This window comes from Mytilus edulis, chromosome 1, assembly GCF_963676685.1.
Source record: "Mytilus edulis chromosome 1, xbMytEdul2.2, whole genome shotgun sequence".
Taxonomy (NCBI): domain Eukaryota; kingdom Metazoa; phylum Mollusca; class Bivalvia; order Mytilida; family Mytilidae; genus Mytilus; species Mytilus edulis.
Genome location: NC_092344.1, coordinates 33627690 through 33742497, shown reverse-complemented (window position 1 = coordinate 33742497; position 114808 = coordinate 33627690). Strand labels below are relative to the sequence as shown.

The 114808-nt window shown below is 32.1% G+C and overlaps 6 protein-coding genes across 6 annotated transcripts; 2 read left to right on the top strand and 4 right to left on the bottom strand.

Moving 5' to 3' along the window:
* Positions 1-2630: 2630 nt before the first annotated feature.
* LOC139481424 (pancreatic triacylglycerol lipase-like) lies at positions 2631-10815 on the bottom strand. The gene is made up of 6 exons (XM_071264753.1): positions 10706-10815; positions 9619-9914; positions 8184-8418; positions 7076-7192; positions 5819-5941; positions 2631-2881 (listed from the first exon to the last, which is right to left on the bottom strand). Exons 1-6 carry the CDS (start codon positions 10770-10772, stop codon positions 2649-2651), a joined length of 1071 nt encoding a protein of 356 aa, XP_071120854.1. The 5' UTR covers positions 10773-10815; the 3' UTR covers positions 2631-2648.
* A 3414-nt stretch (positions 10816-14229) lies between these two features.
* On the bottom strand, positions 14230-30595 carry LOC139481415 (pancreatic lipase-related protein 2-like). The gene is made up of 6 exons (XM_071264740.1): positions 30413-30595; positions 21372-21673; positions 20433-20667; positions 18339-18455; positions 15434-15556; positions 14230-14776 (listed from the first exon to the last, which is right to left on the bottom strand). Exons 1-6 carry the CDS (start codon positions 30495-30497, stop codon positions 14541-14543), a joined length of 1098 nt encoding a protein of 365 aa, XP_071120841.1. The 5' UTR covers positions 30498-30595; the 3' UTR covers positions 14230-14540.
* Positions 30596-31492: 897 nt separating this feature from the next.
* Positions 31493-36879, bottom strand: LOC139511927 (plasminogen-like). The gene is made up of 5 exons (XM_071299156.1): positions 36699-36879; positions 35228-35272; positions 33607-33846; positions 32303-32497; positions 31493-31719 (listed from the first exon to the last, which is right to left on the bottom strand). Exons 1-5 carry the CDS (start codon positions 36877-36879, stop codon positions 31493-31495), a joined length of 888 nt encoding a protein of 295 aa, XP_071155257.1.
* An 11580-nt stretch (positions 36880-48459) lies between these two features.
* LOC139481407 (pancreatic lipase-related protein 2-like) lies at positions 48460-73408 on the bottom strand. Its single transcript, XM_071264729.1, has 8 exons — positions 73163-73408; positions 69079-69449; positions 68475-68823; positions 67654-67779; positions 55356-55607; positions 52905-53019; positions 51735-51911; positions 48460-48721 (listed from the first exon to the last, which is right to left on the bottom strand). Exons 1-8 carry the CDS (start codon positions 73206-73208, stop codon positions 48643-48645), a joined length of 1515 nt encoding a protein of 504 aa, XP_071120830.1. The 5' UTR covers positions 73209-73408; the 3' UTR covers positions 48460-48642.
* LOC139481399 (uncharacterized) lies at positions 60347-66479 on the top strand. The gene is made up of 4 exons (XM_071264720.1): positions 60347-60480; positions 60849-60910; positions 62109-62178; positions 63146-66479. Exons 1-4 carry the CDS (start codon positions 60455-60457, stop codon positions 66009-66011), a joined length of 3024 nt encoding a protein of 1007 aa, XP_071120821.1. The 5' UTR covers positions 60347-60454; the 3' UTR covers positions 66012-66479.
* A 3656-nt stretch (positions 73409-77064) lies between the features above and the next one.
* LOC139481392 (receptor-type tyrosine-protein phosphatase epsilon-like) lies at positions 77065-113637 on the top strand. Its single transcript, XM_071264707.1, has 26 exons — positions 77065-77182; positions 80856-80996; positions 81277-81537; positions 81997-82128; positions 84564-84698; positions 85380-85517; positions 86688-86825; positions 88037-88171; positions 88576-88687; positions 93434-93558; positions 94114-94280; positions 95260-95347; positions 95801-95877; positions 97053-97089; positions 97784-97881; positions 98214-98333; positions 98995-99143; positions 99691-99826; positions 105023-105172; positions 105617-105716; positions 106788-106861; positions 107462-107596; positions 108016-108150; positions 108661-108806; positions 109212-109347; positions 109763-113637. The coding sequence occupies exons 1-26, from the start codon at positions 77101-77103 to the stop codon at positions 109820-109822; spliced, it is 3207 nt and encodes a 1068-aa protein (XP_071120808.1). The 5' UTR covers positions 77065-77100; the 3' UTR covers positions 109823-113637.
* Positions 113638-114808: the final 1171 nt, after the last annotated feature.

The window sequence follows — 114808 nt, the reverse complement described above, 5'->3', positions numbered from 1 at the left end:
CATTTTCTACCCTGAGTTTACCGATTTCAGATTTTGTTGAGTTTTCAAGTTGGTTAAATTTCGACGAGAGATTTTGTATTTTTGTTTTGTATTCTTTATTTATATTCGTCAAATACATTGCTTATGCCCTCAATATTACTCTCCATTTCAGAATTCTTTAATTTAATGTCATGAACAGTTTTTTCCAGATCCCCAATTCTCGCTACTATAGATGTGATTATATTTTTCAGTTCATCTATTTTATTTACACCTTTCTCTATTTTTTGCATTCTGTTATCCATGGTCGTGACGACTTGGAGGATCATATTTAAAAGAACGTACGAATCATCTTCTTTTGATTGGTTTACTATTTTGCGACTTTCAGCGAGAAGTGCCGCCGTTTCTTTCAGTGACATCTTTACACTTTAGATATACTTAACACAAACAAAGGTTCAAACGCTAACAAAAAAGTGTCATTTCTAATTTGCATATCATATATACACTAAAGTCCAAAGTCCAACTTATATGCTCGATCGAAAACTTCTCCTTTGTTTAGTTATCAATACGGAAAAGTGAGTGTGAGCGATGTTTGGGTTGTGTTGTGTAAATATATTTGTGCCCGTACTAGGAAATAAAATAATCAATAATTTGCAAAAGTTGTATTTCACTTCAAACAATTCGTCGTTAACACTCACGCATCTGCATTATTGAATAAAAGTCATCTCCAAAAATCAGCAAGCTAGCTATAACTTAAAACGACATTTTCAACGAAATTCAGCAGAGCAAAATTTTCCATTCCACCCTTCAAGGGGACATAATTCAAATTTCAAATTTAAAAAAAAAAAAAAAAAAAAAAAAAAAAAAAAAAAAAAAATGAAAAAAAAAGTAAACCTTTTTCCCAGTTAAGCAACTGATAAAATTGAAAGAACGTCCAACTTAGATAGACATATAAGTATGTTTCAAATTCTGTATATTAACTGCTGTAACCCATATTTTACATTTTACCTAATACGTCTGTTTGTTCTCCTATACATTGTTGTCAACATAATGGAATTGTATGCGACTGAGATTTATCCCGCTATAAAACTAGGTTTAATCCACCATTTTCTACATTAGGACATGCCTGTACCAAGTCAGGAATATGACAGTCGTTATCTATTCGTTTTGGAGTGTTAGAGGTTTTGATTTTGGAATTCGATTAGGGGCTTTCCGGAGGTCGGTATTTTTGCTATTTTACTTTTTATATCCATTTTGATTTGATTTGCTCTTCAACATTTGTACAAGTATTTTAGTTTTTGAACATTTTGACCTTGCGTATCACTGAAGAGACATTTATTGTCGAAATGCGAAGAAAATGGGATGAGATTGGAACAAATCGGTGAAAATATGGAAATCAAGATGTAACCGTAATGGTCAATCAAATCATGATGGCAGCCTTAAAACTATCAAAGGGATGACTCCAACATAACCAGTACGAATCATTGATACAAAAACTTTCTTGAAAGTTTCAACCCTCTATCAAGGGTTTCATGTTAGAAAACGCAAGCTCCCGAATATCGTATGAACTGGGAGATATATACTTAATATGCAGACGCAGCACGAATGTTGGTACTATGTATATAGAAATAGAAAGTCATAAGTCCATAATAGGAAAGCTGATATCATATATGTTAATTTCTATATTTTTATTAAATCATAAGGCATACTTTACTATATCTGTGGGTATCCTTCTATTTCAATGTCAATGAGAGAGATGAATTAAAAAAAGTTATCAAACTTTCATTTTTGAATGAAAGGATATTATATCATCTATTTAATGATATTGCAAGTTTCTTCCTGAGAAGTAACAATTTGTAATATACCTCATATGAACAAAGAAGAGGAACACAGTAGGTTCCATAAGATATACCGATTGTCTGCTGAAAAACACTAACTAGTTCTCCAATCACAACAAATAACCACATTCATGCATCGTGATACTTTAGATTTCGGATAGGTTTTTTTTGTTTGAATGAAAGAGAGTTTTGCTTTAACAAAGTATGAGTTATCCCTTCTATTTCAAGCTATTTGTATCTACGGCTTTTTTTTTGTGAATTTGGACCCATTCTTATTTACTTCTTTTTAGTTAATTAAAGTCATAATAAACGAGTGACCGGTGAAAAATAATGTTATTCCAATTCTTGAACCAATGCATACAAACACCATAAATTTAGTCTTCTGTGCACGATTTATCATTTTTTTCGCATACATTTCGTGTAATCGTCAACATTTTTTTCAATCGGTCAGTGCTGTTGTGAAAATATGGCAGGTAATTTAAGTTCGTGTTTTAAAGCCGAAGTATAACGATTGTCACCTGTTTGGTAACAATCAACAAAAACAGCATGGACATTGAGCACCTGTTTAACATGTACAATCAGATAATAGTTTATCTTCAGGACATCAATGCGTATTGCGATCACCAGATTTTACGAAATGGGTCACACTGAGGTCACTTTGCATACGGAAAATATGTCGGGAATTGCTTCCTGGAAAGGAAGTTATAAAAAAACATGTGCATTATTTTTTTTAATTTGAGGTTTCTTATGACTTTAACTATTGATTATAATATCGTCTGGTAAATATATGCATTATTCAAACCCCAGGCACGTTAATATATGTACATAATGTTTTTATTGACAAAATGGTCCAGCTGAACTCGTTGAGAAATAATACTTTCCGTGACCTTTTTGGTGACTATTGTATCCCATGTCGGCACAACCAAGTCCACACCTAGTACAATGGCCGGCGTCAAAGTCCTTTTTAGTGTGGCAAGGTTTTCCACTAAAGGTACATTGTGAATTGATAGATTCTGTGAACAAGTCCAAAACCCTCATATGACTGCAGGCTATGGTTGACGTAAACTCTGAAATCAACCATTTAAAATTTTAATTACTACTTGTTTGGAAACAAATCTTGTGTACAGTCAGGTCAAACTTAGCTTACAGTTTGCTGTTCGGTGTGAGCCAAGTCTCCATGTTGAAGGCTGTATATTGACTGGTTTACTTTTTACAAATTGTGACTTCGATGGAGATTTCATTGGCACTCATACCACATCTTCCTATATCTATATAGCGAAAGATACCTAGGTGACAAACAAACTCATACTTCATGCCAAAACAAAATTGATAACAAACGAAAAGACAAACAAATTCACTAAAAACTACAAGGAAAATTAGGTAGAAATACGCCATAAGGAGTGTGGTTTAGAATTTTTAGCGGCGTTATTTGTTTCCTCTCAAATATTGACGTTATTGTGCAATGTTAAGATAGCCCAGCGAAGAATATTGTAGACATCAGAATGGGTTCATATAAACAACAAGCTAGTTTAATGGACTACTTTCTATTTGACAGTCCGTGTGTTCCACTCCATGCCATCAGTAGGTCCAGGAACTCTCGTAATGTTTATCACTTTTTTTTTTCGCTCGAACGGTTTGATGCAATTTTACGAAAAATGAGATGAAAGGAATTTTTGGTATGATCTTTAAATCGTTAAATGTCTGATGTTTCAGAAACGAAATCACTCAAAACATGAAAAGGGTTAAATTCCGGTTTTTGAGGACTTTACAGTTGACTTTTTACAAGGAAAGTGTATTCCCCTGATACACGCATCTTCTGATATGTATTCAAATTCCAAAACAATCATTCTAGCTGACTCATATTGAAGAACATATCTATTGGATTTAGTGTTTTAAAATTTGTCCTCACCGTTATATGCATAAATAAGTTGCAACTAATTGTTACGCAAACGACAAACAAACCAGCATGTCCGCAGTCAGAAACTTTGTCAGTGTTTGTTTTTGGCATATCTTATTGGTTCTTGAAATGTGGAAATTTGATGATGACGGTAGGTTTTTTAGTGTTTCTGTCATATTCATTTACACCTTATTTAGACTGGGTAAATTAGTACATGCCGTATTGTAAAGACACCTGTCTGTTGTTGAAGACCGTTTGATGATCTCTTGATGCCATTTGAGTATAGTGTCGATGGCTTGCATATCTCTTTTCAATCATAATATAGAAACATATGAAAAATATAAAGTAAAATCTTAATATTCATTTAAAAAGTAGAATCACAAAAATACTGAACTAAGAGGAAAATCAGTTCGGAAAATCCATAATCACATGGCAAAAACAAATAACAAAACGCATCAAAAGCGAAACTTATCTTTAGGAAATCGATTTTTAGCGGTATATTTAACAATGCCATAAAGAGCGAGGTTTTGCTAGCCACAATCCAGGTTCAACCCACGATTTTTCTTAAAATATCCTGTACCAAGTCAGGAATATGGCAGTTGTTACCAAATAGTGTGTTTCTATGTATTTTGCATTGCCGTTTTGTTTTTGAAGCACTTCAGTGTTTTTTGTTGTTTCGTTGTTTTCCTTTTATAGTTGATGTGTTTCCTTCGGTTTTAGTTTGTAACCCGGATTTAACTCTCAATCGATTTATGACTTCTGAACAGCGGTATACTAGTGTTGCCTTTATTGATCAACTAAAAGATATCAGATGCAAGCATTTAAAGGGGCACTAGCTGCAAAATTCATGTTCACCGATTTGACTCAAATTCCCATATTTTATTTATAACAATGTAAAATATTTTTCCAAACTATCAAAAGTATAAAAGAAACAATTCACAGGATATGGTCTCAATAAAAAGAAAAATCACAAAAATACTGAACTCCGAGGAAAATTAAAAAAGAAAGTCCCCAATCAAATGGCAAAATCAAAAGTTCAAACACATCAAACGAATGGATAACAACCGTCATATTCCTGACTTGGTACAGGCATTTTCTTATGAAGAAAATGGTGGATTGAACCTGGTTTTATAGCTATCTAGACCTCTCACTTGTATGACAGTCTTGTAAGATGTAGCTTCATTTTGTGTGAATTTTAGCCAAGACGCCATCTAATTAAATATCGAGTTGACCTTCTATGGCCATATAAGCGATGTAAACATAAACAACGATATAAATAGATTAAGCAACTCGTGCAATTGGATTTTTATAGGTCTGTTAAATTTTGTATAATAGATTAAAAATTTATGTTTATCGACGTTTTTACCTTTATAAGAATGATTTTGTGTGGATGAAATCAGTTAATCAAATTATTTACCTTTATTCACTTTCAATGTTGACATTCTTTTCCTTTAAATACCCGTACACGGACAATGCATGCGTAATTCTACATCTTTCTACGGGGTTAAATTGGAGTTCACATAAATTCGGATTTAATGAGGTCGAGTTATTCACTTGCAAGTGAATAATTCATTATCAATGTTTATTAGCTTATTTGACAAAATTGAACCATTTTAGCTGATAAAAGCAAATTATTATTTCACTATTTCACTTTCATTAATGATTGAACAAAAAATCATACTTTGGATTTTTTATATATCTCGTAGGTAGTGCCCCTTTAACACTCAAAGTATTATAAAGGTCTATAAATAATCAAAAAAATGTAGATTTAAAGGTAGATTCCGAAACTTGTACAGATAGGCATTATTTCGATACAGGCTCACATACGTAGCTAAACTATAAAAAAAACCCTGATAAAACAATCTGTAATGAATAAGAAATGCAGCATAATGACTAGCTAAGGCTCCGCCAATAGAAATCAAATGATTGCTCCCAAGCCTATGGTTTTGAAATAATTATACCCGATGTCACATCATCTTGTTATGCTGTATTATGAATAAATGGCATATAGGAAGGGACTAGCAAGGAAAATATCAAGATGATCAAAACATCTACAGGATTAATACTGGGTATCTGTTTTTATTTGCAGAAAAATTTGTGTACTTACTTTCGATTTTCCCGGTAATTAAACTAAACAAATGTGTACCAACATCACGTGAACAACCAGGCTGTTTTTCGCCACCATTTGGATAAAAGTCAGCATGACCAATTGCTTTTTCTAAACCAAACCCTATTATTGATTTAAAACAATATAGTTGAGACAAACGATTTAACTAAACACAAAAAGGCAATAATAATAGAGTATCACTGAAGAGTCATAGTCAAAATACGCCCCTGGTGAGTAAAATTTGTACCTTTAGTATCATATCTACTACGTGGAGAGCAAAACTACCAGGGTTGAGTTCAATATCGTAGCGGCTACGTAGCTGCTATCAATATCTATGTAACAAGTAGTCTATAGCATCACGTTCAATAGTCAAAATCTACATAGCACTACGTAGCTGCTACGATATTGAACTCAACCTTGGTATATTTAATGCTATAACTACCACGTGGTCAATATACTTACGCATCTGGTGAGTTATTTGTTGGCATAACCATGGTTTCGTACCATACCTTTGCCGATAGACTGGTAATACCTTTAGGGTATTACCAACCATGTAGCCAGTGCTTTGGACTGTAGAGGCATTGACATATGGATATTGTTTTATTGAATTTTTTGGTTTTATTAAATTTTTAAATCATCGGCGGCGTAAACAAATATACACTCCGTGGTTAAAGTTTTTGAAATTTTAATAACTTTCTTAAACTATCATGGATTTCTATCAAACTTGGATAGAAGCTTGTATATAATCATAAATAGTATTCAGAAGTAAATTTTGTAAAAATAAAATCCATTTTTACCGTATTTTACTTATAAATGGACTTTGTTTTCTGCCAGGATACATTACATTCACCCTGTGTTTTAAGTTTTTTAAATTTTACTAACTTTCTTAAACGATCCTGGATTTGTACCAAACTTTGACAGAGCTTGTTTATGATCAAAAGCTAGTATCCAGAAAGTAATTTTGTAAACATATTGTTCTTGTTTTTCCGTATTTAACTTATAAATGGACTTCATAAACTATACTGGTTTTTACCAAACTTGGACAGAAGCTTCTTACAATCAAAAGATATTAAAGACACGAATATTTTTTTTTATTTTTTTTCCCTCATTTTTGCTGAGCCTTCGATTAACAGCAACCCTTACGAATTTTTGGTTTTATTATGAGTAACATATATTTACTCAGTACCGGTTAAAACATCTTGTTGTGCCTAACAAAAGTGATTTGTATAGGTCTTAGAGGGACAACATTTTAATTACCTAGCTGGAAAAGAGAATCCCCATCAGTGTGAATAGCTTCTACGTAATGAGCATCAGATGGATCTAACCTCGTTTTGGGATCTTTATTCTCAAACAAGGGTCCAGCTGGATCAAGTCCTGCAATTAAAAGAATTAGATTCGTATATTTGTATGAATCATCAAGACATTAAATTTGCCATTTCAAATCTGAGTAGTTGTCTAATGTTTTGTTTGGTTATTTGGGGGGGGGGGGTTGATGTTGCGTTGTCACTGACGTATATTCTATCTCTCCATTTATTAATCTAAGTACAGATTTGAATATGGTTGAAAAATGCCACTGGTCATTAGATTTAAGTACAATTATAAATTCGTGGGAGTAGATTAAACAGTTTGCTTCCTTTAAAAACACGTTCATGTGTTATGATTGATCGAAAAGATAATTACGTGTCTAAAGAACGGAATAGACACGCGGAAAACTCGAGGCCTCAAAACTTAGATTAGTTGGTTGGCATTTGAACGACTTTTCTGGTAACTAAACAGGACACATACTTGCTATTTAAGGTCTATAGTCTTATAGAACTTGAAAATGTTTCAATTTTTAAGAGACCAAACAGTCGAGTAATTATTAAAATAATTAATACAAAAGTACTAATACATTACATTTTGGAATTTAGGTTGCTCATTTGTGTACCCTACTTGAGTCAATGAATGTATACAGTGTGATTGGAAAAAAATACAGTATCAACTGAACAAATTTCCCAAACTGAGGGATGAATCACATGTAATATAAAAAATGAAATAAATTTAACATACAGGTTAAAACGAATTTTTGAGAATTTTTTTCAAATTATGTATTCACTGCATGATAAAAGACCTAAAAGCACTATTAGCCTTGGGTTTTAAAGAAAAAGATACAAAAGTAAACGGTCATGATACATATTCAAATTCATTTCTAAATAGTATAATGAAAGTTATTCAGTTAACTGTGTATGTAGAAATTTTGGGTGTGTTAGAAAGTGGTGAAAATTCTAAAAAGGCTATCTTTATCCCTTATGGGCCAGAAAATACTACCTATACCTAATAATAAATTGCGAACGTATAATTTAGTTTTGATATTTGCGAATGCTACCTGTTATTTTTGCTATTGCTCCGTGTACGTAGGCACCAGCATATCCAGAAATATGTGAGCCTAAACTATGTCCAATAAGATGGAATTTATTGTAATTAGAATGCCCGGTCGAATGTAAAGTTTTCAAAAGTTCTCCAATAGTAGCCCCAACGACTCGCGTATTTGCAGCAGCCTGTATGTAGTTAATATTATCTGCTCCATTGGCCCAGTTGACTGCAATAACATTCATATCATCCTGAATAAGAGAAAACCTTTTCAATAATATCTGGTCTACTCAGTCAAGAATATCAACATGTTGGGTACCAAATTTAAAAAAAACTTATCAAAAAAAAAAGCATACAAGTAAACAGAAATAATTCTATGGCATGCATTTTATTAACAGACCTTTGTAAATTATATTTCATTGCTGCATTATAGACCTTTGACAATCAAAACTACATCAATATATTAAGGTGTATTATATTCAGTGGTGTACGTCAGATAGGCACCAGATCGACCAGAAGCACAATGGTAAGGTTTTCGGCTCTCATTGCCATATTATATTGTGAGGGTTTTTTTTCGTGAATAGTACGAACGTCTTACGTTTTTTATCTAAACATTTCAAAAAAGTCATTAAAGATATCCTTAAAAAAATAGAACTGTGGAGATCCTGGTATAGTTGTAGACATCAATAGAAATTTAAAAGAGGGGCGAAAGATATCAGAGGAACAGTCAAACTCATAGATCAAAAATAAACTGAGAACGCCATGGCTAAAAATATCCTTAAATTGAATTGGGGTGTTCCTGAAAAGTATATTTATGGAGCTCCATCAATATTAAGGATGTCCTGAAATAAAACAATGTGGACACATTAATAGAGGTTATACTAAAATATTTTGGAATATCCAGAAAACTAGTTATGGTGGTTCTGAAATACTTCAGGAGGTCTTCAATGATTTATGGGTATCCTGAATTCGAATTCTGACTATTTCCGCACCTCATAAATGCTCTTGTGACATATTTTGAGTTTGGCGTTAACGTTGTATCATGGAAGTATTATATTGTCAATATATTTACTTTCATGGTTGTATGTAACCTGTTAATTAGACCATGGAAGTATTATATTAATAATTCCATTATTAGACACTCCATAATTTCGATATGGTACTTTTAGTTTATAAGACCTCCTTTTTTAGATAGTATATTTTGCAACGAATATTGTTTGGTGGAAATTGACTGCTATATAAATTTTGGAAATCATTTGCGTTTAAGGAATATCTATCCCTCGTCTGGTATTTGGCTGTACGTAGATCCTTTTTATTTTGATCCGCTCTTCGACATTTGTATTTGTTTTGTTGCAGTAATATTTGTAGTGGTGATGCTATTAGTTTTCAAATAAGACATGCAATAATATAACTTGCATATGCCGACATTTATATTGGAAAATATAACGGACCTTTTTTAACAGCTCTCGTGTCATTGCAACAATCCAATCACTTCTACCGTCATCTTGATAACCATGGGTGATAAACAGTGTTTGCTTACTTCCATCAAAATGTGAATGTCCGATGGTTGAAGCATCGTACGGATTCAGTTGAAATTCGTGCGTTGGGTTTTGTCGAGTATATAATAAAAACTCTGTTTGGATATGGGCTGGAGATTCTGGGAGTTTACCATTTGCGTTATTGTATGGAGATGCATTGCTAAAACATCCAATATGGTCATAGCATATTTTTCGGTTGAACAAAAAACCTATAACAGAAAAATACTAATTCCATGTTCATGCATGCATATCAGAAATATTTGTTTTGTTTTTACAACTAAATTGTGCGAAATATACGACAGATAATGATATTTGAACGATATAAATAAAGTTGATAGTATTTTATGGAATTTGATGCGACTGGCATACAAGTGAGAGGTTTAGCTAGCTATAAAAACAGACTTAATCCGCCATTTTCTACCTAAGAAAATGCATGTACCAAGTCAGGAATACAACAGTTGGTATCCATTCGTTTGATGTGGTTGAGATTTTGATTTTGCCATTTGATTAGGGACTTTCCTTTTTGAATTTTCCTCGGAGTTCTGTATTTTGGTGATTTTACTTATATTGAATTTATAATCTTATAAATCAGGAAGATGCAAATCAACCAAAAAGGAGACAATTGCTTGAACTAAAACCGGAGCAAGGCCAGGTGGGTAAGTATTTCATGTTTTGCATGTATCAATCACCATACCATTCGAATTCACACTGAATCAGAATGCCATGCCTGACATATGATAACAGATAATTATGTTGCTGGGAGGTTGGACAAAGTTATGGATGTCCTAAAAAAACTTTAACAACAGACTGAACCTAAATGTTAACGCCGCCGACGCTAAAGTCGATATGTGAATCTATCATCGCGATGTCCCGCTTTCGCGAAATAGATTATGCAGGTTCGACAAATAACCGTATAAAACGCACCATAGAAACTGAAGACTTTAAACAGTATCGTATTTCAAAACTGTATTCTCCAATTCGAGTTTTAAAAATGCATTACCTGAAACAAATACGCTGGACTGCAAAATGAATAAAACTAACAGAAAAGATTCCATTCTTCCATTCATTTACGGCTTATCTGTGAACATTGTAGGTTATCGATTTATGATACAAGTCACGACTTTTCTACAAATAATTGTACTTGGTTTGGGTTAAAAGTTCTATAATTAGTTATACTGGTCAATTCCGGAAATAGTGTCAATAAGGTCAAATCATAATATAATTACTGTATTCACGCGATTGTTTTTTCTGTCTTCTTTTGGTTTCGTCGAAATGCTGTTTAATCATTATTTAACTTTTATGGTTTGGTCTGTGTTTTGGTGATATCCATTGGACGTGGCTCTGTACTTATACATCCCGTCATTTTCTTGCTTGTATTATATTTCATTTTTGATCTGTCCGTGTCTTTTTGTTTCTTTTATGTACATGACGTGGATATGTACTTAAACATCCCACTATTGTGTTATTGTTCTATTATTTTTGAATTCTGATATTTTATATTTGATGATGCTTCGTCTATTTACCCTTTTGTGACCGGACTACTTTTTTTTAAGAAAAAAACAAAAAGGACATAGAAAGGCGGCAAGAAGGAAAGTAACATTTCATTAACATTCTGCAGAAGGTATGCTTAAAAGAAATATAGACTGACTATATTCTTTCATACTTTGAACGACCCAACTATTTTATATCTTTTCCTTTGTGACGTTTACATTCTGCCGTCAAACATGCGATTCTACGTCAGTCAATGTTAATCTAACAATTCGGTCACTGAACTGAACTGAAAAAATCTTCAATCTTTTATGATCGTTTGAAAGATGCATGGGAAACCAAACATTCCAAAAATATCCCGGTAGTACAAAATCTTAGTAAAGAATTTCATGACTGGGTTGAAAAGACCCAAGTGTAACTTTCAAATTATCTTTTAAAGTTTTATTAAGAGGCAAATGAGATGTTTATCCAATGACTTGTATACAATCTAATTAAAAACCGATCTCTCATCGCTCCTGTTTCTGATATGTCGCGTGGTCACATGTGAGTGAACTAAAAGTCATGAATTTATAAAGATATGCAAATGAGTTGACGACCTATTAATAAGCCAATCAAAAAAGTTTATGAATTATTATGACTGACGACTTCGTCGTAAATAAAATGAGTTACATCCCTTTGCCTTACGTTAAACTTCCAAGATCGTGGAAGACTCAATTTCATTGGTCGAAAAAGACACACCTACGAGGTCACTCACATGTGACCTGGAAGCGGGTTTCGTTAGATCTCCCACGCGACATATCAGAAACAGGAGCGACGAGAGATCGGTTTTTAATTAGATTGACTTGTATAATCAGTCGATTATATTGCTGTTGGTCTTTGCACGTATTCTGAGCAAGGCCAAGATAGGAGAAACTGGAAACTATTTTTAAGGTTTGAAAAACAATTTTACAAACAATTGTTTCTCGAGGTTTTTACCGCAATATTGGAATATAGAAATAGAAAGACTTAATTGAATAGGGAAGCTGAATGAATCCGGGTCCGTTCGCGCCCATTCACGTTCGCACCCACTCATGCTCGCCCCCTTTCATTTTCGCACCCTACATGTTCGCGCCCAATATTAATTGGTTTTGTGTTTAACTTTGTCAAGTTTTGGCAAGTAGTATTCTTATAAGTATAATTGTTTTCGTGGTCTCAAAATAAAGTGAGACAGCATTTTTTTTTTGTGTTGAACAAATCGTAATCATGTTTTGGATAGTGTATTGTTAAAAAAATTATATTCCTTTCTAAATAAAGTGGGATTCTGTCAACGTTTTATTTTGTGTTGAATAACTGTTTATCGTGTTTTGGTTAGTGTATTGCTATAACTTTTGTTTCATTGACTTGTTTCAAAATGAAGTGAGATTCTGACTACGTTTCTTTTTTTTTGTTGGTGTGTTGATTAAATTTTATCATGTATAGTAATATATAATAGTGTATTGTTTCATTATTTCAGATCAAAGGGACCAAGCTGTTAAAAACAATTATCTTTTGTGTTTTTCATTTAAAATCTTCAATCTTTTACTCATACCAAGCTATAAATACATTCAGTATTTACACGAAAGCAATTAAAAACAACAATCATGATTTTCCAATCATTCAACTCGAATTTGAATTAAAATTGGGCGCGAACGTGTAGGGTGCGAAAGTATATTGGGCGCGAACGGACCTGATACCCAAGTTACCAAGCTGAATCATGTGCTTTGTTGTAGTGTAGTTCTCGACCGTTCCTCATTGGCAGTTCTAGATGCAATATATGATAGAAACGTAATATAAGCACTGACATGATATCTCATGGGAACATGATTTATTTCTTAGTTTTAGTGGTGTAGTGGATGCTAGTTCATGTATATTATATTTTTTTCGTATATTGAAATATTATATATTATAAATTAAGCAGTTTTCTTGTTGAATTTGTGTGTTTCATGTCAATGTCTTTTATTTTAAGATTGATGAGACTGAGATGCTTCGACATCGTCACCATGTATACGATGAGGGCTTATTATCGTTATTGAATGCGGGGACGTATATGCTTATATCCAAAGCATTTCAACTATAGTTGCTTGCTGTCACATAAGCAATCATACCAATCTCAATACTTCTACATTAACTCCTTTCATCTCAAGATCAATGACATATGCGTTCAACATAGTCCATCTTTTTTTTATCTCGTGAAAGTAAGAATGTGTTTAGTGCAGCTTAGATTTAAAGGATACTGTTATTCTTACTTATAAGCTTCCGTTTCGTCAACCTAATGTTAGGTAAATGTGTATAAACAATTTAATAAGGGGTTAATCAATTTACAATCGGTTAAAAATTGGCGTTGAATTGTAACTAATTTGATACATGTAACAGTGAAAATGTAGGAGTATATTTAGTTGCTGGTCTCTCCGTTCTAATAAAAATTATTATAGAACAAGTGAAAATAAGAAGTGTGTTTATTATTCTAAAGAAATAAAAATCCTGATTTATATGAAATATAATACCAACATTATTCTCATGAATTTTATGCAACACAAGATAAAAATACATAATTAAAATTAAAGCAGAACTTCATGGAATTACTATGCACAGCACTAGTATGATTACACAAATATAGATTTCTACAAAAAAAAACTTTCATATTGCAATAGTCTTTCGAGCATTCAATATCAAATCATACAATATCCACACAGGTACAAAATTAGATGAAGTTTAATGTATAACAAGAATGTGGCCATAGTACACGGATGCCCCACTAGCACTATCATTTTCTGTGTTTAGTGGAACGTGAAATTGGGGTAAAAACTCTAATTTGGCATTTAAATTAGAAAGATTATATCACAGGGAACATGTAAGTTTCAAGTTGATTGGACTTCAACTTCATCAAAAACTACCTTGACCAAACACTTTAGACAAACGGACGGAAGGACAGACGCCGAACGAACGAACGGACGCACAGACCAGAAAACATAATGCCCCTCTACTATTGTAGGTGGGGCATAAAAATAGAAAAATAAATTATGTTCATATACAGTATATTTACAAGATCTATATAGATGCTAGACAGTACAATGTCGAAAGATTGGTGGCTGCACGGTGTAACTACCACTACCACAGCTCATTTTTCCTCCCCCTCTATCGTATGCCTTTTTAAATTATTAATATTCAACACTGATCTCAAATATCGTTCTTAATACTAGTATGTCAATTCAAAAAATAAAGATTTTTTTTTAATTAATCAACTATTTAAAACCTATCATGGTCTTAAAAATAGATGCAAAATGGACCGAAACAACTCATAATTTTTAAAGACAGGTTATTGAAAAACTTTATTCTTCACAATATGGCGCTGCTAAATTCGTTGAGAAGTAGTATCTCCCATGGCCGTTTTGTTGACCATTATATCCCATTTCAGCACATCCATCATCACATCCAGTGCAAAGGCCGGCATCGAAATCCTCTTTACTGTCGCAAGGTATTCCAATGAAGGCGCAATCTGAATTGATAGATTCTATAAACAAGTCGAAAGACCTCATATGACTACATGCTAGTGCTGCTGAAAACTCTAAAATAAAAACATTAAAAATGCTATTTTTCCGGAAACAAATCCTCTAATAGATTCAAGATACCTCATGTATATTCATACTCATAATTGTCGAATTAGCATTTAACCAGATCTCTTTATTGTTATATCGTAAGTCTAGGACTTTCTGGCAACGCCATATAGGAAAAATATCAATGAAATAAACAACACATAGACAAAATAATATTATTTCTCAGCCATTTAGGATAGTAGATATGGTTTTCCAAAACGAAAAAAAAAATATTGACATTTTTGTTCTCTCTCGAGAAGAAGTACAATCGTGTAAAGAACGTTAAGATTGATAGCAAAATACATGATCTAAACGATCTTCTCAGGATACCTTTTTTTTCGATGTCGAGTTTTACTCGGTCTGACAAAAGCTTCTCCGAAAAATATTTGATATTCATATAACCTAACAAATACACAGCCGTAGATTAACAAAGTCCTAATTAAAATAAAAGGTGTTAAGTAAAACAGCATGAATTCATTTGGAAACGGGACAACTTTCACGAATTCAAACAAATTATAAATGGGGAATGTGTCCATGGGACACATATGATGCCTCCGCTTGCATATAAGATTATAAAGCGACATAACTATACAACGGTAAAAAAAGACACTTCCCAAATGTGAACTTACTTCCCATTCTGCCAGTTATTAAAGCGAACGCAGTAGAATGTACATTAGCGTCACAACCAGGCTGTCGTACACCTCCATTTGGATAAAAGTCAGCATGACCAATTGCTCTATCTAATCCAAAACCTATAAACAGATTTAAATTATATAGTTTGTGACAAACGATTTAACACTTAATTCAAAATCAATATTTCACATTCAGTCCTGCTTACAGATAACTCTTGAGACGTTTATTTTTTTTGTGTCACTTTGGTTGCTTTGGGCTAGCATGTTTTACTTCATTCTAAATTTGTTGCTTAATTTATAATGCATGCTATGCATGTGAGATTGAACTTTGTATACAGATTGATTTCTATGGCAAATTAGAATTTTTTTTCATGTAATGTATATGTTTTAATATTCGGTCAAAAGCTCATTAGAGCTTGTGTTGTATATTTAACTTATGCGAATAAATATTTTTTCTTATCTTATTTTATCTTGGCATCACTGAAGGGACATATTGTTGAAATGTGCAACTGGGTAGCAATTTTTTTTTTTTAGTTTATTATAAAAGTATACTACGGGACCGATCCGTAGGGTTACTGGTGGACTGATGGTTTTTAAAGGTAGCACTAGCGTTTTAGCTTGTGCTTAACAAGAGTGCACACGCTGAAATGTCTCGCCTTCTTTACTAATCATTGATATTATGTTGATAGTCCTAAGTATAAAGCTTTATTACAACTGTCACATCAACTTAACATTAACCAAGATAGCTAAACAAAGACCAATGAACCATGAAAATATGGTCAAGGTCAGATGAACCATGTCTGGCAGACATGTACAGCTAACAATGCTTCCATACAACAAATATTGTTGACCTATTACTTATAGTTTAAGAAAAATAGACCAAAACACAAAAACTTAATATTGTGCAATGAACCGTGAAATTGAGGTCATGGTCAAATAAAACCTACCGGACTGACATATAGATCATAAAATATTTCCATACACCAAATATAGTTGACCTTTGGCATATAATATTAGATAAAAAGACCAAAACTCAAAAACTTAACTTTGACCACTGAACCATGAAAATGAGGTCAAGGTCAGATGACATTTACCGCTAGACATGTACACCTTACAATCATTCCATACAACAAATATAGTAGACCTATTGCATAAAGTATGAGAAAAACAGACCAAAACACAAAAACTTAACTATAACCACTGAACCATGAAAATGAGGTTAAGGTCAGATGACACCTGTCAGTTAGACAAATACACCTTACAGTCCTTCCTTACACCGAATATACTAGTCCTATTGCTTATAGTATCTGACTTGACCACCAAAACTTAACCTTGTTCACTAATCCATGAAATGAGGTCGAGGTCAAGTCAAAACTGTCTGACGGGCATGAGGACCTTGCAAGGTACGCACATACCAAATATAGTAATCCTATTACTTATAATAAGACAGAATTCAACATTACAAAAAATCTTAACTTTTTTTTCAAGTGGTCACTGAACCATGAAAATGAGGTCAAGGACATTGGACATGTAACTGACGGAAACTTCGTAACATGAGGCATCTATATACAAAGTATAAAGCATCCAGGTCTTCCACCTGCTAAAATATGAAGCTTAATTCTAAGAATTAGCTAACGCCGCCGTAGCCGCCGGCGCCGGATCACTATCCCTATGTCGAGCTTTCTGCAACAAAAGTTGCAGGCTCGACAAAAACTGGCATGGAAATTGATTTTTTTTCTTTATAATTGCTGTAATAAAATTTAGCGATGATTTTAAGAGGGAATGTATCCCCCTTAAGAACAGCTCTTTTTTTCTTTACTAGGTTTTGTTTTACTTTTCTTTACTAGGTTTTGTTTTACTTTTCTTTACTAGGTTTTGTTTTACTTTTCTTTACTAGGTTTTGTTTTAATTAATTGTCCTTTTTTATTTTATCAGCGCTTTACTTTTGTACAAGGGTTTTAATTTATTTTCCACGATTATTATTGGAAAGACATATTTCAAAGGGCCTTTTAAAAATAATTGATCGGCACTGATTTTCAAACATGTTCGATACATTGCAGAAATACAGCATATATACGAGTCTAAATTGAAAACTACGTTCGAACCTATGATTGCGTTGGATAAAAACCGCAATTTTTATACGTGTGCATGTAAAACAAATTTCGTTGCAGAAGGGTCTAAATACAGCACAAACAACATTTTCCAAAAGACCAAAAAAGTGAAAAAGTATATTTAAACAATACGCATTTGACTAACAGGTCGAACAACTGATGTTCTTTAACCCTGCAGACTGCCATAGGCTTCATGAACATCTAGAAAGCTTGTACCCGTGAAAGCGTTAACAATGACATTTCCATATACATAACATTTCCAAGGGGCATAACTCTCAAATATCACATATTTGATTGTTAGTAATTTTCGATCTTGTTCAATACATTGCTGATATAAACCTACGATATCAGTTTTTATAAAAAAAAAAAAAAAGATCTTAAAAGAATTTTAGATGTGAGATCTCTAACAAGAGCGGACGGACAGACGGACGAAAAACCAGTATTTCTAAGTCTCATGCAAAGCGTCGCGTTGGGGACAAAATTGCCATGTTCGGAATCATTTCGTGACTTCTAGCTATACAAAATATCAAGAGTATTAGACAAAGGGAAAATAAATTATCTGCTTGTTCTAGTTTCTGGATGTCATAAACCATATACTCATATAAGCCCTCACACATGAGAATATATTTTAGATATATAAAGAAAAAACACTTGGAGTAAGCTGTCAATTTGAACACTGCATAAAAATAAGCAAGAAGTGGGAAAACTCAGAATTTGCAAACTGCAAGTATACTCATTCTGTTGCTTTTTATGATAGTATATATATATAGCATACAATAAATTTTAGTTACCGAATTGTAGAAGAGAAGCTCCATTTGTGTGTATAACTTCTACGTAATGAGCATCAGATGTGTCTAATCGTGTTACCGGGTCTTTTAACTCAAAACAGGGTCCAGCTGGATCAAGTCCTGCAAACAAAAGTCATAAATAGTATCTTTGTGGAACTTTTGAAACATTTTTTGAAACTTTATTTTTTTCACTGAAGGACTCACATGAGGCATAATAGTACAATAAATTTAACAACAAATATAATTAATGCATGAACAAACATATATACATATGAAGTTGATGTAATTTTAGCTGGAAGTTGAACTTAATAAATATGATTATTTGAATACAGACATAACAATTTATAACAAGACAAAATTCCTACGAGTTAGCTCCCTTGTTGGTTTTCAGTATGGATAGTAAAACATACATGGATTGTATCAAGGATTTGTATAGTAACAAATCCTTGATTGTATCATAGTTGATAAATTATACCAAAACAAGGTAAGACAATCATAGAAGTGTTTAGTATGTGGTATAAAAATATAACATGCAATATCAAATCAGTCCCGTTCACAAGATTCGCTTGAAAAAATACTTGATTAGCGCTCATTTTTAAACTCATCCCAGACATAGTTTACATATATTCGTTGGTGCAAATTTCATAACCATTCTATATTCTTTTATTCAAGATTCCAAAATCCGTAAAAGGGGCATTAGCTCAGAGATGTATTACTGCGGTTTTTTTTTGTTCAATCATTTATGAAAGTGAAATAATCAGTTTGGTTCAATATTGTCGAAATTAGCTAAGAAACATCACTTGTTAAATAATTCACTTGCAAAGAATAATTCGACCTCATTGAATCGGTATGCATGTGACTTAACGAAATCACTGAAACTTAACGTTTCATCGTATCTATACAGTCGGAAACCAGGTTGAAATAGAACAAAAGAATCGAAGCTCTCTATTAGAGAAGGCGATAAATGTTTACTGTATTGTTTACTATAGTGACAAATTTTTAAAAAGTTAATAGAAACAAACAAAACTGCAATTTTCTTCTCAATTACGAGGTGTTTTATTTGAAAAACACCATTTGCATAAGTTTTCAATTTATCTAGTACATAGTTAAGCAGAACAATTAGATATCAAGTCGACGACATGGGTATCTTTCAAGTAGGATGACAAAAATGCATAACCTCCGATTTTTTTGAAAAAATTACCACGAACGGAAAAGATATCAATCTATTAGTTCAGTAATTTTCGTGTCTGCCCTTCCATTATGTGACTGAAGAAAAAATTCCAAAAAATAGGTAACAATTGTATCGAAAAGAGAAAATCGAGTGCACCTTTTTATGTTAGGGCGTGTTTGAGTTGAGTATTTTGTCTTGATATCGTTCAAAGTAAGAATATTTCATACATCGTCTCGCTTCAGATTCTATCATTTTTATTAATTAAAGCTACAGGTTGACTTTATAACACAAAAAAATAACAGTACTAAAAGATGAAATATATGGGTCAAGTGAAATACCTATCTAATGAGTCACACAAACAGGGAAGGTGTGTTCGAATAGCTATTTTTTTACTGAAAGTACTTGACGACAGTCTTACAAGTTGGATGGTGAAAATGCATATCTTCGAAAAATTCTAATTTTTTGTGTGTGATAACTAGGGTTTATAGTCTTCAACCACTAAAAAAATCTAGTCTGCCCTTCCACGAAATATTTAATTAGAATTTTTTTTAAATGTTTATGATTTTTCGAAAATTCCACCTAACAACCGATCAGACAATAGTTTTAAGTTGAATCAATGCAGACAAGATCATTAACTGATGCTCATTAGCTAGTTGATACATTTGTTTTTTTAAAATATAACTGACATATAAGGATCGTATTGGTGCAATGTGGATAAATTTATCGGTTTCCAAGAGCAAAATTGGTAGCGCGTCATCGCTACAATGGCTTCCATTTTTACGATTGTGAAAATGAACTGGCGTAATGGGGAGATAATTTTGACGAAGTAGGATCCTGACTGTATATATCCAACAACAAAAAAGCAACTATGTATTTATGAATTGATTGCAAAAATATAGTTGAGTCTAGTACTTTCTGAATGTTACCTGTAATTTTTGCTATTCTTCCGCCTACGATGGCACCTGCATATCCGCAAATATGGGCGCCCAAACTGTGTCCAACGAGATGAATTTTGCTGTAACTTGTTTGTCCTGCAGAATGAAGATTTTTTAAAAGTTCCCCAATAATAGCCCCAACGACTCGCGTGTTTGCCGCAGACTTTGCATAGATAACGTTATCTGCTCCATATTGCCAGTTGACTGCAATAACATTCATGTCATCCTAAAACAAGACAAAAGTTAGTTTTGTAGAACATCTACAAACTTTTTGAGTCAGAATTAAAATTGTGGATGGCGAAATGGAAGATTTGTGTTATAGAAGGTCTGGATGAGGATTCCTTCGATTCTGTATTCTTGAATTTTTCAAGTATTTTTTCTCTATTCTTGAAAGTATTCACAAGTCTTTTTACACCTATTTTTGCCCATTTTTCTGTTGTAATAATGTGTATTTTTCACATTTTTCCGTTGTAATAATGTGTATTTTGCACATTATTCTGTTGTAATAATGTGTATTTTACCCATTTTCTATTGTAATAATGTGTATTTTGCCCATTTACTATTGTAATAATGTATATTTTGCCCATTTTCTATTGTAATAATGTGTATTTTGCCCATTTTCTATTGTAATAATGGCATAGTATTTTTTCATTCTTAGAATCCCATCATGACCCTCATATGACAGTCGGTGAAGTGGTATAAAAAAGTATCTAGAACAAGAGAATGATAATTCATTTCTCATATTTATCGCGTTTAATTTTTATTCAACATAATAATGCAACTTATTTTTTTTTCTGAGACAAGTGCCTGTGGTAGTTTACCTAACCTAAAAATGACTTCACGGTTCAGCTAGCAAGCAACCTAACCAAAGATGTTACCTTTACCTACACACTCAAGGCATTCTGCTGTAATGTGTGTAACATAACTAACCTTTATAAGAAGTTCGTATTTTATGTCCTGTATCAAATCACTTGTAGCGTAGTCGTTGTAACCATGGATGATAAATACTGTTTTCTTACTGCCATCGAAATGTGAATGGATGATGTTTGACACATCATACGCATTCAGTAGAAACTCCTCCGTCGGATTTTGTCGTGTATATAATAAAATTTCTGTTTGAATATGGTCTGGAGATTCTGGTATTCTACCATTAGCGTTATCGTACGGAGCTACATTGCTGAAACATCCTATATGGTCATAACAAACTTCCGGATTCCTATTGAAAAAAAAACCTGTAACAAAAAAATACAAGTTTATAAATTTGAGATAGGTGCAATGTCTGTTGCGCTCTGCAATATGATATTGTTTAAAACATCTGGTATTCATGTTTGGATTTTTATCATTGTTTGTTTATTATACAGTAGCAAATAAAATGCAAATACATTTCAAGAATTTGCTTTATTAAAAAAGCTTCTATGACATAAGTGTGAGCCGTGGGTTTCAACGTATTTAGCAAGTTCTGGTATAGATTTAGGGCAGTAGTAAAGAAGCGGCTAAAATTGGTTTTAGATAATGTGTCTATTGCTTCGAAAACTTAGTATCAGAAATAATCTGTTACTCTACCACAAACTAAATGCAACAGTGACTAATCTAAATGATAGCCCCTTCTGTGTCAGAATATCCCACATTTTCCATATTCTTCTTCTTTATTATCGGATTTTAGACAACCATCATTCGAGTAAGTGCCAAAACTTGTCTTATTACGTGCTTTTTATGATATTATTAACAACAAAGCACTGTCACCCAAGTTGCGACACAATGAGGATCTGCTTATTATTAAACTAATGTCTGACATCGTGACGTCAGACGGAATGAGACTACAATGCCGCCAAAAAAAATAAGGTCATCAGCTTTTCAAGCTTTTCAGAAAAAGCTACAAGTTTTCCAAATACAAGTACATATTTACCAAACTTACAGAAAAACACAAATACTTGCCATTTTTTTTTTTAGAAAAGTTATATTACAAGCCGTTTTAATTGCAACGCAATGAACGCTGTCGTATTAGGTTGATACCCAGTTGGAATTTAACAAAAGAAATTAAATTCTTTATCATGGAAGGAATAAAAGAACGAAAAATGTGCATTGCAAAATTCAATTTAAGTTTTAAAATTTTCTAAAACGTACAACGCATTTGAATTTTATTTATCTGGGGCATGCTATGCCTTAAAACTTTTCCAGATGCACATGTTTATCTGTAGTCGATTAAATTTAGAGGTGAAAATGTAACGGTTTATTTCTTCCTCTGTGATATTTTATCCTGAAGATAATTTGTCCCGGTAATTTTTTTCCAGGCATGGTATTTCACAGGTTGATTTTGTCCAGAGGAGTGAAAATTTATCTGTGTTATGCGGATAGTATGTACCGGTATATATTTGCCGTACTATATTTCACAGAACTGTGTGAAATAGAGTCCCATTAACTACTATGTACAACAAATGGAAGTTTTTATAAAACGACCTTGACTGGCTATACAGCCCTTGCACGGTCGGTCTACTATGTAAGTTACTCACAATCAATATATACCTGACTGTAATTATAAAATGTTTCACAAAGGTAGACCAAATTTTCATAATTTATCAAAGGGAGGTAATTATGAGCAATTTATATTTTAAAGATATTAATATAATATACACATGGAAAAAAGTATTGCAACACCAAATTGAAATTCAAATTAAAAAAACACTCTTTATTTTTTGTGATATAATTTGTTAAAATAGAACTAGTTAAACATTATTTAAATATCATCTGAGTTTAATCAATAAATATCGACTCGATAAGTTCTTATCTGCGCATGCAGCTACTGTACTCGTAAACAATAAAACAGATGTTTTAATCCTCATTGTTTTCAACACTTTAAATAACCAAGTTTATAAAGTTATGTGATTGACACCTTGTAATTGGTCATCCGCAACTCATAACTTCAGCACGATGTCAGATAAAGTCATTTTGAGAATAAAAATCAGGCAACAAACGATGTTAAAGACCTTCCGAGATCAAGAAGACCCCCTGTAACATCTGCTAGGGAAAATCAAGCATAATCACTGGTGGTAAGCGGATGGTCGTAACTTAAAGTTACGACCATCCGAAGATGGGAGACAACTCTAGGGATAAATTTTTCTTTTCCGATTTTCGTGCAGTAAAAAAAATAGTTCAGTCAAACCGCTTGTCTCATACATACTAATCGTCAGTGCGTTGTTATTGAAACAAAATTTGATACATAAAAACATTCCAATTTTCGTAAAATGATCATTCAATAATCCGAGCATGATGGTCGTAACTAAAAAAACAAAAATGTTCAGGATGGTCGTAACTTAAAATTGTGATGGTCGTAACTTTTTATTAAATAGGACAGAATAAGACAAGTCAAGAGTTTTAAATGTGTCTTTTGTTATATGAATATATTATATGATACATTTGTGAAGTTGATTTCACTAAATGATAAAAACTAAAAGGGATGAAGAGAGGGTTACCTGTAAAGTGTGAAAGGAAAGAAAATTGAAATGAATCGAAAAAAAAAACAATACAAAATGAAATGACCAGTCACTGTTACTTAAAATATAATGTATAAAATCGACCATTCACCAAGAGGCAACTAATTATAAGCGGTTAAGTTTAATAACAATATAAATTTCTCAAAAGTGGAGAATTCATTTTAAAACACAGCTCTGGTTATGATCATTCTTAGTTACGAATTAAGAAAAGGCGCTTTTACAAATTTGACATCACATGAAATAACAGTATCCTGATTTATTTTCTTTATATTTTGAATGTATTGAAAAGATAAACTTTTTAAAAACTAGTATGTACTTACTAGGTGGAATTTAAAAGAAAAATCTACAATTTAAAATTGATATTTTAAGTCGACATAGCACAAGTAAGGAATCAAAATAATGGTATGGGGGTCGTTATCGAGACAAGATCATATCCGCGAATTCGCAGGTCCGTAATCGAATTAAAGAACATACATCTTATTCTTAGCCTGGATTTTGAGAAGTCGTATTGTCATTTGGTATATAGTCAAGCTGATTATAAGGTGCAATTTCGAAGTTCAGGTTTAATTATTACCCGTGGTTTTAGAAAGCTCTGAATACGCCTATTGGTACCATGCTATCCGCTATAAATCTTTGTCTTTCTTGTGGAAAATACCATGAACCCTGGACCACAGGTTTTTTATTCCAAATTCATAAAGGGAATGATGCATCCGATCTTAATAACCATCGAGGAATTACAATTACTGATTCATTGGGGAAGCTTTTTTAATACGATACACGTCTTTGTAAATTCTTAGATAAATATCATATCATTGATGATAGCCAAATTGGGTTTACCAAAAAAAAAAACACGACCATCTGACCATATGTTCATTCTTAAAACTATTATTAATAAGTATTGTAATACAAAAGAAGGTAGAGTGTTTGCATGCTTTGTTGATTTCCAGAAGGCTTTTGATACTGTCATTCTTCCAGGGATAAAACTTAAGCTATTGGATATAGTTAAAGAGTATGGTAAGAGATCTCTTTAGAACTAAAGTTGGAGTAAAACAGGGAGACATTTGAGTCCAAATTTGTTTAAAATTTGTATAAATGAACTTCCTGATTGTATTAAAAGTTCCCCTGATCAAGCTGTTGTTTATTCACGACCAGTCTATTCTTTACTATATATATGCTGATGATATTGCCATTTTTTCAACTTCAGCAAAAGGACTTCAAAGTAAACTTGATGGATTAAGATCGGTGTTTGAAAATGAATCGCATTAAAACCAAGGTGCTTGTATTTAACAAGACAGGCAGACATATCAAACATGATTTTTATTTTAACAGGCTTATTGATTGTGCTCAACATTGTAAATATTAAGGAATAACTTTTAGTGCATCTGGATTTTTTTCCTTCGCTCAGAGAGAATAAGGCGTTAAAAGCCTACTATAAGCTACACAAGGACATTCTGTCACTGAATCCAAGTTTAAAAAATAGCCTTCATGTTTTTGAGCATACAATAAAACCTATTCTCTTATAAAGTACTAAAATTTGGGGATATTTCAACCCTTTCAAAAAACAAAAAAAAATCTATGACTACAAATGTAGATCAGGCTTACTATCCTAAGATTCTTTCAGAAAGACTACGCATTGAATTTTGTAAACATTTACTTGGTGTTACCAAAAGAGCTACACATTTTGTCAATCTTTCTTAACTCGGTAGATTCACTCTGTATTTTGACATTGCAAAGTCTATGATCAGATACTGGCACAGGCTTGACAATTGGGATCATCTTTCCACTACTAGAGGAGCCATATTTAGAGTCAAAATTACTACACGAGTAAAAAAAATTCTTCACAGTATGAATCCTTAATCTTCTTTCTAAAGAATATCAAAGGGGCTAGCAATTTACATTGTTTACTATATGCTGATGATAATGTATTTTTTTGAATTTCAGTCAACAGTATTCATACATAGCTTGTAGCCAGGATTATATTTAAAAGATAGAACTTTATGCTTCAACTCAGCGTGCTGGTCTTTTAAATCTGAGTACATTCATACAATATCAACATATAACATAAACATTATTTTCAACCTGCATATATATGTGATAGTTGCCGCAGTACATTTAGTTCTACCTTGTAATATTATCCTAGCTACAAGGCTGGCTATAAACTACTAATATTTGATCTTATTCTTAAATTCAAAGCGTGTAGCATTGTAAAATATATATCTGCATATGTATGTAATATTTGCCGCAGTGCATTTAGTTCTACCTTGTAATATTATCCTGGCTATAAGCCTGTCTACAAACTTCTAATATTTGATCCTACTCTTAAATTCAACGCGTGTAGCATTGTAAAATATATACCAACCTTATTCATACTTTCTAGGTTAACACAATGTTCATTGCGACACCATGGATTAAGTTTTTTTTATTCTAAACCAATACTTATAACAAATATCAATGATATACCGCAAGATCGTCATGCAATCGATAAAAAATAAAGACAACACGTTAAAAACACCAGGTATTTGTGGATTTTCATTAATCATGATTCACCAAAAGCCGAATATTTCAAAGCCAATGATTTATAAAAACTGCAATAGCTGATTAAAAATTAAAGAAGATTGTTCAAAATTGTACGTTCAATAATTTCATCTGCCGACATGATTGCAGGTAACAAAAAGTAGTAAATAAAAAAAAATCTGAAAGCAACAATTTTATGCCTTAACCGTACAGTAAAAAATATATAAATACTCAACCCTAACATACTATTTGGCTTAATGCGAGTTGATTAGTTTTCTATGTTTCTCCTAAATGATGGTCGTTTGGAACATATCAAAAATGTATGTTTGATAATTCTTTAACTTAATTTCTGCATACCATTATCAGAGTAACAAATGAAATAATATTTTTTGCAGTAAACTTTATATAACAACTGAGTTTATTAACATGGTTATGCATGTGCACAGTACTTTTAAAATAGTTTGATAAAAGTTCGTCTAAATACTTGAGTTACGGTCATCTTTCAAAGTTACGACCATCTTTTGTCGGTTACGACCATCATCCAAAATACTATAGTTGAAATTACCACCATCACAAGTTAAAGTTACGACCATCATGCTGGAATTTTTGAATGACTATTTTACGAAAATTGGAATGATTTTATGCGTCAAATTTGGTTTCAATAACAACGCACTCACGTTATGTGTATATGACACAAGCGGTTTGACTCAAATGAACCTTTTACTGCACGAAAATCGGAAAAGAAAAACTTTTCCCTAGAGTTGTCTCCCATATTCAGATGGTCGTAACTTTTAGTTACGACCATCCGCTTACCACCAGTGATAATGAAGGTTGGTCAGAAGGAAACCCATTGCAAAAAAGACAATCCTAAAAAGAGAGTGATGGCCATACAGGAGCCTTTAAACAAGAACTGTTCGAGATCGGCTCATAGCTACTGGTTATCGTGCGATAAGACCATTTCGGGGACCTTTGCCTACGAACAGACACACAGTTGCCCGTATCCAATAAAGGACAGGGCTCGCCAAAGTTGGAAATTAGCATCGTGGAGGAAGATCCATTGTTCCAATGGAATTCGGTTTATCTTCCTTGGCCCGATCGTAACCCGAATTTGAACCATATCGAGCATATATGGGACAATATTGGGCGTAAAGTGCACGAAAGGACACCCACAGTTCAAACAAGTCATGAAATAAACAATACCCTTCGTCAGAAATGGTTGCTGCTACCTTCGCAACAAATTAGTCGACTTATGGCAGGAATCAGAAGACGTTAAGATGTGGTTATCCGTTTGAATGGAGGCTGCACACAAAGTACTAATTCTTTGGCGTATAACGATCAACCATGATGTAAACAATCATCTAAAGATTAATTTTGAAATGTCTGACGTTGTAAAGTTCGACTACAGTAAAAGTTGTAAAATGCATTTTTTTGTACTAAAAACACTTCTTTTTGTTATAAAAATTTTGGTTAGATAAAACATTTTTTTTTTTTTCATTTTTTTTTTGTTCGTTTTAATACCAATGTTATCATTAACTACGTTTCAATACTATTTTAGAAATATCTTATCATATTCCATCCAAAATAAGAGGCTGATTTTTCAAGTTTTTAAAAATCAAGGTGTTGCAATACTTTTTTCCATGTGTATATATTTCTGAATCTATTTTATAGTGAAATTTTTCCTTGAATCTTATTTTTTATATATTCATTTATATAAAAAGATGACTTACAACTTGATTTAATAAGACAGATAACATTTCACAGGTAAAACCTATCCAGCTGTTAAACATGCTTTTGTTCCAATATATTGTTATGCTATGATTTATCTGATTTCCATATAATCAACAACTACATCTCTGTCCCCAGACAAAACTATTTATATAGTTAAAAAGATCATCATAATCAAATTCTTCTATTACTGTTAACAGTAGTAATGCAACTATATTTCTACCTTATTTTTAAATTTATATTTGTCATTTGTACTGAGATCAGAAAACAGCTCACTTGTACATGTATTTCACTAACCTTAATTAATCATGATATTATTTTCACAATTACGATCTTTGAAATTACTTCTGGTTTTCTTCCCTATGTTTCATGATAATTTTCTTTTTAAAAGGATAATATTGACTTTATTTCAAATGCACTATTATTATTTCATAGTATTTTTAAAGGATAAGTTTTTTCTAATAACTATTCAATAAGTTTACTACCCAGATAGAATTTCACGGCAAAGGAAAAAATATCCCAGGGAAATATTTTCCTCCGGATAAAAAAATAACAGCAACTACTGTGACATTTTTTCCTCCGAATCAAATTTCACCCGGATATAATTTTGCTTTACAAAAACACAGCCATTTTAGCCAAAAGATCCACATGAAACTTAAGTTTCATCTTTTCTAAAAACATAATTCCGCGAGTACAGATAACTTTTTTTTCGAGACCGACAGAAGATTTAATAACACCAGTGGCGGATTCAGAACTTTTCCTAAAGGGGGGGGGGGGGGCGCTGACTGAACTAAGGGGGCCCGCTCCAGTCATGCTTCAATGATTTCCTATATAATCAACCAAATTATTCCCACGACCGCCCCCCCCCCCCCCCCCCTCCTTTCCCCCTGGATCCGCCTATGAACACCTTAATTTCATTTGATAGACACGGTTATCTGGGTAATTACACGTAACTCGTCTACTCAATTTTAAAAATCTCCTAATGTTTGCCGGTTTCTAATGTCACTCTATTTCTATATCAATCAATACAACTATAAAAAAAAGTGCCTAACAAGATTTTGTGAGGTAGACGAAATTGACTTTAAAACGATCGTATTGACTTTTGATGTGCAGAAATAGGCAGATCGGACATATTTTGACTTTAGTTACTTACTTCTTAAGTTTGGGATTAATTGTAATCAACATATTCCAATGAGACTGAAAAATGCTTTTTTTTATTATGATAAATAATAATTTTACCTGCCGCTGTCGTGCGTAAAATATATTTCGGTATTTCTCTTACGAAAATGACTTGTTTAATGGAACAAAACGTATTTGTAAACTTTCTCTTTACTCTTCACAATAGGCTTTTAAAACATAACCTTTCCAACTGTATATTCCGAAAATTTTGTGAAAATCGAATAAGTGGCAATTCTTACCTTTCATACCTTAACTTTCATTGATAAAACATAATATTGACTCGTCCAGTGTCCAGTTTGAAGGTCATTTTAGTTACCGGTCACATTCATGCACGTTCTAATTAATCAATAGTCATGTATGAAAAGCATAAACAAGTTTGAAGGTAAACTAATAACAACTTAATCCAATCAAATTGCCTACGATTCAATAACAATGACCAGTCCACATCATAAAAATGTATAGGGGTAAACTGGGTAGGGAGAAAATGTCAGATATATTAAGTTCATTATTTTGCAATAACGAGTAAAAATTTGTTAACCAATAGATTTGTTATAATTTCATAATCATGTCGTTATGTATTGGTATAGTTTTTGGATCTTTCATTAGCGTATTTAAGGCTGTAGAAAGTTTGGCCTTCAAAAGTCAACATAAACATTGACTTTATACAGAAAATTCGCCTTTTTAAAACATTGAATGTTTCACAAATAATACGCGACAACAAAGCAAAATCATTTCTTAAAACACTGCAAAAAAAATAATTCTGATTGATGCAGTGGTATTGTCATAAATTGCACTGGAGTGAACAGTGGTACATCAAACGTCGAATTCCCTCACACAATGTTATCACACACTATAACTACCATTATTACATACGGGAATGTCTCAAACATTTGTCAAAACTGTATGAGCTTATTTCATGTTGGCATCTTTTCAAAATTCACAGATTTATCTATTATAATACTTGAAGTAAAGTGTTTGATGTAAATACGGCTTTATTTTTCAATTCCTTCTAGTGAATCTTAAATATTCCCAAAGGCAAAGAGATATTAAAATATTAATTACCTGATACAAATACGCTGGACTGCAAAATGAATAAAACTATTAAAAATGAGTCCATTCTTCCGTTCATAGAAAACTGTTCAAACATCGATGTACTCAGAAGAAGACCGATTTTGTCAACTGTGGATTTTTTTTCAGATCCTTTTAACACTGAACGGTCAGTTTTATTGGTCACTTCGAACCGTTGGCCTCAAATAATCTCACAAGCCCCGCCCAGATAAACATCACGTATTGGAATAAAAATATATATACAATATAATAGTAACGAGTATTCATCTGCATGAACGGGTTTATCGATTGTATAGTCGGTTGTGAACATAACTATCCATAGTTATCCATGAACATAATTATCTCGACCCAATTTTAATGAACGTCCTAATAATATGTAAATTTAAAATTTCATTCCATTATTTGACCTGTAATTGTTTCCTTTTTTTTACACATTGTGACATAGATAGAGATTTATCTGATTGGTGCTCATACCACATCTTCTTTTTTCTATTGACCTTTCAACGAATAAGCACCAAAATGCAGAAAGACAATCAAAATTTAGGTTTTTTTTACATACACATATAAATAAATACACTCAATAATGTATACGATACTCAAATTGCTGATAGATACTTCCTTAACTTTGTATGCTGAAAAAGATACATGAATGCATTTCAACACACGGTTTTTTTTTGAAAAAAAAGTTTGTTTCCTGTTTTTGGAGAAAAAAATAATTTGTTTTTGATTCTGAGAAAAAAAAATTGTTTGTTTCACCCTCAGCTGCCACTATATGTAATGCTTAAATTGAAAGAAAAAAATTGTTTTCGACTTGTCGCAATTAAAATAGATTGCGAAAAAAAAAATTTGACTAGAACAAAAAACCATAGCCCCCCCCCCCCCCCCCCCCCCCCCCCCAGAAAATCAAATGGTTTCTTCCTAATATATGTGACATTGCCAGATTTTTCATGAATTAAAAGTTTGTCTACGATATACAAGTCCCATATACAACGACACCGAACAAACAGACATTTAAATCTTTAGGTTCTTTCATTTCTGTATATTCTTTACGCTTTACTAAATGATTTCAGTATTTCAGCACGTTGGAACAGGACAAAATTCCCATCTTAAATCTGGGTTTGTTGTATAACACCAAGGACGACCAGTCGATGACGGATCTCTACAATAGTTGGATGCAGAGACATCAAGTTGGTAGCGTGGTACATGAGGTGTATTCTTGTTCCAATTTTGGCATGTAATACCAGATACCGTACATTGTACTTTCCCCTTGTATCCAGTGCTTATTGTGAAACAGTCGTCGTCTGAAATAAATAAAATAGTACTATTGTTTTACGTCTAAATTTAGATTATGATTTCTGACAACAAGTACAGTTGCATGATCTGTATTCTTTTTTTTTTTATATATATATATAAACTGAGAAAAATGTTTGTTTTTCGCATACATTATAGATAGCTGTATGTGTATTTTCTATGAATTATATAGTTATATTGTATACATATTTTATGATCCATTTCCGAAAGATTTGTGATGTTACGTAAAAAGGTAATTCGGTTTAGAATTTTATATGTAATAACTCTCGTTAATTTATGTTTATATGATTTCACTATGAGTAGAACAACACATTTGTAATAATTTTGGATCCGCAATGCTCTTCAACTTTGTACTTGTTTGACTATAAATATTTCGATATGAGCGTCACTGATGAGTCTTATGTAGACGAAACGCGCGTCTGGCGTACTAAATTATAATCCTGGTACCTTTGATAGCTGTGGGCATAACATCGGAATTATTATAAAATGCAATGTTCCAAATAACATTCTTCTATTGACAACTTATACAGTTCAAATTTCATATCAAGGTGTGGTTTCAATAATGATACTTACTTGTACATGAAACATTATAATCCGTTGACCATTGGTCATCGCTTCTACATGATGACACTGGGCAGTGTTTCTGTGATAATCCCTGTTTAAATGACAAACACTGAAATGTTGCCGCTACAACATGGGTAAATGAAACAACCAAAATTGTATTTGGAAGTCTAGTTGGTGGTGAATCCAAAACACCACAAGCAAAACCTAAAATTAAAATGTATAGTACAATATTAGGTGATTCAATGTTCGTCATATTCAAATCAAAAGTCAGGTTAATTGGAGCCATTGTTGAAGTTGGGCGTCAATTTGACTTTATGGGATGTATAAATACGAAACCACGTTCGATGACAATGGGAACTTCTTGTCTGATGCCACATGTAAATGCAGTGCCACTTTTTCACATTAATACACCTTATACTATAAAATTCCAAAAGTTGCCTACTATAAGAATAAAGGAGTAGGTCCAGTAAGACCCCTTTTTGGCCCCAAAATATAGCAGTTTTATAAAATTGTTATAATGTTAACTTTTAGTTATTTAATGGACAGTAGAATGTTTCTGCTACATAAATATGGGCTCTTTTTGACGATACAATGCATATATATCGGGTACTAGCACCATTAAGTCATGCTAAATTACTGAAATCTTCACAATTCTAGCATTTTAGTTAAATTTTAGGCAGTCTAAACTTCCAGCCTTCCTCCTTCTAAGTAGAATCCACCTTTTTTCTCGTCTTGAAAATGCTTGAAATATTTGCCACTGAACTTTAATTCTTCAATCTAATTGTACATAATATTAGGTGAATCGTATTAGTTCTTAGAACACAAATTGAAATCTAGCCATTGATGGGCCGTGAATCAATATAAGCTGCTTTTGTACTGTTAGGTGTTTTTATATCCTTTTTAAACTCGTTCACTAGCTAGTATCCCTGTAAGCTGCGTATTATATTGTCTTCCTGACTGAAAACCAGATTTTCTGTGTAAACATTTTCATACATACAACATATGATTTGATTTATTTTCCTTTTTAGACAGAACACTTAAAACGCTCTTCAAATCCATTTGACATATGTACAAATGTAGTGATGCAGTTATAATACTATATATGTATACATAAATTAATCAAAAATTGCTTGTTGCTATACACGTAAATATATTGGTTCGTGTTGTTCAGTCTTTAGTTTTCTTTATTGTATTGTGTACTGTTGTTTCTATTAGTCTTTGTTTCTTAGCTATGGCGTTGTAAGTTTATTATCGACTTATATGAGTTTGAATGTCCCATTGGTAATTTTCGCCTCTCTTTTCAATCTACTTACATGGAATAATCGGACAGTTTTCAAATTGATAGTCTGTGCTTGGGTCTGTAGTGTAACACCATAACTTCTCTCCAATGGCCGTGGCACGGCAGTAATTTGTAGAATAGTCTATTTGATAAATTGGCTTGTGGCTTACTGCATGTGGGTAATTTTCGTTCCATCCTTGACAATCTCTGTTGGAAACAGTTTTGCTGTAGGTTCCTGTGTAGTCATGGCTACTACCAATGTAACAATCTGGTGCTATATAATCATATAATTTTTAAGTGAGTTAATTTTTAAAGAATATTTTTTTAAATATAAAAACAGTTCATAGTTGTTTATTTTTAATTATGGAAAAACTGTTTAGAAAGGCTCAGTTTTGTTTCTATCAAAATGACCGAAAAAGCTAGTCAAACGTGTGAAGAGAAAATACTAAGAAGTAGTCGCAAATAACATGTGTATCTCTACTTAAGTATATTCGTTAAGTCTAAATAAAGTAGTTTTCCTTAAATTAGAGTATGAGATCACATCACAATGAAAGACAACAAATATATTCTTATTCTCAAATCAGTGATAAATGTTTGTTGTCGAATACTGATTTACAAATCAGAGCAAATATTCATACTTTGCTCGTGAGTACTTGCGTAAGTATTTTTTTCATCTTTTAATCAAATCCTCAAAATATGAACAATCAAATTTCTAAATAGTAATTATTTTCGGCAGCAGTCCTTTTGCGCCAATTATTGTTTTTCAGGGGTATCATTTGTGCCATATTTTATTTTCAAAATGTATCAATTGCGCCAATTTACCTGTACGTATATCTATCATAAATATTAACGATTACTATATATGTATTCTTATTTTTGCCCCAAAAGGTATCTCATGTTAGGAGATATTTCACCATAAAGACGAGTTTCTGAAGAGAATTAAATGACTTAAGCAGCATAAGACAGTCAATGTACAGAGAGAGAATAAAACTTATTGCTTTGCTTAACAAAGATATGCCAATATAGAAAATAGAAGTTTTTGCTCTTTATGTTTTAGCCACAAATGTTGATGACACAGAGCTTTGTTCCCACCATGCGTATGGGCTTTATTATTATTATGAACTATTATTAACTATTTTATGGATTTCATCCTTCAATGTTTGTGTTTTTTGAAAATAAAAAGAAGTTGAAAGCTACTACATACATTAAATTGGGAAGTACCCATGCAGCAGCAGTAATAAAAACATATGTTTCAGAAAAGGAAACATGTGCCGTGTTCCACTGCCGGTTCCAAGTCCAAATAAAGGAGTAAGGAAGTAATTTTCTTTTTACTGGCGCAATCGTATGTTTTATTTTTGGCGCAAATGAAACCATCTAATTTTAAAACATGTGGCGCAAACGTAGCATCTGAGAAAAAAAGTTGTGGCGCAAAAGGACGCATTTTTGGCGCAAACGGATCTCTCCCTTATTTTCATGGTACAATTTATATAACAATGTTATGACGCCTCCATTGTATTTTATTAAAATATTTTTAATTTGCATGATTGTTGATAGTTTACAAAACGAAAAACCCTATACTTTTGAAGAAAATAAGATCTCATATTTATCGGTTTACCGCAGCAAGCCTTAATAATTTTCTTTTGATTGTAACATACCTCCAAACTGAATCCAGCTTTTGGTTAAGTCATTAACATTTAATCCTGCAAAAGAAAAACAAAATTTTATGTAGAGTAACATTTTATTACAAGGGTATTTTTCTCCCTTCACACTATTCTCTTCCTATCCTTGTCAGATGGTATTTATAAATAAGAAGGTGTGGTATGAGTGACAATGAAACAAGTCAGACCATCAATGAACCGGAATTACACATAGTTCTTTGGTACATGGGACTAAACGAGATAAAGAGACTTGATTCAGGCGGATCCACATTGGTGGTTTCAAAACATTTAGTCACAAAACTAACCACCTTTTTCAAAGAATTTTCGTGTGGGGATTTCCTTAAATAAACATATTTCTAACATTAAGATAGGAGGAAATAAAGACGTGTACCGCCGCATTAATGGAGTTATAAAAGTCTTCTGAATTAACTTGAGGAAACGATGATAGTCGGTCGGAAGGGGATGATAAATGGATGACCCGTGTTAAGAGAGAGCCATATCTCTTACACGTATAAAAAGACACACTTGTCTAAGATTTCGAAACAGAACAGGCTAATGCCGCTACAAGGCAGCACTCGCAACCACAAAGTAGAAAGGGGTTAATATGAGTTGCAAAAAATTGTTTCCAAATCCACTATAATTAAATTTGTTTAAACTAAAATTAAAAGACATAGTAACACAAGTGAACATACATTGAACGAATAAAGTTGGTTAGACTGGAAACAATTTCTAAATTATTTTTTTTTTGTGTATTTTTTGTGTGACGAATAATTCCCGTAAGTGTTTTATGTCGATGGGACCGTGTGCTTTCAGAAATACCCTAATAAAAAAGAAAACAACACTTTAAAGATTCCATGCGTTTAAAGTGCTTTTTTGTATTTACCTTCTTCAAGATAGCTCAAAGCCGAATATTTAAAAACCAAGGATGTATAAGAACCGTTACTGATGAATAGCCATATATCTAAAATGGATCCAAAAAAAAACTTAATTTAATGCACGTTTTGCAAATCCAACGGTTGCCTACCGTTTATGGATCTCTGTTGGATGGGCTCGTCAGGACCAGTGAACAACCGAATTTTGGTGCCATTTGTGTCTGTCCTTTATTGTTTAGCAATAGCGTTTATTCGTTATCTTTTTTAAAGTAAAGTTTTATATTGTATTTAGGAAGTTCAGTGTTTATGCATAATTTACCTTATATATTCAAAACAAAAAAAGATCTGACTTTAAACATGCGCGACGATTTATATTCGCGTTATATTTCTGATCACGAAAGTCCCGAAATTAATTGCTCGTGAAAGTTAGCTGGTCTACAGTGTTTAATCTTGATATAAAAATTCCATTAGGATTTGACAACTTTTATGATTTTGAATCAATGAGAGAACGAAATTACAGAGGCCCTATTTAGTTGTATAAGATGTTAAAACTAAATGAAAATGGTAACATATTAATAACACGTCAAAAGACTTACCCTTTTTTACAATGACTGTACGGTCATTTTCAGCTATCACCTTGATTGGTAAAAGTACGTTCCAAATTTCGTGTAATTCGCATCCCGATTGTGTTGTGCTATAACTTGTTGCGACACAGGCATGAGTGTCTAGGCATTTTCTCCAGCATCGAAAAGAGGAAGAAGACTTATCCTGTGCCATTATCCTTGTATTACTGTGCAACTTGTAACCCTTCCATTGTGTATAATGAGCTTCTTTAATAGATGTGGTGGCATATAAAACTCTCATCAAAACAAATAAAATACTTGTCGTCTCTCTTAAGTTCATTTTAAGTTTGATTTTTTTTAAACGTAAATTGGACACAACTGAAATAATTAACTGCTTTTGTCCGGTTTTGATTAGAGGCTGTAGCTTAAATTTGACAAATTGAATTAAAAAAAAAAACTGTTCTCAAGTTTAATAATTTTCATATGTGTTTGTTTAGTTATTAAAGTATCAACTAAATAGGTATATTAATCGATATGCTAATTTTTTGTGATGTTCTGCCATTTAAAGTAAACCATAATCAGTCATTTTATACGAAGCACCATTGGTCAAAATTGCTACATTCGACAACTTCTAGGATGTTACAAAGAAATTACATTTGGTCTAACTCATTGGATTATTTTAGAAATTTTCACCAACTACTAAAATGTCATAGAAGATTGGAAACTGTCTTAATAATTGTTTTAGCATCATCGCTTTACAAACATGTACAGTAGAACGCGCTGTTAGCTTGATGCTCAGCCTATATTCATTCATGTAAATTGAAAAAGTGAAATCACAAAAACACTGAACTCCAGGAAAATTCAAAACGAAAAGTCCCTAATCAAATGGCAAAATCAAATGATAAAACACATCAAACGAATGGAAAACGAGTCACATTTCTTACTAGGTACATTAATTGTCAACAAACTTTTGTCGCTGCAGCTTTTATAAACCTCTTTCCAACTTTAATTCATTGTATAGCTATGATTTCTCTCCCCCTCCCCAACCACCACCAAAAAAAAAAAACCATGCATAAAGTAAACATTTTTTTAAATGATATGCATTGTGTCAAAGGATAAACAATTAACTTGAACACACTATTTTTTCTCAATTAAAGCTAAGAATTATAATTTCAGTGTCGGTGAGTATCTGTTGAAACATAGTGTAAGCTTAAATTTTGAAAATTGAAAAAATATTACTACAGGGTTTTCAATATCACACACTAGTCAAAACATTTACTAAATTTCATCATCGGTACAAGGACATCATTAGTCATTATAAATCAACATGCAGACTTTTTATACGTTCATGTATTTCACACCCAATCGTTTATGGTAATATTCTTTCCAAGCACAAGAATGTCGGCATTAAGCTCAAACTCTTACTAAACCTTTAAACAGACTTTTCCAGAAGGGATATAGTTTAAACATATTTATTTATAGTGGATTGGGAAACAAGTTTTTTTGCAACTTATATTAATCCCTTTCCACTTTGCAGGTGCGAGTGCTGCCTTGTAGCGGCATTAGAAGGGATATAGTTGCGATACTGTTGTAAAGTCATTAAAGATGGCACATTTTGGTATTAATATTGATTCACCGATAGGGTTTTTGCATCGGAAATAAATATATTTATTATAAAACCAGTTGTTGGAATACTACGTGTTATGTTCACATAAATTTTATGATGGAATGATACTAAAGTCCTAACGGGAGAGATTGTGCTTTTTTTATGTGATGAAGACATAATCTTTCAATCAGTTTAATTGAGGTCTAAAGCTGACATGTCAATGACTGCTAGTAGTCCTTTGTTAATTTATGTATCATTGTCATTTTGCTTAGATTATATTGGTGCCTATTCTGACATTGGACTCGAACTTATTTTAACTGATTTTACTGTGCGTATTGCTGTTTGTTTGTTTGTTTGTTTAATCTACACCGGCTAAAGGTATAGAGGGAGGGTTGAGATCTCACAAAACATGTTCAGCCCCACCGCATTTTCGTGTCTGTCCCAAGTCAGAAGCCTCTGGCCTTTGTTAGTCTTGTATTATTTTCAATTTTAATTCAGTTATATGTTTAGGATAAAATTGAGAATGGAAATGGGGAATGTGTCAAAGAGACAACAACCCGACCAAAATAAAAAAACACAACAGCAGAAGGTCACCAACAGGTCTTCAATGTAGCGAGAAATTCCCGCACCCGGAGGCGTCCTTCAGCTGGCCCCTAAACAAATATAAACTAGTTCAGTGATAATGAACGCCATACTAATTTCCAAATTGTACACAAGAAACTAAAATTTAAATAATACAAGACTAACAAAGGCCAGAGGCTCCTGACTTGGGACAGGCGCAAAAAATGCGGCGGGGTTAAACATGTTTGTGAGATCTCAACCCTCCCCCTATACCTCTAACCAGTGTAGAAAAGTAAAAGCATAACAATACGCACATTAAAATTCAGTTCAAGAGAAGTCCGAGTCTGATGTTAGAAGATGTAACCAAAGAAAATAAACAAAATGACAATAATACATAAATAACAACAGACTACTAGCAGTTAACTGACATGCCAGCTCCAGACTTCAATTAAACTGACTGAAAGATTATGATTTCATCATATGAACATCAGGCACAATCCTTCCCGTAAGGGGTTTAGTATCATACCATCATAACATATATGAGAAGAACATAACCCGTGTCATGCCAACAACTGTTTTTAGAATAAATGTGTTTAGTTCCGACGCAAAGACCTTATCAGTGACTCAATATTAACGCCAAAATATGCAATCTTTAATGACTTGACAACAGTATCGTAATTATATCCCTTCTTAATAAGTCTATTCAAAGGTTTTGTAAGTTTATGAGGTGAATACTGACACCTTTGTGCTTTATAAAGAATATTTCCATAAAAAATTGGATGTGAAATACCTGAACGTATAAAAAGTCTGCATGTTGAGCTATATTTACGAATGATGTCTTTATACCGATGATAAAATTTAGTAAATGTTTTGACTAGTTTGTGATATCGAAAACCCTGGTGTAATAATTTTTCAGTAATACATAAATTTCTCTCGTTAAAATCTAAAACATTGTTACATACACGAGCGAATCGTACAAGTTGAGATATATAAACACCGTAAGATGGTGACAATGGAACGTCACCATCTAAAAACGGATAATTAACGATAGGAAATGAAAAATCATCCCTTTTATCATAAATTTTAGTATTCAGCTTTCCGTTAGTGATATAGATATCAAGATCGAGGAAAGTTTACTTTGACGTCTATTTTCACTCAACTAGTATAATTTTTTGTTTATGGGCCATAAGAAGTCTGCCTCCGGTCGTGTGATTTTCTCTCTATGTTGAAGACTCATTGGTGGCCTTCGGTTGTTTTTTTACTCTTTCGTCCAGTTATTGTCGCTTGGGCACATTCCCCAATCCGCCATCCTCAATTTTATTTCATACACATATGTTATTGTTAATTCGTCTTTGTTGTGTTTTCAATTTTACAATGTAAGAAAGTTCAACGCGAAGAAAAATTGTTCTAATAGGAAAACATATCCCATAAAACATATACAAGTAGAATAATACATTTAATACATATGATTAATAATATATATTTGTTGAGGGGCCAGCTGAAGGACGCCTCCGGGTGCGGGAATTTCTCGCTGCATTGAAGACATGTTTGCTACCTTCTGCTGTTGTCTGTTCTATGGTCGGGTTGTTGTCTCTTTGACACATTCCCCATTTCCATTCTCAATTTTATTTATATATAAGCAGCAAAATACCAATTTATATTGCATAAGGGATATACATTTACCATCGGATTCGTTGTTCAAAAGCTTACAGTTGCTACTCACACTTTATAAAACGTCACCAGTGTCTAAGCTTAAAAGAACGTCGCGTTCCTTTTTTTTTTTTTTTTTTTTTAAAGTTCATCGAAAGATTCTAAGACCTTGTTGATAAATATTCCGTATCAACTTCACAAATAATACATGATGGTCTTGACGTATAGGTTCTAGGTGCTGTCGTTTTTAATCATCTTAGTTACGTGTTGTAGTTTGTTTTGTGTTTATGTATATTTTTAAACTTTACTGTTTATATATAGTTCTCGTTGGTCATATACATTGATGTTGCTCGGTATTCATTCATCTCGCCATTATGTTATTTTACTTATGGACTTTTCGAATTCTTGTCTTTCTTTTAAGCTGATGTTCCTTTGTTTAAATAATTATTTATTTTTTAAAGTGATTAAGATAATAACATCTATGCTAAAAGAGCGACGAAAGAATACGAGAGGGACAGTTAAACTCATAAATCGAAAATAAACTGACAACGCCATGGCTAAAAATGAAAAAGACAAATCAGCAATAATACACATGACACAACATAGAAAACTAAAGAAGAAACAACACGAACCCCACCAAAAACTAGGGGTGATCTCAGGTGCTCCAGAAGGGTAAGCAGATCCTGCTCCACATGTGGCACCCGTCGTGTTCACATTAATGAAAGGGAAGGGGATTGTAGTTACGACGTTAGGACATATCCGATATCATCTGTGAAACGGTTATTCCATAACAGTCAACCAACTCGTGATGGCGTCTGTAAAATATACGAAGGGATGATTTCAATTTTACCATTAGGAACTCAAATTTTGTGCCATAATTTCAGACATTTTTACCTATCTACTTTTTTTTTCGTAAATTAAAACATTTTCAATTGTATAATAATAATGTTCTAATTATTTCGGACGCATGAAATATTTTTAACGTTTTGTTTTATTTTATTTTTTAATTCCAAATTATTTATTTACAAAATGCCTAATACGTTTTTCCTTCTATCTTGTGATAAATCATTATTAGTTGTATATATTAAACACATATAGTGACAGATGTATATCTGTTAAATTTCCCAAACATTATTTTAAGGGTAATAAAAGTTGCAATAAACTTTAATATAGAACGGAATATTAGTTATTTTATTTGTTTAAGTATCTGTAAATAAGGAAATCAATAGTGAATTAAAATTAAATTTAAAACAAATGCCGGCAATATTTTTTATTGCAAATCTGAATTCGTGGACTACGATATAATTTTGATTAATTTTCTATAACCTAATTTTTCATTATATATATAATATTAGATTCCAGCAGGTTGTTAAGTTATATTTGAAATATAAAACAGTATAATCAAATAAAGTATTTTTGATTAAGGAAACAACCAAAGAAAATTGAAATGGTCCAGTCCTTTTACATTATTAAAAGTTTACCGTTTCTATATAAGTTGGCGTTAAATTTTGTTAGAGATCAGTTTCTCGGTTGTTTCGTTTGTTTTCTTCTTATAGTTGACATGTTTCCCTCGGTTTTAGTATGTAACCCGGATTTTTTTTCCGTTTAATCGATTCATAACTATTGAACAGCGGTATACTACTGTTGCCTTTGTTTACCCGGAAGTCCCATTATACTGAAAACGGAAATGGGTGAATTGATGATAAAATTAACTTTCAAATTAAATGATAAGGATTGTGGATCGTAGATTATTACAATTTCATTATATTGTGCTTTTGAAGTGTTTCAGGTAAATAAAAAGTAGATTAAATAATATATGGAGTTGCACTTCGTTGTGACCTTTTGTTCAAATACTTGAAAAATTAATTAAAAGTCATATGACACCTCAAACTAAAAAAAATTAACACATATGTTTTTTTTATAACAAAATGGATAGTTTTCATTTTTAAACTTATGTACATATACATTTTGTTCTGAAGAAAATTCTTTAATCTGTCCACATTTAGTTTACTTTTTTCTTAATTGGTTGCTTCCAGGAAGCAATTCGTAAACATATTTCCGTGTGCAAAGTGACCTTAGCGTGACCCTACTCGTAAAAATCCGGTGATTGCAATACGCATGGATCTATCACTGAAATAAACCATAATATGATTGTGCTCAATATCCACGATTCTTTGTTGATTGTTTACTATAAGGTGACAATCGGTAAACTTCGGCTTCAAACACGACAAGTAATGAGCAACCATGTTTAACATCATAACAAATAGTCATCAAAGGTACCAGGATACAGAGAGAGAGAAAAAAAATTGACGATTATATGATACATTTGCGTAATAAATGATAAAATCGTACACAGAAGACTAAGTTAATGATATATATATATAGATATAGGAAGATGTGGTGTGAGTGCCAATACATGTATTGGTTGAAGAATTGGAATAAACATTATTTTTCAGCAGTCACTCGTTTCATATGACTTTAAATCTTATTTCATGTGTCCAATCTTTTGAGTAACTGGGAGAAAAAAGAAATTCTTATAATTCTATATTTTAAAAGATTGAAATGATCACTTGTCTGTACCAAGTCAGGAATATGTACATTCGTTTGAGGTTATGATTTTGCCATTTGATAAGGGACTCTCCATTTGAATTTTCCCCGGAGTTAAGAATTTTTGCGATTTTTTTGCATTTATAAAGGACCCACCGCTACTTACCCTATTATGCCTTATTGACCAACAAATAAATATGTGAGGTGAAGAGGACAATTTTAGAAATTTAAATTACCTAAATACCTCATGGGATTTTAATACCCCATTGGAAAGCTGAAATCCTGTACTTTTTGAAAATATGTGTCGTCAATATTTAATCTGGTACAATAATATCGAAAATCAAGGTCAAAGGTCATCACTTAAAAAAATCCTATTTTCATCTAGAGAAACAATACCATTGATATTTTTCAAAATTAATAATCTATTCGATAAATTATACGAGTAGTATTATGTAGAAAAAACGTTAGTTCATACAAAATCTTTTTCATACTTGCACATGACGTCAGAACCACGTTTTATTTAACTTTTTTGAAGGTAGTCCATGGTACATATGAAAAATGAAAAACAGGAACATATTAACATTGATAATTGATATCGAAAAATAGCATTTCTTGAATACTTTAATAGTTACAAAGTTTTCAAAGAGTATCTGAAATGCATAGCTAATAAATCAAACCAAATATGCAGCCATGAAAAAATTCGTTTCAGTTTTCAAGGATTCGACGTGTCACTGAGTTTTCTTAAAATGAATTCAAACTATCTCAACACAAGATACCTTTTTATTTAATATAGTTAATGGAGTTTGATATATTACTCAATTAGTACAAGCGTGTTGTAGAAAAAATTCCTAAAATTGAGACATGACCCTTATCATGGTTATGGTATCTATGATGAGTTTATTTTCATACCAAATGAAACGTCGAAAACATTATAGCAAATTAAAATAAAGTTACCAAATATTACAAGAACTATTTTCATGATATTTCATTCCAACTACCTACATTTTGACAAAAACATAAATCAGTGCAAGGAAGACCCTGCTCCTTACAAACACGTGCTGCCTAGCATGTTTTCCCCCTTACATGAACTAATTAGATCTTGTAGAAAGTCCGATGCCATTTGTCCCTCAAAGAAAACTGGCTCTAACTTGTCATGTTGCGCAGTTTTCCAACAAAGGCACATGGGGAGCCATTACTTCGGTTGGCTAGATTTGCCGACAACCAAACTTTGCTTTGCCACATTGTACGTAGTACGTGATGCTTAAATACGAATTCACATGCCGAAAGCTTTTCGTTTGAATTGTTTTACACTGTCTTATCGGGGCCTTTTATAGCTGACTGCGGTATGGCCATTTGGGCTTTGCTCATTGTTGAAGGCCGTAAGGTGACCTAAGGCTACAAGATTACCAAAACGGCTTGGTTATTTTGTCCTAAAGAGGTTGAATACTGATTTTTAACCGATTCCAAAAAGTGAAGTCACACCCACCCAGAGCATAAACGACCGGCATAATAAGACTTTAAATGGAGTAATTATGTTATTACAATTTGACACCAGGCACTCTGCGAGAGTAGCACATTTTCTCCGAATGTCATGCGAAATATTCATTGATACTGAAGAAAATGTTTCAAAAGACTTTGTCAAGAGACAAGTAACAAAACTTATCAAACAGGTTGACAACATTGCTTCTGATATTTCCAACGATATGCATTTGTACTTGGTTATTTGCACGATAATAATCCCTAGATATATAAAAATTTTCCATTTTTTGTCATAAAATTGAGGCTGCTTCATAAAGTACATGCATACCGATTTGTCGTTGCTTTTGGTGGAGCTACATGTACTTAAGTTGGCTTTATCTCAACCATTTTTAATTATGCTTTGATGTTATTCGCTGTCGTAACAGCGTCTCCAATGGAAATATTGCTAGCAAATACAATGCTAGATTTATATTGTCCTTGTTGAGCAAAAAAGGCAATGGCATCCCTGTAGCACCTCTCAAGTTTAGCCTCATGTTTAGAGGAATTACAGTATGTCTTACTTATTTTATCAGGTAAAAAAGACTGATACCTTGTCAAAAGTGATGATAAAACAAGAGTCTTTTTGTCAAGAATAAGGTATCTGTATGCCAAATCATACGCAGATTGATCAGTGGATTTGTCCTATATGCCAAGTTTGCGGTCAGACATGCTGCGTGATACACTGCATTATTGAGCAAATTATCTTGCTCTATTCGATTAATCATTTCAGCGTCGCATGCTCTAACAGCAGCATCTTTAAGATTGACTAACCTTTCAGCAGATGAAATTGTATGTAATGTTTTCACCCTTTTATGAGATTTTTTTTGCAAATAATACACTTTTATGTATTGTGATCATTTTTTCAGGCACCAAACAATTTATAGATAAATCGGAATCTATATCTGGTGATTCCTTTTCAGCTGATACTGATTTTAAATTCTGCTTACTTGTGTAGCTTTTATAACATAACCTATGATACCTAAATACGGATAATTCACTTGCTGTTTTATTGCAGAATTCGTTCGAATAACTGAACAAATCATCATCACGTCTCTTTGCTGCAGCAGTAATCAGACTTTTTCTTCCAGATTCTGTTGATGTTATTAATATTTCATCAACAACAGAATCGCCGATAATGCATTTGTCAACACAAACTTCCACTTTCCTTTTTTGGCATCTAGCGGGACCAGTTTTAACGAGATTGTTAAATTGTCCATGTGATTGAATAAAAAAGCATCAAACACACCTGAAAACCAAACGAACCCTAAAATGAAATTCACTTTCCCAGTTCAATTCAATAAAAACGAGTATACAACAATACCAAACAACATAAATTAATCACAAGGCTTTGGAAATTATAAAATGAACAAGAAATATGCTTAAAAATGACAAATGACCTTCGCTAAATCGCTGAATGTGTGACATAACTAGAAACCACAACAATGTCGGTAAATCTGTGACAAATATTCGGACTTGAAATCTGGATAAAAAGCAGATATTTAGTCAAATATTTGTATTATTAGGAATTAACTTCAAAAAGTAAATCGGGTCGATTGAAGTATTTTACGGCGGCTTCATTGTTGTGCCTTTAAAATACACCTATACTGCACGTGCAAATAATGCTAGATGAAAAACGATGATTTTTACAATGTTATTTTCAACCATTTTTAGATGCATTAAGCATTAAATATAGGACTATTTGGAAATGCCCTTACATTGTATGAAGTTCACGAATAACTATATTTACCAATTTCATTCAAAAATTATTTTTTAGAACGGGTTTGTTGTGAAATTTGACTACCGAATCGGCAGTGGGATATTCGATGCAAGTTGGGTAACGTCAGTAAAGGCTATTTTTAACGTCATTTGTTCCACATATCTTTTCATACAGCTATTCAACTGTTTCGGTTATTATACATCCTTGGCTTTGAAATATTCGGTTTTGAACATACCTGACGCATCGGACGCATGAATTTATAACGTTTTGTTTTCGTTTTCTACTTGTGATTTAATTGGTATTGGGATAACATCAGAACTGGATGTATTCAGCATACCATAAATGTACAAATTATTCAAAGAAATCGCCTAATCACTTTATTGTGTTTTTGTCATAGGTGTATTAGCAGTCTTAGATTTTCAGTTACCTAATCAATCAACTGGTTTGTAAATGTACCAGTTGTGTTTATTCTGTTTTGTTACATTTTGTAGGCGGACCTTACCCTGTAAACACATTCAGTCTCGTACTGTTTCCTCCATCTTCGCTAGCCAAGGGTTACGATCGTGAAGAGAACGGGAGTAGCTCGTAACCCTTGGCTAGCGAAGATGTGTTTCCTCGGTTGTTTTTATTTACCTCAATTTATATGTAATAAATGGATTTACAAGGTTAAAACATGAGATATCTACTGTGGCCTCTGGTGTTTTATTATTTTTAGGGTTTTTGGTAACAGATTTGTTTTCTCGAATCAACATATCATAAATTACAGAAAAAAGAATGACGGCTTCATATCTTTTCCTCTATATTGACACAGATTGATTACTTCAAACTAGAATCTTTGACATGCGTGAGGATTTCAACTTTCAAATTGTCAACTTCCAATTTCTCAACAGTAACATATCTTAAAACAAACTGCTTTAATAGAGTTATGAGGTAGAACGACCTAACAACCATCACGAATTGTATGGTCTTTAAGATGTGTTGGTGTCTTAACACACTAGCGACATGTTTCGTTGTTATATTTCTCCGGATACCAGTCATATCATCTGATCTGCTATTTAATCAACTGTGTCGTAACCCCAATTGAGACATGTTGACTGTTAATTGCCAATGCATGTCTAGCAGAAGTTTCTTACTTTTGACATTTTTTTGATTCGAGCGTCACTGATGAGTCTTTTGTTGACGAAACGCGCGTCTGGCGTATATATAAAATCTAATCCTGGTATCTATGATGAGTTTATTTACATATTCGACGCACCTGTTGATCCTCTTGCGATTCCCTTCACTTTGTTTGTAACCATGATGTATCTTCAATCGATTAATCGAAGCATTGGAATAAAATTACAGTAGGAATAAAGTCATCTCCCCTTTATAAGTGAACATTTGGGTAATATGATTTATCTGTTATAAAACGGACCATCAATTCTTAGTTTTTTAAGTAGCGTCTTATTACAAAAAACTTTATGCTGTAATTATCATTTTGGACTACCTACGAATATGTTTCCGACATTAATAATTAGTTAGAGTAAAGAATTCAAGAAGAATGAAGAAAGTGTAATATATAAAATTTATATACTACAGATCCTTTGATTTTTTTCTATTATACGGTTTTTGATATGCGAGTCAACCGGATAGTGCTGTGAGTCATGATGTTTTCCAACTAAACTCGTGTAAGTGCAGTCTTTGAAAGAATCAGGCAATTTAGGAGAAATCCCAAACCTTGCCGAAAAAATACCACACTGATCTAACCATCCTGTTTTAAAGTTCACTTTGTCCCGAGTTAGAATTTGTAGGTCTATCGTGTTTGCGTGTCTGGTAATTCTGTAAATCTCCTAGCTAGATTACTTTTGGTTAGAATGACAGCAAATTACGGAGTAATTGGTAAAACATAGTGCCTTTCAACCAAATTATATTTTGAAATACCAGAACAGGGAGAAAACGAATGTTATATTCATGCACCATTACACATTTTGAACTTAAATGAATATAAAGGTTGAGGGGGTTTGTGTTTGTCATGTTTTCAAAACTGCCTGTTTTTTTCAGCCTGATTGGCACTTAAAAGTTTCCAAACTTTACACAAAATATATATAGTATTCATTTTCCTAACATTTTTATATTTGTCAAGTAAGCACAATTCAATTCGAAGACATTTTTTGACTTTAGTTGAAACTTAATAAAACAATTATCACTTCTGACAAACGATGTCAAATATGTTTTATTACATGTATTATGAATTTCGTGTGATACTGGAAATCTTCTCACAAATTAAAGACACAATTGCAACATGAATATACATGCTAGTCGAATACGTTTGCAGTCGCTATATTGTAAATAGTAATGAATATATATGCTTGCTCCTTAAAATACTTCAGTAATATATTTTAACAGGGCGAGGATGAACCCGTCAGTACTACACGACCTCCAGAGCTGATGATCACATCGTTTCCACAAAAATTTGTTCTGGAAAAAAGATAGCAAGTCTGTATTAACATACAATTATTAAAAATAAAAAGGATATTTTCACCGATATCAGATGAAAGTATATATGATAGCTTACAGTGAAAAAAAATAATACACTAAATACAATTTTGTCAATAACGATGAATTTACTGAGTATAGAATTTCAGATGAATTATACAATGAATGTTCTGGTCAAAATGATTTTAAACGAAAACCTTATTTCAACACATGCGACAATGGTAAAATCGAAAATGCTGAATCTAGAGAAGCAGAAAAAGTAAAATAACAAAAAGCCTTTAGAAATGGCAAATAAAAAACTCAAACACATCTAACTAATCGCAAACAACTGTCATATTCCAGACTTCGTACAGGCATTTTTTCTTATGTAGAAATGGTGGTTTAAGTTTGGGTTTTTAGCTAGCTAAACCTCTAACTAGTATAAAATTCCATTATATCGATAACAATGTGTGACCAAAACAAATAGACATAATAGGAAAACATGTCAAAATGGGGTACAGCAGTAGCTGTGATCATTGTGTTACACTATTAATCACTATAAAATCGCAAACAACTATGTCAAAAACAAAAACACAATGCTATATAGTACGGGGCGCCGAATGGGACTCTTGTGGTTTTGTACAAAATTCAATTCTGTCATAACAAAATCATTTTTGTCTTACAAAACTATGTGCTACAGACTTGTTTTGTGAGAACTTCAATTTTGTCATGACAAACTTCATTTTTGTAGACAAAATTCATATTTGTCATGACAAAAGTCAATTTTGTCTAAAAGGTATGCAAATATAAACATATTTGCATACAAAATTGACTTTTGTTACCTGATATGGAAATTAAATCACAAAAGTCAATTGTGTGAGGTAAGATTCAATTTTGTGAGACAAAATTGACTTTTGTGAGACTAAATTGACTTTTGTGAGACAAAATTGATTTTTGTGAGACAAAATTCAATTTTGTCAATTTTGTTGAGACAAAAGTCAATTTTGTTAATTTTGTTGAGACAAAAGTCAATTCTGTCAATTTTGTTGAGACAAAAGTCAATTTTGTTAATTTTGTTGAGACAAAAGTCAATTTTGTTAATTTTGTTGAGACAAAAGTCAATTTTGTCAATTTTGTTGAGACAAAAGTCAATTTTGTGACGACAAAATTCATTTTTGTGACGACAAAATTCAATTTTGTAACAACAAAATTGACTTTTATGAGACAAAATTGACTTTCGTGAGACAAAATTGACTTTCGTGAGACAAAATTGACTTTCGTGAGACAAAATTGACTTTCGTGAGACAAAAATCAATTTTGTTGAGACAAAATTCAATTTTGTTGAGACAAAAGTCAATTTTGTCAATTTTGTCAATTTTGTCTCACAAAAGTCAATTTTGTCAATTTTGTTGAGACAAAAGTCAATTTTGTCAATTTTGTTTAGACAAAAGTCAATTTTGTCAATTTTGTTGAGACAAAATTGTCAAATATCATACCATCTCTTTTGTTAGATAAAAAAAAGATTAATACTCAGTTCAACCGTTTTTGAATATTCAGTTGAAATATGACTAATAAAGACACCCAGTCTCATATTGTGCATGAGATCTCTTGTTTACTTATGAAATTTCTCCTTCAAAATTGCATTGTTGAATGCAAAAAATGTAAAATGTCAACAAAATATAATAATGGAACAACAAAAGGCTGCTCTAAAGATAGATACAACAGATGAAAATGAAATAATTCACGAGGGTATAGCCATCCGAGTATTCATCTCTTATGTGTTGAAATGAAGTATCAGTTTTAAATTAACTGTTTACAAACCTTTGATTCTTTTTCGAAATACTAAGGATTTTCTACCCAGGTATAGGTAAATTTAGCTTTGTTAGCAAAATCTTTTGAAATTGTGGGTCCTCAATGCTCTTCAATTTCGTACTTTGTTTGGATTATGTTAATTAGTTAGATTTGAGCGTCACTGATGAGTCTTTCGAATCTTTGTAAAGCCAGTTATCTATGATGAGTTTCTATACAACCACTGTGTCGATGTCACTCCTGGTGGAGGTTTACTCGCCGAGGGTGTCACCAGCCCAGTAGTCAGAACTTCTGTATTGACATGCCATACATATCATTGATATTGTCACGATTATGATTAATCTGTTTGCAAAACTTTTATTTTTTCGAAGAAGAAAAAAGGACTTTCGATCCCATGAATTGATAACTGCAATTAGTAAAACCTTTCGGAATTTTAGGTCCTCAATGCTCATCAACTTTGTTCTTAATTTGGCCTTTTAAACTTTTTTATGCGGTGTCACTGTCTTTTATAGACGAATTGCGTACAGAATTTGAATCCTGGTATCTATGATGAGTTTTGTTTTTTTATATACCAGCAAATCATATAGTTGCTCAACAGATGTGTTCTATCCGACAATACACTCATGTGTAGTAAATAAACTCATCATAGATACCAGGACTAAATTTAGTATATACGCCAGACGCGCGTTTCGTCTACAAAAGACTCATCAGTGACGCTCGAATCCAAAAAAGTTAAAAAGGCCAAATAAAGTACGAAGTTGAAGAGCATTGAGGACCAAAATTCCTAAACTTTTTGCCAAATATATCTAAGGTAATCTATGCCTGAGGTAGAAAAGCCTTAGGGAGCTACCATTTGATTTTTATGGGGGGGGGGGGGGGGGGGGGGGGCTAGGATGAAACATTTTGTCCTGCATTTTATTTTAGTTGTAATCTCCGTCCTGCCTTTTTATTTTTCGGTCCTGCCTTTTTTTTTTTTTTTAGTTTATCCTGACTTTTTTTTACCTAAATTGTCATCCTGACTATATAGCCCCCCCCCCCCCCCCCCCCCCCATTAAAATCAAATGGTAGCTCCCTTAGTAAATGTCGTTAAAAACCTCGCCGTCGTCCTAATACCTTTTTATCATATCAATAACTATTGCCATTGAACTAACGATCGTATTTGTCGTTTGGTCCCAATAGTAATACTGTTAGTATACTACAGACTTACATTTCGTCTGTTAGTCCATCTGTCACTTCTATTTTGTCAATCTTAATTTTGCCGGTCCATAACCATGACCAGACTTCACTCTTTTCGAGAAACTCTATAGTAAGAGTGCTGAGTGTAGATAGATGGTTTGGTGACACCAACAACTCGCTGTACATATGTCCTGCTCTATACTCCGCTCTGAAATATTATTACGAAATGTTATGACCGCTTTTTCAATTAATTTGTCTGTGACTTTCAACTGTTACTCTTAGTTTACAAAACTCTATTAGTTACCCAAATCAACAGATCATATATGTGTCGATGTTACACCACTCTCCGAGGTTAGGGGGTTATTGTTCTCAAACATGTTGGACTACGGCTTGTACTAAACCAGGAGCTTGTAATGAGTTCTTGTTTTTTCTATTAGTTTAACTTTAAAAAAGAAGATGTGGTATGATAGCCAATGAGACAACAACTCTCAAAAAGTGACAAAACGACATAGAAATTGACAACAAAAGGTCACAATACGGCATTCAACAATGAGCAATACATATACCGCATGGTCAGCTTTAAACGACCCGAAAAGAAAAATATAAAACAATTCAAACGAGAAAATGAAGTGCCTGATTTATCTTTTTAATTACAGTATTGGTTTTGCTAATTGTTGAATTGTTCGGTGCCCTGAAATGTTTTCCAAAATGTCGTTTACCCCATAATCCATCCATTTAAACAATTTACTTTGCTTCATTTTGGAATTGATGATTTATCCTTAGCATGTTATCTGTGCTGTTTCTAAAGACAATTTAATACTTTTACACAGAATAACATAGAAATGCGGTCTTTACAAAGAACAGATTAAGACCTAATTGGAAAAACATTTGAAACTGTGACTAGATCTATATGTATTTAAATTCTTACCAGTGTGGACAATCGCAATACATTTTAGTATTCAACATTAAAATCAACACACAAAGTTTGGTCCTCAGATAGTTATTCGTATTATTTGATTAAGGCGTTTGAAACCTTTCGCGACCCCACACTTCAAATGTCAACAACAAGTACGATGAGATAAGTGGGCGTTACAGAAGAACCGTTGGTTCCACTCAATTGATAACCTGAACGCGCCGAGAAATGGTCTCGTCCACACTGTTATGAAAACGATTATATATAAAAGCTTTCGTTGACCAATACCTGTATACAGTGTGATTGGCAATTTGACCACCATCTCCTGTAAACGTCAGATCTAATATGCCTTCAGTCGGTTGCATGTCAGAACTTACGTGAACTGCTATGCCGTACATATACCCTGAAATGTAGATGTAAAATAAATGAATTCAATTACCAGTGAAAGGCACGACAAGCTATTTTAAACTTAATTCAGATACAGAAATATTCGAATGTATACCGGTACCTACGAATCTTAAGATATATTGAAAGATAGCATATGGCAGTGATTTGCTATTCTTAATGACAATAATTCTAGACTATGAATTAGTAGTTGTCGTCTTTTCGGTTTAGGCTTTTGTATTTATACATGTTTTCAAATTTTTCGTTTTTGCTTTTTTTTACCTCGTGTGTCTAATGAAGATTGAACCCTGGAACACGTCCTGTACCCATAGATCATATCACATTGGCATTGGTATTTGCTGTTTTACATTCACGAATCTGTGATATTGTTTGGATGAAGAGTGACTTTTTGAAAATGATGTTAGTTTGCAATAGGAAACCAAACCATTTGTCGTGAGTCGACTCTTGTGCATACCTCTTACGAAATTTAACATAATGATGACCGACTTTCTATTCACCTAACATTGATATTTCATAATTCATGTCAACCGATTGGCGATTCATAAAAATCTGTCCTTTAAAGATGTTAATGCGTTGACCCTACACATAGGGTGGATATCTTATAGCAGAAGATGCAACTACTTATTAGTATTATAATGGTGTATGGGCTAGCATAATAGGTGCGGATCCAGCCATCTTGAAACTAACCCCCGAACACCATTTAAAAAGGAAATTAAAAAAGCGGGAGGTATATCCCCACATAGATCCACCAAAGCATTGTTACTGTTAAAACGGATGTACAGATTTGTGGATAAATTTCTTGTTAATTCATTTCAAAAATCTAATTAACATCATGCCGCTATAGTTCACTATCTGTCGCTTATGATGTTGTTTATAAGTTATAATAAATGATACGAATTGTTAATAAATTTATAAAATTGAGGGGATATATTTCTATTATCTATACATGTGTGTACCATAATATAGATTTCAACTTTTCTCTATATTATATATATAAGTGTGGACACAGATCAGTGTGGATAGTCTGTTTGAATGTTTGATCTTGTTTTCTGATAAAGATACTTCTTTGGAATTTTTTTCGCAGGATTGCACAATGACAGCCAAACACTTAACATTAGCAGTGTTTTTAATTTAATATTTAGTTTTACTGTTCAAGACTGTCATTGTAAACTTAAATATTATCCTTAGAATATAAGTTCCCAAGGGACAATATATTAAGTAAAAACTATCCCTACAGATGAAATATTAGTAAATAATGGATATTTTTTACCTTTAAAAGTTGTCCCACTCTAAAAAAGATTATCCGCTACGAAGGATAAAATCAATGTAGATATAATATCCTAAGGATAAAAGTGAGTAGTAAAATAATTTTCCATGGGATAATATTACCAAGAAATTTATCATTTCTAGGGATAATATTTCTACAAAATTATATCCATTTGGGATAATATTTCAGTAAAATTATATCCGATGGGATACAATGTCATGTAAATACTATCCTACTGTATCTTGATCAATGAAGTGTTTTAACAAATGGCACATTGCTTTAAAGAAACAATTAAATTGATAATAGATAATCATTTGTGTCAAGATGGATGGAGAGGAGTATAACGTTTTGTACAAATATCTGCTGAATAAAGAATACCCCCCAAAACAGCTCTTTAAATGAGAAACAAGCATTACGAAAACGTGCCCAAAGCTTCTTAATTAAAAAAAATAAGCTGTACTACAGAATTAATGAAGGTAAGTTTTATATTTATATTTGTATAATCATCAATAATTAACAGTGTTTGTTTTGAAATATGTTTTGAATTAAATAAAAGAGATTTTAAACCCAAAAATAATCAAATATCGATCATGGATCAGAAGATGTAGATAAAATAGAACTATCCCATAAATAATATCCAAAGGTTATAATACATGTAGTATACAGATATTCCCAAAATTTCCTACTAAGGACTGTTTTTAATTTTTTCGTAAAATGATCCGGGAGATAAAATGTCTTTGAATATTTTATCCTCTAGGATAGAAAATTGCAACATTTTATATCCCACAACACCAAAATAATATCCATCATTGTGGGTATTTTTTTAGTGTTGGGGATATAATTTGTGGCAATTTTCTATCCTAGAGGATAAAATATTCAAAGACATTTTATCTCCCGGATCATTTTACAGGGGGGATCAAATTAATTGTTACATCATGAAGGAGAAACTAATTGCATTGAAAATAATCATGTTGATTGGGATACATTTGTAGCTAAAAGATGAACACATGAGGTTTATCTCTGCATGATGGGATTTTTTGTATTATTCTCTCTATATATAAGCTCACCACAGTAAGGATCAGACTTTCCTGTTGCAAGATAAAACTTTCCTCTTGGTTTTCTGTCAGTATTCTCGTATTTATCTGCATTTATTCCCATTATTGGACAAGGGGTGTCAGATCCACACGCCATGCACTGTCCGTTTTTAAAACTGTTAAAACTATCACATGGAAAAGCCCTAAATCGACAGTCGCCATTGATAGATTCTGTAAACAGTGCTATAGATCTGCTGTGACTACAAGAAATACTGCTTTCAGTGCCTGTAACGATAAATTAAATTCTACTGAACAACTATTCATTGATTTGATATCACAAGATTGAGTACGACTTAACGTCCATGCGCAAATATTAAATTCAAATTTAGTACGATCGAGTACGATCCAGCCAGAAAAAATGTAAGTCATGTTTTTGTAACACATACATGCATTTAGTCATGCAGCAAGCAGATAACATATTTTCGTTATATAGTAAAAATGTCAGAGGAGTACCAGACAAGGTTTAAAGTCTTTAAACACAGCAATTTCGAAATAGACATGATCAAAAGTTCGTATATGTGCTTATATTGACCTTCAACTTGAAAACAAATTGATTGTTTTACAAAGGGGAAAGCCTTGTTCACAACCCAGTTTTCTCAAAGCTCAGTATATATATATATTAGTAGGGCGTTCATTATCACTGAACTAGTATATATTTGTTTAGGGGCCAGCTGAAGGACGCCTCCGGGTGCGGGAATTTCACGCTACATTGAAGACCTGTTGGTGACCTTCTGCTATTGTTTTTTTCTATGGTCGGGTTGTTGTCTCTTTGGCACATTCCCCATATCCATTCTCAATTTTATTTTATATGTATGTCACAGTGTCATTATACGTATACCAGCTAACGCACAGAGTGATGTCTCGAAGAAGACATCGTTTCGTATCGAAAATAAAACAAAGAATTTCTTGAGGATGACATTTTTTAGTTGTATTATTCTTCTAAATATGAAACTGGAGTATCACTTTCATAGCGCAAACGCGTTTTTTCTTAATATCTGAAAGTCTTACTAAAATTAATGAGACGTTTTATGACAACCAAGGGAAGAAAAATCCATCATAGAACGAAAAACATGAATTTGACTACTATAAAGGTTGCAGTCTTACTTTTAATTTCATGATTTTATTGCGATGAGCAAAATTCCTACCATATGGTCCTGGAATGACATAAATTGAAGCAATTTATTGGAACAACTAGCGACCTTGTTTCAATAGGGGGATGACCACTAGATATAGTTAGGTTGGTGGGAATGAATGTTCTGGCTTAGATTAAAAAGGACTATTTTGTTCCCATGACAAGATGTAAATGAATATTCTGTCCAACAATATGCTGGACAGGACAATGCAGGACATAGTTTTGTACAAGTATGAACAATTAAAAAGCCGTGCAGGTATGAACAATGAATAAGCCGTACAAGTATGAACAATGAAAAAGCCGTACAAGTTTGAACAATGGAAAAGTCGTACAAGTATGAACAATGAAAAAGCCGTTCAGGTATGAACAATGAATAAGCCGTACAAGTATGAACAATGAAAATGCCGTACAAGTATGGACAATGAAAAAGTCGTACAAGTATGAACAATGAAAAAGCCGTACAAGTATGAACAATGAATAAGCCGTACAAGTATGAACAATGAATAAGCCGTACAAGTATGAACAATGAAAAAGTCGTACAAGTATGAACATTTAAGCCGTTTAAGTATGAACCTTAAAGCCGTACAAATATGACTGAATAAACCGTACAAGTATGAACAATGTATAAGCCGTACAAGTATTAACAATGAACAAGCCGTACAAGTATGACCAATTAATAAGCCGTATGAGTAACAAGTGAAGAGAAACATGTTGACCACAAAACCATGTTGGACCTCCCTCTAAAATAATCAAATGGTCGTTCCCTAAAAATTGATCATGACAGACGTCGTCAAACAAGAACATTAGACAACTACAACTCCTGCTATGAATAGAATACTGTATTCATCAAATTAGGGCATATAGCATACAAACAATATTATTATAAACAATGACAAATGCAATACATAGATAATCGATATGTAACATGTGTAATAAAAAAATATACTACAGGAATTACACAACAAAATAACAATATACATGATGGAAATACTTTTATGTTGATACGTTGTATCTTTTGTCAATTTGATATTTTTCGGGGGATGGAGAGGCTACTTCCCGATTTGATTACTTTAACGCCTTTTACTTTTTATTCTAATGTTTTTCTGTAACTCAACTATAAAAACAAAGAAGGACTCGGGGTTTGTGAACTATAAACCTCGACTCTGACCTCGAACTGTGCTGTAATAGCACAACATGAATGTTAAAATAAGTCGAAAAGGGTTTGACTTTGTGTAACTGTACCAACCGCAACAACAACAAACAAAATACATATAATTAAGACTATTTTCATCTTATTTGTCTAAACAGGTTTGTATCTAAATAGGTACATTTTAAAGATGTGTCATTGTACAAAAACATTAATTGTGGTTGCTATTCACAAAATTAGGAATTTGAATATAATAAAATGTATGTCATGAGTAATTTGTTTGGACTCAGTGTATGTCATTTAGTAGCATTTCCTATTTTCATCTAAGTTCCCAGAAATGAAAATACACAAATTTCGCTAATATTTAGCTTTAGTAAGATTTCTAGTTATATTTTTTTTTGCATTTTTCATATCTTGGGTTTTTAATATATTGGGTTTTGCTCTCATTATTGAAGGTTGTTCGTTGAGTCGTTGACCTACATAGTTGATAACTTCTACATCATTTGTTTCTGGTTGACGGTTGTCTGAATGACATACATCTTCTTATAGAATTGAGAATGGAAACGGGGAGTATTTCAAAGAGACAACAACCCGACTAAAGAGCAGAAAATAGCTTAAGGTCACCAAAAGGGTCTTTAATTAGGGGGAGGGCCTTCCATGCAGCGAACAAGTTAAGCATGCGGATGCGGTCTACAGCTTACCCCTAAAATGTTGTATACTAATTCACAGAAAGGACGCAACACTAAACTCCGAATCATAAATAAACAAAAATCTAAAACCACACAAGACTAGAAAAAGATAGAGGTCCCTGACTTGGAACAGGCGTAAAAAATGCGGGTTTTGTGATATCTCAAACCACTCGTATACCTCTAGCCAATGTGGAATAAACAAACACACAGAAATACGCACAGTAAAACTCAGTTCAAATGAAGTCCGAGTCCGATGTTAAAATATGTTACGGAAGTAACTTACCAAAATGACAATGATCAACATGAATTAACAAAGGACTACTAGCAGTTACTGACATGCCAGCTCTAGACCTCAATTAAACTGACCGAAAGACTATTAACCCGTTCACACATCATATGAAAATCAAGTACCATCCCTCCCGTTAGAGCTTAAGTATCATGCCAACATAAATTATGTATTCAAGAAGAACATATTTTTATATTAGCAATGACCGTATACTGTAAATATGTAAAGCAAAATTATATCCGGGTGAAATTTGATCCGGAGGAGAAAATGTCACAGTAGTTGTTGTTATTTTTTTTATCCGGAGGAAAATATTTCCCTGGGATATTTTTTCCTTTGCCGTGAAATTCTATCTGGGTAGTTAATTTATTGAATATTTATTAGAAAAAACTTATCCTTCAAAATACTATGAAATAATAATAGTGTATTAATATCATGATTAAATAAGGTTAGTGAAATACCGATGATGTAAAAGTGAGCTGTTTTCAGATCTCAGTACAAATATATATACATTTAAAAGTAAGGTAGAAATATAGTTGCATTTCTACTGTTAACAGTAATAGAAGAATTTGATTATGGTGATATTATTAACTATATAAATAGTTTTGTCTGGGGACAGAGATGTAGTTGTTGATTATATGGAAATCAGATAAATCATAGCATAATAATATATTGGAACAAAAGCATGTTTAACAGCTGGATAGTTTTTACCTGTGAAATGTTATCTGTCTTATAAAATCAAGTTGTAAGTCATCTTTTTATATAAATGAATATATAAAAAATAAGATTGAAGGAAAAATTTCACTATAAAATAGATTCAGAAATATATTATATTAATATCTTTAAAATATAAATTGCTCATAATTACCTCCCTTTGATAAATTATGCAAATTTGGTCTACCTTTGTAAAGTATTTTATAATTATAGTCAGGTATATATTGATTGTGAGTAACTTACATAGTAGTTATTGGGACTCTATTTCACACGGTTCTGTGAAATATAGTACGGCAAATACCGGGACAAATTATCCTCAGGATGAAATATCACCGAGTAAGAAATAAACCGTTACAAATATACTACTTTAAATGAGCATTTTGCAAGAATGAAATAAAAAAAGACGCATGTTGTTTATGAAGAGATCAAATTATTTATATAATAACGAACGAACGAACCATAAGCAACTAACAAAAGTATCTAATCAAATCAAAGCACTGTAGACCTAAAAGAAATCAAAACAGTTGTGTGAAATCAAAACAGTTATGTGTCTTTATAAAATTTCGGAACCAAATACAGTAACACCACGGCACCAATTAAGTTTTTTGTGGAATTCGGACTGTTCCTTTAGCATTCTTTGTAATGTTTTCAACTTTTATTTGTATTTTTAGTCGGTTTTCTTTTTGTTCATGGTATTGTCTGTTATAATTGACCTATGATTTGCGAGTGTTCATTTTTATTGGCGGATGAATTAGGGAGTCCGGGGACGAATTTCTCCTTTCTTAAATGTCTGAATCCACGCCTGGTTTTCGTATCTTCTGTATATTACTGATAGGTGAATTGTCCGCAAATCAGACAAAACTTTTGCAGTTATATACACAATTTACTAACTTGACAGACGTAAAACCTAATATGTGCGTTGCAATATAAAAAATTGCATGTATTGTAAAAGGTCGCGGTAGCGTAACGTCATAATAGAAGAAACGTTGTCAACGTGACGGCACCTCCTATAGTCTTCACTACATAGTTTTATCTGTCGCAGTAAGCAGTGATTATAAACGAAACAAACATATATTGAATTATTTCAATCAGTGAATACGAAAAATTATGGTAAAAAGAACGAAGAAGGATCGGTAAGCATATTTAACATTAGTTTATTCTGATTTTAATAATATTATACGTATGTTAAAGAAATATAGAACTGTACTATAAATGTTCGAAATGTTTTGTTTAAATTACTTTATCACCATTATAATTTGTATTAATAGAACCATATGCAGCCTAACAAGGATAGTTGGATTAAAGTTCTTATTTGCTAGAACAAGAATTAAATTATTGCAACATTAGGATACCCTGACAACATAAAAAAAAAACAAAAAAAAAACCCAAAAAAAACCGCGCTTTAAACGTTGACATCCTTCATTTATATGGTCTTATTCAAGTTGTGATTCCTTACTTTTTAGCTGAGAAATATGAAAACATTTTTTTTTCTCTTTTGTAGTGATAAAGTCGAGAATATGGCACCTACAAAGCAGGCTGTACACAAGAAGACGATAGAAAGGAGTAAGTTTAAGGAGCCACTTCATCGCGCGTTATTCCTTCTTCGGTTTATTTGATCACCCGGACTATTTGATTTGATTAAAAACTGACTTGTTTTTTTAAGAAAACAATTAGGGGGAGCTTATATTATCTCACTTTCTCGCTTTTTTCTTCGATTAGGAATATTACTCTACAATAAAGGTGCACAATAAAACGAAAGCATTTTTCGTACATATCAATTACAAATATCGTCTTCGAATTATTAACATGTAGTTCCGTGCTGTTATAAGACTTAATGTAAATATGATTTGAAATACTCATAACAAGAATGTGTCCCTAGTACACGGATGCCCTATCCGCACTATCATTCTCTATGTTCAGTGGTCCGTGAAATTGGGGTAAAATTTCTAATTTGGTATTCAAATTATAAAGATCATGTCATAAGGAACATGTGTACTAAGTTTCAAGTTTATTGGACTTCAACTTCATCAAAAACTACCTCGACCAAAAACTTTAACCTAGGTGGGACAGACGAATGGACGAACAGACGGACGAACGAACAAACAGACGGACAGACGGACGAACGGACGCACAAACCAGAAAACATAATGCCCATAAATGGGGCATAACAAATATCGTATATAACGTTGATGTATAAAATCGATACCGAAATACAGCGGCAAGTATTACAGTATAAAACAGCATGGTGCCATCCCCATTCCTATAACCTGCAGTGGCAGATCCTAAAAAGTAGGGGTCCAGGGTTGGAACCCCCTTTTATTTAACGACAAATGACGTTCCAACCCCCGGACCCTCCCCCTCTTTTCGAACCACCACTGATAAGCCTGTTCTATGTCTACAACCAAGCCAAAGGTAATGATTAGCCTTACTTCAAGTTTTTTGTCCTTTCGGTAAAGTGTTGATGACAGTTCTAAGAGTATCTTTTTTGTGAACAACTTTTCTCAAATCGGAGCTTGACATTGTACAGATATTTTTTAACCTGTATATTGACTCCTGTATGTCCTTTTCTTTCTTCTTAGTTTTCATTTTGGTGCTGTTTCATCATTTCATTAATCAATATTCCCAACTCGTTTTTTCAAATGGCAAAATTGAACAGAAATAAACGATGACAATGAATCAGACTGAATGCAATATATGGATTGTCTAATGTAGATCAACATACCCCATCATTAACTAATACAAAGCTTTGTGTATTTTTTAGTCGGACCAAAAAGCCAGAAATTCCAGATAGAGTATGATACAGTGGAATACGTAGACAGGACAGGGAATGAGTAAGTCTAGTTTATCTTAACACAAATATGGAATATAAGACAATATCAAATTTAATTATCTGTAAGAAAAAAGAAGTCCCAAAACCATAAAGTACAGAAATATATACCGTATTGCCACATTCTTACGACAATAGTATATCTTCTACAAAAAAGCCTTCCATGCAGACCGGATATGAAATTTCAAACTAAATGAAATTTACAAAAACTTAAACAAGAGACACTGATACATACCTGCAGCACAGAACAGACGATAAAATAAGGCAAACGAACACAATGCCATCAAGTACATAATAGATAAAATGACTTATAACTTAAAAGAAATATAAGAAAATAAGGAATGCATGATAATAATGGTATACTACATTGTAATTCGGCTGGAAGTCATTGGGTTAGGGAGCTACCATTTGATTTTTATGGGGGGGGGGGGCTTGGATGAAATTTGAAAAAAATAGGCAGGACAGGAGTTTTGAGTAAAAAAAAAGGCAGGATGAGACACTTTGCCAAAAAAAAAAGGCAGGATGACAATTTAGGTAAAAAAAGTCAGGATAAACTTATAAAAAAAAGGCAGGACCGCATAGAGTGAAAAATAAAAAGGCAGGACAGAGATTACAACTAAAAAAAATGCAGGACAAAATTTTTCATCCTAGCCCCCCCATAAAAATCAAATGGTAGCTCCCTTACACAGGGCAACTCATTGGGTTATCCTCTAAAAATTATATATGGTTTGGCATTCGTGTTCGTATTGCCACCACTTCAGAATCATAAATTAGGAATGACCATACTTCATGTTTTAATTGGTTAGTAAATGTAACCACTTCTTGTTGACGTTGTGATAAGAGTCCAGTTCTATATACAACTGATTTATGTGAAAAAAATGACGTAATGTACTATCATGTTTAAAAAACGCTATTATATGCAGTGAGTCGCTATTAATTGCACTAAGAACAAAAATAAAACATTGTTTCAGATTGCTTGCCAACTGGAAGTGCTCAATTCAAGAAAAAGAGGAAGCAATCCAAACAACCTCCAAAAAACTTCAAAACATGCAACCAAGCAAACTTTCCGAGAATAGGCTCAGGCAAGAAATAGAGCAATGGGTCGATTTTAAAGAGGCTGACAGACATGTCATGAAACGATGCATGCACAATCTACAAATTTCCATGAAAGATAGGCTTCATTACTTAAGGAAACAGAAACAGTTTTTTCTAGATAAACAGAAAACCCTGAAAAATGTTTACAAAACAATTGAAAGGAGCAACCGCTCAAGAATTCCAAATCCTTTTCCACAATTCATTCTTGACGTCAAACGCGAACATTACCAACTGTTCAACGAGGAACTTCTGATTTCACCAAATGGTAGCTTAAACAAGTATAAAAGACAAATGATGGAAGCCAACACTGTCATTATTGATGACACCACGTTATATATTGGGAGAACTGGAAGAACAAACGTGATGACACCAATTCATGAAAATATACTAGAATCCGACAAGTGCATTACCGGCGAGTGTGTTGACTCTTGCTGCACATTGCGTAGGTCCGAATCAGAACTTAGTTTTCTGAATCATGAATTTGAAATTGAGTATAATATGTTTGAACTATCTATGGAAAGCAAGGACACTGAAAATTGTTCTAGAAATGATGACATACAAAGGAACGAGCCCAAAAAACATGCTAAGAGATCGAAAATTACTGTTCCAGTAAAACTGCCACAATTGCTAGCTAACAAGAAAATGAAATACAAGGACAAGTCACCCTCTACTCCAGTAAAACTACCACTGCTGATACCAACCAAGAAGATGAAATACGCGGAAGAGACTCTAAAACACCAGCTACCTAACAAGAAGATAACATACCCGAAAGAACTCTCTGACACTACAGTTAAACTACCACCATTATTACCTGACAAAGAGAAAACATGCATGCAAGAAAATCTCTTTACTAATCGTCCTGGTACTCCAAAACTGCTACCACCATTACAGAACTTGCCACAAAACATCAAAAAGCCATTAATTGTAAACAAGATCGGGGATGAAAAGAAAGATAAAAGTAAAGTTAGGTCAACAGAATCAATGTCTAAACCAGCACCACAGCAACCAGCTGAGGCAACAGCTTCCAATGAAACTTTAGATATGAACCCACAATTAGGTTCTAAAAGGCAAAAATGGAAAAGTCAGTATAGAACTTTTAAGCTGCAAAAGACATCTCGTAAAAATTACTACGTCAGTAACAGAAAATACCGATTTTCCAGGCTGCATCTTTCATCTGGTAAAAAATGCTATATCCCTACAAGCAACAGGGATAAAGTAAGCAAAATGGTTTACGAAAGATACTGCACCAAAAGTAAACAAAACAGGAATGTAGGAAAGCAAACAGACAGAGAAAAACCAGACAGATACCCAGAACAAGATCAAATTCATACATTGCCACGAAATATGAGAGAGACATATATTTTAAATAAGATCAGGGATGAAAAGAAAGAGAAAAGTAAAGTTATTTCAGCGCAATCAACGTCTTTATCAGCTCCACAGAAAACTGCTGAGACAACAGCAAACGGTGGAACTTTAGATATGAACTCAGAATTAGCTTTGAAAAGGGTAAAATGGGAGAATAAGTTTCCAACTTTTAGGCTGCAAAAGGCATCTGGTCAAGATTGCCACATCTCTGAGAGAAAGTACCGATTTTCCAGGCTGCATAAGTCATCTGTGAAAAATTGTTTTATACCAAAATGCAAAAGTGACAAAGTAAGCAAAATCGTTACTGAAAAATATTGTACCACAAGAACACAAAAAAGAAATGTCAAAAAGCAAACTGAAATGGAAAGACCAGACAGCTACCCAGCACCAGATAAAATTAATACTTGGCCTCAAAATTTAAAAAACATATTAATTTTAAAAAACATAAGGAATGAAAAGAAAGAGAAAAGTGAAGTCGTGAAATCAATGACTTTATCAGCTCCACAGCATACCGATGAGACAAAAACTTCCAATAATAGGTCCAAACCAGCACCAGAGCAGACTGATGAGACAACAGCTTCCCATAAAATGTCGAAATCAGCTCAACAGCAGGTTGATGTGACAACAGATTCCAATACAATGTCGGAACCAGCACAACCGCAGACTGTTGAGACAACAGCTTCCAATAAAATGTATAAATCAACACAAGAGCATGCTGATAGGACAACAGCTTCGAGTGATAACACTAGAAATCAAAACAGGAATATTAGAGAGCAGAAAGAAAGAGAAAAATCGGTCAACAACTTAGAACAAGACCAATATCATAGTATGATGGATTATGCAGTGGATGATAAATATCCAACTGAAGACATCATTCAAAAGCTGGATGATAATGAACTGATAGGGTTTTATCAGGTGCAAGAAAAAGATCTGTTTCCTGTCATCGAAAATATGAGTGACAGCAAAGTGATAGAAGTATTCAAGAAACTACATGATCAGCATATTGCAGTCATTCATTGTTTAAGCGATTCCATAGATGACACCCAAAGCTCGAGCTCTGGAAGTACAATAAATGATTTTCAAGACGCTGGAGAAAATGGTGGTACGTTGAAATCAACAATGAAAACATTTGCTAAAAATCTTATTCCAGATTGCATAACGAACGGTAGCCAATGTCAACCAACAGAAACTCTTTCTTCAAATTGGCAAATTATAAAAGTCCTCCCTGAAACGAATATAAAGACACAATATATTCCTATGCAACCCACACAATTTATTCCTATGCCACCCAATTCACCAAAACTAAAAACATCAAACGCCAGACGTAAACGATATGGCCGAAAAAGGGATGAAAATAACAATCCACCAGAATCTTAAAAAAAAGCAATAATATTCAGATTGTTTTATACATTTACGCTTCATATTTTCAAAAGAAGATCTTTAGTGGATACCGCCAGTTGTAAGAGATATTGCAGGAAAAGTGTTGAAAAAATATAAAATAAAATCTGATTTCGTGATACATTCACAATTCATATTTTCATAAGACTGTCTTTAGATCTGTTTAGAGCATGTATGTTAAAACAGTTTGATATACTCAGGTGAATCATTTGTTTAACTTGGCTTACGCTGTAAATGAACAATGTTCCTAGTCTGTTGTTAAGCAGCAATGGCAAAAGATGGCTGAAACATGTATCAAGGTTCATTGAAGTGGCGAGAATATATATAATGAAATTATGAAATATCCAGTATAAAACAGCAATTTGAATATATATAAAATATCAATAGCAACAATATATTGCATATTTGTACATATTTTGTTTTGTAAATAAAATAGATAAAAAACAATTTATTTTTGTATATGTGTCACACTCCATTAGACAACCTAAATATCTAATATTTCATTAGAAATGTAACATGAGGAAAAATCATGAAAGCATGATACAGCTTATGAGCCACAAACATTAAAACTTACATTGTATCAGTGGCAGATACAGGGGGTCCGGGGTTGGAATCCCCCTTTTTTGGGACGATCAATGCATTTGAATGGGGACATGTGGTTGGAACCCCACTTTTTTTCTGGGTTGGGAATCCCCCTTATTAAAATGGCTGGATCCGCCCCTGTGTATGCAGGTTTACATTGATTGATTGGTGTGCAATGCTCCATTCAAAGTTTTGTACTATTTCGTGGCAGTCAGTTTTTATCGGCGGAGGAAGCCAAAGCCCAGAGAGAACCACAGACCATTCGTAGGAAAACTGACAATCCAAGTCAATTAAGATTAGAGTTGAGCTCACTTGCCACAAGCAAATTTGCCACTCACAACCTCAGTTTTGATGAGCTAGTAATTTGACTACTTAAGGTCAAGGAACAGTAAATTGGCTATGTCACAGATTTTGTTAAACTTTTACATACAACCTTGGCTTTTTGAACTACAACTAAAAATTAAAAAAAAAATCATTTATCTCTTTTATGATCTGAAATATTGCAGATTTGATTTCTTGCATTTATATTATATTATGGGTGAATATTTGTATAGAAAGGACATAAAATCAGCGAAAAACCTTATAAAATTTAAAATCGTCAATTTATACACAAAATTTTAGCAAATTCTGTGACATAGCTCATAAGACTGTGAAGGTTGAGAGTACTTCTTTTTTTTCAAACCAGACAAAAATCTGACCAAACACACCCCCTACATATATAACAAGAGTACTCACCATTATATAGTATTGTAAAAATATGATAATGTCTTTATTTCGTTCTCACAACCTCCATTTACTATATAAAAAAAATAGCAAACAAAAGCATACTTTTTTTGTAGGTCATATCAATTGCGTACATCAACAAAAGCAAGTTTGTTATAGATCACATGCAGCGCGTGTTGGGTTTTGACAGATAATTTTATTATGAAATGAAATGACAGTCTTGTGGAATAGTATCGGATTGGGGGAGCTAATTGCGATATGAGTAGTGTTAGTACTAGTGATCATTGTGTATAAAAGCAAACAAAAATAATAATACCAGATATTCCACGGCTATACGAATGACTGAACAAGTTAATCCAACTTCCTTTGGTACAACCTGGTTGGTTCTTGCCTCCATTTGGATAAAAATCAATATGGCCAACAGGATCTATCAGCCCATAGCCTTGAATAAAATACACAACTGATAAAAGCAAAGATGTTCAAATAGATTTCAATTATGAGTTACGATATAAAAAATGACTTCCGAAGTTACAAAATATAATTATTTCGCTTATAGCACTATTACAAGACCACTAACTCGAGTTTGAATGAAACGATTTAACACTTGCATGCAAATGTGTCCGTCATGTCATCACACAGGTTCCCGTTAACTTTGACATCACAATTCCAAAAATTTGACGTCAGAAGATTATTCGAAGACAAAATTCGACTAAATTCCAATAGTGTAAATATGTTTTATTTAATAATTCTGACCTAGCTTGAACAGGAGAATTCGACTATCAAACTATAGAAAATTATTCTATGTCAAATATTTTATTCTTCCGGACTTTTTTTTATTTTTTTTTATCAACACCCTAACTTTTATTGGCTCAAGTACAGATGCAAAGTGATTTATTAAGATATTGTGGGTAATGCGGATTATGCGGATTATGAGATTGAAAGCGTCCAGAAAAAGACCCAGAATCTTTGATTGTCATAGAATACGTAGGTAAGAGGGAATTAAAATGATGATGCTATACATCGGTTTGATCGTTTTTAGAACTTTATTCAAGCGATTCCGATGTCTTGCATAATCATGGTGATGATGAACAAGTTGTTAAAAGTATTATTGTATGATTAATAACTAGTACTTTCTACCTGATATTTCATCGAAAGGTGAACCGTCTGTATGCACAACGTCGACAAAGTTTGCATCTCCAGGATCGAGCCGAACTCTCACATCAGTACCCTTGTAATTAGGTTCTGCTGGGTCCAATCCAGTTATCCTTCCGAGGCCTGTTACGAGCTCTCCAGCATACCCAGCCACGTGTGCTCCTAGACTATGGCCAATCAAATGAAATTTTGAGACATCGCCACCTGTTTCCTCAATAAGGAACTCGATCATCTTAGCAACTTCAGCACCTACAACTCTGGTATTGGCTACTGCTTGTGTGTATGGCCACCCTGATCCATGTCCCCAGTCGACCACCACCACATTTGTTGGTTCCTATACAGAAAAGAATAAAATTTACAATTTGCACTCCTTTTATGATCAGCAATAACTTGCTCTGGATTAAAACACAGGTAAAAGTTCCGATACAAGAAGAAAAACGTTTAAAAATAAGAAGGTATAATTGCCTATGAGACAACTATCCACCAGACCAAATGACATAGAAGTTAATATATGTGTCATCATACGGCCTTCGACAATGAGCAAAACCTTAAACGCATATAACTTGTACAATTTATACGTCAATATTACCTTTAGAATAAACTGTCTGGTCATTTGTCTTGTCCAACTAACCATTCCATATTGCTCAAACCCATGGATGATAATCTTTGTAGGCAAGTTGCTGTTGTATCTACTTCTACTTAGTTGATCCGATGCTGCTCTGCTGATGATTCTCGGAAATCTATCATTTATACTGGTATAGAGTAAGAATCTTGTTCTGATAAATCGTGGGTTCAGAGGCAGTGCATCTCCTGTGTTGTTGTATGGATATGTGTTGGTGAAGCAACCAAGATCACCGTAACACTGGGCACTTCTTTTTATCCTGTTCGTGGAGGGCAGTGGTCTAAATGGTGGAGGAAACCATTCTGGTCGGATAGGTATTGGGTCAATAAGTAGAACACCTTTGAATTCATAATAAAAATAGAATAAATACATTGTGTACTAGTGTTATGCATAATGTTTTCCAACTTATTTTACTTCAAGAAGTTCAAATACGATCCTTTTATCTTTTAAAAAACTTATTCTAAAAGGTTGCCAATACAACACTATAATTAGATCTGTGAATATTGCTTTTTTGGTATTAATGCTTGTTTTGTTATCAGTAAATTAAAATCGAACTATTTTAAATATTATGTTTATATTACATAATTTGTGTACATTCATGGCTCTACAATCTGTCGATATCTGTATCTTAGCAAAGCACAAGGTCATGTTTTTCTATGACTGTTAATGATTGTTCGATGTATTTCTGGTTTGTATCCATCTGATGAGTTCAGCCCTTTTCAACTGATTTTATAGTTTTTTTTCTGATGTTGTGCTGTTACACCACTGTTCCAGGTAAGAGAATGGTTGGCACCTTCAAACCAATTCAGCACACATTCTATATGTGCATGTTTCAAGTCATGAGCATGTGTTATTTTGGTCTCTTGTAGAGACTTTGTCTCATTTGGCATTTATACCACGTCTTCATATGTTCACACATACCATTGCAACACAAAGTAATATAATTTGAATCAAAACCAAACTGTATTGCCTTTTCCCATTACCACTGAAATATGATAACTCTTAACACTAACTTCAAGTTTAAACAACGTGAAGATATTAAGAGGCATTCTGAAACCGTAAATTAATGACCAAAAGGACAACAAATGATCAAATGTCCACAAAAGATCAAATCAATTAAGCGCTTCTCCATGAGCTCGTCAATGGAACGCTACAACTGCCTTATGATAACAATAATCATATCATGAAGGGTAGAGATATATCATGAAGGGTCGAGATATATCATGAAGGGTAGAGATATATCATGACGGGTAGAGATATATCATGAAGGCTAATGATATATCATGAAGGGTCGAGATATATCATGAAGGGTAGAGATATATCATGACGGGTAGAGATATATCATGAAGGGTAGAGATATACCATGACGGGTAGAGATATATCATGACGGGTAGAGATATATCATGAAGGGTAGAGATATATCATGACGGGTAGAGATATATCATGAAGGCTAGAGATATATCATGAAGGGTAGAGATATCATGAAGGGTAGAGATATATCATGACGGGTAGAGCTATATCATGAAGGGTAGAGATATATCATGACGCAAATGATCTATACTGCAACGACATTTGACTTAAATTTGCTATATCACAAAGATAAATTTATATACTATAAAGACACTTTGATACAACATGGAGCTTCCTTTTCATTCTATTCTGTAATTTCACTTTGACATGAAGATAATATTCATACTATGAAAACATCTTGATACAAAATAGAGCTACATTTTCATACTGATTTGTCATTTAACTTAACTATTATTTGATACTGCTATGTCATAAAGATACTATAAAGAAATCTTAATAAAACGTTAAGAAACTTTTCCATACTATTGTGTCACCTCAGTTTATTGTAACGATAAATTTGTATACTATATAATCATCTCGATATAACATGGAACACTTTTCCCAATTTGTCGATATGTAACGACTAAGAACTTTGTGTAAGCTAGACTCTTACCCTGAGCTCTTACCATTGTCGAAGATCGTATGCGGACCGTGCACAAGTGGTATTTTCTAATTGTGTTTTGTTGTTAAAAAGTGAAATCACAAAAATACTGAACTCAGAGGAAAATCAATTCGGAAAGTCCATAATCACATGGCAAAATCAAATAACAAAACGCATCAAAAACGAATGGACAAGAACTGTCATATTCCTGACTTGGTACATTCTTCTTGACTTTTATTCTTTAAAAGTTATTTATTGCTTTTAGTAAGTATGCAGATCAAATTCCTTTAAACAGAAGTTGATTGAAGATAAGTAGTCGAAATCTCCGTGAGTGTGTACTGATAACATGAAGCGTTAAGTACATGTGTACTAGTATAACGCCTAATATCAGCAGAGAACAGAAATATTTTGTTTGCTTAATAATAAATATTACCAGAAGTTTAACTCTACAAAATGTTTTAAAAAAGTTACACAGTTGGTTTTTTTCTTCTTCAGATAACACTGTTGTTTTTAACTGTAACATTTCCTGTATTTTATATTATTGATATGATGTTGACGTGTGCTTAGTTCAAATATTTGAAACAGCAAAAAACAATTATTAATAAGTGCCCAACTACTACAAGTAAAAATGATAGAAGTGCATCTTTTGTGATATTTTTTTATACAAACTCAAAAGATAAAGCGTGAAATTGGGCAAAAGAAGGGCTGGATAAGGTTTCTTATTGGAAATTTATAAAATGATTCATAAATATATGAAAAGTTTGGTTTTGGAACGGAAATGTTAAACAATGGGGTATTTCTTCACATAGGATACACGAAGAACAAGGCAGCGTACGGATAGTTCCCAAAACACAACATAGTCATTGAATACTGTTAAAAATTAAGGTCGTTGTCATCATTGAGTTGCTTAGTATATACACTTTAGAAAAACCATCAGACTGTTCGAAATGGTATATATTAAATGTATATGTTTTAAAAGAGGGAGGGGGGTAACATATGATGAAATACAATTGCCTTATGAATTCCCAAAGCTGTCTTTTGATAGATTTTTCATAAATTAAAAATTTTTTATGTTTGTTTTTCACCCAGAAAATGAACAAAAATGACATTTGAAAATACTATACCATTCCGAATAAAGCTACTGCCGTTTAGATACAATTACATTATATTTGGAAATGTGTTTTCTACATTGAAAACTTTTACGAGAGCATATACTGTTTATAAGCCTTGATCAACAATGTAGTGCCAAAGAAAGGGGATCTCATTGGGGGTTCTGATCCCGGAGCCCGCTTACTGTTTTGTCAGATTCCCGTATCCCGCTTTAATTACACTACTAGTATGTACGTAAGCAATTCTCATTTTTTGTAATTTCCCGTGGTCCGCTAAACTTCATTTCCCGTTTTCACGGCACAATAATTTGATTTTCACGTGTCACGCGTACAAAAAATCGGCAACCCCGCGTCACGCTTAGACCCCAGAAAGATTAAAATACTCATCATGTTGATCTGCAGTAATACACTTTAATATATTTTTTTTATGTGACTAGTTTAAAGTACATTTGACATGTATGCTCCATTTAAATACTTATATTGATACAGATAGTTATAAACTTTAGTAATAAGCTTTATTCAGTCGTAAAACAAGTTACTTCTATCGTCTGCCAGTAAAACCCATACTGACCAGTACGTTGTGCTAAACGTATAAGTACACAGTCACGTTCAGTTAAATTGAGAACAAAACACTAAATATCAGTTCTTAAAGAACATTTGCACTAACCCTTTGAGAAGTAGGTGTGTGGCCTATGTTGCAGACAAAACATCGGTACCTATTAATCATCCCCTCTTTTTTAGCGGTAGTTTACATTTTTCCATTAAACTTATCGACCCTTTGTGAACAAAATTGATCAGATCTTTTGCTCGATTCGTGGCCGTCATTAACATATATGAAATATTTGCTACTGGACTAAAAAAACAACAATCGATCAATCTTTAGCGTCATATAATGTTCGTGGTATCGTTATTTTTTATTAGTCGTTATTTGTGATACTCCGAGCACTTAACTTATATTTTAACATTCATTAATTAATATTTATTAACTTACCAGCAAAAAATCCAAACAATAAAAATCCAAATAGTTTACTGTTCATTTTCTTCTGGCAGGGCGTATGGTTCGTACAAAAATTTGTTTATTTGCCAAGTGAAGAATCTGGTATGTAAAATTTGATAAATAGTAAGCAGTAGGATTCTAATTATCAGATATTTATTTTCGAGAAGTAATCAAAGATAGCCAAGTGAGATAGCTTCCACGGTAACATACTTTAAACTACCGGACAACGTCATGACGTGTACTCTCTAATGTAAAACATGCACCATGCAGATTAATTGCTTTGCCAGATTACCCTGTTTTTTGGTTAAAAAAACTGTTAATGTACATTTTTTTTATATTCTTCTTTTATTCTCATTGATGGAGTATGTGTACAAGGTTAAGTAGGTAAGTTTGATATATTTTTTGGTCGTAAACCAATATTTATATTTATGGTACTGTGTCCAAAATTTGGTCGAGGTTCTTTTCATACATACATATAATCAAGTTGGGACCATTATAGAAAATTTGTAAATTACCCGGGTTTAAACATATTAAAGACCCCTAACATATCTCACTAAACAAGTGTTAGAAAAAGAAGAGTTACATTTTTTACCAAAGTTTGGGCCATTGATTGTGCTTTTTGGAATATTTATTTTAGAAGATATAAAACTTTTCCGGGAAAAATATAAAAAAAAAACCAGCGACATTGTGTGTTAATTAATTCTCAAATTGTCAGAACGAAAATCAAATATTGATGGCATTTCTGGTCTTAATTTTGTGGAATTTCAAAACTGTCCAATAATTTAGTGGCAATATTAAAAAAAATAAAAAAGACTTTTTCTCCAGTATTGTTTTTGTGTGTGTTGTTCCCGAGGGCTCTTGTTGTTTAATCTTTAAACGTTCCGTGGTGTAGTGCTTTGTAAACATCTGTTTGACCTCTTTCAATACTGAACGATAAGCTAATGCTAATATGGAATCCATGTCATCCAATCAAGCTAGAACTACGGACACCTCGGAAACAATATGGTATACTTTGAATACATGGACTAAACCCGTCAATAAGCAACAAATGGCGCTGAACACAAAACAAATACGCTCAACAAATACATATCTGCCATTACACCATGTACACCTAAATCAAATACGTAGAGTCTATACACAGTTCCATTTTTAGAGTCGGTGCATATACAGAATCCCTTCTTGATATAGCAATGTACTGTCTCACATATTTGTCTGGAGAGACGGATTTATGGGGGGGGGGGGGGGGGGGGGGGGGGGCAGGGGCCCTCCTTTTCTGGAAAAAAATTGGTTGATTATAAAGGGAACCACCGAAGCATGACCGGAGCAAGCCCCCTCTTAGGCAGTCAGTAGCCCCCCCATTTATGAAATTTTTTAGATCCGCTAGTGCTCTATCGGCTTTATATTCAATCGTAAACGATATCATCACAAAGACATAAAAATTAAAGCTTTATTTAAAGTTGGTATATGCCAGACAATAAAAAACATAAGCTATGAAGAGACCTTAAAACCGACAAAACAAAAGTACATCCATACATCCATACATAGAAATGCACATATAGCATGCATACATAGAACACACAAATTCTATAAAGTAGCTTAAACACATATATTGAAGCATGCATGGGTAAAACACAATAAAAGCAAAAGTTAAAGGGTCTGCATCATAAAAAAGCATACAGGATCAATTAAATAGCTAGAATAAGCATACAAATATAACAGAAGCCATTGGCGGATCCAGAAATTTTCATAAGTGAGGGCCCACTGACTGACCTAAGAGGGGGCCCGCTCCAGTCACGCTTCAGTGATTCCCTATATAAGCAACCAATTTTTTTCCCAAAAAGGGGGGGGGGCACGGGCCCCCTGGTCTCCCCCCCCCTAAATCCGCCTCTGGAAGCACCAGCTATAAGTTAAAAGGTTTGCAATACTAAAAATAAAGACTTAAAACTGAGAAAAATTAACAGAATTAACTGGTTTCCAGGCGATATTAAAATTAAACATTGAAATGAGCTGCCAGACCAATAATTTAGTTTAACGCTATATTAGGGTAAAGACAATATCGCTATTTGGAAATAGCGCTTGAACTATGCATGTCATGCAACAATGACTGTTCCTTTGTGGAGTCAGACACATATAAATGGATATATACCGAGTGTAGGGTATTTTAAAAGATCAAACTTATCAACGTCACATTGAAATTAACGAAATCACAGTTATTTCATACGCGCTATAGTTAATGGCTGACATTAGTGACGAATGGACTTGCCTGACAACTGACCCTGAATTGTTATAGAACTCTCATCTACATAAAAAGGAGAAACTTCAAAGCTTACCCGGGAAAAGAATTTCTGTCAATATAAATGCTCCTGCTTACACCAAAAAAAAAGTGTCCACTCAAAAATGATTATGTATGTACGGGCGGGCATCCTTAATTAGCTCAAAGAAAAAGAAAAAGAAAACTTACCGCGAAATGAAGAAATATCATTTTCGCTTATATTTTTAATTTCTTCATTTCAAATAGATTTTGAAACTAAAAGTGTATAATTTTTGCTTTTTATTAAAGGGGCACTAGCTCTGTATCTGTATTGGAACGTGTTTAGAATCCTGTTAAGGCTTGTATGAGGGTTTGGATGGGGGTTAAATGATGAAAGAATAAGTGCCCTTAAAAATGAAGATTAGAGAATAACGGGCAAAAAAAGGAAGATAAGAGAAATGTGTGGTCTAATTTTTCGAAGATTAGAGAAAAAAGGGGTTAATTCTTTGAAGATTAGAGAAAAAAGGGGTGAAAATTAAATGTTTTCAGGATAACTGACCCCCATCCAGACCCTCTTGTATACACGTTACGGTTCTCAAATTCTTGTTCACCGATTTGACTTAAATTCTCATATTTTATTTATAACAATGTCAAACATGTATCAATAATTTAATTTTGGATGTAACGCCGTCTTCTGATTGGCTGACGTTATTTTGTTATCAGCCCATAGACATAATTTAGTTATGTGACCGTGACGTCATCAACGTTTTTTCATGGTTTTCTATTGTTTAAAATGAATTTAGAATTGAATTATAAGAAATGACTGTAATATTTTTTCTGCCTATTCGAAAAAAAGCATAAAAAATGTGGTGCACACTGTTAAATAACCCATTACGCGCGTTATTCAGTGTGCATCAAATTTTTTATGTTATTTCTTTATAGACAGAAAAAAAATTACAGTCATTCCTTAAATGTTATAAAAAAATCATGCGTTATCCATCTCTATTTTAGGGGTTAAATGAAGTCCACATGGATACAGATTCAATGAAGTCGAATTATTCACTTACCGAAGTGAATAATTCATCATCAATGTTTCAGGGCTCAGCTTATTTTGACAACATTGAACCATACTGGCTGCTAAAAGCGATTATATTTTACTATTTCACTTTATAAATGCCCGGATTGAAAAAAATATCATATCTAATTTTTTTTTATTTATCTCGTAGCCGTGCTAAGTTTTAAAGTAAGTAAGTAAGTATTTTTTATTGGTTTGAAATCCAAAATTACAGGATTGGTACTAAGACAATACACATTGGTTATACACAAACATACAAACATGTATATCATACCAAATTCATAAACATTGTATATATACATAAATATACGTGCTAGGAAATATGATTTGAAAAAACAAAAGTGATAAGTCAAATTTAAAAAGGTTTCTGTTTAATACTCCGTCAGACCTTTCCGATTGAACTTTTAAGAAATATGATTTGAAAAAACAAAAGTCATATTAAGTTTCTGTTACTATCAGACCTTTCAATTTGTGAACTTCATAGATTCTGTAATAAAATGAAAAATAGAATAAAAAATATTTCAGCTGGGAACAGTATGTAAGTCTTTTCGGGTCGGAGTTCAAGTCTTAGCGTAACCTGATTAATAGGATAGGTAAACTTGGATTATGTCCCTTTTATTATTGAAAACAATGGCCGGCGATGGGAAACTTTTACTTGTGATTTTATGCTTATTTTTTGTTTTATCAGGTAAAAATACTTCATTTGCTGGTTGTTTAGTAAATAATATAATATTAGACACCGGGTATAGTATTTACTAGGTGGTTTTTGTTGTACGAGGTAATTTTTACAAAAGGTAGAGTCGAGTGAGTCATTGTTTTTTTTCCAAAATTGAAAATAGCCGACCACTTTCAGTTTCATAACAAATATGCACAAGATGTAAAATAAATTGTATACTAATGTCCGTCAGGAAATAAAATGTTTCGGTGATTGTCTCACCATTAGAATCTTTCTGTTTCAAACCATCCAGTTATTGTATAAAAAAATATTCATTTTATGCACTAAATTTTAAATAATTCTATAATGACAACATCATGAATACATGTATGTAACAGACATATGCTGCATTGGACATGTACCTTATATACCATGAAGCAATCCCTCAGTGTAAGATGAAAGATCATGCATTTTGATATAATGACCACAACACAATTGCATTTGTACCTGTAAGCTTTGTAATATTTGAACTGTTTGTTTTTAGTGAGGGCCTCAAGGTAGATTAGCGAAAGCTAATTGAGTCACCCTCTTTAAATTAAGTCATTACTTACTTAACTGTTTAAGTGCTAGTAGGGGAAGATCTTTTCTACTGATTTAATAACTAGAATTATGCAAACAGACTTAAGAAAAAGGCATGTACATTTTGTACAATGTAAGCTCATCATACAATTATGACACTTTTTCTAGTCAACCTAGATCGTGCAAAATACTTCGCTTAAAATTGTAACCTTTAAAATTGTTGTCACGCACTAAAAAACCCCATGGAAACTTTCAAAGTTGGCAGGTACATGTATGTAACAAGTCTTACTATTTTTATGCCCCATTTATGGGCATTATGTTTTCTGGTCTGTCCGTCCTGCTTCAGGTTAAAGTTTATGGTTTAGGTAGTTTTTGATGAAGTTGAAATCCAATCAACTTGAAATGTAGTACACATGTGTTCCTTATGATATGATCTTTCTAATTTTACTGCCAAATTAAAGATTTAACCTAATTTTCATGGTCCACTGAACATAGAAAATGATTGTACGGATGGGAAATCCATGTACTTACAAATGTATGACACATTCTTGTTTGAAGAAAAAAAACACGTCATAACGATAATCGAACAAAGCAGGCTGGGTTAGTGGGCTGCTTTTATGGTAATTCAAGTTACCTTTTATTCACCTTCTTCCACCTCAGAGCTATCAGCTCTTTGATTATTTAACTATACCCAAATAGTGACAGGGGAATTTGCAAGGTCATAATCATGATAATTATAACTTTCAATCCATGTTTTGTGTAGAGAGAGTACAAACTCACAGTAATAACCTGTGCAACAAGTGAACAACTTGTGCATTATGTATGTGGTTTTCCCGGGCTGGGCAATACTCCCAGAAGTGGGTAATACTGGGCAATATATTTTTTAAGCTTATTTCAACAAAAAATAGTAGAGACTTGTTGTAGTTTCATAGTATTATACATGTAGCTAAATGTGTACAATTTATACAGATAGTCATTAAGAGTCATTTCTAGAAGATTGATAATTCAATTTCATTCTTTTCTCCACTACTTCTATGTAGCCTTTGTAGGCAGAATGCAAATTTGAACATTTCAGGATACCTTGTTAATTTCTATGTATTGTTCCAATAATCCAAACTTTAAAAAAAAATGCAGTGTTTATGTGAATTATAAATTTAAATTTCTATGCAATCATATTGCTAAATAACATGAATAAACACCCTATAAGGTCAAGTCATTTACACTTATTGAAATGAAAAGACTGATTATTGTTGCATAAACATATCTGAGTTCTAATCTGAATAATTACTTATTAATTAGTGATGTACATATAAATTATGCCAAAGTAATTTTCCTGACATTTTCTTATTAATTCTTTTTGTAAACATTTGTAAAGTCACTCTCAAACAAGTAAACTTATTCATAAATCAAAATGTGTTTATAAATATCTTTAATGTATTGCATTTGAGTTTGATCACTGAATCCTCCTTAAAATTCAGGCCATTATTTTATATTACCCAGTATTACCCTGTAAAACCCAGGTTTCCCCAGTATTTCCCACAGAGCTGGGCAATACTCATAAAACCCAGGTTTTTACCAACACTAAGATGTGCTCAATATCCATGCTTCTTTGTTGATTGTTAACTATACATTGTAAGGTGACAATTGGTAAACTACTGATTCAAAACACAGGTAACTTGCAGGTGAATCTATGGAAAAACTATCATAGGGTTTGCAATAATTGAACTAATCTTTCATCTTCATGTACATTTTGTAGGTCATCAAAATGAAATACAAAATAAATCATCATTTTATAACAAAAGTTAAAAAAAAAATAGTGTGGGTAATTTCCTTGCTCCGTTTTGTCATGGAGACTGTAATTATATCATATATAAATAAAATTGCATCTTTTCACTGCGCCATTGCAAAAAATTATACTTCCCAGTGGACATAATGGTGGAAACAATTTATAGATAAACTATGAATTTAATAATGTCAAAGTTTATTTGTCACTATACAATAAAATTGAGAATGGAAATGGGTAATATGTCAAAGAGACAACAAACCTGATCAAAGAGCAGATAACAGCTATGTATATATAGCACTATTAAGTGCAGTTAAGGATGGAATATTAATTTGAAAATAATTATAGTAGTCGATTTTAATAAAGCTACCATTCTGTGTTTCCCCATTATTAATGCATGAATGGCTTTATTATGACATTATTATAAAAAAAAACATGAAAATATACATTAAACACTTGGATTTGAGATGTGACTGAATGACATTTTAAGGTTATGTATCCCATCATTTACTGCTGTTAAGTGATTATGTGTAATTTTGCATGAACCGATCACAAATGTCAAACAAATCTGTTCTAATGTTAAATGATTTGTAACTGACATCTGTTGAATTTGGGATTTTCAATATTTGTTTTACACACATTTTTTTAAATTTCTGTATGAGAAATTGAGAATAAAATAATTATTTTTTATTTGAAACAGTCTGACACTGAAAATATGAATTGCAAAATTCTAGTTTTCCTCATTGTAGATTAGTAAATTAATTGAGGGGATTAAGATGCAAGTGTGTGTGTTCTCTAACGATGATATAAATTATTGCTTAACAAAAATTATACATTATTGGCTAATGTCAAAACAAAGGCTTGCTTTTAATTTTATGGTTTAGTGGTCACATTTAAATAATGAGTTACAATTAATGTATAGACTTAAAGATTTGATGTTGTAAGAGTTAAAATGTATACATGTATTATATAAAATTTTGTTGTCATAATGCTTTTGAAAATCGTGACAAATCCATTTTTAAAAAAACATACCATACTTCATGTATTTTCATGTCATGCATGTAGTCACTGCATTCAAAAGACAATTTACGTTATTGATGTTTATTTTGCAGTACATGTGTATATTCTTAATTTGCATTTTAATACCACTGTACATTATAATCTAAGGAGATGATTGCTTAAGACACAACTATTCAACAGAGTCCAAAATATAATGGATTCGTCATTTTAAGCATTTATTTGACACAATTTAAAACCCTGACCTCAATGAAAGATTGAAATATAGGTTTTGTATTATAGTGAATATTGAAGTGACATATGCAACCTAATCTGTTTTTATTTCAGATGCTAGCTGTCCCCAGGGGAAATTTGGCTTTAAATGCCAGTTCAAATGTGGATGTAAAAACGATGTAACATGTAACCCTTTAGACGGAAGTTGTCCTGATGGTTGTAACCCAAAATTCTATGGTCCACATTGTCTATTACGTAAGTAAAATGGTCCACATTGCATTGAATCTACATATACCGGCATTTGTCATTTTCATTCGTTATTAAATAAATGATTTTCACAATGAGAATGTTTTGTTATCAATGATATGTCGTCACCAAGGAACAATAATAATTATATATAGATCTACCTGGCAGCATATTTTGTGACAAGTTTCCCACCATAAAGTAAATCAACAGTCACAACAGATGTTTCAGGTAATCTCAAGCTTATAATGATTCTTAAAATTGTTTAATCATATTTACTCTTTTCTTTCAGTTAACCCATTCATATATGATCCCCTTGGTAAATTATACACCGGAACTATGAACAGTACAGAATCAGGACAACAGTGTAAGCCATGGACTACAAGTATATTCAAGCAGTTTTTTAACTATACAGGTGGCCAGTTTGCTGACAAATCTATCCCTGGAGCTGTTTGTCGTAATCCAAATATTCCTGCCAAAAACAAAACATCGCCATGGTGTTTTACGAATATTAACACATTGAAGGAAGAAAAGTGTTATTTATCAGAAGGAGGTAAGACTTGATGTAAATTCTAGATTCCTTTAAAATACTCTTTCCAACTTTTTATTTGCCACTGGACTTATAAATGTCTAGCAAGCAACAACCACTCAATGTTTGTGGTTGATTTAGTCCTACTTCTGTCTAAATGTCTGTCTGGCTGGCATATAAGTTTTTCCATACTTCTTTACGTCATGCTTGAAGATAATGATTTAATATTTGGTAAATAGCTTTTCATGCAAAGTTACGGATAAAACATTTCTATTTAACTTCCTCACATGTCTTTTCATCATCTTAAAACATGTTGTATCCTCAGACATTGAACTTGAAAATTGGGGCCAAATATGGCCCTTACCGAACCTACTCCTTTAATTTGTGATCAATATCATAATAATAAGATTCATCTTATTTTCATCCTTGTAATCCATCTTTTAAGCCTATAAAGTTGTATATATATATATATATATATTTTAGAATGTCCTAATGGGAGATTTAGCCCTAATTGTGTAGATGAATGCCATTGTCAGAATCTAGACCCATGTGACAAACAAACTGGTAAATGTAAGGAATGCTATGATGGATGGATTGGACCAGCATGTCAGAAAAGTAAGTTCGAAAGATAACTATGGTTAAAGGGGAAAAAACCCAACATAACAAAAATACACAAAATTGATTCCTTTACATAAACAGAACATTGTTTTTGGAAAGATTGGAATTTGTTCTTAATCTTTCCTTAGGCACTGGCTTCCCTAGCAAGAAATATCTAATTTGCACAATATTGTGCAATAGCAAGAAATTTTCAATTGCACAGTTTTTATGAAATATTATTTGAAAATTGGAGTTATCTTTCTTTGTCCAGAATAGTAATTGAATCAACTTAAATCATTGTTTTATACAATGTAAATTCACTTTTACTACCAACTAATAAATTAAAACAATCTTTTCATTCAGTGTTTATAAGCATTTTTTTTAAATTTTAATATTTTATGATGTATTTAAATGAGTAGTTATTGTTGCAAACTCCATTAGAAATTTGAATTTAGATCAGTTTTGAAAATGGAGGGGGGGGGGGGTCAATTTTTCTCATTTCAGATTTCATAAATTAAAAGAAAATTTCTTCAAACATTTTTTTGAGAGGATTAATATTCAACAGCATAGTGAATTGGTCAAAAACAAAAACAAATATTTTAAGTTCATTAGACCACATTCATTCTATGTCAGAAACCTATGCTGTGTCAACTATTTAATCACAATCCAAATTTAGAGATGAATCCAGCTTGAATGTTGTGTCCATACTTTTCCCAACTGTTCAGGGTTCAACCTCTGCGGTCATATAAAGCTACGCACTGCGGAGCATCTGGTTCTTATATGTTACCATTATGAAACTGATATTTGATATTGTACTTCCATAAAGAAATGGAGGTCATTTATTTAACATTTAATATACGTCCATGCTACAAATCACAAGGCTAGTGTTTGTTTAGGTAATTATGTGCATGCGTATAGTTTTCTTGACTTGAAGGGGTATCAGATTGAATGGTTGCTCTAGATTCCCAACTCCATTGATTAATTTAAAACTCACGAGATCCTTTCAATGTCTGTCTGCTTTTGAGGGTTATTGTTGTTGCATAATTTTAAATCATATGCATCATTGAAATTAAAATAAATGTAGTCCATAACGTAAAAGTGTAAACTAGAACACCCCTTCAGCCAAAATTGAGTCTTCAATATTATCGCTTCGAGTTGTCTCCCTTCCGTAAGTAACATCTGTCAGTCGACGATACGTCTAGAAAAAATAACTCGTTCTGTTGATAGAAGTGGTATTATATTAAAACCGATCGCAATTTAAACAGAGGAATGTGTAAGGAAAGGAGTCATGCCCACTGACCCAAAGGAAATTAAATATTTAAAGAGTTAGGAATGGGGTTCCACCTAGAATTCACGTAGTATACTGTAAAATAGGTGATAAGGTACGAAGTCACGTTCTTTCACTCTCAGTGACTGCTGGAATTGATAGTTCAAAAATAAAACACAATAAGTTTGTTCTTCATACACTTGTATCGAGGATTGGCTATTTTTAAAGTTGAATAACTATTCAGATTACGTAAATTACATTTTACAAGCATTAATTTACACGTGCAGTTGAATTATTTTTGAAAATAATAAATACAATGAAAACAATGGCAATCTTATCCATCAGAGCAATCTGCTCTTTGATTTAATTTGTTTACGTTGAAAAAGGACATTTTCAATGCCCTTTTTAAATTGATCAAAAGGCACTCTACAACTTTTAATCTTCTATGGCATATAACCTGTTTCAACTAACAAAATGGCCCAAAACTACATTTTTAGATTATATTTGTTGATACTTTAAAGTTCTTAGCTGTTGATCTAGAACTTATGTCTTACAAGGAATTGGTAACATTTACTAGAAGAATTTTTGATTTGCATTTTTTTCTTTTTAAGCATGTTTTAAACAGGCAACAATATTTGGATAAGATATAAACTGCAGTTTAAATAAAATTGTGCAAATTAAGAGACCCATATATTATTTAATTTGAGCTCATTTTATCATCATACTGGAAAAGCTCTTTTATTCCTGCTAGAACACTGCTGTTTATGCAATTTTCAGCAATACTGTTTTATTAATGTTCTTTTGTCCCCACCATACCTTAATATGCAATTATTCAAACTACTCTTCCAATGCTATCCAGCACTTTGATTCATTCAATTTATTTATATTATGTACACTTGATGAACAATTTGCATATTTGTATTATATTGGTATACTCTTCCATGAAAGATAATTCAACTTAGTCTACATATTGACATAATGTTATTGTATTTATGGTACTGTGGTAAAGTTATTTTCATTGAAAAATGACTTTAAAAAAATTTATGATTTTTTAAAACAAGGTCTAAACAAATAAATCGATGCATTAATAATTTCACAAATTTCAGTTTGAACTAAGTAGTTTTCAGAGCCTTTAATTTTGATATGCAGATGCAAGAATATAACTTTGCCCATTTGTAATTTACAGAATGTGACACTGGTAAATATGGACCTGGTTGTAAAGAGACATGTGGTGAATGTAAGGATGATTTGTGTGATCATGAAACAGGGCAGTGTCTGAATGGCTGTAATGCTGGCTGGAAAGGAGACCTTTGTAATACTAGTAAGTACAGTCACATGACTATTGCCTCAGGGGGAAATTTCTCCTGGAAATGTAGGCAAAAGAACTTTTTATAATGAAGGTTATTCCAAGATCTGTGTCATGCAGGAAAATTGTCTCAGATACAGCTATTTAATGTCATGACGTGACTTATGTATGAAACACGAATTATATATTATAATGGAAATAATCTGTCTGTGTTATAATTTTAAAAGCAATTACTCAAGTTTATCCCAGTTTGAATTGCAAATTTTCTTAATACTGTAAAATTTAGAAATTATTACAATGTTTTTATTATTGCGAAAAATGCGACAGTGTTATAATCACAATTATTGAAAGTCGCATTTTGAATTTTTTTATATGAATCAAACAGGATTTTTCTAAATATCACAAAAATAAAAATCGGATTTTTGTCTAAAATGACAAAATTGAAATAGTAAATGCACGCAATAATTTCTGAATTTACAGTAACAGGCTTTTTGAAGCAAGCTTACTTTAACAGTTTTAAAATTGATTGCTTATTTGTTTCATAAGAATAAGCTGTTTTTCCAATTTTACCTTCCATGGTTAGGTGACTTTTTTCTTATGGTAATTTAAGTATGCTTTTTCAATAAATGGATAATTGCCACTAAAAAACATCACTCAATATATGCTTTAAAATAAAATGACACAATTGTATTACAGATTGTTCTAGTAAAGAATATGGAGAAAACTGTGCATTGAGTTGTGGGGAGTGTTATGACGATCTAGATTGTGATATATTTACTGGTCAATGTCCTGAAGGCTGTAAAGATGGTTATAATGGAACTATGTGTGTGCACAGTAAGTAATGTATACATAGAAGAAGATTCAGATACCAGTATAAGTAGACTGGTTATGGTTACCAGTGAATACATATAAGAAGATTCGGGTACCAATATAAATAGACTGGTTACTGTTACTAGTGTATACATATAAGAAGATTCAGGTACCTGTATAAATAGACTGGTTACTGTTACCAGTGTATATATTGTACTCAAACCACTTCCACATTTATTTGCAGTTTTTTTACTTGTACAAAAATGGATTAAAACAGATTTAAAGAACACATGTTTTGTGCTGCAACTAAACATCTAAGACAGTCATCAATTAATAGCCAGTCTTCAATGATAGAAATTACCATAGGTCAAGCTCTTGATTACCCAACACATATAGAAATGGGAATCAACAAAGACTACCATCAACATCAATGTTCTCAAAGAACAAAGCTATTGCTTAACAATGAAAACCAATAGTATGGAGAATTACTTTAACATAATGTTGATAGTTTGTTGAATAATTGTAATTAATACTCAACCTTCTATCACAACACTAAAAAATTACAAAAGGGAACTAGTCATCAACATATGGTCTTCTACAGAAGAGAAGTGTCCATTCAATAATTCAGCTCTCAACTAATAAGACTAAAAATGTTGAGAATGAATCTTACAGTTTCTATTATGAATGTGTAATCAACAATGTATTTGGTAAAGGACTTATACACAGTATTGAAATCAAAACAAACAATGAAAAGGTCCTTGACTTGCGATAGAGACATGAACATGTGGTTAGGTTATATAACTTTTTTAGCATACAATCTTTCCCTTATAATCTGGAAAGGGTATATATCAAAATAAGAAGAGTTGGTTGGATTGCCTATGAGACAACTCTCCACAAGAGACCAAATGACATAGAAACTAACAGCTATAGGTCATCGTACAACCTTTAACAATGAGGAAAACCCATACTGCATAGTCAGTTATATAATGTCTAAATATGACAAAATTTAAACAATTCAAACAAGGAAACCAACAAAATGATTTATGTACAAAATAAGGAACAAAAAACAAATATGATAAACAACAACAAATGAAAACCACTGAATTGATTTATGTTGCCATAAAAATTGATAAAAATAATGTCAAAAGTGATTATAAACACTAAATACCGGAATGCTTAACAATTATTTTTCAGAGTGTATGGCATCCTGGTTTGGCAAAGGATGTTCAAAACAGTGTGGCAAATGTAAGGACCAAAGTCCATGTCATCATAAAGATGGTTCCTGTGTAGAAGGATGTGAACCTGGGTGGATGCAAGCTGATTGTTCCCAAAGTATGTATATTTTATGCCAGTTTAATGTAAGCCCATGTAAAATAATCTTATTCAAAGATGCGTAAGTGTTATACACTGAACAAAGACACATTATTGTATATTATTATAGTATCAAATAATTCAACAGATGTGATTTGTCAATTGATGTGACATGATTATAATATAAAAACATGTATTAAATGTGTATAACTAGAAATTGATTGAGAATTTCAATTAATCAGAATCGAGTTTTAATTTATTTTCATTAGCTGCATTCAAAAGTCAAAACAAACACATTCAGAATGTGTGGCCAATCTTAAAATAGTAAGATTGTTACATAAAACAATAAATCTTTGAGGTGCTCTCCTCTCCTGTAAGTATTTGGAAGGCAGGAAGCTGATGAGCTATGGAATTAACATGTATAAGGTATACAATGGTTATAAAAGCTCAATACCAAATTTCAGGGTGTTCTGATAAGTAACTCCTGAGAAAAATGTGATGAAAATTTCATTTTCTGAATAGTTTAGTTTAAATGTATTTTATTGTCCAAAAACATTGACAATAGGATTAGACACAAGTTTTGCAACTTAGAACGTCTTCTCCCTTACCAACAAATAATAAATCGCCCCAAAAAAATAATACATAATGATAACATCATAAACAATATTAATATAGAGACATGAAATTTACGAAAAATTTAAACGACATGGCTCATCAATTTCTAAAAGTCAAGTTGACCGTAAATTTATTTATGCTAGACCTAGTAGGTTGTTTTAATCTTGGAATAAATATTCACTCAAAAGGTAAGTTATGATTTTAAAGCAACTAAATTAAATCGTTGTTGTCAAGTGATAGGATTTCATAAATAAAATCAAATTTATGATCCATGTCTTTGGAAAAAAATGAACAATTTCATTCGAAGTCAACAAAAAGTAATTACATTATTATTGTTATATATTTAACCATAATGTCTATACAGCCACTATTAAAGCGATTGGTCTCTTTGATATAATTCTGCACTTTTGTAAAAATTAGCGTGTTTATGTTCATATTATATATATCATTACTGTACATTAAAGATTCCAAGTCAGTAGGTATATTTCTTTTCTAAGTTAAAAAAATTGTATATTCCTTAAGCTGTAAAATATTTACACGAGAGGAAATAATCTTGAACATTTTCGTAAACATTTTCTTGAATAATTTTTGTTGATGATAGATATGATATATTTCAGTTTGTATGGATGGTTGGTTTGGTCAGAATTGTTCATTAGAATGTGGAAATTGTATGGGTGATGTAAGTTGTGACAAGATTTCTGGTCAATGTCTAGGAGAATGTCAAAATGGATTTACTGGAGAACTGTGTAAATGTAAGTAGTCATGTTAATTTAAAGAAAAACAATAGTATGAAATTGGTGTGAAGTACTGACCAGCTTATTTTCACAAACATTTTAATATTCACCATTTACCTGGTTTACGTAAAAAGAAAAATAACATGAATAGCATTGCTGTGAAATATGATGACGCTTGCGGTCAAATAGTTTCATTGAGGTCCAATAGTTTAACGCTTTCAATTTGATAAAAATAGTTAAACTATTGTGTACTTATTTTATATAGAAAATGATAACTGAGGTATAATAATTATTATTAATGTACTTTACAATGAAAATAAACAAATATACTTCACAATGAATTTTCAGTTGATTACTGCGGTTAAGTTTCTGAAATAAGGGGAAATTTCATTTAATAAATTGAAAGTTTTAAATTTTTTCAGCTGCAATATTTGTAGAGGAAGAAACCAGTAGTGCAGGAACCATTGGTGCTATTGTGGGTGTGGTTATAATTTTAGTCATCGTTATAATAATTATTATTGCATTTAAACTATGGTAAGTAAGAATTAATGATAATTTTAATCAAATGCTTTCAAGTTACTTGCAATTTTTTATGAACCTTTTTTATACGACCGCAATTTTTTGGTCGTATATTGGTATGACGTAGGCGTCATAGTCATCGTCCGAAGACATTTGGTTTTCACACTATAACTTAAGTATAAGTAAATAGAAATCTATGAAATTTAACCATAAGGTTTATGACAATAAAAGGAAGGTTGGGATTGATTTTGGGAGTTTTGGTCCCAACATGAACAGAAATCTATGAAATTTAACATAAGGTCTATGACCACAAAAGGAAGGTTGGGATTTATTTTGGGAGTTTTGTTACCAACAGTTTAGGAATAAGGGGCCAAAAAAAGGTCCCAAATAAGTATTTTTCTTGGTTTTTGCACAATAACTTTAGTATAAGTAAATAGAAATCTTTGAAATTTTAACACAAGGTTTATGACCACAAAAGAAAGGTTGGGATTGATTTTGGGAGTTTTGGTTCCAACAGTTTAGGAATTAGGGGCCCAAAGGGTCCTAATTTAACTTTGTTTGTTTCATCAAAAAATGAATTATTGGGGTTCTTTGATATGCCAAATCTAACCGTGTATTTAGATTCTTAATTTTAATGCCCCACCTACGATAGTAGAGGGGCATTATGTTTTCTGGTCTGTGCGTCCGTTAGTCTGTCCGTTCATCCGTCCGTCTGTCTGTTCGTTCGTCCGTCTGTTCGTTCGTCCGTCCGTCTGTCCCGCTTCAGGTTAAAGTTTTTGATGAAGTTGAAGTCCAATCAACTTGAAACTTAGTACACATGTTCCTTATGATATGATCTTTCTAATTTTAAAGCAAAATTAAACTTTTGACCCCAATTTCATGGTCCACTGAACATAGAAAATGAAAGTGCATGTTTCAGGTTAAAGTTTTTGGTCAAGATAGTTTTTGATGAAGTTGAAGTCCAATCAACTTGAAACTTAGTACGCATGTTCCTTATGATATGATCTTTCTAATTTTAAAGCCAAAATTAAACTTTTGACCCCAATTTCACGGTCCACTGAACAAAGAAAATGAAAGTGGGAGTTTCAGGTTAAAGTTTTTGGTCAAGGTAGTTTTTGATGAAGTTGAAGTCCAATCAACTTGAAACTTAGTACACCTGTTTCTTATGATATGATCTTTCTAATTTTAATGCCTAATTATATTTTTTATCCAATGTCGTGGTCCATTGAGCATGGAAAATGATAGTGCGAGTGGGGCATCCGTGTACTTTGGACACATTCTTGTTGTTCCTGTTTTCCAATTGGTCTACATTAAGGTCCAAAGGGTCCAAAATTAAACTTAGTTTGGTTGTAACAAAAATTGAATCCTGGAGTTCTTTGATATGCTGAATCTAAACATGTACTTAGATTTTTTGATAATGGGCCCAGTTTTCAAGTTGGTCCAAATCGGGGTCCAAAATTAATCTTTGTTTGATTTCAACAAAAATTGAATATATGGGGTTCTTCATTATGCTGAATCTAACCATGTATTTAGATTTTTAATATTTGGGCCCAGTTATCAAATTGGTCCACATTGAGGTCTAAAGGGTCTAAAATTGAACATTATTATATGACTGCAAAAATTTTAATTTTTTGGTCGTATATTGCTATCACGTTGGCGTCGTCGTCGTTGTCGTCGTCGTCCGAATACTTTTAGTTTTCGCACTCTAACTTTAGTAAAAGTGAATAGAAATCAACAGTTTAGGAGTTAGGGGCCAAAAAAGGGCCCAAATAAGCATTATTCTTGGTTTTCGTACAATAACTTTAGTATCAGTAAATAGAAATCAATGAAATTTAAACACAAGGTTTATGAACACAAAAGGAAGGTTGGGATTGATTTTAAGAGTTTTGGTCCCAACATTTTAGGAATTAGGGGCCAAAAAGGGCCCAAATAAGCATTTTCTTGGTTTTCGCACTATAACTTTAGTTTAAGTGAATAGAAATCTATGAAATTTTGACACAAGGTTTATGACCACAAAAGGAAGGGTGGGATTGATTTTGGGAGTTTTGGTTCCAACAGTTTAGGAATTAAGGGCCAAAAAAGGGCCCAAATAAGCATTATTCTTGGTTTTCGCACCATAACTTTAGTATAAGTAAATAGAAATCTATGAAATTTAAACACAAGGTTTATGACCATAAAAGGAAGGTTGGGTTTGATTTTGGGAGTTTTGGTCCTAACAGTTTAGGAATAAGGGGCCCAAAGGGTCCAAAATTGAACTTTGTGTGATTTCATCAAAAATTGAATAATTGGGGTTCTTTGATATGCCGAATCTAACTATGTATGTAGATTCTTAATTTTTGGTCCCGTTTTCAAATTGGTCTACATTAAGGTCCAAAGGGTCCAAAATTAAACTTAGTTTGATTTTAACAAAAATTGAATCCTTGGGGTTCTTTGATATGCTGAATTTAAAAATGTACTTAGATTTTTAATTATTGGCCTAGTTTTCAAGTTGGTCCAAATGGGGGTCCAAAATTAAACTTTGTTTGATTTCATAAAAAATTGAATAAATGGGTTCTTTGATATGCCAAATCTAACTGTGTATGTAGATTCTTAATTTTTGGTCCAGTTTTCAAATTGGTCTACATTAAGGTTCAAAGGGTCCAAAATTAAACTAAGTTTGATTTTAACAAAATTAAATTGTTGGGCTTATTTGATATGCTTTATCTAAATATGTACTTTGATTTTTGATTATGGGCCCAGTTTCAAGTTGGTCCAAATCAGGATTCCATATCAAGTATTGTGCAATAGCAAGAAATTTTCAATTGCACAGTATTGCACAATAGCAAGAAATATCTAATTGCACAATATTGTGCAATAGCAATTAATTTTCAATTTGAGTTATCTTTCTTTGTATTGATTAGTAGTTGATAATATATGTTGGAAATTTGCCAGACATGACTATGATGTCATTTTCTATTTTTATTTGCCAATAACTTTATGTAAATAACTTCATTGGAAATTTGCCAATATAAAATGTTGCTGATGAAGCTTTTTTTCCTTATCTTATCTAAAATGTTTTTAGATAATGTATGTTGGACATTTGCCAGACATGACTATGATGTCATTTTCTATTTTTATTTGCCAATAACTGTATGTAAATAACTTCATTGGAAATTTGCCAATATAAAATGTTGCTGATGAAGTTTTTTTTATTGTTTTATACAATAAACAATGTATATTCACTTTTACTACCAACCAATCTTTACCATTCAGTGATAACAAGCACTTCATTTTACATTTTAATATTTTATGATGTATTTAAAAGAGTAGTTATTGTTGCAAACTCCATTAGAAATTTGAATTGATATCAGTTTTGGAAAAAGGGAAACAGGGATGTGAAAAAAGGGGGGGGGGTTTAAATTTTTCTCATTTCAGATTTCATAAATAAAAAGAAAATTTCTTCAAACATTTTTTTGAGAGGATTAATATTCAACAGCATAGTGAATTGCTCAAAGGCAAAAAAAAACTTTTAAGTTCATTAGACCACATTCATTCTGTGTCAGAAACCTATGCTGTGTCAACTATTTAATTTTAGATTTAAAAAGTTTGAAGAAGAAATCTTTAATTGATTTGTAAAATCTTGACATTTGTTTTGTGTAAAAAAAACCCATGTAATGTCAAAAATTTGATCACAATCCAAATTCAGAGCTGTATCACGCTTGAATGTTTTGTCCATACTTGCCCCAACTGTTCAGGGTTGGACCTCTGCGGTCGTATAAAGCTGCGCCCTGCGGAGCACCTGGTTTGATTTTATCAAAAATTGAATTCTTGGGGTTCTATGATATGCTGAATCTAACCATGTATTTAGACTTTGGATATTGGACCATAATAGGTAAATGTCCAATTTAAAATTTTAAAGTTTTTAAGTTTAAGTTCTTAGACCACATTCATTCTGTGTCAGAAACCTATGTTGTGTCAACTATTTAATCCCAATCCAAATTCAGAGCTGTATTAAGCTTGAATGTTGTGTCCATACTTGCCCCAACTGTTCAGGGTTCGACCTCTGCGGTCGTATAAAGCTGCTCCCTGCAGAGCATCTGGTTTAATTTTCCATTAAAAATAATGCCAGTATTCCTGTTTAGTCTTAAATAATTATTTATTGTCCCCCGAGGAAAGTGTTATAGGGGACCTGGTATTACCAGGCTTCCTTCTGTGCGTCCGTCCGGTGTTGTTAGCTCTCTCATAGGTACAATTCTTGTCAGATTTTTATAGAACTTATACTATAGGTTTAATATCAGCAATATCTTGGACAAGTTCTAAAATGGTGGACGATCGACTTTTTTTTAAAAGAGTGATTTCCCTTAAAAATATTAAATTTATGGAAAATAGCGTTGTTAGTGCTCTTATAAAACTAATATTATATGTTAATATCAGCAATATTGCGAACAAGTTATAAAATGGTGGACAATTGACTTTTTTTAAAGAGCAATATATTTTTCCAGTTTTATGACATTTGAATAACTTTTCTTTTAACTGATATAGTCAACACTCAACACAAATTAGAAGTAAAAAATATAGGATTCAAATATATAATTTTTTATTTTACATTAATTATGGTAAAATTTTGCAGTTTTAAGTAAGTAATTAGTCCTTATGTGAATGAAATCTTACAAAAATCACAATGCAATTATCAAATGGGTACTATTGTTAAGTTGTTATTTCAAGGCTAAAAGTTTGTTGAAGTATTTAATGATTTGAACATAGATTTTATGCATGTTTTAGGAGGAGAGGTAAATTCAGACACACACTACAGCTAAATGAAACAAAATCTTCCAATGATACAATCGCCCAGGAGAAGGAGGAAGTCCTGCGTACAAAAGAAACAGATCAACTCATTCAGGATAAAGGTAAGTGCTTTATAGATAATAGTTCAGTTCAAAGTATGATCAAATAAAACTCTTCTTCTTCCTATAAAGACCATCTCTACATCAGTCTTGATATAAGTGGGCTACTGCAATGGTGAAAGAAAATCTCTAAAAAAATAAATAGTTATGAAAGTAACCTTTTTATGATATTGAATGTAATAACTATGAATATTTGGTATGATTACAATTGAAACAACTTTCCACTAAAGTTCATAAAAAGAATGTGGCAGGGTTAATCAATGTTTGAAGGCACCAACCCTCTCCTTAACCTAGGACATTGGTGTAACAACACAACAGAAGACCACATGATTAAACATCAGATGTAAAGGGCTTAACTTCATCAGAACGATTTAAACCAGAAAAACATCTGACAAAAACAAACCACAAAGTCAATCATTATTTGAATTTTGAAATTTTTACCTCATATAATGATTTTCTGCTCAGATAGTAGAACACCACTGAAAAAGATAAAATAAACAGAAATAATTCTGATGATTTATTCTGAAAATATTATTTACTGTGTTGATATTTTTACAGAAGATCCATCTGAAAGCCTGGATAACGGTTATGACATCAGTAAAGAACCTATATATGCTAATGTCAACACAAAGAAACAGACTTGTCCTATTCAAGTTCAAGATTTGTATGAGTACATTAGGAAAAACAAGATGAACGATTGTACAGAATTTAAAAAGGAGTTTGGGGTAATTTAGATTTCAGAAGTCAGATCAATTGATATCACTGTAATGATTTTTAAGTTGAAGTCAGTTTAAATCAATTTAAATCAATAAATTGTTTTCGCAGGTCACTGAAATTTTGACACATTTGTATATATGATTTGAAAAAATGTTTTGGAATTTTTAGACTTTAGAATGCATGAAATTTTCAGATAAATCTGATAACCTATTGTTGGGTTGCTGCCACTAAACTGGTAATTTTGAGGAAATTTTGCATTTTGTGGTTATTATCTTGAATAGTATTAATGATAAAGATAAACTGTAAACAGCAAATATGTTCAGCAAAGTAAGATCTACAAATAAGTTGATATGACCAAAATTGTCAATTGACCCCTTTAAGAGTTATTGCCCTTTAAGGACAATTTTACACAATTTGTGTATCATGTTTTCTAACTTTAAAAAATCTTCTTTTCTGAAACCATTGAACCAATTCAAACCAAACTTAAGCTGAATGATCCTTAGGGTATCAAGAACACACTTTGTGTTTTATTTTCTGTTTCGTCAAAAAACATGGCGGCCATACTAAAAATAGAACATAGGGGTAATATGCAGTTTTTGGCTTATATCTCAAAAACCAAAGCATTTAGAGCAAAACTGGTATGGGATAACAGTGTTTATATGGTCAAGTTCTATCTGCCCTGAATTTTGTTTTGTTTTTGGTTATCATCTTGAGTATTATTAATGATAAAGATAAACTGTAAACAACAAAAAATTTCAACAAAGCAAATTCTCAAAAATTAAAATTAAACTTTGTTTGATTTCATCACAAATTTAATTCTTAAGGTTCTTTCATATGCTGAATCTAACCAAAACAACAAACTACGATGAAATTGGACACTTAAACTCTTAAATGAAAGATAAATGCCAAAAAATCAAGGTGAGCGATTCAGGCTCTTGAGAGCCTCTTGTCTGTTAGATAAATTCTGATAGATATTTTCTTATTCAGGAATTACCATTAGGAGTGTTAGCATTGTATGAGGCTGCCAGGAAACCAGAAAATAGACCAAAGAACAGATATGGAAATATTATTGCTTGTAAGATAATCGAAGATAAATGTTGCATAATAGGAGGATAAAATGATTTTACTGGTCTATAAATAAATGTAGAAAGAATTTGAAGAAATGAAGTTTTTGTCTTCAGATAAGAGTAATGTTTATCAATAAAAAAAATATTTCCTTGTCGTGGCGCCGAAATAATTTATCAAAATTGAATTCGTTTGTTAAGTTTTAACATCATCAAAACTAGAATTCAGATAGCTACTGTGTAGATTTTCAGTTGAAAAGAATCTTTGATTGATGGTTAGAAGTAACTGAAAATAAACGCAAAACACATTGATGCCTGTTTTTTTTTTACAATTATGTATAATTTTAAAAGGTATTTGTATATAAATGTCACTTGCATATGTTTTAAGTACACTGTGGTAAACAAGTAATAAAATATAATACATAATCATGAACATGATGAACAGTCTTTTTTTTAATTTTCAGATGACCATTCCAGAGTTGTGTTAACACCTATATCATCAGAACCCAATTCAGACTATATTAATGCTAATTATTTGGATGTGAGTACATTTTATCTTGCGTGTACTGTATTTAAGGACTTTATCATTCTTATCTTTCCTAACATGGATGTTAATCAAGATAAAAGCAGAAATGGTAGGGTTATTGACAATGGGTATCAAATTATGAGTGTAACTGAGATCTTCACTAAAGTTTGTAAAGCTATTGGGGTTTTTCACCTGCCATAATGGACTTTATTAAAGATTTTTCCCATTTTATATTTTCATATATTTACTTATTTAGATAACAAAAAATGAAGAGATGTGGTATGATTGACAATGAGACAACCATCCATCAGAGTTAAAATGAAGAAGTAGTAAGCAATTATAGGCCATTATACTACCTTCAACTATGAGAAAAACCCATACTGTGCAGTCAACTTTAAAAGACCTGAGATATAAAAAAAAAAGTGTGAAACAATTCAAACAAGAAAACTAAAGCCTAATTTATAACAAAACAATTCACAAAAACAAATATGACCAACATAAACCATTACTACAGACACCTTACTTAGGACAAGCACATACAGAGTGTGTGAGTTAAATATGTTTTTGAGCTCTCAACCCTCCCCTACATAAAACAGTAGTGTAACAGGACAACATCAGAGCAAACTGTAAAATTAGTTGCAATTGGCTTAACTTACAAGATTAAAAGGAGACACAAAAACAATTAACATAAAAATGAAAGTCACAAAGCACAGAAATTAACCCAGTTACTGAAAAGCTAGATCAAAGCCATTTTACAACTAATTGATAAATCATGTTCTCCTAGACTTTATTATCAATCAGTAAACATCCATCAGATTAAGGGTAAAAATGTCATTAATAGTCTTTAAGATAGATATGCATGACCTTATGTAATGCCAAAAAATAAGCGAACAGTAGTGACAGATGAATAATCATGAGTTCTCATAACCCTACATATAACAACATGTAATTAGTTATGTATTAATTTAAAAAAAAAAAAATCAATATTAGTTCCATAAAACAGTATTTAAAGATTTTGCTACTGTTTTAAATTAATAATCTTAAAAGAATAACTTTATTTAACTGTTTAGTTCTGACCACTCTCAAAACAGTTTGTGTCACCTAGCCGTTTGAGTCTGATCCAATTTTCATAAAATAATAAAGAGCTTTGTTATATATGATAGTTGTTCAATATTTATCTTGTTTTACAGGGATATAAGAGAAAGAATGCATACATAGCTTCACAGGGTAAGTCTCTTATTACCATAGATATGATGCAGTTTGACCTTTTCTTATTATACCCCCGCTTTAAAAAAGGGGGGGTATACTGTTTTACCTCTGTCTGTCAGTCCGTCCGTCCATCAGTCCGTCCGTCAGTCAGTCCGTCCCATGAAACTTTCGTCACATTTTTCTCAGGAACTACACATCCACCCTTTCTGTAATTTGGTATCAACATTTATATATGTCAGCCATACCGTGTGATGCGTTTTCAGATTCATCACTCGACAACTTCCTGTTTACCGAACACTTGTCTGATTTTACACATGATAGCCAAGTTGAAAATTTTCGTCACATTTTTCTCAGGAACTACAATACAAGGATTTCTGAAATTTGGTTTCAGGATTTATATAAGTCAGCTATACCGTGTGATGCATTTTCAGATTCATCACTCGACAACTTCCTGTTTACCGAACACTTGTTCAATTTACCAGTTGCAGCTTTATCTGGCATAAATTTAAGATCATTTTTAATTACAACTGAAATGAAAAATTATTTTACTATTATTTGCAGAATTTTATTTTTACTAATATCTTGTAATAACATGTTATATTTGAAGCTTATGATAAAAGCCTATCCTGTAAAAGTTAGAGTATAATTCTAATGTGAATATTATTGATTTATTGAGTATTTATTTATAATTAAATGTTGTCTTCAATTGTAGGTCCAATGAAAGTTATGTTCAGAGATTTTTGGAGAATGATATGGCAAAAACAGTGCTGTAAAATTGTTATGCTGACCAATTTAATGGAAGCATGCAAGGTTTGTAATAACTGACTTAAACAGGAGTATCATTTTTTTTAGGGGGGAGGGGGATCATATATTTGATATAAAAGAAAGTGAGTCAGATAGCTATAATTTTTTCAGACACAAGTAATAATTACTTTCATAGTTTGTCAAAGTAGAAATTGTCTGTAGACAAAGCCTTCAATATATATACTGTGTATGCATCATCTTAGAATAGACGAAATTTGCTGTGTTATGAATTTAAAAGTTAGTAGTATTCTCTTACTTATTATACCTCTTTGGTATATTTTAAGAGAGATAGAGAGATTCTGTCTTTACTGACATTTTCATTTTATACAATATTGCAGACGAAATGTGAACAGTACTGGCCAGATGAGGGATCAACAAGTTATGGAAATGTGTCAGTAGAAATAGTACAGACAACAGTATATACAGATTTTACTATTAGAACATTTAAAATATCATGTGTAAGTACAATGATTTAACCGTTTCAGATAATAGACCACTTTCGAGGTTAGTTCATCACCGAAAAAAATCGTCAAATATGCATGACTTTATGACGTCATTTACCAGATAAAGGAGATCGCCTGTATCCCTGCACTATTTACGTTCATCAAGAGTCTTAGTGATTGTCATTGTGCAGGATAAACTAGAAATAATGTTTGTTCTGTAGGTACGTAATCACAATTCCCTAATGACAGCAGTGCTCAAAGACAATTATGTGGATTTTTTTAATTTCAAGCATTTATAGTTCATGTTTAAATAAAGAATCGGCTATTGTATGTCAAAACAAAGCCTTATTTGGGCTTGTAATGAATAATATGAAAATAGTGTAATAAATCAATATATCTGAAATTAGATCAAAGAGTCAAATGGTTCTGGAAGACAAGAAGTACAAAATCTACAACCGGAGAAACATGAAAGTATTCCCTTCTATTTCAGGGTCTTACATTTCTCAAAATTAAACATTCAACAAGGGTTCTATAGTGATTTCCAGTCCTTAATCTTATATTTCATACCAAAATGTAACAAAAATGTAACAAGAATTTGATCATTGTAAAATGGTTGGAAAACTTGGGCTTTGTTTATACATGTATTAAAAATTCCTTTGCTTTTTTGTGATAACAGAATGGAACGAGTCGAGACATTAAACAATTCCATTTCACCAGCTGGTCTGATCATGGTACACTCACGTCCTCTACACCATTGCTATGTTTTAAACATAAAGTTGATGCTTATAACAAAGATAGTACAGCACCGGTTGTTGTTCATTGTAGGTAGGTAAATATAGAACAATACATAGAGCATCCATTATTTTAATTTAATCTTTCTATTAAAAAAAATATTGTCTAAAATTTACATTCAAATCCACAATTGACATGACTTGGGTGGCCATTTTGAATTGCTGATATTCACAAATGTTTGATTAAAACTATATGATTGAAAACATGCATCCCTGGTAAAAATGCATCTGTGACCGTCATCTCCCCAATTAATGGCTGAAACTCTTCAACTACAGTGCTAGTATTCCTTAATTAATAACCTTTGTGGCAATGCTTGGAAAAATTGAAAATATAATTCCCTATCCACTATAAGAAAAAATCTATATTTAAGGGTACATGTTGTGTTAAGGTATGAAGAAAAATGTATTGATCAGGGCTGTTTATCATATACATGTATACCACAGGCATACACCAATTATTAGTAAGATTGAGATTGATTGAATAAATATAGACCATTTTAAATGTTTATTATATATATGATTGAATTAGTTTAGAAAAAGTAATTATATTGTAGTTATAAATATATGTCTTTTGTTTCTAGTGCTGGTATAGGGAGAACTGGTACTTATATAGGTTTAGATTATACACATGAGCAAGCCAAAGCAGAGGGATTTGTAGATGTACTAAAATGTGCTCAGCTCATGAGAGCAAATAGAACCAATATGATACAAACTTGGGTATGTAGCACTTTTGATAGTGCAATTAATTGTTTTGTCCATCCCTCCATTGTCCTAAGCAAACATCCTTTAAACTTTAAGTATTTAGTCATGCTAGGGCATGAAAAATAGCCCTATAGATTTTGATGTATTTTTTTGTTCATGAAAAATGCTGTTCTTTGAAATTCAATATTGAAACTTCTAAATACAAAATTTTAGAAACAAATAGTAATTGTTTTTCCCCCAAGGAAATGGATCACTAGCAGTTTCTTAATTCTTATATGGATCACCCTACCATTATTGTACCAATTTTTATACGACCGCAAAATTTTTGCAGTCGTATATTGGTATGACGTTGTCGTCTGCGTCTTCGTCGTCCGAAGACACATTTGTTTGCGCACTATAACTTTAGTTTAAGTAAATAGAAATCTATTAAATTTAAACACAAGGTTTATGACCACAAAAGAAAGGTTGGGATTGATTTTGGGAGTTTTGGTTCCAACAGTTTAGGAATAAGGGGCCAAAAAGGGGCCCAAATAAGCATTATTCTTGGTTTTCGCAATATAACTTTAGTATAAGTAAATAGAAATCTATGAAATTTAAACACAAGGTTTATGACTATAAAAGGAAGGTTGATTTTGGGAGTTTTGGTCCCAACAGTTTAGGAATTAGGGGCCCAAAGGGTCCAAAATTAAACTTTGTTTGATTTCATCAAAAATTGAATAATTGGGGTTCTTTGATATGCCGAATCTAACTGTGTATGTAGATTCTTAATTTTTGGTTCTGTTTTCAAATTGGTCTACATTAAGGTCCAAAGGGTTCAAAATTAAACTTAGTTTGATTTTAACAAAAATTGAGTTCTTAGGGTTCTTTGATATGCTGAATCTAAACATTTTCTTAGATTTTTGATTATGGGCCCAGTTTTCAAGTTGGTCCAAATTGGGGTCCAAAATTAATCTTTGTTGGATTTCAACAAAAATTGAATTCTTGGGGTTCTTTGATATGGTGAATCTAAACGTGTACTTAGATTTTTGATTATGGGCCCAGTTTTCAAGTTGGTCCAAATTGGGGTCCAAAACTAAACTTTGTTTGATTTCATCAAAAATTGAATAATTGGGGTTCTTTGATATGCAGAATCTAACTCTGTATGTAGATTCTTAATTTTTGGTTCTGTTTTGAAATTGGTCTACATTAAGGTCCAAAGGGTTCAAAATTAAACTTAGTTTGATTTTACCAAAAAATGAATTCTTGGGGTTCTTTGATATGCTAAATCTTAACATGTACTTAGATTTTTGATTATGGGCCCAGTTTTCAAGTTGGTCCAAATTGGGGTTCAAAATTAAACTTTGTTTAAAAAAAAAATTGAATATATGGGGTTCTTTGATATGCTGAATCTAACTGTGTATGTAGATTCTTAATTTTTGGTTCTGTTTTCAAATTGGTCTACATTAAGGTCCAAAGGGTTCAAAATTAAACTTAGTTTGATTTTAACAAAAATTGAGTTCTTAGGGTTCTTTGATATGCTGAATCTAAACATTTTCTTAGATTTTTGATTATGGGCCCAGTTTTCAAGTTGGTCCAAATTGGGGTCCAAAATTAATCTTTGTTGGATTTCAACAAAAATTGAATTCTTGGGGTTCTTTGATATGGTGAATCTAAACGTGTACTTAGATTTTTGATTATGGGCCCAGTTTTCAAGTTGGTCCAAATTGGGGTCCAAAACTAAACTTTGTTTGATTTCATCAAAAATTGAATAATTGGGGTTCTTTGATATGCAGAATCTAACTCTGTATGTAGATTCTTAATTTTTGGTTCTGTTTTGAAATTGGTCTACATTAAGGTCCAAAGGGTTCAAAATTAAACTTAGTTTGATTTTACCAAAAAATGAATTCTTGGGGTTCTTTGATATGCTAAATCTTAACATGTACTTAGATTTTTGATTATGGGCCCAGTTTTCAAGTTGGTCCAAATTGGGGTTCAAAATTAAACTTTGTTTAAAAAAAAAATTGAATATATGGGGTTCTTTGATATGCTGAATCTAAACATGTACATGTATTAAGATTTTTGCTTATGGGGCCAGTTTTCAAGTTGGTCCAAATCATGGTCCAAAATTAAACTTTGTTTGATATCAACAAAAATTGAATCCTTGGGGTTGAATCTAAACATGTATTTAGATTTTTAACCGGATTTTTGTGACAAAAATGTCGGTTATTTATTTGGGGATGGGCAGTCGGGTAGTTGGGCGGTCGGTCAGGCGGCCACCAAATGTTGTCCGTGCATTTACTCATGAACAGTTCATCCAAAGCTTTTAAAATTTTAATATGTTGTAACTGACAACAAAATGAAGGTCAAGTTCAAGAATGACGATTTTGACTTTTACCGTTCAGGAGTTATGGTTCTTGAAAGATTGAAAAATGGCGTTTCCAGTGGTGTCCGTGCATTTACACATGAACTGTACAACCAAAGCTTCCCAAATTTTAATATGTTGTTACTGATGAAAAAATGGAGGTCAAGTTCAAGAATAACGATTTTGACTTTTACCGTTCAGGAGTTATGGTTCTTGAAAGATTGAAAAATGGCGTTTCCAGTCGTGTCCGTGCATTTACTCATGAACTGTTCAACCAAAGCTTTTCAAATTTTAATATGTTGTTACTGATGAGTCATGACAAAATGCAGGTCAAGTTTAATAATGTTGATTTTGACTTTTACCGTTCAGGCGTTATGGTTCTTGAAAGATAAAAAAATGGTGTTTCCATTCATGTTGTTACATTTACTCATGAACCATTCAACCTAAGCTCTTTCAAATTTTAATATGTTGATACTGATGACAAAATGCAGGTCAAATTTGATATTGACGATTTTCACTTTCACCGTTCATCAGTTATGGTTCTTGTGATATTGCCAGGTCACAAATAAATGTTAATAAATCCGGTTTGCTGTTAATGTGACAGCCTCTTGTTGATTATAGGCCCAGTTTTCAAGTTGGTCCAAATTGGGGTTCAAAATTAAACTTTGTTTGATTTCAACAAAAATTGAATATATGGGTTTTTTTGGTATATGCCAGTGTTCTCCCCAGACCCTTTTTAGCGCCTCGATTTTCAGCGCTATTACAATTTCCCGCTGTTCTATTGCACTGACCGCAGTGCTATCCATCACAAGCACATTGAATTTTAATATTAGCACATATTTGTAACTTTTAAAATTTGATTATTAAATAATAGTATATTATCGATGTATTTTATAACTAAATATTGATTTACAGAAAGCAGATGAAATAAATTGACCTCGAGAAATTGACCGCATTTGCTGACGACACTCAAAATTTTGTTGAACGAATTTTGAGAACAAACGATGATTTTAAAAATGATCAAACACAGGGGTTTGTTACAATTTGCCGGACTTACTATCCATCCGAACCTCGAAAATGAGAAAATTTTTGAAGTATTAATTATGACCTTTTCAAACTAATTATTGGTAAGGCAGCAATTCTACAGTAATGAATTTTACCAATTGAAAACAATTGAGAGGATATATGATTAGAAAAACAAACCCCAATCTGATATGACTTGAGAAATTCACTTTCTCCATGTCCAGCTTGAATGAAGCCATTTGAATATTATATAATGTTAAGGTCAGAAAAATTACAAATCATTATGCTAAAAAATGTCAATTCCTGTCAAATGTCGTAAGGTTAACAGTACACTGCTACAGTGCGTTACAAAACCAAATACAGAAGCTGACAATGAATGACTTTATTGTTGGTCCTACATGTTTTGCCACACCGACTGTTAGTGATAAGAAATCTTCACATAGGCAGTCTGGTATAGACCCATCATGTAATAGACTGAAATAAATTACCACTTAAAATTTCAAACAACACTTCTACAGACTTACCCATGAAATACTCCTTAAAACCTTTTCTCACTTAAACTAAATGTACCTATTGTTTTTATCTCAATATAAGAATAAAATAAAATAAAATTGTAAAGTTTATAAAAAAAAAGAGAAAAATTAAAATTAATTTTAAAAAGCAACCTCAATCAGGCATGCGCCAGAATGTAATCTTCAAAATGTTGATGGTTTTCTGTAACTAAAGAAGAAGAAGACTTCTCCTTGGGTTTTATACACAGATAATATGAGGATTATATGAATTTACAATGGACAAAAAAAGACTTTTCTTCTATCATGTCTATATCCAGACAATAACATTAGCAAACAAAGGGGTAACTGCCATGAGCATGATGAGCACATCATTACAAGAGAAAACACCAATAGCATAATATAAGAAAAACACATAACAAATCAATTACAAATCAACCGTGCGTCGCGACAAAGTTAAAGAGAATTATCGAAAATCATGCGCTTACCACAGCACTATCCAAAAATCCTGGTGAGAACACTGTATGCTGAATCTAACCATGTATTTAGATTTTTGATATTTGGGACTGGTTATCAAATTGGTCCACATTGAGGGTCCAAAATTGAACTTTATTTGATTTCATCAAAAATTGAATTCTTGGGGTTCTTTGATATGCTGAATCTAACCATGTATTTAGATTTAGGATATTGGACCATAATAGGTAAATGTCCAATTTAAATTTTTTTAAGTTTTTAAGTTTAAGTTCTTAGACCACATTCATTCTGTGTCAGAAACCTATGTTTTGTCAACTATTTAATCACAATCCAAATTCAGAGCTGTATCAAGCTTGAATGTTGTGTCCATAATTGCCCCAACTGTTCAGGGTTCGAACTCTGCGGTCGTATAAAACTGCACCCTTTGGAGCATCTGTTAGAGTTGTTATATATCAGAATATTTTTCTAACCCTTTTTCTGAAATTTATACCATTCTTGGGATTTATATAAGGGAGATCCCTCTTGATTATAATGATTTCTATGTTCTAAAAATTTAGAGCTCAGATACACATGCAAGATAAGCAACATATGACTAATTATGGGTATTCCAGTTGTCATATTTATAACTTTAGACTATTTTCCCATACTGACTTATGGGTGTGTTTAATGACCTTGACTGGTTATACTGCCCTGGCACAGTCCCATCTACATTATGTTGTTTTATACAATCATAACTGTCAGAGGTTAATATATTTCTATTATCAATTGGATTTACAAATTTGTCATTTGTAATAAAGACATAGAGTATTTATAACCTGTGTTATTTTTAGATTTTATGTATAACTTTTTGTCTGTTTACTTCAGGAACAATATATGTTTTTATACGATGCCTTATTAGAAGCAGTATTAGCTGGAGAAACAACAATGCCTGTTGGAGAATTTGAATCTCGATACCAAGAAATGTGTATTCCAAAGGCTGGATTTGAGGTGTCAGCATTAGATAAACAGTTTGAGGTATATATTTAAGATGTATTAAAATATTCATAACAAAAATTTATTTGTGACTTTCTTTATTTTTTGCTCTTCTCGGTTTTATTTTTAAAAAATTGTTACCAACACATATGGTTAAATTGAACGTATGAATAACATAAGACTTTTTATTTATGTACTGTTGTCAATTTGGCATATACCACTACTTCTTTAATATCAGACAAAGCAAAATTGACAACACCCTTGAAAAATATGTTGGTATTCTTATCTATTGTAAACAAGGCAGTTGTATGAAATGTTTGATGACTATGATAATGAAGTAAGGAGATGTGATATGATTACCAATGAGACAACTAGCCATCAGAGTTCAATTGACAAAGATGAAAGCAATTAAAGCAAACATAAGTATTCTTTATATTTACTATTCTGTCTTCTTTAAAAGATATGTTTTCTTCTATCCTTGTGAAGGTTGCTCAGAAGTTATTACCAAACATAGAAAATACAGAGTTTAAAGCTGCTTTAGCTCCAGAAAACATTGATAAAAACAGAGTAAAGAATGTACTGCCAGGTAAGTAAAATGAAAATAAGGCACACTAAATTTTGTGTTTACCAATGACTTTTCTGGATTTACCCTCATTATGATTCATAGAAGTCTTTATGATATTTTCTATTTGTCATTAAGTTCTGAATAAAGTTTTTCTGTATAAGATAAGTCCAATATTATATGATTTTAAAAAGTCAATGTTTAAAGTCCAAGAGGTTGTTATTTTCATCTGAGGTTTAGATGTACATACTGCATGTTTTGTTTAAGTCTTCAGAAATGGGACCAATGTTCTGATTGTTTAAGTATTCTATTGTGGGAGGTTGTGTGTTTGATGGAAATTAATGCTTTATTTTTGTAAAGCCTGAAAATCTTAAATGGCATATTTACCATATGTCCCTTATCAGGAGCATAAGAATATAGTTAAGGTTTATGACCCCTTCTGTAGCCAGTTAAGTACAAACTTTTCAAACTGCAATAGTATCAAAACAACAAATATAATGAATAATAGAGATAGGTCATCTTGTACATATACCATGGGGAAACTTCATGTAAAGCATTATTATTTACTGTTTGAGTGTTTCATTGCATCTAATAGAAAAAGTGGACTTTGCAGCAAATAAACCAAGATTTTTATAGAAAATCCACAGCCTTTTATACAAAGATTTTTGTTATGAAATTTTAAACACATAGATTGCTCACTTGCTTTTCTATGACGTGCTAGTGTTTATTTTTTTACAAAAAGTTCTAAACAACCTTTAAATTCCAAAAAACCTTGTGCTGACTCAATAAAGTTGAGCGCAACCTAAAAGGTGTACTTGATTTGATCCATATTTATATATGTTTTTATCAATAACTAAATTAATAAACTTGTTTTAAGGAAATCATTGCTAGCACTGCATGCATAATCCTCTACCTATCAAGTACTGAATTGCCAAATATGAGAGTACAACGGGAAAGGCTGTAGATTTTCTATAAAATTTACATACGTTTAGCATTGAATCAACACAAGGGTACATAATCCTTAACAATATGTTTATGCTTCCATCTTTTTTTAAAATGCTGCAGTCTTTTTAAATTATAAATTTACATTTACAGCAAACAGATACAGGCCACACCTATATACACAGGTAGAGGGATCTAATGATTACATTAATGCAGTATTCTTACCTGTAAGTTACTCTTCTGTTATCATGTATGCATCTTGTGAGCACTTAACTTTTACAACTATAATTTTACATTTAATATTTAGGATAAGGATGATTAGAAAAGTAACATTTTTAGACCTATATCAACAGATGTCTTGCAGGTTGTTTTGATATTCATGGTGATTTAGTCATTATTAAAAACAAAAATGCAATTATTCAATAAACATCATTCATTATGGCTTATGCAACAAAAAATTACCAGTTCAAGTGCTATAGATTGAAGGACAAAGCAAAGCATATTTACCAATCACTAAAACAGTTGCATTTAAGAGAAATACTATGGATTCATTATTATTTGTTAAATACCAATTTGCGTGGATTTTGTGGGTACAAGTGAACCTCGAAATTAAATGTTCAAGGAATGACATATTTTATATAGACTTGTACACGGACATGTTTATCCACGAAAATAAATGTATCCACAGCAATAGAATTTTAATTTATTGTAAAAATGTATAAACTAGAATTTAATAGTAAAGAGATAAAATGGCTGTATACTTCATTCAGTCGAAATGAGAGAATACCTTTTTATGAATATATAAAGCATTTGTATTTATTTTTCAGGGTTACACAAGTAGAGATAGATTTATTGTTACACAGATGCCATTGCCTAAGACAGTAGCAGATTTCTGGAGAATGTTATATGATTATAACTCTAACACTGTTATCATGTTGAATGAATTTGATAGAAATGATAAGGTTTGTTTAATGGCTTCCAAGAGTTAGAAAAAAAATCAGCATGCTGCATTCATATGAATTATTTATATTCATACATTGTATAACTATGGATTTTTTTTTTTAACTTTTAATTATATTCAATAAAATTGATATTTAGGGCTTATATAACTAAATTGGTATTTGTTCTGGTTCTTAGTCAATTCTAATTTATTTTAGAGATTTTCTTATTGCCCAATATTTGCAATGGCATAGATCAATTAATTTCTCTTTTTTTCAATTTAAGTAATGTTAGCTATACCAATATAATTTTATGAAAACTCTTTTCAATTCATCTTGGTTCAATTGCTTCTTCTGAATTTGACTTAAGTTTAATAAATTCAATTCTTAGAAGAAAGTTAAGTACTGAACATAAATTCTGAAATGTTTTTGCAATATTGTAGACATGTGCCTTATACTGGCCAGAAGAATATGGATATACAGTGTCTTATGATCCACTTAGTATAGAACTATTGTCGTCTAGTGAATCCAACAAAACAATTACAGAAAGGATATTTAAACTGAGTAACAAAATAAAGGTAGCATCTTTTAACCATTCTTTTTATAGCCCCCACTGCCATATGGCAAAATACAAATATTGAACTTATAATGTATTACAATAATCTCTTAACATATTTTACAACATGTATAATGCTTTTCTCACAGTACATCAAAACATTATACAAATACCTGTCATAAATAAGATTTTATTGTGGATAGAAAAGAAAATTATCTTCATTTGTAAATTTTGTGTCCTGACATGTTATTTTTATGCTTAAAAATATACAATGAGTTCATTTTTGTTTTCATGAGTTTTGTGTGACTACCATTATTAATATTGCATAAAAAAACTTCCTTAAATGGATGAGATATCATCTGCCCAGGCTATTTTATCAAATGCCCTTTAGTTAATGATATACTTCTAGGAAATCTTTATCTTACAGTTTAGACTTATGATATAAATTCAGACATGATCAGTTACGCATGCAAGCGTTTTTTCAGCATGTGCACTACTATTATGCATGTACATATGAAATTACATTTTATAGAATGAAGATCGTGCTGTTAAACAGTTTGAGTTCAACTGGGGAGAGAAAAACATTCCATCAAGTGCCCAAGCATTAGCAGATTTATTAAGAGAGGTAGACCATTGGACAAAACAGAGTGGAAAAGGACCAATCACAGTTCATTGCATGTAAGTAATGGTATTTTAGCATATAAAGGACATTATCATTCATAGTGAAAAGGTAAATTTTAGGGTTATAGGGATGCATTTTCATTTTTCTCTGAATTTCACAAATATACATAAATTGACTATACAATGTATAGTAAAACTTGTCTATAAAGCGCACTCAGTAAAAGCATTGTCTAGACAAATTGTTACGAGTAAGATACTATTATCTCATCAGTCATACTTTAACCACACACCTACAGTTATCAATTATTTTAGCATATTTTTTTTCCGGATTTATAAGATATTTAACTTAATTGTTCAGACTGCTTAAAATCTACTTGTGCATGGTATCTCAACTATGTTACAAAAAGTATTTGGTTGAAATTTATTAGGATTCATTCTTATTACATTTTGATTTTTTTGTAGGAATGGTGCTAGTAGAAGTGGATTATATTGTGCCATTAGTTTATTATTAGAGCGTAAAGAACAAGATCAAGAAATCGATGTGTTCCAAACTGTAAAAACAATACGCAATAATAGACCCCAGTTCATTGAGGATAAGGTAAAGTTAAACATTATATGAAAATATGTTATCAAATATTGGTGATTTTTTAACATTAGACATACTGCTTTTCTTTATAAAATTAAAAAATATTGCTTGAGGAGGATGTAGGAATATATTGCAAGTTTCCTCTTTTTAAGCTTTATTGAATTTGTACAAATGAGAGATTTCAAAATGTTATATTGCAGCCAATTTGGATATATTGAAACTGTCACATATGATGAAAGGACGAGATCACTATGCCATAGATGAATTTCTTATTTACCAAAAGTAGGAAGAAATTTTCACAGAAAAGTGGTTTTGGTTTACTTAATTAAATACCCACATTTCTTTTTACATATAACGAGAGGTAGATCCCGATTTATTTCAGTGCTAATCCTATACTAATTATTAATAAAATTGTTTTATTTTGTAGGAACAATACCAGTTTTGTTACAAAATGGCCGAATGTAATTTACGACCACCACCACAATAGTGCCCTAGATCTGATGTTAAACCAAAGACAGAAACTCTGTAATCAAAATCAGGTTCTGTGTTGCCAAAGAATGTTCTATTTTTGTATGGTTGTTGATTTTGTGTACATATTTTATAATCAAATTATACGTGTACAGAGAGGTTGTTGTTATCAGCATTCAGTGATCAAGTCTTTCCCATGAATTTTGTTGTGTATTTTGAAGTGTCAATAGCACATGGCTGTAGATAACATGTAAAGTTGCATGAGAGGAGTTTATTATATACATTTATATATAAGAGTATGTTTTATGTCATGTTTATGACTTTTTAATTTTTTTCTAGTGCAGATATTCTACTTAAGAATTCCATTTGACGGATCACCTATAGATTAAAATATTTATCCAATAACTTTTCATGTAGATTTTTCTGTCTAAATCTGAGATTTTGAGATCTATATTATCTTATTGATATGAACAGATTTTTTAATTTTAAATTTCCTTTTGAATCATGTCTGTTATCAGAATCGGTCTGTTTAAATTTAATCTGTCATTTAAGAAAGACATTTATAAATTAATAAGCACTTGAGTTCTAATTACAGTAGATCTGTATGATATACACACATACAAATTTCTTATTAGTCATTTATAAAAGATGGAACCATCTTGATGTTTTTTAGTCAGTACATTTATTGTTATATGTACTAAAACTTGTATATTATACATCTTTGCAATACATGTATACATGCAATTATGATTTATATAAATCTAATTAATACAACATCACTTTGTGACATTCCTTGTTAATTAATAATCCATATATAAATATATGTGCTTTACATGTGCTTTTTATGTGCTTTTTATACCATTCCATTGTGTATGATGAATATTTTTTTATTCATAAGTGTTCATTTAAGTAACATACTCAGTTTTACATTTTGGACATAATATTTTATATATAAGCATACCACAGGGAGCTAAGATCTGGTTTAATTAATTATGATAAAGATATTAATAATGTATTTAAAAGTTGACTTATACAAGTCGTTCAGATCTTACAAAGCAGGGTGAAATTTTCTCACATTGTGAATAATAATAATTTATATAAAATTGGAGTATATAAAACATGCAGAATTCACGAAACAAGGTTTCAGTAAAAAAAGTTGTAGAAGTTATCTTACTTAAAAAAAATATTGCACAACTCTTATCCTGTTTTTTCCTTCTTCTAGATTGAGGTTTATTCGTAAAATCCTAGCTTTTAATGGCCTGGAAAAAATTGATCTAAATGCAACATAAACCTATTAAAATATGTTCTTTCTTAAATGCATTTTTTTTTTATAATTGAGGTATATTGTGTGTATATCATCCAAAAAATTTGGAAAATAAATTTAGGTTTGTTATGCATTTTCTGAGATTCAAGGCATTTGAAAGAATAAGAATTTCTACCAGGGAAACATTGTACCAAGATTTATTGAAATATATAGAAAGAAATGAATGCAAAACTGTATGAAAGTTCTATTTCAAATATCAATCAATTAATCAATCAATCAAAATATTTTACCAGATAATTTTTGTAAGAATAGTAAAAAATATAGGTTGTGCATTTCAAAAATATGTGTAGGTTAGGAAAAACCAGACGGATAGGAAATGTTAGGAATAGGTTAAAAATGGTGAAATGAAACTTTTTTTTAATCAAGAAAGTAAAAAGTTTATTGTTTTTCACACTCTGAACTAATCCTGCTGACTTCTCATTTCAAACTGTTATTAAGTAACATAAAGCTAGGTTCAGATTTTTTTTCCATATAAACACACTGCTCTAAATGATATATTGCCAGTGTTCTTTCTACTGATAAATCAGTATTACAGTTTAGTATTTCTTAACAATTGTACATAGAAAATATTTGTATGATAGAATATTACATTTTTGTACATTGACCTTGTACATTATCCTTGTACATCTACAGTTATATTGTTATATAATAGTTCTTGGGGAATTCTAATAGGGTTATTTGAAATTATACATATTTGAGGTTTAACACAATGTTTAGGTCATGTCCATATAAGTCAAGCTATATCTAAGTGAAATATGATGAGATACATTTAAATGCAGTCAGACCTTTTAATAGGGTCGCTGTCTGGACCAGAGAAATTAACCTTATAAGAGAGGTTGGTATTACTAGTTAAGGACAAAAAGAGGGTGACTTGAAAAGACAAGTTACATTTAATAGAGGTGACCTTCAAAGCAGTTGTGACTAAATAGTACTGATCTAATATAGACAACTCCTGTTTGTAATTTGTTAAAGATCCCCTACATAAACTATATATTAGAGGGCATGTATTTAACCTTTTTCAAGGTAACTTTGTTTTAACCTACCAAACACAACCCTGTTTTCTATGTTTTGAAAATATTCAGCTTTGTGTCCTTGTCGATCCACTCTCAAGAACCATTTATTGAATCATTTTGTCTCATCCTGCGGGAGATATTTGTCTCTCGACCAATTTTCTAGATTCAAAGGAAATTTTAAGCATCCTTACACTCATGATATAATCAGTATATTCAAGCAGGGCAAATGTGCTATTTTATTATATATCAACAAATGTGTTGCCTTGGAAACATGTCAGTATATATACTTGTGGTTGTGATAGAATTGTGATAGATTTTGTTGTAAACATTTCAAATATTATATCATTCCATAATTTGTTTATTTCATTAAATGTTTAATTGTTTCATTCATCAGTTATAGCTTAAAGCAGTGTTAATCCTTTTAAAGGCATCATATTTCAACTTTTTGTTAACTACTGAAATATTGAAAAATGTCTGATTCTTAGATAATTGTCTACTTAGGAATTTATTACTAACATATACATATTTTTACAGAGTGATAGTCATACTCATAGTTACCCTGAGTCAGTATTTTAGAGAAAATAGTATTTCTATCCAATGTGTATTACTTGATGAATATACATTTTTTTTGTATTTTTTGTTTATCTACATCCACTATCCCTAAAGTTAACAAGTAAACAATAATTTTCTTCTTATTCCTGCATTTTTTTATTTGTATTTTTTTTTTGTAACAAAAACTTTATACAAGTAAAATAAGATTTATATATGTTTATCATTTTACAAGTTTTTGAATTTTTGCCACAAATTGGTTGTGTTTTCTGATTATAAAGCTCAGGGTGAAATTATAAATGTTTGGATATTCAATTTTGTAACTATCAGTTCGATATCTGGAATCTTAAAGGGAAAATTTGAAACCCTTACTCCTAAAATCGTTTTAAATTATCCACGAAATTAACTTTATGGTACATTTGATAGTTTAAGGAAAATCATAACTTTTAATTAATTTTTGTTGGTAAGAATTTTGTATTTTGCAAATTTTATATAAAAGCATTTTCCTTATATGATTTATACTAATGATGGACAGGTTCCATCAACATTCCAGTAATGATAGGGTTAGAGTGAACACTTGAAACTCATGTTTTACAAACGGCATTTCTAATGGGTACTTTTTTTTTTTTTACAAATTTACATAAAAGATGCTTTTAGTTACCTCAACTTGACCTTCATTTTAAAGGTCATTTAGAACAATGTCAATATAAAAGGCATTGAATATTTGTTGTATGTAAATCCTATGGGTTGCATCATATATAATCTGTAATCCATTCCAAAATATCAAGTTTATATATGTTAACCATATTAACTGTAAAAATTAGGTTACTAGTTGTATTGTAGGTTGTCCTAAATTTTAACCTTTTGTTAGTTTATTGCTTGTTATTAATAGTGTTATGTTTGCTCATTTCATCTATGAAATTATTATAAAAATCATGTACAGTTGTGTTTAGTTGTTTGTTTATTTTTAGTTCAAAGCATCTGCCTGCCCACTCGACATACCATATGCCAGTTTTGGACTTTGTCTAACCTGGCCTCAAATAGTACCCAAGTCTTTCACTATTTGCCAAAGGCCATGTGAGATGCCTTCAACTGAAATTTATTATCAATACTTGTCCAGGACTGTTAACAAAGCAAATACATATAAGAATCTACATGATCATGAGCCTAAATGTAGTTTATAGCATTGCAAGTAATATTTTAAGAAGGCACCATAAGCCATACAAGATATAATACCAAGAAAAATGTCACATTCCAACTTATACTTACAAAATATGTGACACAGTCTCATTGGTCTCTTAGAAGCATACTTGCTTTGAGTGTTGGTGGTTTGGTCCATGATCAGGTCAAACAGGAACCTTGATGGTAATAGGTATTTACTGCTTCTCTGCCAATATAGGGGCAAATAAGAGCAAAGACGGGTTGGCTCAGAGTCCGAATAATACAATGTCACTGCAGAATGTAACCTTGTGGACTAGCATGTAGAAAAGATGGCTGTTTTGTCAGTTTATCACAATGCAGGGTTTATATAAATAAGATGTGGTATGTTTGCATACTGCATAGTCGGTTATAAAAGTTTTATATACATATCATGTTGACATGTTTTTGTCCTGACAGACATGAAATAGTTTAAACTGGACATTAAACACAACCCATTCACCAAAAGACTGTTGCCCTGCAAAGTCTTTTTGCCTTGTTTATTATTGAATGAACATAAGTTTGTAACTTGTCTTGTAATTATCCTGTCTATAAAACATATCCTATTATACAACATGACATGCAGAGGAAACTTGATTCTGGGATAGAAAGATATCCATGATTGATAAACTAAAATCATGCTTACAAAATATACTTATGTTATATGTATTCAATGATATCTCTACCAAAACAAGTAAATCTGAGAGCTACTGCTCACTAATGATACCCCTGCCCTGCTAAAAGTATAACGTCGCTGGGCTTCCAAAATGTTGTAAATTACACATTTTTCAAAAATTTAGACAAAATGCATGCTTCCAAAATGTCGTATGTGAACTTGAACATTTTTGTGAATAGCAGTGAAACAAAAACTTTGACATTTCTGGATTATCCGAGAACTTAAATTATTCTCACAGAAATAAAG

What these genes read in the sequence shown, in the direction of transcription:
- LOC139481424 (XM_071264753.1), bottom strand. Translation starts at nt 10,772, where the DNA reads ATGAATGGAAGAATGGAATCTTTTCTGTTAGTTTTATTCATTTTGCAG. An exon ending in CACGAGAGCTGTTAAAAAAG is followed by an intron (nt 8,419 to 9,618) that starts GTCCGTTATATT and finishes TCTCTTATTCAG; the next exon opens with GATGATATGAATGTTATTGC. An exon ending in AGCAATAGCAAAAATAACAG is followed by an intron (nt 7,193 to 8,183) that starts GTAGCATTCGCA and finishes TTTTAATTGCAG; the next exon opens with GACTTGATCCAGCTGGACCC.
- LOC139481415 (XM_071264740.1), bottom strand. Translation starts at nt 30,497, where the DNA reads ATGTTTGAACAGTTTTCTATGAACGGAAGAATGGACTCATTTTTAATA. An exon ending in AATACGAACTTCTTATAAAG is followed by an intron (nt 20,668 to 21,371) that starts GTTAGTTATGTT and finishes GTCTTGTTTTAG; the next exon opens with GATGACATGAATGTTATTGC. An exon ending in AGCTTCTCTTCTACAATTCG is followed by an intron (nt 15,557 to 18,338) that starts GTAACTAAAATT and finishes ATCTGTTTATAG; the next exon opens with GTTTTGGATTAGATAGAGCA.
- LOC139511927 (XM_071299156.1), bottom strand. Translation starts at nt 36,879, where the DNA reads ATGGCACAGGATAAGTCTTCTTCCTCTTTTCGATGCTGGAGAAAATGC. An exon ending in TACAGTCATTGTAAAAAAGG is followed by an intron (nt 35,273 to 36,698) that starts GTAAGTCTTTTG and finishes TTTCTTTTGCAG; the next exon opens with GATTAAATGTTAATGACTTA. An exon ending in AAACTGTCCGATTATTCCAT is followed by an intron (nt 32,498 to 33,606) that starts GTAAGTAGATTG and finishes TTTTAATTTTAG; the next exon opens with GTTTTGCTTGTGGTGTTTTG.
- LOC139481399 (XM_071264720.1), top strand. Translation starts at nt 60,455, where the DNA reads ATGGTAAAAAGAACGAAGAAGGATCG. An exon ending in CAAGAAGACGATAGAAAGGA is followed by an intron (nt 60,911 to 62,108) that starts GTAAGTTTAAGG and finishes TGTATTTTTTAG; the next exon opens with TCGGACCAAAAAGCCAGAAA. An exon ending in GTAGACAGGACAGGGAATGA is followed by an intron (nt 62,179 to 63,145) that starts GTAAGTCTAGTT and finishes ACATTGTTTCAG; the next exon opens with ATTGCTTGCCAACTGGAAGT.
- LOC139481407 (XM_071264729.1), bottom strand. Translation starts at nt 73,208, where the DNA reads ATGAACAGTAAACTATTTGGATTTTTATTGTTTGGATTTTTTGCTG. An exon ending in ATTGTTTGGATTTTTTGCTG is followed by an intron (nt 69,450 to 73,162) that starts GTAAGTTAATAA and finishes ATGAATTCAAAG; the next exon opens with GTGTTCTACTTATTGACCCA. An exon ending in GCCAATCACACTGTATACAG is followed by an intron (nt 51,912 to 52,904) that starts GTATTGGTCAAC and finishes ATAATATTTCAG; the next exon opens with AGCGGAGTATAGAGCAGGAC.
- LOC139481392 (XM_071264707.1), top strand. Translation starts at nt 77,101, where the DNA reads ATGTCCCTTTTATTATTGAAAACAATGGCCGGCGATGGGAAACTTTTA. An exon ending in AATTTAAAAAGGAGTTTGGG is followed by an intron (nt 94,281 to 95,259) that starts GTAATTTAGATT and finishes TTTCTTATTCAG; the next exon opens with GAATTACCATTAGGAGTGTT. An exon ending in ATTTAATGGAAGCATGCAAG is followed by an intron (nt 97,882 to 98,213) that starts GTTTGTAATAAC and finishes ACAATATTGCAG; the next exon opens with ACGAAATGTGAACAGTACTG.